We start from the raw sequence: 143,319 nt of genomic DNA, 5'->3' as shown, positions 1-143,319 counted from the left end.
TTTAAGGTGCTGGTGATCACCTATAAAGCCCTAAACGGCTTGGGTCCTGGCTACCTGAAGGATCACCTTCTCCGCTATGTGCCCTCCCATCCCTTGAGATCTGAGGCGGAGGTCCTTCTTTGGGAGCCCTCCTTGAAAGAGATCAGGAAGGTGGCTACCCGGAGGAGGGCCTTCTCTGCGCTGGCACCCCGTCTGTGGAATACGCTCCCCAGAGAGGTCCTCCTGGCATCAACACTTCTTTCCTTTCGGCATCAGGCAAAAACCTTTTTATTCTGCCCGTACTTTAACTGTTAACTTGTTTTAGTAGTGGGTTTATAATTTAACATTGGATGCTGGGCAACTGTTATTTTTATTTCTATTTTTAGAATTAACTCATTGTAAACTGTCCTGAGACTTCTAAGTATGGGACGGTATAGAAAAGTCTTAAATAAATAAATAAATAAAATATTTTGGCCAGGGATGAACATAAGGTAGATCTCCAGAAATTTAGAATTTTTGTTCCTGGAAGTCCCTGTCAGCAAGGCCAAGGGTCAGGGGTGAGGGAGCTGAACTCCAAAGCACCTGGAGATCGACAGTCTTCCCACTCTTGCATCAAACTGTAGAAAGAAAGCCCGAGAGATTGATGACGGCCGAGCTCTCAGTCAGCCCCCGTAGCTGTGCCTTTAATAGCAGTGTGATGTACAACCATTAACAAGTTTATTTCCTTGCTGTGAAAAGTTCCATCTGCTGATTTCTGTTGCTCAAGGCACAAAAGCGGGCTAAGCCAAGGTTTTTGGTTGGTTGGCCACCCCAACGGGGATGAAATACCCTATCAGTGGTGAACTGTTCCTTGATATTTACATGGATTACTTATTAACTTGTTGAAGCACAAAATACTCTTACCTGATCTAGAATGAGCATAATTTCCCTAAGGTCCCAATTAAGCAGGATGGCTTTGCAGAAGCTTTAATGAGTATTTGGGAGGCTGGTGGGTGAAACTAGGAGATGTGTTTCTGTGTCCGACTGCATTGTGTCACTTGTGTTCCAGGAGTCCAGACCTAGCAAGCTAACTATGGAAGAGAGGACATTATATGCGTTATGTTCACATGCCTCCAGTCCTCCGTCAGCTTCACTGGCTTCCCATTGAAGTCTGGGCCCAATTCAAGGTGTTGGTGATGACCTATAAAGCCCTAAACGGCTTGGGTCCTGGTTACCTGCAGGAGCGCTTACGTCCATATATGCCCGGCCACCCCTTGAGATCTGTGGGAGAGGCCCTTCTCTGGGAACCCTCCGTGAAAGAAATTAGGAGGGTAGGTACTCGGAGGAGGGCTTTCTCTGCGGTGGCGCCCAATCTATGGAATGTGCTCCCCAGAGAGGTCCGCCTGGCACCGTCGTTATTTGTTTTTCGGCGCCATGCAAAGACCTTTTTATTTAAGCATCATTTTAATTGTTAACAATATTTGCTTATTTATCTGCCAGGGCGACTTCTTTTATATTGCTATTTATTTTATATTGTTATTTTTATATTGTTATTTTTGTATTTTATTTTATGTTGTGAGCCTCCCTGAGGCTTCGGCGAATGGGGTGGCATAGAAATGTTTTAATAAATAAATAAAATAAATCAATCAATATGGCACAAGAACCATCCAACAAGATGGGTCTGTCTCTTTGCTGGATGGGTTCTTTGCTCCAGGTGTCAGTCCTGCATGGAAGTAGCTGTCAGGCATTCTGTGCCCCCACTCCACTCTGCCCCCTCCCTATGGAAGCACTTGCTGCCCTCCACTTCAGAAAAAACCCCAACCATTATTTGATGCCACAATCCAAAATCTTTACTCAGAAGTAAGTGTACACAAGCATAGCAAGTGAAGGTTTTCCAAGGATGAAGGTATTTCATTTAAGCCAATATTTATTTATTTATTCATTACAAGCATTTATATCCTGTCCTTCCACCAAGCGCTCAGGATGGCTGACAAAATATAAAAGTACAATGTAAAACCTTAATTATTAAAACAGTATAAAACAACACATCATGAACTTAAGGAAAAGGAGGAAAAAATAGAAAATGCGACTGTGAAGAGAGAAAAAGAAAAAAAATCCTAAAACATCTAAAGCCCTTGATTATTAAAATAATGGTGGAATAAAAAGGTCTTTACCTGGCTCCAGAAGGTATAATGTCAGCACCATATTATTTTAAAACATCAGCAAGAGTAAATCCATCCATTGTTGCTTTTCCTGTGTCTTCCTCCTCAAGCCAAGAAAAGCTGTAGATTAGATTTTCTGTTTACTTTCCAGCAACAAGAAAAGGCTGATGAGGATGACAATGACCAAGCCATCATTCCTGTTGCTACTATGTGCAGTCAAGTTGTCTCCAACTTGCGGTGACGCCCTGAATGAAAGTCACCAAAAAACCCCATCCAAAACAGCCTTGCTCAAATCCTATAAGTTCAACATCATGCCTTTCTTGATGGAGTCCATCCGTCTCATATTTGGTCTTCCTCGTCTTCTTCTGCCTTCAGCTTTTCCTAGCAAGATGGTCCTCTCCAGGGAGTTTTGCCTTCTCACGATGTGTCCTAAGAATGACAGCCTCAGCTTTGTCATTTTAGCTTCTAGGGAAAGCTCTGGCTTGATTGTTCTCTTGGCCTACAGGCTATTTAGATAAGATGTATGGATGCAAGCTTTTATTTCTTCATTTCTGTCCCTGTGCCTTTAATGGCAGGCATTTATTTTGACACCGAGTAGGGTTCAGTTCTTGTCATGTCCAGTTTGAGCAAAGATCCATTTCAAACACCGAAGCAGAGGAAGAGTCTTGCCTGGGCATTCCACTCTTGGACAGAGCAGTTTCTAGTATTTCTTACAGTGGGAGTCTTCAACATTTGCAGACCCAGGAGAACTCACTATCCGAGGACCCATTTTGCAATTCTTGGGGTATATTTGTTTGGCAATTTTCTGCAGTAACAACCCGCCTTAGACTGTGATGTAGAAGTGCTCCAGATGGTGTTGGGCTCCTATTCCCATAAGCCCCAACCAACATGGGATGATCTTATGTGCCATCATCTCCACATTTTGGTGACCCCATGAATGGAAGCTCTCCAAAATGTCCAGTCCAGGACAGCCCTGCTGAGTTGTTCTAAACCCAAGACTGCAGCTTCCTCTATGGAACCCACCCTTCTCCTGTTTGGCCTTCCTTTTCTTGTGATGTGCACTGTAGTCCAGGAATATCTGGAGTGCCACTAATATCATGTCCGAGTTTGGCCCTCATGGCTTCCCTGCAAGAACACACCCCTTTCCCCACTAAGTGTAGGGTAGTTTCTTGGCTTCTGCAATGCTTGAGCTTTATTTTAAAAGGCCTGGCTTAACACTTGGTCACCTGCAATAAACATGTTGACTGGCTTTTTCGGTATTTGGACCTCACCCTTTTTGCCCCACCCATTATTAAAAGGTTCCCCCCCCCCCAGAGCTTCTCTGAACCTGAATCGTGAGCTGAACAAGGCTGGGCACACCTGAAAAAGGTTTCAGATTTCAGCACAGAGGCCTAGAGAGCCACCAACAAGCCAGTAGAACTGGCTGGATCAACCCATGGTTTGACTTGGCATAAAGCAGTTTAGACCGAGATTTAGACTGCACAGTAAACTGGGAGTAGGTCTCGTTTCATTCAATGGCGTTTAATTTTGAACACAGACGTCCATGGTGTTCCAGTACTTGCTGCTCGCTGTCCTTGCTGGACTGCTGTTAACAATAACACCAACAAGTAAGGCAGCCTTCCAATGCCAACAATTCCCAGCCAAGATGTTGGGAGTTACAGTCCCAACATCTCTAGAGAACATTAGGTTGAGGAAAGATGAAGCAAGGCACAATCATGAGCTCTTTTCTAACACGTCTCTATTATTTTATCTGAGCTAGAATATTGTCTGAAATGACCAAAAAGGCTGTGGGTACAAAGAAAGATGGAAAGTTCTCTAATAGTCAGGGATACCCATGCTCTTTTGAATTCCCTGTCTCTTGGCATCTGAAGCAAGGTCAACGTAAATGAATTTTCCGTGCTCTTTTGATGGCCACCTGTCAAGGATAAACAACCATGCACAAGAACACAATGGGTGGGGCATTTAATGAACCTTTCTGTCTTTAAATGGGTGGCCTTCCAGAATAATCCACAAATGGATAGATATATATGGATATTAGGGACGCCGTTGGTGGATATTGTAGTATTCAGTACTATGTACTACAGCAGTATGCAGTACTAAGTTCTGTTACATACTAACAAATAATATAGATCTAAATACATGTGCTGTAGATCTTTTTACGCTTTATTCAAGAATTGCAATGCCTCTGTTTTGTCTCTTCTTTCTTCTTCTTCCTCGTCCCTTTTTCATTCTTCTTTTCTAGGTTGCACCTGCATGGCCAGAAGAACAGGCAATACATGTCGATGCTCAGCTTTTACAAATCAGTGAGCAGAGGTGACGCTAGGAAGCTGCTAGGAGCAGCAGATCTTCCATCTGGAGCCTCTTGTCTCTGGGAGACCTTCCACCCCACCCCACCCCACCCCCTGCAGTCCACGAGTGCTTGCTGAAGTGAAGGTACAGTGGCCTCAACAGCGTCTGATTCCATGGGATTAGCCAGTTTTTTGCTCTCTCTGCTTCCCCCCGATGCTTTCTGCCCGAGATCTTTTCCCCTTGAAATCAGATGCCTTCCTCTCCCCTGACCATAAGAACATCAGAAAGCACTGCTGAATCAGGCCAAGCGGCCCTCTGGACCAGCATCTGGATCCCAGAGTGGCCTTCAGGAGCATTTGCCAAGCATTCTTCCTCGCCAGCCAGGGTCCTTGGGGGATAATCTTCTGAAGTCTGCTTCTGTAGAGCTTCTATCAACCACCAAGTGGACTTTCTCAGTGGTCGTTCCCACACAGTGGAATGGTTGGCCAGGAGAGATGCCTCTGATATCCTAGATGGCCACCATTTAAGAGGCAATTAAAGAAGTCTCACATCCAACAGGCCCTCCCAGATCTCATGTCAATTTTATTTAATATATTGTTTTTAATCCATTTTAACTATGGATAGTTTCCATTTCTTGTAAACCACCCAGAGCCATAGGGGAATGGGGCAGTACATAAAATTAAAGCAATAAACAAACCAACCAGCTGCCCACTGTATTTCGCAAGCAGGACAGAAATACAATAGCACCTGTTTATATACATCACGTTTTACAAATAGAAGTGTCCTTAGGAAACAGCTTCCTTTAAAGACACACAAACACAGAGCCTTTAGAACATAATTCTGCCCTTATTTGTTACCCAGCAAGAGGTGACCTTGGTGGTTTGTCTGTGTTAAGGATTTTTCCTTACGTTTTTGTTGTCCCAGGCAAGCAGCATTCAGCTCGGTGGACCCAAGTTCTGAAGGCCTGCAAGAGGCTTTTTTAAAAAGATAGTTGAAAAGGATATGAGAGAAGACCCACATTGGGCTGTACTGGACTTGTCTGGCCGCACTATGAACGCTACAAGCTCCACCAAATCTTGTTCAGTTCTCCAAGCCACGGCAGAATTACCCAGACGGATTACTACCACTATTTCTTATTATTGTCATCAATTTGTATTGGAAGCCTCCCCGAGGCTTTTGCGAATGGGGCAGCATATAAGTCTTCCAAATAAAATAAATAAATAAAGTTGTTATCTCTTAGCACAGTAGGCACAGCAATCTTGCTTTTACAGCAGGGGTGCTGAACCTCCATTTCAGAGCAGCTTTGGGGGGCCAGGGGCAGGGGGAGAGTACATTCTGCTGTGGACTGGGGCCAAAGCCAAACAAGGAAGGGCCAACCCTACCCACATGTTTTTGCTGAAAATTTCACTAAAGAATTTAGCTGAGTCCTCTTGCTGGAGGCATTTCCATCTTCCATCTTCTAGAATGGGAAAGGGCAGAATGGGTGGTTTGGAGAAAAGGGCTGTCAGGACAAAACGAGCGAAAGCTCATGCAGCTGCCATAAATGGATGCTAAGAGCCTGACACTGCAAGAACAGCTTAAGATGGGACTCCTGATCTGACCAGAAATCCATGCTGCAAGCCTTGCTTCGTGGAAGGTCCCTGTCCCGAAAGGCCTGTCCTTTGGGGCACACCGTAGACACGTCTGCCTCTCCTGAAGGTTCTTCTCGTTTGTACTGTGTTCATCTCCCCTATTGTTTTATTCTCATGCGCCGCTAGCATACTGTGTACATGATTCCCCACCTGATCTCCCAACCTCCCCTAACTGTGCATGTACCTGTACATTACAGAACCATCGTGTACAGATTCCATCTTGGAGTCCCTCTGGAGACTACCTACATGCTGCATGTATTTCATGTATGCCGGAATAAACTTTATTTATTTATTTATTTATTTATTTATTTATTTATTAAAACATTTATATGCTGCCCCATTTGCCGAAGCCTCGGGGCGGCTCACAACATGAAGAAAAATACAGTAGTAACAATATAAAAATAATATAAAATAAATAACAATATAAAAGATACTTTTAACATTATCCCTATTTATTCTTTAACCCCTTCACTACGAAATGCTTCTAGGCATGTACGGGTACCTTTTACCGTACCCTGAGAACCGTATTTTAGATACTTTTACAGTATGTAAAATAACTTTAAATGTCATTGTACCTCCCCTTCCTCCAGCATACCTGGTTTCTCTCGTGTTTATTGTCAGGGCATAGGCCAGGGAACCCCAGAGGGCCAACTGGGACCAGGAGGACAGCACATACGGCCCACAGGCCTGCAATGCGGCACCTCTGCTCTCAAGCATCCTCCATGCTTTGAGTCCCTTGCCCTGCACTTCCAGAAGCGGCCTTTCTATTGCAAAAGTGGTCGGGACGCTGAGGTACAGTGTAATTCGCTAATGCATGTCTGGAACTTGCATGGCTGGAGAGCGATAAGCCGGACAGCAGTCTGGGGGCCAGGCCGCAGGGAAGGGTGTCTCGCTCGATATCACCTCCCCCGCAGGGGCCAGCAGCCACTTGATTTCAGAGTTGCATTTAACCCTCTGCAAAGGACTGAGTGGGCGGTTATCTCTTGGTATAGTAACTGGGAACCAAGGCTATTTTCACGCTAATGGAAACGGCTGCAGTCAGAGACCCAGCAAAATCTTCAGGAAGGCCACTTTCACTTCCCAAGTTTTCTCTCTCCATAAAGAACTGCTGAATCTTTTATTCATTTTTATTGTTTTAAAGCAAGGCAATATGATTATGCGTTACAGTGATCTGTTTTCTGAGTGATCTCAGTGATCTGAGCTTTGATGTAACTAATGTAATTGTTTTAGGGCACCGTAAGCCACACCCATATGAGTCAGTGAACTTAATCAATAAATGCACAACAAGATAAATGCTGTTTTCATGCCTGGTAATGTCACATCCATTCTGAAAGCCCATGGATCAAGGAGTAATTGTGACTTTCAAGTATTATTAAGAAATACATTTCTTAAGGCTATAGCTGCCACGGATAGTGATTCCTTGGATCGATCTGGGCAAACTAAATTGAAAACCTCCTGGAAAGGATTCACCATCCTAGATACCATTAAGAACATTTGTGATTTATGGAAGGAGATCAAAATATCAACATTAACAGGAGTTTGGAAGAAGCTGATTCCAACCCTCATGGATAACATTGAAGGATTCAAGACTTCAGTGGAGGAAGTAACCGCAGTGTGGTGGAATTAACAAGAGAATAGAATTAGGAGGCTGAAGATGTGACTGAAGCGCTGCAATCTAGTGATAAAACTTTAATGGACGAGGCTCCTCCGTAAGCCGCTTCTCATGGAAGAGCCAAGAAAGTGGTTTCTTGAGATGGAATCTACTCACAGTGAAGATGCTAGGAAGATTATTGAGATGACAACGAAGGGTTTAAATATTACATAAACTTAGCTGATAAAGTAGAAGCAGTGTTTGAGAGGATGGACTCCAATTTTGAAAGTTCTCCTGTGGGTAAAATGCTATCCAACAGTATCACATGCGACAGAGAAATCTTTCATGAAAGGAAGAGCCAATTGTTACAAATTTCAGTGCAGTCTTATTTCACGAAATTGTCCTAGCTACCCAAGCCTTCAGCAGACACCACCCTGATCAGTCAGCAGCCAGCAAGACGGAGCAAGACCCTCCACCAGCAAAAAGATTACGGGTGGCCTAAGACTCAAATGATGGTTAGCATTTTTTTAGCAATAAAGTATTTTCAATTAAGGTATGCACATTGGGAGAGGCGGAGTTAGACTTAATGCTAGTGCACACTTAACAGGCCACAGTATAGTGTGAACATAATTTTTATATGCCCTGGGAAACCAAAAAAATCATGTGACTCACTTTATTGCAATAATCACTATATTGCAGTGGTCTGAACCCAAACCCACAATATCTCTGAGGCACACCTGTATAGATTTTGCAGTACAACAACTGCAAGTCAGTTAAAAGAAGAACTATTTTTTAAAAAAAGATGCCTAATAGGTTGCTTTTCAGACAAGCTGTATTGCAAATAAACATTCAGCAGGTTTAGGAAATGCCAGGAAAGGCTGCATCTATTTTCTTCTTTCCTTGCAGTTGCTAAGTTCTGGTTACGTTTTCAGGACAACACACACACCATGAGTTGCAATCCTACTTACAGCTCCCTTTTGCCTCCTCAACGGCACTTTGATATTACTGAATTTCATTGTGAGCCACACAAGAAACTGGAGAAGAACAAAGAACCGATTAACCTTTTCTTGGTAGAGCAATGCAGTTAAGAAAATAAGCATGGCTGCTACACCAGAGTGCACTTAGCCTTCAAGTTTTTAGCTTCGTCATCCCACATTTAAGCATTTAACACACAGAGAGATATGCAGATTAGTGAATAAACTACTGGAAGTGAGGAGGAAATTAAGATTCAATAGGCCAAACTTTCCCAGTGTCCAAAAACCAGGATAGTGTCTTAAAGCGATGCAAAGGCCTGATAGTCCTCTGCTTGTTAGGAAAAGCACCAGAGAGAATTGCCTTAAAGTTGCCTCCCTCAATCATCCTGCAGAAAAGGGCTGCTTTTGCTGTGAGAACAAAACTGTTTGTCTTGCTGAAGCAGCTTCATCCCTTTCCTGTCTCCCAGAGAAGGTGACTTAGACTTTGTGTAAATGGACAGTTTCTGAAACAGTGGGATCAAACAGGATGCATGCATATACTTGAATATTAAAGAACTTTCCATCTTCTGTTGTAATCACAGCTTTGCTGGTCTTTTCTCAGCCTGGAGAGAATTGGTGTGATGCTCGTCCAAATAATCCTCTGACTTATTTGGTGAACCCATAAGCCACAGAGAAGGAGAATATTGGTTTTCTTTTGCTTGTGTATAGTCTGCATCCATATTTTAGATTTTATCATTGTATTCAATGCACTGTGCTCCATCTTTGAAACAAGTGGTTTTCTTTCTTTTTAATCTGAAATGAGATGCTTTGCCTGGGCACAGTCCTGAACTAGCCATTCCATCACAGAACGACTAAAATAAAGAAATGTAGGTATTTGGCCAGCGCAGACGACAATGAGGTCTGTTATTAACCTGCTGGACAGAAACCTCAAGTGTTTAAAACCAAACACAGAACCCGACATGAAAACGAATGTAGACAGAAATCCTGTGGCAGTGATGCCCTTGACCCCAATCACAGAAAAAAAATCATGTATCCTCATCCGCATTTAGTCATAAATGGAGATTTTAAATGTTTTCATTCCAGGCCTCAGCTGGAAAGGTCTAGGTCTGGAAAAAGCTCTTCGGCCAACCAGAGCCAAGCATATTCTTGGCATACTTATGCCTTCCTTCTTTTCTCTTGTTCTTTCCACTGTCCAGAGTAATACAAGGGTATTTGCCCCACAAGTTCAGATTCACAAGTGCTGTTGCTGTAAAAGGACAAGTCTCTGGCTTGCAAACATAGCCAAGCTTCCAATCTGGACATGCAACAAAAGAGGCAGCTGGGGGGGGAGGGGGGGCAGCCAGGGCGAGACTCCAAGGAGAAACACAGCTTTAAAATAAATGGTGATGCAATAGCTACACAACGAGCAGGACCGTCATTATTCTTGGCCAGACGCTGCTGCGCCTGTCCCCAGAAATAGCAGAGAGCTGCCAGACTGTCTCCGCTTTACTGTTATATTTGCATATCTATCACTCTCTGAGTACGTTAGGGGGGCTGTTTCCGCGATGCTTTTGTCCTGGGCTTTCCCTCTGTGCAAAGTGCCGTATGGAACCTGGCCCTTCAGCTGGTAGTGAAAGCGAACGGATATGGAGTATTGCTATGGTAGCTGGTTGGGGATTATGGGAGTTGTAGTCCAAGCCATCTGGAAATCTCCAGGCTGAGACCTGCTGGTATAAGGTTAGCCAATGGATTAGGAGATACTGCCCTAAACTGTCAGTTTTAAGCATTTCAAAAACAAAATTAGATGGTGTTTCCCAAATGCTGTCAAAGAGGAGAAGTTCCTTAATTTGTATTTCTTTTAATTGTAAGTACAGTTAATCGATTTTCCTCCAAGGGGCTCAAGACGGCATGCATATTCTCCCTGACACGCAGCGGTTGCTATACTGAGAAGGGGTGGCTGTCAGCCGGCCACGGCTGTGCAGGGGTTTGGACGTGTGTCTTCTTGGACTCAGTCCAACATTCTCACCCCTTCTCTGACTTGCACCCCTCCGTAATACTGTTCTCAGAATTCCTGACCATTGCCTATGCTGGCTGGGTCTGATGAGAATTTTATTTATTTATTTATTTATTTATATTGCGATTTATATCCTGCCTTTTTCCTACAAAGGGCTTAAGGCAGCTTACATCATCTCTCCTCCTGCATCTTATCCCCACAACAACAACCCTGTGAGGTAGGCTGGGCTGAGAGTCTGTGACTGGCCCAGAGTCACCCAGTTGGCTCCATGGCTGAGTGGGGACTAGAACCCAGATCGCCTGAGTCCCAGTCCCGTGCTCTTCACCACGACACCACACTGCCTCTCAATTCAAGTCCAAGGCCCAAGGTTGGAGGAGGCAGCCTTACAAAATGCTCACCTGGACCTTCCCGAGAATGTGTAGCTCATGGAGGGAAGCAACAGAGGCAAGGTAAGGCCATAATAATATATGATGGGGTCATATTTCATGGTTCAACCAACACCTGATGGAGTGCTCTTCCCAGCACAAACTTACCTGTTCATCACAGAATCATAGAATAGTAGAGTTGGAGGGGGCTATGAAGGCCATCAGGTCCAACCTCCTGCTGTCATCTAAGGTGCTTCCTCCACAGGAGGCTCAGAAGGCAGTAACGTCGAATGGGGCCTTCTTCAGGGTAGGCCCTCAATTTTGGAAACATCTCCCTGGAGAAGCTCACCTGGTTATCTTTTCAGTGCCAGGTTAAGACGGTCTTTTCTCAGACATTTGGGAGTATCTGCTGAAGGTTTAATCAGTTATATTTTTCTTGTTGCTGATTGTTCAAAAATGTTTTAATATAGTGGAGAGTGTATGTTTCTATGCATATGGTTTTTATAATGCATTTTAAACAGGTTTTAATCTTTGTAAACTGGCCAGAGAGCTTTGGCTGTTGTAGTGTAAGAAATGGGGGGGTGGACCAATATCGGTGGAGTATTTCCCTCCCCAGTCCTCTGATCTGGGTTCTAAAATGACTGGGCCATACAGTCTGGTCCCCAAGGTCCACCTTGAAATCCACTCCAGTGGTACATGAACTAGTTTTAGAATTGATTCCTATGTATTATTGCTATTGTTGTCTTTGTCTTCATAGCCAGACATGCAGAAAGCAACCAAGGATCAGTGTCACAGTGAGGAAAATATAACTTTTAAAGCTAGGAGAGCCCTTTTGAAAGCGCTTTTAACACCTCCCCAGTGAAATGAAATTGGTCTTATCCAAATCCTGACTTCAAGGAAAAATCCATCTGTGTACCACAGTCTATCACCATCTCTTACACAATATTTATGTGCCAGTTGGTTTGTGAGTCCAAACATGAGACATCGGTCCTCCTTTCATTTGTTAATGAGCCAAATATTAATTTCACACTACCTGTAAGCCACTTTATAAGTGTGACAATAAAGACTGCGCTCCGGAAGGAAGACAGGTTGGCCAACCAAATTAGTGGAGAGTGACCGATGGCCACTGCAAAAGGAAGCGAGCAACTGTTTCTACTACAGATCAATTGGGATCTGGCTTCGGAGAGGAAAGGAAAACAGCATTCTTCTCTGGAAGTCAAGGATGAGACAGACCAGCCTTGCTGATCCTGAAAACAAGGACAGCCAATGTTTTAAATCAGTTCCTTTTCCCAGAGGCAAAGTCAAGTTGTTTATCACAGAAGTCTTCCCTCTAAGGTGGAGCTGTGATTTGGGATATTTGTTTTCAGTGGCGGCAGCAGGCAAACATGCATGCAGGCGCTGAAGAAATCTTAAGCAATACAATAAGCAAGATCTCTCATTCCTAGGGGCCTGCAGGGACTGAAGGCAATAACCTTGTGTAATGCTTGCAGTAGCAGTCTAGAAAAAGAATCCTTCCCGTAGCTACTGCGATGCGTGTTTGCTGAGCAAGAATAAATTGATTTGGATTTACCAGGAGGAAGAGCATTACGATGCAATGCAGGAAGGCATGCCAAGTTTTTGTCTTCATCTCAGCCTTGCTTCTCCCTCTGACAGCAGCCTGACACCACAAAAATCAGAAGTCGACACTTCGCCAGACATGGAGAGAGTGGCCAAGCTTGGATAACCATGGGGGGGAAATGTCGTTCTTTTCCCTGCCCCTGAATTTGTCCAATTACCTTCATGGGACACAGTTTGCTGTGATGCTTGAACCCTTTGGGGGGGGGGGGAGTATGTACCTTCCAAGTGTCAGAATCCCGGAATCTCACTTTGAGAAGAGGGAATAAAACTCGGGCTCATGGGAAAGATCAAGCGTCCAGGCCATCTAGGCTTAATTGTATTTCCCAGGTTCCCCACGGGTCCGTACTCACGATAATATAAGAGCCAGTGTGGTGTAGTGGTTAAGAGCATGGGACTGGGACTGGGACTCAGAGGATCTGGGTTCTAGTCCCCGCTCAGCCATGGAGCCAACTGGGTGACTTTGGGCCAGTCACAGACTCTCAGCCCAGCCTACCTCACAGGGTTGTTGTTGTTGTGGGGATAAGATGGAGGAGATATAAGCTGCTTTGAGCCCTTTGTAGGAAAAAGGCAGAATATAAATCCAAAAATAATAAATAAATAATGCATTACCGGGCAGGCAGAGGTGAACTCTGCTGCAAAGCTTCAACACCATTACAGGGCATTTATACCCTCCCAGGTACAGGGCAATTGAAGACAGAATGCAGAGATTACAATAAGATTCTGAGGTCATCACATACAGAACAGATAAAGGAATGTCAGTCAATCACACTGTAACAATGCGATTACAATATTTCTAATTGCCTGTATTGACACTTTAGTTCAGTAGCTTGAACCCATCTCCAGGTCTGCTTAGACATGTAAATTCAATCTACTAAGAAAATATTCATGATAAGCTCAAGACCCTTATCTAAACTCTAGACATTCTGAGTGACCAGGGCACATGAAAGCCCTCTGGGCTAGGAAGATATTTCCTTGTAAACTATGAATTCCAACAATGAAGGTATACAACGTAAATTTGGACTGAATGGCCTGTGGACTGTAGCTTACAACTAAATGTGAGAGAAAGGAGCAGGGAATGCCATTTTAAACAGTGACAGCTTGGTTTTGAGAAGGAAGACAGGATTTGATCCCACAATGCAAGGCACACAGAAGTAATGCTTTTCAGACAGGATTTATCCAAATTTTCCCAACACAAGTCACCCCAAAGCCCTACAACAAGCTGTGGGTGGTGCTGGGGTACTTTTGAAGCCACCCGTGCCCAGGACCTCACCAGGGCTGGATCACATGGCAGGTCACACTCCCAGAACTTGTTTTCTTCATGATCGTCCAAACTCAGCCCAAGTGACCAGGAAACAGCAGCTCTTGTGCAGTTTGGGATGTTGTTATGTGTAGAGCTGGAAATAATTAGGACTGCCAAATTTTCAGAGGGCCTGCCTTTAAGGAGTAGTTTCATAATAATGCTTTAATGGATTGCCCATTCTTCAACTAACTGGACCTTGAATGGCATACACTGCAATCAGAAAGCCATTCAATAAAATTATGAAATAATGTTAAAAGCAACAACAGAAATATAAGAATACAGCCAATATTTTTTAAAGCAGCAGCAGCAGCAAAGCTAAAAAGCTGTTATGCATTAAGACTGGAACCGAGAAAGCTAGATCTTGCACTTCAAAAGCCTACTGAAGTAAGAGTGCCTAGAAATTTAGGCAGAGCAGGCACAAATAGAAAGCCTGAGAGAGTTCAGTCAGGACAAGAACATACTGAGACCCTCCAGGTGCCAACTTTACAATCTTTTCAGTGACAGGTAAAGACTAAAGACTATGTGCAGGACACACAGTTGCTTGCTAGTTGCTAAACAGGTCCTAAGATTTTCATTCAAGTTATTGTAATTTTTAAAATCTGTGATAAATGTTGCATTGTAAGCTTTTGTGATGTTTTAATATGGTGCATTTTATATTGTATTTCTAATGTGCTGTTGTAAGCCACCCAGAGAGCTCCCGCTAACAGGCAGTGTAGAAAATAAATGAAAGCACAACTATTAGCAGAATGGTGCAGTTAGGCAGGTTTAGACCCTGGGCTTACTTGGGGGTAAGGGGGCTTTTAAACAATCTTGCTCTATTACTTCTGAAACAAAAAAGTTTTTGAGCAAGACAAGAAATACTCTGAGCGCATGCAGTTTTGCATTTTAAACACAAATAGCATCATCATGATGCCACCAGAAGAAAATAGACCTTTGGTTTTGCTTCTCTGACACTAACCACATTTAAGGAAAATAAGTACAAATCAGTTGTAGAAAAAGATAGTGCATTTTTATAGAGTGCAAAAAGATAAAGTCAGCATCCATAATTATGAACATGCCTAGCAGGCTACCTCCCAACTATACAAAGTTTTTAAAAATAATAAAAAGAGAGAGCCACTGTGGTGTAGTGGTTAAGAGCACAGGATTGGGACTCAGTCGATCTGGGTTCTAGTCCCCACTCAGCCATGGAGCCCACTGGGTGACTTTGTGCCAGTCACAGACTACCTCAAAGGGTTGTTGTTGTGGGGATAAGATTGGGAGCAGCAGGAGGAGAATTATGTAAACCACCTTGAGTACCTTAGAGGGAATAGGAGAATCTAAATACAATTAAATAAGGATAATTTTTTTTGCAGCAAGGCCGAAAGCTGCCTGCTGCAGTCCTCCACGACCTGCTGCTCTCTGAATTGGTCTTCAGTCCCAATCTGGGAGGCCCTGACCTTTGGCACTGAAGACCAGTCCTGGCCCTACTGCTGGCCCCGAGCCTCCAGTGAGGGATTTCCTGAGATGGCATCAAGAGCAAATCTTTTAAAGTTGATCTTAATTCCTGTATCCAAATCAGGAGTCTCAAAGCAACCCAGTCCTTTAGCCCTTTAAAAGCTAGTAATGGGCATTTTGGATTGACTCTGCAAATCATCTCTACAGGAATCAGCCAGGGAGGCTTCTCAGGGGATGGGGGTCTTTGATAGCACCACCTAATCGCAGAGAAAGCCACTGTTCAAGGGGGATCCTGAAGAAAGCCCAGTTGCAGGCTGTGGAGTTGAGCCAAACAGGCCAATCCAAGAACGTCTCCCTGCTGTCTTCACCTCCAGACATAAGCCACAAATGAAAGGAGGCTGTTCTGCTAATTGCAGCCTCCTCAGTTCAAGAGCCATGAATAAGTTATAGTCTGCCATCTAAGACGTTTCTTTTTGAAAGGAGCTTTCCCTTTTGTGCTGCCTCCTTCCAGCAACCCAGGAGATGCAGGAAAAGTGCAGGAGCATCCAACGTGCAAGCCTGTCTCCCCACCCCTAGGGAGGCTCTTTCAATACCTGGGGACGTTCACACCGAAAATGTCTTATTCCAGTTGTCTTGACAGTTAATATAGGCCCGCCTGGCGCCGTCGTTATTTGTTTTTCGGCGCCAGGCGAAGATCTTTTTATTCAAATGTTATTTTAATTGTTAATATTATTTATATTGTTAATTTATATTGCTTTATTGAATTCTATTTATTTATGGTCGTGAGCCGCCCCGAGGCTTTGGCGAATGGGGCAGCATAGAAGTCCCCTAAATAAATAAATAAATAAATAAATAAATAAAGTGGGGATGCCACCTGAGAAAGTATGAGCAGTAGGAAAGAATCTTCGCAAACCATCAAATGTTTTGTAGAGCTGCAACGTTGGGCTGATTAATGGGTCAGATTAATTAAGACTCCTTTGTCTAAAGCATCTCCCCCTACAAAACAAAACATCAGAAAGCAAAAGAGTGTTTTTGAAGAAAAGCCAGAACCACCCATGAGCTCTGATTCCAATTCCGGTGTCCTGCATTGTCCAAGCGCTTGCAGCTCTGACCTTGAGGAGCTTTACATGCATCCTGTGCCCAGAATGAGGCCTGGTGCACCTCTTGCGCCAGGGATAGATCTAGATTTAGCTCCAGCAAAGAAGAAAGGAGGCTCTGGGGAGCTGATGGGAATCTGTGTTAACTCCAAATTGCTTCCCTCCCTCCCTGCCTCCCCCCCCCCCCCACGCCCCTTACTTCTCCCTCCAAGGGCCGCTTGTAAACTTCTCTCTTTGCCAGCTGCGGGAGGGCAGAGCAGGGGCCAGTCTCCAGAGCCCCAGCAGCACGACCTCAGAGCTGGGACTCCAAGTAATCCCAAGGCCTATCAGATGATGTAGGGAGAGTATAAAATAGTTCCCTTAGGGTGGTAAACAACAAAAGGTTTATTGTCCTTAATCTTCAAGGTGCCACAAGACTCTTTCCTGGTTTAGCAGCAACCAAGTACCACGGTTACCCTCCAGGAATAAATTGTGGTACCATTTCCTTCTATACACAGTAAAACATTGCCTTCTTTAAGGTTATACCTTTTGTGAAAAGTGTTTGCATAACCTAATAATAAAGAATGCCCTTTTCTTCAGCACGATTTAATTCTTGTGTAGGCTTATGCAGATTTGATTCATTATTCGCTGATCAAGACTTGAATCATCTACAGCTGTGATTCCCAGAATGGGCGGTGACTGGTTGTTTTACAGTGCAGTAAACCAATAGACCTGCTACCTGGGGGAGCCAACGTTGCCCCCCAAGACAAAAGGGGGCAGCAGCCCAAAAAGGTTTGGGCACTTCTGAGCTCAAGTTTCTTCAACTGTAGATTTTATACTCTACAGTGTGTAAAGTTGTTATTAAGCTGTATTCTGTGCATCCTGAAAAGCAGCTTTCCTGCCAAAAATTGTGCAAGCTTCTGGGATCACAAGAGCTCTTCATCAGGCAAGATGCCAGGAAGCACTTCCTGACAGTTAGGACCCCGAGGGTATGGAACGGGCTTCCACAGGAGGTGGTTGAGGCTCCATTGGTGAGGGTGTTCAAAGATAGGCCAGACATGCACATGGTGGGCATGTCGTGAGTGGAGCCAGTTGGAGCCAGGGGTCAGACTAGATGGCCCGGGAGACCCCTTCTGACTCACTCTGTTTCTATGTTTATGTTTCTATGTTTCACTCTCCATAGTTCGCTGCAATGCTCATTTGCAACAGGGAATTGAGAGCAACCCACAGTCCACAGTGACCAACTACTATCCCATATAAAATATATATTTTAAAAAATACAGAACTAGAGGAGCTGGGGCTGATGAAAGAATTCTGACCTGGGCATCCATAAAGCACCCACTTCTGTACTTTCTGCTGGAGACAAGCGAAACCATTAGTAAATTTCCTGCTACAAAACAGCTACTGGTGCAATTGCCAGCACTTTTCCTGCTACATCCCAGTTGTATAAAAGGAACTTCTACCCTGTCTCTGATCCAGAGAGGTAAGGGGCTGTTTGCCTCCATTACACATTGTAAGGTGAGAGGCAAGATCTCAGCCTATTTGCCTCTCTCTATAATCTTCACCCTTCCCCTGTCAGTTTCTGCTGCTCCAGTTGCTGCTCATTCTTAACCCAAGAGATTCTTTAAATTTTAACGAGCTTATATGTACATTCACACCCACAAAGCTCCTGTCTGCAGGGTTGCTATGGTATTTTTATTCCAAGGAAGACTCCCCTCCAAATAGAATTGTTCTAAGCTGCAATTCAAGTGCCTCTTTAAATGTCAAGCCAGTGGGGAGGGCAGGGGGAGAGCATGGAGTACCAACACTTAAGAATTGTATTATTCACATTAGGCGTAACTGGTGGTTTTGTTCAGTAAACACTCCAGATGTAGGGCACCCTGCCGCCCCTTCCATTCATGGGATATTAATGATTTGGTGAAGCTGCTATTCATGTTGGTTATCCACGCAGATTGCATGGAAGGGGTGCTGAAATATTAATAGGACATTCTGATGTCTCCCGATGTTTGTGAACATTCATGTAAGAGATTAACAGTTCGCCTAATTAAGGTCACCCAGGGGAAAGTCTGATGCAACACAAACAGACCTGTGGAAGCAATCGGGAAGCGCGCTCGGTGGGCTCATCATTTCTGCAATATGGCCGAGCTCAAGCAGAGCAGAATCCACCTGGATTGCAGCCAAATGCATGAGCAGATGGGCTCTTCGTCTACCATGTAAAGTCCCCAAGAAACCTCTTCCTCACCACCATGTCCTTGGAGCACTTGCACAAAAATCTTTTAAAAAATCATTACTCAGTTTTTTAGAAGTGACATACTAGATGTGGAAATAGTTTTTTTCTTGGAAAGGGACTCTGCACACTTGAAGAAAAGGGGAGTGGGTTAAATTGACAACTGTGCCCTGCATCAGATTGGCTGGCCTGTCATATGAGCCGCAACGCCAAGCCACATCCTATGTTGAGCTCCTTTGCTGCATCCGAAATCAACCACATTTTAAAACAAATGAAAACCAAGGCAGCCATGGGAACCTTAAAAAAAGATCCAAACTCCATATAGCGTAATAGACAAGTTGAACGATCAGAAAAATTGTGCAAGCTTCTGGGATCACAAGAGCTCTTCATCAGGCAAGATGTTACAAAGGGTCGATAGGCTGTGGGGAAAGGAATGGGAATAGGAGAGAAAAGCTGACTGGGTGCTGTGACTGGACTATCTGTACAGTTGCACCTGTAAAAGAAAAAGAGGGAAAGAGTTAGCGGAAATTGAAATTGGGTCCTGTCAGGTGATAGAAATGTATTGCCTCTCCATGCTCGCTCATCGGACTCCTGGGAAGTAGAAAGTAGTAGAAAATGATGGATCCTTCCATTTCTGAAAATGTGAGATTCTGCTGCTCATAACTGGCTCCTTTCCACATGAACTAGCCAGACTCTGTTGTTGATCGGGAAGAGGAGATATCAGTAATCTTTGAATTCTCACACCTGCAAACAGCACAGATGAAGGGCAATAAATTCTGAATACTGCATAACTTTGCCTGGTGGCTTTGCAGCACTGCACAGCATTATACGCTATGTGAAGTACTGGCCAGTCAGGATTCTGTCCCAGTAGCACTGGTGGTGATGACCTGGCCTGCTCTCCAAAGGGTGGAGCCAAGAGCTTTGGGGTCTGCCTATGGATTTACCTGTGGGATCCAGGTAAGCTGAAAGATCACCTCCTGCCCTGTGAAACTGCCTGCATCTTCAGTGTTTTTCTCCAGTGTTCCCACCTGTGGACATTAGAGAGGTAACTATCGGGAAGATGGACTTCTTGGTGGTGGCCCTCTCTTTGGAATGCCCTCCTCTGGCAAGCTGCTCGGTACGAGCTTTCATGTCATTTTGGTGCCAGACAAAGACCTCTTTCTCTTCCTAGGTTTCAGAGATGATGCCCGGCTTTGCTTTTGTTCTGTTGTTGGGTTTTCATGCTTCTGATGCCCTCCTGCTTCACTGTAGTTATTTAATTGTCTTGTTTTTCATGGTGGTATTCTTTGAGCTATACAAGGTGAAGGAATGACGGGGCTGGATGTAAAACAATACTTTTCACCAACAAATCCCCTTCCCACAAGGAAGCGAACACATATTATCCCACCATGGATATAAAGAAAACATATGATATGGACGGGTGATGTGGAGGATTGATGCCTCCTCTGCAAAAAGATGAGAGGAAGAATATAATGCAAATTGGACCTTTATGCATATCCACCTCCTGATTGTATCATCATCATCCCTTAGATTTCTACACCGCCTGTAGCCAAAGTTCTCTGTGCCGTTCACAACATTTAAGTCCCCCATCCAGACTCCAACCAGGCCCGACCCTGCTTAGCTTCCAAGATCAGGCAGGATCAGGGACCTCAGGCTATATGGAATGCCACACAATTAATTCCAGAGGGCAACCATATTGACTGTTACAGGAAAACAAGAAAGAGTTGTGGCATATCTGAAACAGCTATCACAGCTTGGATGCCACAAACAGATTTATCACTGCTTGAAAAGATTTTAAAAACACAACTGTGATAGGTCATGCACTGAAACTGAGAGAATTAATTGCCACTATAATTTTGTCTGCATAGCAGTTCCTCAGATGCCTAGTGGGAAGTGATTTAAATACAAAAGCACCAGCTAACAATAGAAAAAGAAATCAGAATCCCATCCCAGTGCTGCGAGCTGTTTCCTTCCTTTGCACATTCAAAGCTACAGACCTTTCTTGTAAAAGTTCTTTATTATCCAAAGCGTTTTCCAAAAGCACAAACACTCAGAATGAATCTCTGAGCATGCATAGAGGAATTTGTTGAACCCAATCTAGTATTTATTTCTAGAAGCTCTCCTTATGAGTATGTTTGGGCCCCATCCTTTTGGAAATGAGCACGCCTCCTCTCTGAACACCAGTTTTCTAACCGGGCAGCCCTCCTCTGCCGACATCACATCTTGGAGTCAAGGGCTGTACCTGCCTCGTCTGTCTCCAAGAAACTCCCCTGTTCCAAGCCCCCTTCCACCAGCTGTACATCTTGGTTATTCCCAGAGGCTGGCTGCACACCTGGGCAGCCTGGCCATCAGATGAGTGCCTCCATTTCTCTCATCTTTGTGTAGAACTGGGTCACTTTCCAAGGCCTCTTCCTGCTCCAAGTCCCAGTCGGAAGGGCTTGGGAACATGTCTTTTTCTCACTCCCAATACCCCGACTACAGAGGGAAGAAATCTGCAGTTCAACAAGTTGATCTGGGTCACGATCCTATACATGTTTAGGCAAAAAAAGTCCTACAACTGTCATGTCCTAGTCAGGATGAGTTGGACTGTACCCTTAAAATCCTGATTGAGGAAATGGTGGAAATGTGTTGACAAATAGACAGAATCCCTCAGATTAAAGCCCATCCAAAGCTCAAGAGCAAAGAACTGCTAATTTAAGCTGTCAAAAGTAAAACATTTTGCCATATCTGGAAATGCAAAAGAGCAAGTGGAAAATTTACTGGCATAGGGTGGGAATGCAGTTGTATTAAGAGTTACTGGAAAGACATTTTGCAACGAATAGGAGTATCAACTGTAGGATGTGAAATTCAATTAGATCTGTTCAAGGTATTTATAGGAAACCTAATGGAGGTGAGAGGGAAAAAAAAAAACCCTACATAGTCTTGTAGCATCCAGGAATAACAAAAGCATAACAGCACAACTACCATCTTGCCTGGAAAATATGGGATATTATACTTGATTATCTCTTACACTTACTTCTGAGAAGGGGTAACCAAATCAGCCAAGAAAATAACGGGTTTTGGTTTACAAATTCCTACAACCATCATGGACCAACAGAAGCACTTCATGAGGCACTGGAAATGATTTAGCAAAAAGCGGAACCCAAACGCTGGGGATATCAAGCTAGATTGTGTTGTTATCCATGTAATGAGGCGTTTCCCCTGCTTAATTTCTTTTATTCTCAAATTATTTATTCAAAGCACTTGTACGCTGTTGCCAGAGTGCAGACAAGGTCAGCGGTAAAAAAGTTGTCGGATCGGATCTGGACTGTTAAACACACAACACAAAAGGAAAGAAAGTCAGCAGGAAGGGTGAGAAAAGCAAACTCAGTCACTGGTTCTTCGTTATGAAGGTGTCCTTACAGGGTTCTTTCAGGCAGGCAAGGAAAAAGCAAGCGTTCTGCTGTCTTCCTTCTCTGGCCAACATATTGGCCATCTCCAGGTTGTGCCGTTCTTCCTGGAAGGCAGGGGGTACAATGACCCAGAGCTCATAAACAGAAATGGTCATCATTCTGCTTTTTAAGGCATTCCTGGACTGCCCATATCAAAAGATGAATGATTCTCTTTCCCTCGCTCACACACCAGTAAAGATGAGATGAATGACTTGAGATCGTGGGGAAAGAAGACTGCACTCCGTGAGTAACTGGAAGGCTGTCACACACAGAAGGGCCGAGATGTCTCCTTGATCAACTTTGCTCAGGACATGGAAATAAGAAGCTTCTCACCAGTGTGGTGTCGTGGTGAAGAGCCTGGGACTGCGACTCAGGCGATCTGGGTTCTAGTCCCCGCTCGGCCATGGAGCCAACTGGGTGACTTTGGGCCAGTCACACACTCTCAGCCCAACCTACCTCACAGGGTGGTTGTTGTGGGGAGAAGATGGAGGAGGGGAATGATGTAAGCTGCCTTGAGCCCTTTGTAGGAAAAAGGCAGGATATAAATTGAAAAATAAACGAACAAATATGGAATTTGCTGCCATGGGAAGTGGTGATGGCTGTCGATCTGGATGGCTTTAAAGGGGGTCGGGACACATTCATGAGGGAGGAGGCTATCGGGGGCTACTAGCCTTGCTGGCTGTGGGCCACCTCCTTTACCTGAGGCGGCCTGCCGACGCACCCCAGTGGCTGAGGAGCGTGAGGTCTTACAGCCCTCCTGCTGAGGGATCCTGTAGGCGGTGTGTTTGCCACTTTGTATATGAAGTCCTGGACTAGATGGACCATCAGTCCAGCAAGGCTTTAATGTTCTTAGGAGCTCAAGTTACAGGAAGCCAGGATGAACCTCAGGAAGATTCCTGGCTGTTGGAGCAAAATGACGATGGAACCCATGTCCTGGGGATGTGGTGGACCCTCCCACCCTGGAGGCAGCCAAGATACAGCTGGGCAGCCATCTTGAGAGGGTTGGTTCAACCTGTTCTGAGCAGAGGCAGGACGCAATGACCTTATGGGTCCCTTCCAACACTACTGTTCTGGGATGCCATGAACTTGTCCCATCGCACAGGGGAACTATTATGTAGGGCCAATTATAACTGTAAGACTTCACAGCCAAAACACATTGGTGACTTTCCCAGAAAGGTTAATCCGATTTGTTGGGTCTAAGCTAAGTTACAAAGATTAACGATCGGTGCCATGGCTTCTGTTATGGAAATCAGCGCACGGGGAGCAACTGTAATATTGACCAATCTTCTAGCCTCACATCGACTCGGCCTTGAGCAGGATGCAGACTGAGGTGGGAAATTTAATTTATCCAGATTTCTTGGTTGCACAAATATCGGATCTACCATATTAAGCCTGTAATTGCCAAACAGCTGTTGCGGAATTATGTGGGAGAGGCGGCCGTGTTGGTGATCTGTCAAACTGTAAGCAGACAGGATGAGAAAGATGCCAGCCTCCCTCGTGGCTCGTTAAGGTAATTACAAAAATGTTAAGAACAAAAGGAGCTGGCTCGATATAAGCAGCTCTTTGGTTCATCAGTGTTTTCCACCACCCTTAGCAGGATTGCAAGCAGTATTATTTTCCCAGTCCTACCTGGAGTTGCCAGAGGCAGAAACACAAACCTTTGCATTTGAGTTACGTATCCTTCCAGTGAACTGCAGCCATTCTCTGATCTCCATACTGTAGACAGCTTTTGGGATTAGTGGAAACGTTTGGAATTCCAAGACTGTGTCGTGGGCACTCTCACAAAATGGCTGCCACAGGGGGCCTGGCCAGTTACAAAATACCTATTTCCCAGAGGGCACATGGGTAAGATTTTAAGTAAGATAACTTGATCCGAATCTAAACAAAAAAATCCTACTCTTTTCAACCAAAATGGATAGACCTGGAGGATACCACTTGGATTTGAAACATTTCAGCCTCTCGATTAAAAATGTAAACACTTTAAATAAAACAAAATAAAACTAACAGGTACTATATTGGTTATACTAAATCGGGGGCCTCCAAAGTTTAGAACGTAATTATTTTCTAAACTCTGATGGTGGAGATACTCACATTCTTAATTGAGGTCAAAGTTCATCCTTACACCTGAAGACATATCATGAATGCATTATCATAAAGGCAATTGTGCCCTACATGGACAATCCTATGGAAATTCCCATTAAAAAAACAAAAGACAGTGAAACATACTTAAAACAAGGAATAGTGTTCAGCCAAGATGTAATTTGATTTATATAATTTAAATCTTGCTGGTAAATATATATCTAATGGAAACCCTACTGAATGTGTCATCGGCATTTCCTAAGCTTTTAAGAAGGGATTACAGAGAAAAATGAAAGTTACCGAACTGGCCAAATCCTGATCAACCAAGTTTATTTAGTCCAAAACAAAAAGCTAGGAAAGTAATACAGTTAATCCATTTGACATGCCAATGGGTCACAGAAAAAAACCTTGGGCAGAAATGGACGGATAAGATGGAATCTAAATAGCTAAAAGGTAGCAAGTTATATTCTCAAAAATCTGTATTTTAATTACTTTTATTCAGGCTCTAACAAGAGAATGCAGACCATGTTTTATCTCCATGGAAGACGACAGTTCTTAAATCCAGATTTAAGCCCATCCATTTTAATGAGATGTAGGCTGCAATTCTGTACAAACTTTCCAGGCAGAAAATTCCATTGAACTGGTATGATCAACGTGTATGAAAAAAACAGACATGAAGAAAAGGATGCTTTTCCAGTCGCTGCTCTCCAGAAGTGCTCCCATTAGACTGGCTGGAAATGATGGGGATTGTAGTCCAACAAATCTGGAGGGTTCCAAGTTAGAGTTGGCTGCTTTAAAGGGACTTCAGACAATTCTGCGTTCCAAGTCACAGCACTACATTAGCGAAAGAGGTGGCTGAACCAATCAATGGTCAAGATATGAAGAAACCAAGGTTGGAGGCAACTTTTGCCTTTTGTGCATTGGTTTATTTACACAATGATGTTGGTAGTCGCAAAATCGTGCCCAACCCATTGTGACCCCATGGACAACATTCCTCCAGGCTCTCCTGTCCTCCACCATCCCCCGGAGTCCACCCAAGCCCACACCTACTGCCACAGTGACCCCATCCAGCCACCTCATCCTCTGCCGCCCCTTCTCCTTTTGCCATCAATCGTTCCCAGCATCAGGGTCTTCTCCAGCGAGTCCTTCCTTCCCATTAGATGGCCAAAGTATTTGAGTCCAAATCTGGCCAACTATGGCCACCTGGAGTTGCTCAATATGGATTTTTGAGTGGCTTTCTGGCTTTTATATGCCCCCCACAATTTTATGAAATTAAAATGCTCATCCAAATACTGTTACTGGAACGCATCCCCCAGGAGCTTCTCCAAGACAGAATTTGGCCCTCAGAGTGACAAGGGTTCCCGCTTGACAAAGAATAAGTGTGCAAGTCTCCTGAGGCAGGGGATCCATCCACAAAGTAACACGAGGGAGAGAGGGCAGTCGGAGACTGGAAACAGAAATGTAGTAAACAGGGAAATTTATTTGTATTTATTGTTGTTGATTATTTATTTATATATTTATTTTTGGATGCGTATGCCTACTCAGGCTTTGCTATCAAAGGGCAAGGATCGGCACATGGCTAATAATTTTGATATAGCTTCTCTCCCTCAAGCACTGCATGTTAGCACTGTAAAAGCAGGCAAGAGAGAATTCACAGCAGGGATGGAAAGATCAGGTTGGAACCCAGCTCTCATACATGTACTGGGCCTCTTTCCCATGCTTGGCCCCGGCCAGGAAGTGAGCTGAGCCGAGCCAACTGAGCCAAGCACGAGCCTGGGAACACTCAGGAGCACTGCTGTGTGCAAGGTGTGTGATTCTTTGCACAAAGTGCACGAAGCCTGCAAGTCACGGGGGGGGGGGTGGAGAATGCTGCTTGAAATGTGACGGGGGAGATTCAGGAGCGAGGAAAGGAAGAACTCACACTGGCGTAGAGTTAAACTGTGGAATTCACTCCTGCGAGTCGTAGTGATGGCTTTAGAAAGCAGAGGGGCAGATTCTTGGAGAGAACGCTATCAAGGGCTACAGGCTATGCCCAAACAGAGGGAAGTAGGTTTATGTACAGCAGTCGCTGAGGAACATGGTCGAAGGGGTGCCACACACCCCTCTTGTGACTGGGGCCTTCCCACAGCCATCTGCTTGGCCACTGTGTGAACAAAATCCTGGACTAGGACTTCGGTGTGACCCAGCAGGGCTTCCCTTATGCCACCCATGTTTCCAGCAACAAGCAGACCAAGGCCCGGTTCGGACAATCACAGACTCCGATGGCTCCTTCCCCCGCGCGTGCACTGGCGCAGAGGAGCTTTGCAGAATTACCCTTGGCAGCATGGCTTGCCGGGACAGGTGAACCCAGGGGCAGGCAGGGAAGGTGCTCGGAGACCATTGCTTCAAGGTACCTCGACACTGCAGCTCCTGGGAGAACGTGCTTCCCTCGCCCTTCCATCAGACAAGAGGGGAAGTTTCAGGGACACCGGATGGCTTCTCTGTAGTTCTACCACCCTCTAGTACAGGGGTCGGCAACCTTTAACACTCAAAGAGCCATTTGGACCCATTTCCCACACAAAAGAAAACACCAGGAGCCGCAAAACCCTTCTGACATCTAAAGTGAGGATAACACTGCATATATCATTTTTTTTTAGTGCTAAAGGGCTGCATGCATTAAACAGAAAACCCCAGAAGTTCGTCAGCAGTAAAAGCAAATGAATCTATCCACGTTATCATTAAACGTTTGGTTTTCTTCAGAAACTTTTCTTCGATTTATCCATGGTTGGCCTACTGGGGGAAGTTGCAGATATAGGTGTGTTTAGTGACTGATTAGCAGATAAACAGTCAAGTCAGCTTTTATCATTCAGAGGAAGGAGATTACATTGGGACAAAGAGAATCTTTTCAGCAGCGTTTTGTGTAACATGAGAGCCTGCAGGAAGCTTGCTCCACTCTTTCCCTGCACAATAGCAGAGGAATGTCGCAATTTACTTAACCAGCTGGCAGGGCATTCCTGAGTGGACGCCTCATAACCTATTGGTATTTTGTAACTCGGTGCCTCAGTCGCAGATCGGCGGCTGTGCCGGCGCGTTTTGAGCGATGGAGCTGCGGCAGAGGGATTCAAGAGCCACATGCGGCTCCGGAGCCAGGGGTTGCCAACCCCTGCTCTAGTAGGATATAGGAACCAGAGAGATGGCTGACTGTTTCCTAGAGAAGGGAGCCAGCAGCGGAAAGGTGCAAAGTATTACTTATACCCCACCCTTTTTCCTTCTTGCAAGGAACCCAAGCTGGCTTAAATAATCTTCCTTTCCATTTTTGCCCTCGGAACAGCCCAGTGTGGTAGATTAGACCTCCAGGCATGAAGTAAGAAACCTGGTGGTTCTGAGAAATGGGTTCAAGTGATGGTTCAAGGACCGGCTCAGCTGTGCAGCACTGAGCTCGCACTAGCCTTCCACAGCCTTGGCTGAGCTCCAGGCACTGCCAGGTCACTGCTGGGGCCAGAGAAACAGGACTGACAACTCCCAGCGCAGAGCTGCAAGACCAGGGTGCTGAACTGCCTGGCAGCAACATCCTTGACTGGGTCCCTGCACTACAAGTGTGTTCATGTAGCCACTGATCCAAGGAGCTACAACTTTTTCCAGGATGCAAAATTTGTTACAGCTTTTGGAGGAATACCAGGATCGCATCTCCCAGATTCAGCTAGCATAAGTGGAACAGTTTTCCCTTGCGAGAGACAACGGATGGATCTTAATCGGATGCCTCTATAAACACACATTTGCATTTCACATACTCTCACGCTCACATACGCAAGCTCCTGTGCTCAATGATATGTGCATCACACAGACAGTTCATTTGCAAATTCCTTGGACTGCAACAATTTTGATGCTCCCAATAGAAGCTTCCCAAAGACAATGGAAGGTTGCAAGAATTCTGACTTATCTAGTGCTTAAACCATTTTGTTGGCACTTCCAAAGTGCTTCCAAAGTTCATGCTTCAAAAGCTGGGGAGAAATAATGTCTCAACTCATTACACTTCTGTGTTTGCAACAGAGTTATTAAGCTCACAGTCCAAAACAGAAGGGGAAAACACATACTTATTGGACAAATGGATTTACTGCAGAAACACAAGAACATATGAGAAATGCTACATTTTACAAATGCAGATAAAAAAAACCTACCTTTTCTCACCATAATTAGTAAGAATAAGAAGGAAGAGCTGCAAAGGAACGGCTTTGCAACATATATTCAGAATCAACAAGGCAGTCCTGTAGAACTCGCTTCTCTGCATGGCTGTTCAGGACGCCAGTCCCAGGTCTTGCACGATCCCACAGCGTCTCAGCAAATGGCATAGCGAACAAGTCGGGAGCCACGGATCTCGCGCACTCGCTGGCAATGCCGCAAGATGGTCAGGATGCTATGGAAACGCTTGTCTGCCTTCAGTTGTGTGAACTCTTCGATGTCGGCCTCCACGATAAAAAATTCACCTGGGACAAACAGACAATGTTTGATGGGGAAGGAGAGTATCTCAAAAGCAGCTCAAAGGTTCTGCAGGGTTTGTCTAGACAAACAGTCTATGGCCGGTTGATTGCTGATCATGGCTGGTCCCAGAGAATCCTGGGAAGCGTAGTCGGCCCAGGTACTGAGGACTGTGTTCAAGATCCCAAGCCCCTCCCACAGAAAAGACTCCAATTGGTTTAACAAAGCTGAAGAAGTGTAGATACGCCCCTTAATGCAGGGTGGAAGGACAGTTCTCCACTACGTTTTCCTCTTACAGAGGGGTGGCTGTATTTTTCTGGCCTACAGAATGATCTGGCAGAGGTCCAGGGGTGCGTGATGGCGGTTACCTCTCCCAAGCCTTTGAATCTAAGCCACAGACTGGTAGAGCCTTGGTCTCTTTTCAGGAAGGACAGCTGCCATCCGAGAAGTACCCACTACCAGCACTATGCACTATGTACCACTACCAGCACTATGGTCGGCAGAGAGCCATTCACCAATGCTGCAGCCACCTCCAGGTTTCTTCAAGCTGGAAATACCATTCACAACTGGAGCACGCTTATTCCACCTTCCTCCCAAAGAGCACCTTGCCGTGTCTGTTTCTGTGAATCCCTCGAAGTGGAGAACCTTCCCTATTATCTATTGCTCCCTATACAGAGAACTGAGAGACACATTTCTGACTGGCATTTTATCTGCTAGAAATGCATGGCCTGATCTTGAGGAAATAGTATTTCTGTTATCAGACTTGGATGCACATGTGTCATACAGAGTCTCTCTCTTTGCCTTTGCAGCTAAGAAGATAAGATCTAGGGAGGTTTCATAGGGGTTAGTTTCTTGATGCATGACTGGTCTGTCTTTTTTCTTTTTATCCCCTTTTAACTATCCCAGTTTTAATTGACTTGTCCTATCAGTTTTAAGGTTCTCTTTGGTTAAATTAAAATTGCTCTGTCAATTTGTGATGGCCTATAGCTTAATATAATAAGCTACCTACCTACCTACCTAAGAGCTCCTCATCACATTCCCATGGTCTCCTGCCCAGAAGATGCTCACAAACACCCCTGTGAGGTAGGCCAGGCTGGGAGTCCCCCCATGGAGATGCAAGGCCAAGTGAGGAAGTGAGCCGGGATCTCCCAAGCAGGGCCTGTCCCACGCTTCTACAGCACACATCAAGTGCTCTTTTCGGACGGAATGCTCAATTCCCAGACCAAGTCATTGCTGGAGATGTGGGATTGGGAGGCAATTACGTGCAGCCACAGTTGGCTCTTCCAAGCAGCTCAAGCCAGGCAAGGCAGCTCCGGTGGCGTCTTTCCAGTTGCAAAGGCCAAGGCTGCGCAAGGAAAGGAGGGAATTTGGAGGCAGAGCAGACAGGTGGCCTGCCAGGGCAGCCGTGCGCTCTGCCACTTCCAGTATTCTGCTCTGAGACAATTATTTGGAGCGCAAACCTTGAACAAAGAATTTTGCTGTGCAGAGCGGAGAGAGAACCACGGAGCTTTTGAGAGTGGAAGCGAGCGGGCCAACACGGGAAGCTCTCTTGTGTGGGGCCAGAACATCTGTGCAGCTGAGAGCACCTGAGCGGTATAGTGCTCGGGGTGATGGACTGGGATCCAGGACATCTGTGTTCCAGTCCCCACTCGGCTGCACAGCTCACTGGGCAACTGTGGGCCAGTCACTAATTTTCAGTCTGACCTACCTCACAGGGTTGTTGTGAGGATAAAATTGAGAGGAAGAGAAGAATTAGGCAAGCCACCTTGAGTTCCTTGAAGGAAAAAAAGCAGGAAAAAAACAAATAATTCCATGCTGTCAGGTAGAGCCCTTTCCTGTTACTCATGAATGCCAAGCTCAGCATTTTTCTAACTTACTGGTTTTTCGGCGCCAGGTAAAGACCTTTTTATTTAAACATCGTTTTAATTGTTAAAACATATGATCTGGCCAGGGCAACTTCTTCTTCCTTCTCTTTTCTCCTCCTATACTATTTATTTACTTATTTTATACTGATAATTTTAATTTTTATATTATTGTGTTTGTAACTCAGTGTATTTTTTTGTATTTTTGTATTTAATGGTAATTTATTATGTTCTATTTTATTTCAATGTATTTTATTGTGTTGTAAGCCGCCCCGAGGCTTCGGCAAGGGGCGGCATAGAAATGTTATAATAATAATAATAATAATAATAATAATAATAATAATAACAACAACAACAACAACAACAACAACAACAGAGCTTCTATCTTTGTCTGTCTTTTCACCCTCCCGGTCTTCTTTTGTATACCTGAGATTTCCTAACACATTTTCTAAGGACAGGCATCAAACCCGGAGGATCTTCCGGCTGAAGTTCCAGAACAGGAGGGACTATCATCAACAGATGACTGGATGTAAAGTTACCTTTCGTATCCTTGGTTTCTTCTTCCTGGAATCTGAAGTAGAGGTTCCTGACAGCAGCAGTCATGGATTTAGTAGGCTGACGCATAATCTTGTACTTGCTCGTAACTGCCTTGTTAATTTCTTGAATGACAGCATTGACTTGGCTATACGTTAGTCGGCCGCGCATGTACCTTTGGGAGGGGAAAAAGCAATTTACTGTTACCTGGCAGGTCACAGGTACCGCAGAATGGTGCCAAAGCTTTTCCCACAGCAGACATACCGAATGAGGTTCATTATATGTTTGTGTCTGATGTCTGCATGTAAAGTGTTTCCCCCAGAAAACTCAAAGATATACTGGCAGCAAAAGGCCACATTTAGGACTTGGATCCACCCCTCCTGGAAAAAAGCCTTCCTTCCAAGGCTGTGGAATCAGATTCTGAGACGGAATCGGCAGCCTAAATGCCAAAAGATCCTGAGATGAGCCAGGCGGCCAGGGGAAAGTTTGTGAGCCGGCTACTGTGGAGGGTGATACGCCAGCACCATTAACTGGAGGATGCAAGTGGAAGGCTAAGACGGCAGAGTTGTTCAGAAGCATCCGATGCGTCCAGTGATTGGTCCTTATGGAAGAGGATCCACTGGAAGGTATGGTTTCCTCTTTTCAGTCTGGAAGGGAATGGAAGTATTGTTTGGAATCAGCTTCCTAACTTTAAGCTGCATTTTCCCTAAGGGCTTGTATTCAAACGGTGCTAGTTTCTGCCATAATTTGTACTACTAATAATTTAATAATTATTAAATTAATAAATGTACATAATTTGTACATAATTTGTAAGCCAGCCTAGTGGGCCTGCTTTAGCATAATAAACCTCTTTGTTAGAAAGGCTTTCTCCAGGTCTGCTTGCAAGGAAGGGGGGAAGATCAAGTTGCTCAAGATGACCATGAAACATGAAAAGATCATCCAAAAGTCCCCTGCAGGGCTAGTTTGTGCGTCAGAAGCAAATCTAGTGCAAAGTCTATTATACTGCAGCAGATCTTCAGATTATTTTCCTCTTCCCTGCATGCTGTTTCCTCCCCAATCTGGTATCAAATCAAGATGGAACTGGCTGTTAGGCACCTCCGGCAATATTACCTAGCCAACCCGGAAAAACCTTGCATTTCAAGCACTGTTAAGGTATGTGGACATCAGTTACGGATCGCAAGATCAAAAAGCATTTGCTGTTAATAGATGCAGACGCCTCCATCTGCCCACACAGAGAGGCCAAGAGACCAGACTGGATACTGCAAGCAGGAGACACAGAGACGAGTCAGTGGCAAGAAGCAGACGGGGGAATAATCTGCAGCGACGAAAGCTGAGAACTGGGGGAGAAGGAAGGAAGATTTCAAATGCAGAGACAAACTGGGGGGGCGGGGGCGGGGGAAGAAGTGTAGTTTATTAGGGTACTACGGCTGCTTGTTTCTCTGAACAGAAATGTGGTTGAGTTCAGACAACTGATAAGCCATGTTTCAACAACCACGCATGGTGTAATGTCGACCCACACTCAACCCTAGAAGGTGGGCTTTCTATTGTCTTAGTCCAACCACTGGTTGCTGCTGAGCCTTACCTGTAAATGCATTCAAGTCACCCACCAGCTGTGGCTGCAGCGACAGATTCTCTTGAAGGCCCTCTGGTCCAAGACCATTTCTGTGCCACGCACCTGCGCTGAATCTCTTCTCTCCTAGTCCTGATGATTGTGGGGATCTCTGCCCCATCACTCCTTCCTGCCTGCCCTCCCCGAATTAAGAGGGGGGCTAGCCACCCCATGGACCCAGCACGTCCAAGGAACGTGTGAGGGGCATGTGGCGAGGCTGAGTCCCCCTCAGAGGAGACATTCTTGGAGGGAAAGAGGGTTGCAAAGCGGAGGCATTTTATGTACGCCATCCCTTGACTCGTTTACATAACCAGCACCGAAGAGCAGCTCGGTGGCACGAAGCGTGGTGGAGAAAAGCAGAAAAAGAGGAAGAGCAACATGGAGAAAGCAAAGCCCTGTCTGAAACGGGAGCCATGGGTAATTCTGTCTCATTCATTGCTCCAGCGTCAGAAGCCGTTCGGCAGCTTGTGCGCTGCAGCAAACCCTGGCGCTGGACTGCACTAACTTTTCATTTGGCTCCGCATTAAGCCCGCGAGGGGCAGAACAAACCTGGTGCCTCAGCTGTGTACAGCCCCCTTGTGCGTTGCAAATGAAGAGCATCCACCACCGTCTTAGGTGAAAAAGTGAGCAGACAGAAAGCCAAAAGGAGGGGGGAACGGGCCGTTCAGAAATGGAAACTGCCAGTGCAGCTGAGGTGGGGCTGCCAGCACAACAAGAAAGAGGTAAGAGAGGGATGGCAAAACCGGTCCTTTTTGAAGCGCTTGTGCACACACGCACGCACACAAGCAATCGCAAGACAGGGAATACGCAGTGGAAAGTCAGCACGGCAGTGTGGTTAGAATGCTGGGCTGGGTTCTAGTCCTCATGGCCATGAAGCTCACGGAGTGACTTTCGGCCAGTCACACACTCAGCCAGCCTACCTCACAGGGTGTTGTGGTGATAAAATGGAGCTGTGGAAGCCATCTTGATTTCCTTGCAAAAGGAAGGCAGTATGCCATGGGTCCTCAAACTATGGCCCACGGGCCAGATCCAGCCCGCCATGCTCATTTATCTGAGCTGCCTCAGAGGTTTTGGACTCGCTCGGAGAAAATGATCTCCGAGCAAGTCCAAAAGCCCTGAGTCAGTGCAGACGTTCTTTGAAACTGAGCAGAGAGCCGGCACACGAGCCTAACTGTAAAAGCTCAACTGCGCGTGTGCCAGCTCCCCCCGCCCCCCTCGGCATGCATATACAGAGTGGGAATACGGAGCAGGAAACAGAAGAGAGTTGGGTGGGAGAGAGAGAAGACGCTAAAAAAGGATTGAAGGTAAGAAAAATATAACTTTTAAAATCTATTTTTAATTATGTGAGCCACGTCCATGGGCTGCGGGCCAAGCCGCAGCCACCTTGCCAAGCCTGGGGGCTGCCGCTCGGCAGCGGCAACAGCTTGCCCATAGAGGGCTGCCCCCGGGCTCGGCAAGGTGATCACTGCTTGCGGCAGGGGAGCCGTGGCCTTCAGTGGGGGAGCTGCCGCCACCATCAAGCGGCTGCCCCTGGGCTTGGTGGGCGCGGAGCAAACATTTTAAAATTAATTTTAATTGATTTTAATTTTTAATTATTTTTTAATGTGCAGTGTACATAGGAATTCATTCATATTTTTTTCAAACTATAGTCCAATCCCTCCAACAGTCTGAGGGACAGTGAACTGGCCCTCTGATTAAAAAGTTTGAGAACCCCTGCAGTATGCAAATACAAAATAATAATTAACAATAATAATAATAGCAACAAGTAGAGGAAAACCTGAAAGTCAGAACAAAAAAGGCTGGGCATCAGCCAAGTATAGGTGCATTTGAGAACCAGCTGCTTCAGCCACCCCCTCAATCATTCCTAGGTACCAAGGGATCCAAAATATGCAATTTACAAGAAAAAGTGTTACCGAGTTGAAGTAACACTTCTCAACACCAGGGGGCGATATTAGAGCACCTAAGTGGCCACTCTGGAGGAAAAGGGAAAATTTGGTTTTATTGGTATGGCAGTTCACTTGTTGGACATGGGAGCTTCACGTTCTAGTCCTCACTTAGGCATGAAACTCACTGGCTGACTTTGGACTGGTCAGCCACTCTCAGCCTAGCACACCTCATAGGGCTGTTGTCGTGAGGATAACAGAGCGTGAAGGACCATGTTCTGGGCCACTCACAAAAGGAAAAAAGGTGGGATAGAAATGTAGTCATATTAATAGTGACTCTTGGGACATGGATGGCTTTCAAAAAGAAAAAATCCAGGCTGTGGATTGCCCTTTGGGTTTTCATACAGGAGACTCCTTGGAGCTGTCCAAAACATGAGCTGGGCCATGGTTCAATATTTATTAGATTTATAACCAGCTTCTTTCCTTACAAAGAATTCTAAGCAGCTTCCACCATTCTCCTGCTCCTGTTCTCAATCTTATCCCCACAACAACAACCCTGTGAGGTAGGCTGGGCTGAGTGTCTGTGACTGGCCCGAATTCATAGCTGCCAGGGATGTCCAGTCTCCCTTTTCAATTGCAGTATTCACTGGGACACTGGAGGAAAAACTCTGAAAGACCAACTTAATTCAAACGAAAACATACTGACATCAAAGGTGCAGTCCAATGCATATTAAAACAGAAATAAGTCATACAGGCCCCAACACTGCTCAGCCAGACCTTTTCCTGCCTACACATCCATAGCATTGCGCCCTATGGCAGGGATAGGTGGAAGAAAAGATGTTTTGGATTTCAGCTCACAGAATTCCTTGCCAGCATCAACAAGGGGCAGGAATTTTGGTAGCTGGACGTCCAAAACACCGGCAGTTCTAATTCTGCCCACCCTGATCCAGATTCATGCCTCTCCAAATGCTGGTGTGTTGCAATCCCTAACTTTTTATGCTGGCTAGGAATGATGGGTGATGTAGTCCAGCAGCAGCCAGAGGGTCACGTATTCCCCATCCTGGTCTAAAGGGCAGCAGTCACGCTTTCTGATCACGGACTTCCGTCTGCTTGGGCAGCTGGAGTCAAAGGGAAGACTTTTAAAATATACCAATAAAGAAGTACGGAAGCTCCAGTTCTAGAACTTTTTAGCAGCGCTATCAGAGCCGTTTGCTGGGACAACAGGGCTGTCATCCCGGACTGAGACTGGGAGGTGGGGAAGGACACAAAAGACTGAGAAATGAGAAAGAGTGTGACCATACTGGGCTAGAGGGACCCGTGGGCTGATGCGACATAAAGCAGCTTCCTACATTCCTAGACCCATGATGTGAAGAGTCCTTGGGGGTCAGCTGGTCCAACTTCCTGTCCTACCTTATGACCCTGCTTGGATTCTTATTTTGTGAGTGCAGGCCGTTGCATTTATCTACGCTGCAAGGCGCTCCATCCATTTCAGAGCCCAGCGTTTGGGATCTTGATTCCGTCTTCTGATAGAGCGGTGGGCAGAGGGAAGACCAGCACCCAGCTGGGGCTCCAGTGCCCAGAAGATCTGGCCAATGTGACCGAATGTGACCCTGTCCCTCTGAGCTTTGTGCCATCAGCTAGTTTGATAAGCACCCTGCTCCACAGTCATTTCTACAAATGTATACAGAACAGTGATACTCCACGCAAGACCGAGCCGTCCGGGGGCCCTCGGTGTTGCTATTCAAGCAGCTGTAGGAATCCAGCTCATGGCAGAATCACCCAACCCATTGCGAGGTCTGGGCACCTTTATGAGAAGCAAACAAACCGCTCGCCTCCATCTGTGTGTGCTTAACATTTCCGGATGGACCTGAGCACACACTTTTCATTCAGACTGAGCAGGAGAAACAAGGAAAAAGTTGGGTTTTTTGTTCCACCATGTAATGGTGATACTACAACACACAAAACCCCTTGTAAATGATATTTTTAAAAAGAGGAAGAAGAAATCTGGAAGAGAGAACTGAGCGGCAGAGGAAGTTCACTTGCTGATCGGAAATAACCAAACTGCCTGTGGTACTAAAACGCAGTCAACCTGGCCAGGGCGACTTATTTTATATTGTTAATTTGTTTTATATTTTGAATGTATTATATTTTAATTTTATGTTGTGAGCCGCCTCGAGGCTTTGGCGAACGGGGCGGCATAGAAATGTTTTAAATAAATAAACAAATAAATAAACCTTTGTGCTCCGATTCGCTAATTGAGGCAAAATCCCTACTTACGCAGGAACACTCTCAAACTCCTCGGCCGTTAGGAAGGGCGCCTCTTTAATGCACTTGGCCTCTTTTGCAGGCTTCCTTGCACGAGGAGCCTCTGCCTCTTTGCCCTGCTCTTCTTTCTTCAAAGTTAAGTCCACAGAGCTGCAAGGAAAGGAGAGAGAGCTCAGCAGGCGGGCAGGCGGGCGGGCGTAAGTGTGCTGGCCACGTTTCCGGCCTGTGCTGCTGATTTACTCCCATACCAGCTGCGTTTACTGAAATTGTTCTTTCCTCCTGACTTTCCAGGGGGTTTCGCTAGGGAGGAAAAATTCAGGAGATGGTAGCAAGACCGACTTCTCACTTGGCAAGTGGAGAGGTGGGGAAACTTCTCCAACCATGGATAGTTCAGTGCAGACATGGTGCTTAATCATGGTTTGCAGGCAGTCCCTAGCCACAGCTTGGAATGTTTGGACAGAGTGCCTAAAACTAATCAGTGATCAACTTTATTTAAACCCCACCTTTCTTCCAAAAGAAGAGCACTCAAGGGGGTTTAGAGTGACACTTAAAATGTGTTCTAACAAATGCAATATATACATTTATTGCAACTATTAATGCATTAACAGCATAAAAACTGCAGAATAAAAATTAAAAGCTAAATTAAAAAAATATTGCAGCAAATTTTATGGGCTGGGGGCTATGCCATCCGATCAATTGTTCCAGCTTTTAAAAATACGTAACACAATCAGGTAACTTTTTCTCTACCTTAAGACTTGTACCTTAAGTCTTACAAGTCACATATCAGCATTATTCCTATTGCATTGCATTTCTATCCCACCTTTTTCCTCTTGCAAGGAAACTGATGCAGCATCCAAAGCTCCGTTTTACCCTCACAACCACCCTGGGAGGCAGGTCATGCTGAAAGAGTGACCGGCCTGAGCTTCATGGGCATCGGGACTACAGTCCAGATCTCCTGGATCCCCAGTCCGCATTCTCACAACACTTAGCCCAGTGTTGTCAACATTAACTGGCAGCAATGGGTCTGCAGGTTTCAGGCAAGAGTTTTTGCAGCCCTACCTAGAGATTAAAGCAGGAATCCTCCACATGCACGCTACAACCAACACCAGAGAAGCACCGCTCAGTCTCTTACTGGCCTCTGCTGTCCTGTTTTGTTTTTCAAACTCCACCTTTCTAGCCTTCAAGGTGGTTTCACTTCCCCCTCCCTTACTCAGAACAGGACAACTACCTCACTCATGAAATTTGAGTTCATTCGTTCATTCCCAAAATGTCTAATTTCCGATCAAGAAACTCCAGAACCATATTAATGGGGGAATCATCATGTATAAATGAGCATGTTCCAATGCCTGGCTCGGCTATATAAATGTTGATTTGCATCCCTGGCTTACTATGATGCCTGCCTCAATAACAGAAAATATACCTGTTTGGGATTGCTTTGGGCAGGTGAATGGGTATGTTTTCTTCAAGATGCTGAATTTCATTATAGTCCCTCTCGATCGATTCCTGGAGCTCCTGTAATTAATAAAAGGCATCGGCAGGTTGCACAGGCTGAAAACACGCTGAATATGACTAATGTGAGTGGAACAGTATGTTACTTTTATGAAAAAGGAACCACCCCCCCCCCCCCCCGCCTTAGTTCCACTTGCCCTGAACTTCTGGGTAGAATCGCCAATATTATTTATTTATTACATGAATTTATACCCCATCCTATTGCTTCAAGCGCTCAGGATGGCTTACAAAATATATAAAAATACAATATAAAACTATAAAAACATTATTAAAACAATATAAAACATCACTATAAAATGCAACTGTGTAAAAGGGGAAAAATAAAATCCTAAAACCTCTAAAAACATTGTTAAAATAACGATCAAATAAAAAGGTCTTTACCTGGTGCCGGAAAGAATATAGTGTCGGCACCAGGCAGATCTTTCTGGGGAGCAGATTCCATAGTCTTCCAATATCAGGGAAGTGCATGCAATTCAAAAAAACAGAACAAAAAGCTTATGGCTCAACCCCATCACGACCAAATTGGATTATGTTCCAAGCTGTCATCTGTAAATTTCCGTTTAAGTCATGCATAAAGCTTGTTTTTGTCAGTAAGCAGGTCCCACAAGCACGTAAGGTCTCAATCCATACTTCATTTTGCTGTGGTCAGAGGGCATCCCATAAACATTTCAATAATTGATTTTATTTTCTGTAAAATTTAACTGAAATTAATTTTATAGTGTTTTAGAATTTTAACTTACCCTGTTCCAACTTCTCACTTCAGTCCCTAACTCCCAGCTGTATATTGTTGTATATCGTCACATATTATGTATATTGATGTTTAATTGTTAATTTATTGCTAAATTTAGATATACTGTTATTTTTTCTCATTGTCTTTATCAGTATAGTTGTTCTGTTTTTCTGTAATCCCCTGAAAGAGTCATTTTGGACTATTTGTCAAAGAATATAACTTTAATACTAAATAAATATATAGATATACATAGAAAAATTCAGTCTGCGTGAGGGTTGGCTCAGGAAATTGAAGCAAAATAGAGCAGGTTAGATTGTAGATATAAAACCTCAGTGCAAATCTTGATCTAAGGGTCCATGGTTCAAGATATTGCTTCAAACGGGCACAGCAGATGATTTAAAATGCTTTTCTCTATTTGTCTCACCTGTTACTGCATTCAAAATTATATTTGATCAGGATCAAGCCACAAATAATCTTAAGGGGGTGTGTTACCACAGAAAAAAGTTAAGCAGTTTTGTAGGGAACCTCTAGATTCTTATACAGCAGGCAAGGAAGAAGTGTCCCAAGGGGGTACCAAAGGGGTACCAAAAGTACAGTTCCTCCTGCAGAGCTTTGCCCACATACTCATTACTTCCAATTTGCAGGAGGTGGCTACCTTCTAAGTATGCCAATGATTTCCAGTAAAGCAGTTTTGTTCAAGTCCACGCTACATTCTGCAAAATATCCCTGAAACTTGGTTTAATTTAATTAAACAATGCCCGTGAAAGACAGGCATTTGGGATGATGCTCAGATCCCTAAGTGTCTCTAAAACAGAAAGTACCCAAGCTTCATTTCTAGCAGACCCAGTGCCAAGATCTCTCTAAAACACCCCCTCCTATTGCAAAGGGAAATCCTCCCATTAAGTCCTCCAATAGTGCTGAACGTTCGCCCAACAATGACTTAGAGAGGTCAATATCTGGAGATATCCAGGGTTTGATGGCTCCGTTATGCATGCTTTTCCCAAAGTGGTTCCACATTCCTGAATGAACGGATATACCTACCCACCCCTTAGGATCAGCCCAGGTTGCCCTTCTATGAGAGCCACCCCTCAGGGAAATGAGAGGGGTGGCAAATAGGTGAAGGGCCTTTGCTGCTGCTCCGGCCCCCCATCTCTGGAGCTCCCTCCCCTAGAGAAATTTGCCTGGTGCCATCTTTTCAGTGCCAGGCGAAGACGTACCTTTTACAAAAAATAAGAGCCTAATCCCTCTGTACTGATGAAACTTTTTATATTAGTTTTTGTAGTTTTTAATGTTGTATGTTTTTATTCTTTTAACTGTTTTTATGTGAGCCACCTAGGGTCGCCATTTTGGCCATTATAGGTGTCAAATAAATATGCGGATGAAAAGGGGGACCACCATTCCTGTTATTGGCTACCTTGAGTTGATTTTGCTGTCCTTCCTGACGGTGGCATTCGAGCTCCAGTTGATTCAGGAGATCATTCAGGAGATACATCTCGTGGGCTATCTTACCGAGCACCGTCTTCAGAGATGGGTCCTTGTCTGACAAATGAGATGAATTGTAGACAAAGAAAAAAGAGAGGGAGTTCTCACCAGAAATTGGTGTACATTAAACACACGTCACAGCTTCCATCTGTTTTCAATTGTATTCCTGCTTTCTAAGGGCCTCCTTGCCACCTGAAATCCCACAAGGCAATTGTTACCATCCAACTACAATTCTCACATAACCAAGATGCACCCCAAACCTCACTTAAGCCTTTAGTGGTATCCCCTTTAGTCACTTTTTGACACCAATAAAAATACAGGTAAAGACATTTTATTTTTATTTATTTATTTATTTAAACATTTTTATGCCGCCCCATTCGCCGAAACCTCGGGGCGGCTTACAACAATAAATAAAACCACATAAATTAAAATATACATATAGAATAGTAATAATAATTTAAAATACAATATACACACAATATAAAATAAGCTGCCCTGGCCAGATAAAATTCAGTAGTATTAACATTTAAAATCTTGCTTAAATAAAAAGGTCTTTGCCTGGCGCCGAAAAACAAATAACGACGGCGCCAGGTGGACCTCTCTGGGGAACGCATTCCATAACTTAGGCGCCACCGCTGAGAAAGCCCTCCTCCGAGTAGCCACCCTCCTAATTTCTTTCACGGAGGGCTCCCAGAGAAGGGCCTCTCCCGACGATCTCAGGGGGCGACTGGGCATATATGGATGTAAGCGCTCCTTCAGGTAACCATTACCTGAATAATAAGCAGACATTGCTGCTTATTATTATTATTATTATTATTATTATTATTATTATTATTAGAACATTTCTATGTTGCTTATGTTGGTACCCAGTTCCAAGAGCTCTTACAAAATAGTATTAGTGATAGATAAGCTGCAGTTAATACATATGGCCTGAAAATATTGCAAACATTGCACCATCTTACCCATCTTTCTCAACTGAAGTGACTTTTTGATAATTGAAATCTTGGTGTTGATGTGACAGCTTAAGCCATTTAAATCCATAGAAGCCATCTCATATTTTTCTCCTTTAAAAAGACAAAAATATTAATTCTAAATATTACAGCAATTAAGACTATTCATGAAAATCAGGACTATTTCTAACAGCTTTTTTTGTAACAACCCTGGAAAAGAAGCTTGGAAGGGGGGCATGATTCAGCAACAGCATTTTGCCACCAAGTGCCTTGGGTGAAGAGGGGGTAGGTAATCCCAAACAGCAACTCATTTAAACTTTTGCCTTCTATACATTGAGGGTTAAGTTATGTTTGAGCTCATGCGCGACTCAAAAAATTATTTTCAGAGCCGGCACTGATCCAAGGCCTTCCACACACAAACCCACCTTACCTTCACCGAACCTCTCTTTGTTTCAGCAACCTAATCAACGGGGCTTGCTTCTGAGTAAACTTGCACTCTCACCTTGCATGGCTACTTTGGCTTTGCTTTGCTTGCTTTCTTGGCAGCTGCCCTCTGGGAAAGCCCTGGGAGCCAGAAACTCCTACGGATCTATTGCAAATCACCCGTGCGTTTGCTCTTTGAGCTTGATCGACCTTCCTCCAGGAGGCATATTAACCCTGGAATACTGACTCTAATAAGGAAAATGCAACAATTCACTTTTCAGCAAGGAAAAAGCACCACTGCCTCACCAATGGCAGCGCGGTGCTGCGCATCGTCCTCCTTTTCCCCTTCCATAGCCAGGCTGGTTATCCCCGGACCGGCAACGGGGCTACCCGCGCCCTTTCGCTGCAGCTCCAGCTGCGAAGATTCAAATCACCCGCCCGAGCCTTTGGCCGCTGGATCTCACGAGAACACAGAAGTCTCGCGCTGGAGGTCCTTGCGTACAGAAGCGTCGTTCCTGCCGCTTTCACCATAGAGATCAGGATAGAGACATCTAGAGTGGCACAGAGACGCCTAGAGAAAGAGAAGGGGTAGAGTCGCACATTCACCCAACCCACTTTGACTCGCTTTTAGGCGTGGCATGTTGATTGTGTGCACGCTACCTGTAAAAGCTTCTGCGAGACAGTCCATGGAGCTTGCGTTCTACTTGGGAGTAGGTCCCATAGAATGCGACGGGCTTCCCTCTGGTTAATTTATTTATTAGATTTATATCCCGCCTGTTTTCCTACAAAGAACTCAGAGCAGCTTGAATCATTCTCTTCTTCTGTTCTCAGTCGCCTCCTCACAACCACAGCCTTGCGATGTAGGTTGGGCTGGAAGTCTGTGACTGTCCCAAGTCAGTCCATGGTGACTCCATGGCTGAATAGGGACTGGAACTGAGATCTTCGAAGTCCCAATTCTGTGCTCTTGACTACTACACTACAGTGGCTCAGTCATAGTGTTGCAATGATTGCTATTTAATATTTTGACTCTCCCACCCTTGAAAACTAAGAGCAGCTGCTGAGAAAAAAAAATAACGAGAGAGTTGTGTAAACTTCACTACTGTATGTTAAAGCTTCCTGTAATATCTCTGTTGATTAAAAGGTTGGCCATTGTTAGTGTCCAGTGACACCTACTGCAAACTCCTGAATTTCTCAGTATCACAAGCAGCTGTTATTAAATCTAACAAGCACAATAACTTCGTTTTTTCAAGGAAAGAAAAAACGCTCAACAGCAACTGGGAAGTCCCATTTCAGACAATGGCACTGTTTTTCTACACTAATTAGTCTATAAATTTTCCAGCATTCAGAGTGGTGTCACTACCTCCATTGACACTCCTATATTCAAAGTTCTATAGCCTATTCAACATATTATACGTAAACTTTACCGTAGAGACTTGAATTATAGAGCGGCTTCCTGTTTCTTCTCCTGCCCTGCGATAGAGTCGCACATGCTATTAACCCCTCGAGGCCAAGTAGTTATCAAAGAAATCAGCGCCTGGAGTGACTTTATTATTATTTCCAAATTTGCATCTACGCACACAACCAACCACACGCACAGCCCCTAATTGGAATCTCCCCCTCATTTTACTTATTATATCCCACTTTCTACCATTGTGGGGCTCAAGGGGGCTCCATGGGAGATGGTGGTCTTGGGATGCATGATCCCGCTTGTGACAATTCACAAGTGGCCACCCTCCTGGGACCCAACTCTGGAGCAAACTCTTCTAGGGGAAGGGAGCAGAAAATGGGAACAGCAGTGACTCAACACCCCCCCCCCCCCAGCTAAAGGAAGGGCTGGCGAGTGTCTGAGTGCTTGCCAGCCTTTTGCACTGAAGTGCTGACCTCCACGACTGTTTCGAGAAGCAACAGCAGTGGCCAGCCCTCTCCCCTGCCCCAGCATCACACCTCCAAGCCAGAGCGAGGCCCCATGCCAGCTTCAGCCACTCCCACTAGTATTTGTCCTCCTTCCGCTCAAGTGTGGTTCAAGGCAAACTGCACTCTCTGGGGCAAATAGTTTGGGAGGGGTGCATGCCAGCGGGAAGGGCTTGCACAGAAAACTGAGGGAAGTTTTGTGTTTGGCTTGAGAATGCAGCACCAGGTTGAGCCCAAGTGCAGAATCAGGCACTTTTTTAAAAAACAGCTTGCTTGGCTCTGAGGGAGAAAGCACATTTAGACATGAGGCAAAGAGATGGCAAACCCCCTGAAGATGCTGCTTCACTTAAAGGGCCAAAACTGATGTGAGTTTCCTGTCAAGCAACCATAGGTGCAATCCATGAAGCATGGTAGAAGTTACGGTGGCGGCAGTGTCCTAGTCTGGCTACACATGCATAGGATGTCTTTTTATTTACTTATTCTCCCATTTTTTCATTTTAGGGTAGGCACAGAGCCCCCAGTCCACACCAGGATCCTTGTGTGGTGTTTTATGATCTGGATGAGGGCCACTTCATCTGTTGTAGGGTAAAAATGAAAGAAGGCAGAGCTGTTAATCTGAGTTTCAAGTGATGTCTGTTTTGGTCCAGGGACCTGAAGGACTTTTGAGATAGTGCATCTGCTCCTTTGCTGAAGTTCCAGACTTTATTTGTAAATAAAAGGAAGTGTTAAAAGTGCACCTTATGTTTCCATTGTTTCCTTTTTAAAAAGAAAATCAAAATAGTAGTAGCACTTCTCCAGGACATAACCTTCTTCAGGAATGCAAGACACATGGAATAATTTATTTGGCTCTCTTAGCATGAGGTCTCTTTTATGAAGGAATTTTATGTCCCCAGCCATTTCATACCAGTTTTGTATTAAATGCATTACTACATAATTATTTTAAAGGTTTTATTTCAACTTAAGTACCTTCAACACTTTAATCCAAGTAGTTTTTACAGCTCTCAAGTATTAAACCAAAATGGTTTGGAAAACAAGTGATCATATATCTCACTGGCACATGTCTAACTGATTAGTTCTCCTTACAAAAGCATGAAGTTTATTATATATTTAAATACACAACAGCTCAGAAACATGCAAAACAAGCCACAACATAAAGCTTGCACTGCATTGCATTTTCACTAGGATACCCTTATGCTGAAGCGGCCATTCAAATCTTACTCATTTGGAACAGCCTCTATTTTCTCTGTGCAGTCTAAGAATCTAGGATGCAAGCAAGTTTCCACCGATAGTGAAGTTAAAGTTGTGTCACATGCTCAATTAGTTCCAGACAGACAGATTCCAGCACACACATAATCATTCCACTGTGAGCAACTACTGTAGGTTCTGGATTAGGCCCAATAAACCCAATCTAGCCAGGAGTTTTCATTTATACCCTAAAAGTTTAAGATATGGCAAGAGCTTGCTTGAATGAGCTGCATTCAAGAATCTGGGATCACAAGATTTAACTTTACAAATACTCTATGATATTAAGTTTACACTGCTGGTCACATGAAAAAGGAATGTGGTAGATGAAATCTGACAAATAGCCCATCAAAGCTGACAGTACCAGCCATTTCTTCCATTGTACAGGTACTACAGAAGACGATCTGCATGATTGCCAACCTCTAAATCCAAAGAAGCCACACCGTATCATGACAACCAGACATTTGATGAAGGTTGGCATTCACACTCGATAATCCTCCATGAATTTTGGGAATGCTCCAAAAGGCCAAGAGACACCAGCAAAAATCAATGGTCACCTAAAAGCTATTGTCAGCATTTGACAGTGTCCAGATAGTGAGAATATCTTCACAGGTGAATGCTAAAAACCATCTATTAAATTTTAAGCATTTGGTGCAAACATGCTGGCCATCCAGATCAGCAGAAAGCAGAAATTATTTTGCAGCTTTGCAAAATTACTCCTTGAATTACCTTTTAAGAAAACACACATACAACTATCTTGAAGAAGCATTACAGTCTGTATACACAAGGTTGCCTTTTTTGAGCCATGGATTCATGTGCTATTTTTATAAGGTAGTCTTTTCCCAACTTGGTGATCCCCAGCTGTGGATTACAATCCCCACAATCCCCAGGCAGAAAAGCCACTGCCATCCTGGCAGAGCATGGTGGGAGTTGTAGTCCAACACATCTGGGGCATAAGGTTGGGGAAAGATCTTCAAGGAAAGGGATTCATGGTAATTCCAGTGCATCAAGAGTCTCTGGACGAATAAATATACTAAAGCCAAGTTATTTCACATTGAATGTAATTTGTGGGAGCTACTGCCATCCCTTGGAATTTTACAAAAGCAGACTTTTTTTTTGTTCAAGACATCTTCTCCAAGTCCATTTTATTTGGGGAATAAGAAAAGGGGCATCCTTCTTTGTCTTCCTATCAAGCAAATGTCCCCGAATTCAGGGGCTGGTAGCCATTGTCTTCTTTCCTACAAGTCAGCACACAGGCACTGAGCATGCCAAAGAACTGAAAGAGAAAACAATTATTTTAAATATTTTCAGCAATCAAGGCATCTAGGTTCATATGCAGAAGAATTTACCATTCAAATATTTATTTTTGTCTGACATTAAGGCCATTTTTCCAGCCATTAAACTTCCTTTGTGCAAGTAAAAATGACAACCAGTCAGTCAGTCTTTATTTACCTTCTTTAAGAGAGTTCCAGAGTCAGTTCAGAGGCACCTAAACATCACTTCATTATGCACTGACCTAATTTGCATGACTCAACAACTTCATGCTGCTTTATTATGCAGCCCTGGCCACTTTCCATGGAGCATCTTTTTTTTCTCAAACAAGCCCCCGGGACAACCTGTGCTTATGCCAGAGTTTGTTCATGCCACAATAAGTTGGGTCATCTGAACCCAAGAGAGCAATTTCACTGTGGATTGCCACGCTCCGAGCCACACAGCAAGAGAGGTGTTTGTCAGCATTCTAACTTTTTTTCGGTCCACAGAAATTGCACAGATGTGTTTGTAAATAGATTTATCTACTTTTGCTGGTCTTTCGCAAGTGCGCAGGAGTGCACCTGTGGTATGTAGTCTGGCCGGGGCAAATTCCACACGTGTTTCCGCTGTCAAAGGGAGCACCTCTGTCAATGAAACACGGAAGTGTTTACAGGACCTCTGAAAGCAGGCGTAAGAAATATGGAACACTTGTGGAATTGTACCTCTGGCTCTTGCACAGCTCCTTTTTCTGCTGTATGCAACCTCTTGAATGCCACAACTCCATTTGGATTTACCAACAAGTTTTAAGCTTACTTCCAGTCCCAGGTGACTTCCAACCAAGACCCCTGCTTAAATATTTATTTCAGCTTTGGGATGAAATACCTTCATAATGGCAAACGACAGAATGACAATCATCGCATAGCTGAGGACGCCCTGCAGGCCAGACTGCACCTTCTCCTCGCAGCCCTGCAGGGATGCAAAAGGAAGAGATGGTCATAGAAACTAGGTGCCCATGAGCAAAACATTAAAAAGAACCCAAAGCAGATTTGAGAGTCACTTTGTGGGCCAGCAGGAATCCTTCATTACAGCTGAAGAGCAGGATGGCCAAAATCCTCGTCTTTGGCCACGTGGGTTTCCAAGATAGGGTCATTCAAGCTTAATTAATGCTCATAATCATTCGAAGTGGTTTCAGGCCGGGGGCTTCCCTCAGAACAGTTTGGGGAGGGGAACCCCATTGCAGGGAGCTGGTGTGGGTGGAAGGAGAGGAGAGGCAGAGCACCTGGAAAGGATGTGGCACAGGTGAGAAGCAGGAAAAGGAGAAAAGTAGGAGAACAATGATAAGAGCTGCAAAGATGCACAGCTGAAAAGCGCCCCCAAAGCTTCATTCAGCCCGTAATTGAAAGGCTGATTCTGCCTAAAAGAGGTGCAGCCTCCCTGCTGAATAAAGAGGTCTGCGGAAAGACAGAGGCACCCTGCACCAGGCACAGAAGTGCTGCCATGCAGATTGCGACTAAGTGAACGCCACTCCAGCACCCTGTTTCTACAGTGGCCGAGCAAGTGCCTTCGGGGGCCAGGAAGAGGGACACACTGCCAAAGGCCTCTCCAGCTTGTCTTCCTCAGGAGACCGCACTCAGCAGCCTCCTTCCACCAAGCCCGAGCAGTCCATGCAGGGGCTCCCAGGTGTTGGCCCTCCACAAACATGCCTAAGCCCTTTTTGAAGCAACTAGCAGCAGATGCTGTGCCTTGTGGCAGTGGGCTCCACAGGTCAATGATGTCTTGTGTGTGAAGCAAGACGTGCTTCCTGGTGACATTTGTTTTCTTGGGCAAAAGGAAAATGTGCGAGGTGCTGCTTAGTCAGCTTTCGGGGTCCCTTGGAAAGATGTCCACAAGGGTGCTCTTCCCTCAGAAGACTGACTTTCCCGTTGGCATGGTCACCAGCCCCTCCTCACCCTCTTCCACTTGGATGCTGGCCAGGCAGAGAGCAAGGAGGCTGGGTTACCAAAATCTGGTGACCCTGCCAGATGTGCTGGGTCTACAATACCCAAGCAGCCAGTCCCAACACACCTGCAGCATAGCATGTTGGGACAGCTGGAGTCAGCCATGGCATCTCCTGCCTCTCCTTCTCGCCCCCTCCATTGTCTGGACCAGAACAAGGGAAAGTGAGTGCGTCTGTTGCAAAGCTGAAAAGCAGCAGCATCTCCAAGGGTCTCACTCCAAGGTGGGCCCTCGGCCAGCTGCCTCCCCTCGAGGCAAACTTGTGGCCCATTTTAAAAAATTTCCCATATTTTTTATGCAAACGGAGTCATAGTTTTAAAAAAAAACACCTGACTGTAGGCAAAAAACAAAATATGTCTGTTGGGAGGATTTGCAGATTTGGGAGGGTGCATATTTTCAGAGCAAAACTTACAAAAACATTTGCACCAAATCCAATTCTATCAATGAGAAGGCAATGGAACGAAAGACACCATGTCTACAAGCCCCTAGTGGGGAGACCGAGAACCTATCAGTAGCTGGTCTACATCGCTCTGCGGCTTCAATTCCTTTACTCTCATTAACTTCGAATGCAAAATGTCCTTACGTGCAGGTTGAGAAATTCCAGTTTGCTCAGCTGGCCGGTGCAGTTCTTGCCAACATTTTGTTTGCAGCAGCTCAGGGGAACACTGTTGTTGCCGGTGGTGTTGAACCATTTGCTACCGATCCAGTCGGTGTAGTTGTAGACTCCACAGCACTGAAGCTGCAAGAGCAACCCAGTGGAATAAAAGTAAAGCAGGTTTGGGGGTCTCTCATGCTGAAACGTTGCCTTGTTTAAGTCATCTAAAAATACCAGTTCTCTTGGAAGAAAACATGACTACAGTCTCTTTGAAATATTTAATCAGATACTGTAGATGTCTCAACACAAATAAAACTCAGGTGACCTATCAACATTCTGAGAAAACTGATTTTTTTTTTACTTCCAAGGAGACAAGTTACTAGTCCTTATACATACAAAGATCACTTTCCAATACACACACAGAACAGACAATGCAAAAGTCAAACGTATTATACAATTGACATGGGCTTAAAAGAAGCCTGGCAGTAGCAAATAATTGTGACATATTTTACAGTACTGGAGCTATTGTAGCTAAGAACCACTTGGTTTGCTAATCGGTTCATACCAGTGGAAAATGCTGTCTGAAACAAATAGTTACTGAATCCTTTCCCTGAAATATGATGGTGTAACCAGAGAAACTGACCAGTAATTGTTCTTAAAACCCTGGGCTTATTAAAAACATGGGAAGATGCACTCTGACATTTCTTCATCTTTGAACAACATTCCTACCCCGACCCCTCCTTCCTCCAATGTTCAATACACAGTACTGTTTCTCAACACAAAAAGGACAGGTGGGCGAAGCCTGCAAGAGAAACCAGCATTGTTCTGTTTCCAAAACAGACATAACCGGTTGTTCTTCCAGAGGGAGAGTCCCTGAGAATAATTCCGCATCATACATCCCATTTCCCTACCTCCTGCTGTAGGTAATCGACCACGTGAGACTCTTCTGTTTTCCCATCATAGGCCTTGAATGCTTGCAGCATCGGTCCGTGCAAGTCGGTTTTTACCTGTAGGCAGAAAGTGCAGTGCAGCATTCGAACAGCAGCAGGCCCTCTGCTGCTAAAAGGCATCGCTGTATTCCCGCAGCAAGTTAAATGCAAGTGATATTTAAAGCAAGTGTCTTAAACTGCGGTTATTAAATATAAGCAGCAACATCAAACAGTTTCCACCTCTGCAGACACTGACTGGGGTGCTGGGAATGGGCCATGGGGTACCAAGTGACCACCCGGCAAGCAGCAGGTGAGGAGGGCTTCAGAAACAAATCCAATTTTCTGCTTATCATCAGGAGGATGCTGTGATTTAACTTGCATTTAAAATGCAAACATGCGTATGGGTAGGCCTGACATGTCAACAATATGGAAATAGTTTGAACAAATGCAATGGCAGGGGAGAAGAGCAATGTGAGCTTCAAAACTGAAGCAATGCCCATGGCCATCTAAAGCGTAGACCCGGAGGCCATTAAGTCCAGCAAAATCCCCCAGGCAGGCCAGCTGGGAGCTCCGTAAGCCGCTGCCGGCATGGTGTGAAACGGGAACATGCTTGCCATTAAGTAACTGTGCGACACAGAAGGTTCCAGTATGCTCCCCATCACTTTGGGAGAGTAATTAACAATGTCAAGGTCTTTGACCAATCTTTAATGTTTGAAGAACAGGCAACAAATGTAAATTGTGGAAGAATCACACATTGCGGGTCATGGAACTAAAAATGTGGAATCTTTTAGTTCTTCCATCAGTTTACAACAGAAGCAGAGCAGGAAACAGTGTATTGGTTCTGCTGAAACACCTCGCTCCTGCTTTCTCTCAACCATTCTCATTCTGGGTTGTTGTTGTAGGAATTTTTAAATTTAGGAGAGTGCAAAAAACCCTTCCCCTACCTTCAGCAGACCTTCCTAGCCCTTGCCTAACCCTTCCACCAAAACAAAAGCAGGGAAAGACACATGGAGGTTATGGTTGAATGTACTTCAACATTTGTATGTTGGGATCCTCCTCCTCACAAAGAGGTTCATTTTCTTATTTTATCCTTACTTTTAAAACAAGGCCATGGCTTAAAGGCAGGAAACCCAGCAATGGCACACTCCTAGAAAATGAGGCCTCGACAACCATGAGAACAGCACAAAATTGTCAAGATGCTCTATGGAGAAAGAGCCTGCCTCCCGCATGAATTTTAGCTGTGTGTGACATATTACATCGAAAGCACAGCTGGCAGATACATCTGCTTTTTTACTCTGAAGTACCCTCCCCCCACACACATCTAGGTCCTCGTGTTGGAGGAAGGGACTCTGAGCACGTGTTCTCCTCCATGGTCCCCATCCAGATTGTCAACATAAGTTATAGGCGGGGACCAAAGAGTAAGCCATTTATTTTAATCCATGCGTGAAGCGGGCACGGCTCGCCCGTTCTGCACTGGGTCCACAAAGGAGAGGGCAAGGTTTAAGCCCGCTGCACTTCCTTTAGAGCATGCAAGAAGGGCATCGCCGTTATGGTAACGTGTGGTTGGGATCTTCAGCAACTGGGCAGTATATATATTTACTAAAGTGATAAAAGTCTTAGATTCTAAGCCTGTAGGCAACGATCGCTTTGTTGTTAACTGGTCTGGTGAAAGTCACCCTGTCGGCTGATAAGCAGGGTAGGTATGCTTTCAATAAGCAGACAAACGCCATGTTCCAACCCTATCAGCCTTCTCAGGATTGTGCTCCAACGTCCACAAAGGGAATGCAGATCAGGAACAACAGCCTGACTCCTTGACTGGGGAGCAAGGTCAGGCTGCAGGGGCCAATCAGGTTCAGCTACAAAGAGACTCTGCACCTGTCTGGTCAGCACGCGCAGGCAGCAGCTCAGGCAAATCCTAGGTCTGGCCTGGCCATCCACAGCCCCGACAAGCCGAAGCAGGTTGGGAGGCGCTCAGAGCTGGATCGCACCCCCAGCCCGCAGTGCACATGGATATGGTCACCCACCTTTCCTCGGTAAATCACTCCAAGGACGAAGACTGCCACTTCAGCGGTAAAGATCAACAGGATAATGACCAGGAACTGAAGGGAGAAGAGCAGAGAGAGAGAGCTCATGTAGAGGCTTGCATCTTCTTCGGAAAGGTGCTGTGCACAGATGTAAAGTGTGCAATGAAAGCACGTGTGTCAGGCTGGGTGGTGCTTCTGCCCAGCAGGACAGCAGGAGACCAGCTCCCTCCAGGTACTGCTCTGGACTCTTAAAGAGTTGACCAAGCTTGGTCTTCTTCAAGCTGCAATCTCAGGAGCAGCTTCTTTTGGCCCACAGTCTAAGCCAGCCTTCCCCAGCCTGGGGCCAATCAGTCCTTCTCGTCCACCACTCTGCCCACTGGGCATGCTGGCAGGGGAGATGAGAGGTGAAGTCCAAAAGTCTGGCGGACACCACACCGAGGCTGGGCAAGACTGGCCCAGTCAAGACCAATCATCCTCTTTCCTTCCGGAGAGAACCGTTTGCCACACTTCCATCTGCCTGGGAATAAGAGTGCATGTTCCACACCAAGCAATCACCTCTGTATGATGGAATAAGGACCAAAAAGGGCCATTATTTTCAGTGACAAATGGAATACTTACAACGCCCAATCCAACCTTGGACTCACGGATGGTGGCGCAGCAGCCAATCAACCCAATTACAAACATCACCACAGAGATGCAAATAATGATGACTGCTGGCAGGAGAGCGTATTTGTCCTGGAGGAAGGGGTCATACGCCTTGTAGCTGCTGAGAACATATCCACCGACGTAGGAGAGCCCCGCTGCTGCCGCCTTCATAGAGAAACAGAGAGAAAAAGCTGGATCCAAAATGGGTCTACATATAAACGTTAACATGATTATTTAAATCACAGAACAGTAGAGTTGGAAGGGGCCATGAAGGCCATCGAGTCGAACCCCCTGCTGTTGCAGGACAATGGCTGCCCAGTTTCACCTTGAATGCCTCTGGTGTGGGAAAGCCCACCACCTCTCCAGGCGGCTGGTTCCACTGTTGCATTGCTCGGACAGTGAGGAAGCTTTTCCTGATGTCCAGCCTGAATCTGGGTTGTCGCAACTTGAGCAGATTATTCCGTGTCTACACTCTGGCATCAGCAAGAAGAGAGCCTGAGCTTCATTTAACCCTAGCCCTGACCCACCCCAAGTGAACCCAACTGCCTCTTTCCAATACAGTCCCAGACTGACTCCAATCACAGGGCCCAGCCTAGTTTCCATATTGCTGCTAGCTATGCCTGGTAAAATGCAAAGCAACACTAGGTTTCATCTTCTTCACTGGAACTTTGCACAATGCAACCCCCAGCTTCTTATTTCACCAGCCTGGCCTGGGGGGAGCCCTCACTCCCAACAACAGTGACTTCATTTGTTCAGACCTCTTTAAGCTTGCTTGCTCATCGGGCTATTCCTCATTCCATCGCCCAGATCACCCACCAGCCACCAAGCTCTGAAAACTGGTTTTTCTACCCTGTCCTGGTGCATTAAATGCAAGCGCAACAGAGATGAAGAGTTGTTCCGCTCTTATAGGAAGAAGCAAGCATCTGCCGGCAGATGGGTCAGCGGTCTAAACATGAAGCACATCCGGGATGCCTTATCTGCAGGCTATGGCCTCTCTGGGACAGGGAGAACGTGGCCTCAGTGGTGCAGGCGACAGCCTGAAGCCTGGAGTACTGCAATGCACTCTTCTTGGGCTGCCCTTAGGGCTGGTCCAGAAGCTGCAGCCAGAGCAGAATGCAGCACCTCGCTTGATGTTGGGAGGCGACCCTTCCTCCCCATCATGGCTTTGCTGAGGGAACTGCACTCACTGCCTATTCACTACAAAGCCAGGATTAAGGTTTGGCCATTGGTGTAACTGATCCAGCCCCATGAAGGTCCAGCTTTGGACCAGGATACTGGAGAGAGCATCTTCTCCTGCCCAGTCACCAAAGTCATCAGATGAGGCATTCCTGGGGTTTCTGCAGAGTGGTATGTCTGGAAACCCTTTGGAGCAGAGCCTGCAATGTGCTGGCACCCCTTTCTGTGGAACTCCCTGCCTGCTGATGCCAGGCAAGCCTCAGTATTTACTTTTGGGAGCTTGCTGAAGCTATTTAAAGAAGCGTTCCCTGCTTAGCCATCTAGATTTTATTCTTTTTTCATCCTTTTTATTGTTCACTATTCAGAAATGTTCTTGGAAGTTGAACGAAATACCTACCTTGTACATAATGAATAAGAAACAAGCAAAAACTTGAATACTTCTGCATGCAAAGCCCCATTTTCAAATATCGAAAAAACTGAACTTGGAAAGAAAAAGCTGATTGCTCCTAGCCATGAGGGACAGGCGGCCGACTCACAAGACGTACTTGATGATATTAATTTGCCAAAAGTTCAAGACTTCCTCTTCTGCATAACTGCCTTAAAACCCCCAATCCTTTTAAACAGCTTGAGCTACAATCTGATACACACTTGTTGTAAGTAATTCCCACAAAATTCACTGAAGCTTGTTTCCACATCGACATGCCTGATTGCCCTCTTCAAGGTTCATTCTTTTTAAACAGAGGCTGCGGTACAGTTGGTTCCTTCTTCTCATGCAACTAAATTTCCCCAATGGTTTTTAATGTTCAGAAACCCCATAACATTTCCAGTACTTTCCCCAACACCTTTAATAGAGGAAGGCAAAGGGAAGAGACCAAAGACCCAAGGAAAAACAGCCAGATGCCTGCCTGGTTCACACCATCACAACACTATGGATTAAACAGTTTGTGGGCCCAGTTCACACATAACAAGAACCCAGCGCGTGGCTTGAGTATGGTTGCTGAATTGCATGTTGTTATATGGGAATCCTTCACAATGGTTTAACTATGGGTTGCTAGCCATAAACAACCCAGGAAGCCTACGGTTTGTTGTTGCGTTGTAAACCCTGAGTGATTCAGGGTGAACAACCCATAGTTAAACCATGGTACAGAGTTCGTATATAACCTACTATTCAACAATCCATGATTCAACAACAACCCATATTCTGGGCTGTTGTTACGTATGTGCCAAGCATGAACAAAAGCCCAGAATTATAATACAACCATGAACCATAGGTTACAATTTTGGATTGTTTCCTCTTCAACAACCCAGAGTTTCAAATGAGGTTGTTTTGGAAACTTGTTGCAAATTGAAAGTGGCAGGTAAGTTGAATGCAGCATGAACACCTGCTTCCAAAACAACCTATCAACTCAACAACCCATAGGTGGTTGGTACGTGTGAACCAGGTCTTCATCTGGGAATGTTTAAATTTACAAGAAGGAACTACAATCTTTAGACTTTTCACAAAATGGTGGGGGCTCTCTTGGAGAAAGGAATAATCTTGCCAGTATTTGAAACTGAAAAAAAAACTAAGTAGCAATGCTACTTGGGCTTTTCTGTTCTTGACTGACACAAACTCAACAGAATTATAACAATGTGAAATTACTGACTGGAGCAGGGGCAGGGGGACCCTGAGGGAAGGGGCTATTCCAGATTTCTTTTTGAGATTTTCCTTGAATTTGGACTAATAAATGTGAAACAGTTATAATTAAGTATAGATTGATTCTTGATGTCTCTAAAGCTGTTAGTCCTAGAGTTGCAAAAGAGTGTGTAAAGAATAAATATGAAGAGAGGGATCTTTTGCTAACTAGATGTCACGCCTTTAAAATACAGTTCTATTGTTTTACTATTCTGTTAAATCTGATTGGCTCTATGAAATCACTTATATGAGTTATCTGTCAGTCTGGTGTAGAAAGCATTTGCCACTCTGAGATTGTAAAGCACGGTCTCCGGCATAATAAGCAAGGAGATATATCAAATCCCCGTAAACTTCCATATATGTTTTTGAGACCAGAAACAAGTGGAAGACTACATTCATTATGCGTGGCATTGTTCATTATATTATTATCTGCGTTTTCCCCCAGGATAACTTTCTGAAAGTGATTCTAGACAAAGTTCCTGTTTTGAAGTTAACAGCTCTATTGAGCAGGCAAATACAAACGGTCAGGGCATTTTAAGCATATCAGGAACTGAGGAAATCCCCCCACCCACCAGCTCCCAAGAACGCAAATCCTGTCCCTTGAAGTGCCATTTTAAGCCTGCCAGTTTCTATTTAGGGAAAGCAAGATGCAGATGTTGGTGCAGAGCATGCTCTTTAGCCTGTGTGGTTTAGGATTTGCCATTCTATTCTAAGGAAAACCTCTGCCTGGATAACCTATATGGCTTAATTCGATCTTACTTATATAGTTGTATTATATCACTATTATATTACTTATATCATTCAATGTAATAATAGATGTTACTTTAAGGAGTTTCATGGCTTTCAAGCTTTCACATGCAGACCTGGGCAGTGAGGATACTTAAAATGTGTGAGTGTTTGCAATTACAATTGTTTCTAGAATATATTTGACCTGTGAGCTAAACTCCATTTCCTGCTGGAATTCTTTTCCTTCCCTGGCAGCCCTGCCTTTTACACTAGGACAGATTAAAAAATATATAAGTCCAAGGTCCTGGATAGAAAAAGGTTTTCCAAGAAGTCTATTCTTTTGGGCTCTTACATAAAGTTGTAGAAGCCTGCACTTGAGGACGTCTGAAACTTCGATTCTAGATAGGATTATGAAGGTCAGATCCTGGTGACTGAACCCCAACAGGGTAAGGATGCCTGACACTGGGCTTAACAGACGATAGAAGGGCAGATTAATAATTTATTTTTTATTTATTTAAAACATTTCTATGCTGCCCCCATCGCAACAAAGCCTCAGGGCGGCTCACAATGTAATTAAAAACATATAAATAACACTAAATACAATAAAGATTAAAAAGCCCGGTAACATCTCGGCTAAAAATTTAAAATCCTATAAATACATAATAAATTAAAAATTAAAATAAGTTTTAAATAAAAAAAGTCAGCTTGGCGCCGAAAAACAAATAACGACAGCGCCAGGCGGACCTCTCTGGGGAGTGCATTCCATAGATGGGGCGCCACCGCAGAGAAGGCCCTCCTCCGGGTACTCACCCTCCTAATCTCATTCAAGGAGGGTTCCCGGAGAGGGCATCTGTTGCCGATCTCAAGGGGCGGGAGGGCATATATGGGCGCAAGCGCTGCTTTAGATAAGGGGAAGGGATGAGGTGCTCAAAGGATGGTGCCACACTCATTGCATGTGGTGAGAGAGCTGATGGAAAAGATGGTTAAAAGAAATTGTGAAACACCTCGGCTCAAAAGTTCATGAGGCAGAAAAGGTCAGCAGACAAGGGAGCTGCACTGAAAATCCATGGCTGAAAATAGTGAAGGCACAAAATGCAGAAAGTAGCAAATTCCTGATCCTTTTACTTATGATGTAGACCATGATTGCCTTGGTGAAAAGTGGCTGCATATTCATGGCCAACTGGTTGTTAACCAGTCTCGCTGGCACCCACTTATTATTATTACAGTTATGCCCTGCCTTTTTCCTCTTGCAAGGAACCCGAGCTGGCTTGCATACTATCCTCACAACAACCCTATGAGGTAGGCTGGGCTGAGAGTCAGTGACTGACCCAAAGTCACCCAGTAAGCTTCATGAGGACTAGAACCTGGAGCTCCCAGCTCTGCAATCCAGCATTCTAATCACCACACCACACCGGCTTTCAGAGAGTGTTTATGCATGAAGATTCTCAACCACCAACATTTAGTTCTGTACTTTCTGACCTACACTAAGCGATGGTGTTTCTTAGAGAGAAATGTTAGAGTGCATCAAAGCCGTAGAACTAGAAGGTATTGGAAATGGTTTGATGTGTGGCATTCAGTATCCAGACTGATGACACTGTCAGCAAAGAAACTGATCACCAGTCAATGGTGATCAGTTCGATAGACCAGCGCTAATACTGTTCCAGAACCGAAGATCAGGAAGACTAACCTAGCAGTCAGCACCTGCACATCACAGAGTAACACAAGTGGCTATATTCTTTCCTGAAGCAAAACCATTTCTATGATGTAAGGTTAACTCACTATCAGGCCCCGCTCATGGATATTCTTGGTTGCCAGAAACTATGGAAAAATCTTAAGGAGGCCAGAAATAGCAAAGAAAAAAGCAGAACTTCCTTGCTTTCTGGAAACAGGGGATGGCAAGCAAATTTGGCTAACAGAACTTATGAGAAATGTCTTAAATGCATTCCAGGTTCTACACAAAAGAAAAATGGCCGTGATTCAGCCATCAAGAAGCTGTAATGAATGGATGAAGGGCCTTTTCCATGGAACAAAATCCAAAAGGGAAAGATACTTGCCACTGACAAATCCAACCAATGGCTGAAAGCCATGTTGCAATGTGTGTGTGAAGGATGCGCCCAGCAGCATTTCTAAGCAGAATGTTTTCCTCCTGAGCTATTCTGTCTCTTATCAAAGATCTCCTATCAACACAGTAACTCACACAGTTTGTTCAGACAGGATTGAGATGTGCGCCAAACTCATCCCAGGAGAAGATGGTGTACTTGCTGATAAAGGATGTAAACAGCGGCCAGTAATTTCTGAAGCTTCCCACCTCTGGTCTTGGAAGTTTCACACCACCTTTTCATTTCTGTGTCAGAAAAGGATTCTGCAACTCAGACAGGCTGTGCTAGTGAACTCTAAAGTGCTCCCAGAAGATTTACCAAGTGTTCATCCTTGGCTGCTCCCCATCCTGGCTGGGGTGGATGGGCATTGGTTTTTGAAACTTCTAGAGCAGGGGCATCCAACCTGCGGCCCGTGGGCTACATGCGGCCCAGGATGGCTATGGATGCGGCCCAGATGCAGCCCAACACCATATTGTAAACTTACTTAAAACATTATGCAATTTTTTTGGGAACTCGATTGTGTGGTTCTTCAGCATGAACTTTGTAGATGACAACATAGTGTCATAATGTCATGTAAAATAAACATATGTATACTCTCTTAGGATTATTATCTGAGGACTTTTTTGCTTATCTGTGGTGGCGGATATCACTAAAATTATGCACAGGCTTCTTTTTGCTCATCATTTTTGTTAGTGTTTGTGCATTTAATGTGCGGCCCAAGACAATTCTTCTTCTTCTTCCAACGTGGCCCAGAGAAGTCAAAAGTTTGGACACCCCTGATCTAGAGGGATTCTTGGCTCAGGTGTTCTAGTAATGCTCTTATTTCTCTGTCCCCAATGGCACTCAACATTTCCAGCAGTCAGAAGTACTTAGAAAGGACAACTTGAGAAGCAAAGCATACAGAACTGATGGCTACTCATGGGTGTACCGACCATGGGCTTATTTAGCTGGGCTTGGAACAAAACTGGGAACGAATATCTTTCCATTAGGCAATCCCATTGAAGAATTGTTGGCTCAGTCACCCTGACTAAACCCCAGAAGCTCTTTACCCAGCATTAAAATGGCATCAATGGGGTCCGTTCAGAGAAACTCGCTTAAATGCAGCGTATGTTGATATAAGGTGGCAATGACTTGCCAAACTAATTTCAGCCCCCTTGTTTGCCTTTGCATCACTAATTTTGTTGTAGTGAGTAGCTGGTGTGTATGTGTGCCTGTTTGAGACCACAGGTGGGGAGGAAAAGGGGCTTTAATCATTACTGCTTCCAGAGTCCCAACTGGAATGGGAGTTCCTGCATTTGCTATTTGTAATCAGACGCAAGCAGCCGGTGGCACCATTTCAAATAGTCGGCAAAGCATGAAAGTCCCCTACTCCCCAAGACAGGTATTCATTTTATACTGTGAGATTTCAATTGCTCCATTTCCCATCATTTTATCTTCATGCAGGCCACAAAAAACCATTTTCCTATATATCTTTGTAATTACGGAAAATGTGTGCAAAATGGTTTAGGATAACTGTTTTTGTTACATCCAACAAGTAATCTCTGGCTTATGGCGATCCTATAAATTGAAGCCCTCCAATGCATCCTGTCCTATGTAGACTGCCTACTTGGCTCTTGTAAGCTCAAGGCTTTCCTTTCTGGAATCAACCCATCTCAAATCTGGACTTCCTCCTCCTCCTCTTCTGCCTTCAATGTTCCATAGAATGATTGTCTTCTTCAGTAAGTCTTGCTTTCTCACAATGTGTCTGAAGCATGCCAAGCTCAGTTTCATCATGTTTGCCTCCAAGGAAAATTCTGGCTTTCTTTGACCCACGTTTGGCCTTTTTGCCAGTCCGGGGTATTTGCAAATGTTCTTCCTCTCAGCTTTCTTCACTGTCCAGTTTTCACACCCTTAGATACTGATCAAGAATACAACCTAGTGGACAATCCTGACCTTGGTCTCCTCCAAAACATCTTACACTTGATGATCTCTTTTAGTTCCAAGTCTCAGTCTTCCTCCAATTTCTTGGAGGCATTCTCCACTGGAATATGGTAATTGGTTGTCTGTTAAAAACTAGTCCAATCAATTCATTCCTCTTCTTGATCTTCAAAGGGAAAAACAACAACGTTGTGGATTTTTTGATCACCAAAGCCTGGTCATTGTTGGTACTTTTCAGTTTTCACTGAAGTCGAATGGCAACAAAGTCACTGACTTTAAGTGAGCTCTGCCATTCAGTTTTATCAGCCAGTTTAAATAATTAGCAGAATTAATCAGTAAAACAGGGTGGTGAACCTCGTTCCAACCTGTGGGCCAAATTCAATCTAGGAGAAGCTGTCAGGGAGTGCATTCTAGTAGTGGGTGAGAGCCCAAAGGACACAGAAAATTAGTATATTATAGCTGGACAAAACCACCCTATGGCTGCTAGACTTTGTCCATAGGATAGTTTGGGCATGCCGCTCAACTCAAAGCGGCGAATTGGACCCCTGATCCCAAATGCATTTAAAGAACTGCACTGGCTGCTCTCCAAGGTCAGAAAACAACCTTGAAGAGGGTGTGAAGGGGGAGGGAAGGATCCTGGGGCAGTTAGAATTAGATATCCTATAGGCACTACAACTTCTTTCCCTCCCGCTTCTACAGTGGCATTGCTAGGCAACTGAAAATGGCCACCCGGCAAAAATGCAGAGCAGGAAGTGAGGCAGAGTGGAAAACACCTCTGTTGTTTCCTCCTCCTCTGCACTAAAGGAGAATAAGAATTCCAAGTTGCGAGGTTCCTGCTCACCTTGATTGGATTGGGCCCCAAAGTTCCCACTGCCAGTCAGTAAGCCTTACGAAGGAGATTTCAACCATTCACAGTGGGGAAAGTACCAGTCATTAAGGTAAGGGGCATGCCTCCACGGAAACCCCTGTAGAGTCCAACTGGGATTCTCGGAAGGGCCAAGTTTGGTCCTCTGGATATGAGGCTCTTCACTGCTGTCTTAGAGGACCAAGATGCAGGTGAAGATTAAGCTTCTTTCCTCCATCATTTTAAAACAAGCATTTAGCCTTGCAAAGCCAGCAGAACCAGACTCCCTTCCCCTAAAGTGGTACATTCATAATGCTCCCACTTGCAGCCTGAACTGATACAGTGCAAGAAAGCTTTACCACTTAATTATTTGCATTGTCTCAACCCTGGTGACCCCCAGATGTTTTCTGCTGCAACTCTTATTCCCAACCAGGTGAAAAAGAGGCATATTAACATCTCCATTAGTAAAGTTGCCCTAACTTCTCAAAAGGTCTACATTTAACTACTTAAGAGTAAGCAGGTGTAAGCCTGCTCCTCTGTAACGGATAATTCACAGGGCCAGCCCAAGAAAGCTTACTGCCCAAAATAGTAGGCAAGATGCCCTCATGTCCCATTTCAACTAGAGCAACAGCTGAATCGTGCATCAACACTGGTGACGCAGCAGCAACGCCCATCACATCTGAGGGGAGCAAGCTAGCGCTGAGGTGCAGAACAGGCTGCGTGGAGCTCTGCTTTCCTCCCGTACCTTCCCCTGTGCCTCACCTGCCCCCTAGAATCTGCCACCTGAAGCAGCCACCTCACTCGGCCTCATGATAGGGACCTGGAAAATCAGAGTTCCAGAGAACACAAGCTTTTTCTGCACAAGGCTGTATATACTTTCGGTTTTATTGCAGAGCTCTGCCCAAAAATTCTTTCTTGGGTTGCCACTACACAGCCTCTAGCTCGGGGGTCCTCAAACTTTTAAACAGGGGCCAGTTCACTGTCTCTCAGACTGTTGGGGGGCCAGACTATAGTTTGAAAAAAATAAGAATGAATTCCTATGCACACTGCACGTATCTTATTTGCAGTGCAAAAAACCAGGAAAAAACAATACAATATTTAAAACGAAGAGCAATGTTAATCCACATAAACTTATTTGTAGTTCAGTGGGATGTATGGGCCTGCTTTTGGCTAATGAGATTGTCAGTGCCCGGTTCCATATTCGCTCCTCTCTTCTGCATTCAGAGCCAACGCATGTGTGCAATAGGGGGGAGAGCAAGACCAGCACAGCAGCAGGAGCTAGCCAGAGCTAGCAGAGAGAGCCGGAGCACAGGCAGTTGAAGGGAGCTGTCACAGTTTGGTGCGTGCGTCAGCTCTCTGCTAGTCTCCGAAACTGAAAGAGTTTCAGAGTACATCTGTGCCAGCTCACAGCTTTTGGACTCATTCGGAGATTGTTTTCTCCGAATGAATCCAAAAGCTCTGAGGCGGGCTGAGTAAATGACCTTGGCGAGCCGTATCTGGCCCACGGGCCATAGTTTGAGGACCCCTGCTCTAGCTGATGTGCTGCTAACTGCAGAATAGCGCACTAGGAAAAAGAGTGCCACTTTTCTCATTGTAATTGAATGCCTCTGTTGGAAGTGCCAACAGACTCTGTCACAAGTGAGCTGGAACGGGAAAACCAGGTTAACCAGTTCAGCAACTAGCTGCATGAACTCCAACACATCTGTGCGAGTGTTTGCTTTAGAGGCATAATAAAGTGCTCAATGAGACTATGTGCTTATTGGAATGCGCGTGCAAACCCTGTGATCTGTGCATCTGTAAACTTGCTACTGTTGGTTTCTTTTTCCTTTCTGAAAGCCTGGACGGGCCCCTTCTTTACTCCGTTTGCGTAGTCTTTGGAGCCAGGCAGTCTAGCTCCTCATGGAGACAACAGTCAAGGAAAGCCTTGTGAAAACTTCCAGGTCCAAAGTGCATTACAGGAGAGCAGGTCCTAGGGATTGCACATCAAGTTTACTTTATGTATTTGTTTTATTTACATGTATTTATAACCCGCCTATAATTGCCGAGGCCTTCCTAGGTGGCTTACAATGCATAAAACATATTAACAGAATAAAACACATTAAAACATAACAAATTAAACATCTATAAAATTAATTTAAAAGGGCAACAGCTTGCAGGTTAAATGTTAAAAGTTTAGTTGAGGTTGAGGTTAGTTCACTTCATGCCCAAGAGCCATTGCACGATGTTAGAAGTGGAGTACACAAAACTCCCCGAAGAAGGATTTTCCATGCCCCTTTATTGACAGAAAAGGGGGAAGCATTTTAAGCCTTCTGAACTGAGCTTTACAGGAAACTTGGAGGAAAATGGGAACAGTGACTGATTACAAGTATGTCTGACAGTTACAAAAACAGAAGAAGGTTCAGAGGACCACAAGAACCCGCAATGCAGCACTGATAGGGGAAAAGGAATTAAAAATGGCTAACCACAGCCCTGATATCGAACAGATCTTGAGAGAAAGGCACAAGCCGAAGCCCTTCCTGTTGCGCAATTTGCTTCCAGGAACCGAGGATCCTAGACTCAAAAGCCCACTGAAGAGTCTAAAGATAAGGCATGGTTTCTAGTTAGCTTCATTCAGGTGCGCAATGAACAAAGCAGAGTACAGAGTAACTCAAAAACTCAACTCAAGGTCCCTGAACAAACAATTTGCAGATCTTTTATATCTTCCTTCAGCCACAGTTCCCATCAAAAGGCCCCTAGTTGTATTCCTTTCACCCTGCCATAATTCTTACCTTAACATTATCAGTGTTTTTCCTCCCTGATTTTCCTCCCGTGCATTCTAGGCAGTCATGTCCTGATGACCACCTCCATGCTTAGATCAGCTAAAACTAATCTATGCCACAATTAGTTTGGCTATAATTCATCTAGCTAGGGTTAATCTCTAGTTTGCCAAGAACACCCACCCTCCATAAGGGCCCTTCAGCCTCTGCTCCCAAGTCAGGCCAACCTTCCCAAGTGCAAAAAATTATTGTGTGCTTAGGAGAAATCCTGCTATGGAATGTCTCCAGTTCTGCAGCTTCTGTGCAATGGGGGAGTAGGCACAGACGGCTTCGTCACAGCCCTTGGAGAAAAATCCCAGTGCTGTGATGTCAGGGCCTCTGCCAAGTCAATGCTCAGGGACAAACCTGTCTCCAGCCATCCAGACTGCAAGCTCAAAGATATGATCTTGGACACCCCCTTATTGCACTTGAGGATAAGCAATCAAGCAGCTCAAAGGCCTTCAGCCAGGCTTAGGTAACAGCAGGGATTACAGAAACCAACATTTTGGGCATTCAGCACAGAGAGGAAACCCCACAATCTGCCAGGAAACAGAAACAAACAGCTGCAGGCTTCTTAAAGAGAAATGTCCAACTGTTGCTGGTAAGTCTTCAGCCTTCTTCCCAAGAAATGGAAGTTAAGGTGTCATCTCCATTTTCCAAGCGAATGTTGCCAAATGGGAAAAGAGAATAATTCATGCTGTAATTAGGATGCATCAGCATGTAGGCTTAGTGCACCTGAAGGATGTGCCCCCGGGATTCTTCTAGTCCTGGATAGGAATGTAGACAATATTTGTCTGCGACCTCCCCAAATTATGTTGAGCATTTTTGCTACACTATGTGGAATAAGGCAAGGGAATCCTTTTGCAAGTATATGGGCTCTGTTTACACATCACAACAAGCCAGGATTCTTCCGAATCCTTGCTCATGATTAATGAGACAACAGACTGAGACAACTGGGAGTGGCTAAACAAACCATGGGCCTTGTTTCTATGGCTTGTCACTGTGTGTGAACCAGGAACCCTAATTTATTTTCCCCCCCAACAAGCCAGAACCTTAAGCCAATACCAAACCATGGTTTATGTGATTCCCTCTCGCCAGGGGAGAGACAAACCAGAGTTCCAGGTTTGCACACAATGATAAACCATGGAAAGAATGTGCATGAGCAGAGTAAACAATGAGCCAAGGTTTACACTACTGCATTCATGCTCTAATTGTGGGCTTCCTGATGGGCAGCTAGTTGACCATCCATGAGTGGCCTGAGTAACAGGGTCCTTCACTAACACTGTTTTTATCATGTTGTGTAGGGTTGCCACCCCTTTTTTGATCTGGTTGAAGGATGCATAAGTCATTTCCCAACTATAATTGCATTTGCAGGACAAAACTCGCCCTGGACAGACGAGTAAATTCAGTTCACTCCTACACATTTGCCTAACCCTAACCCTAACCCTTTCTGTAGCTCAGCCTAGTTCAGTCTTCCTGTGCTTCAAACTACATGAACACACAAAGAAGCATAAAGCTAAATGTCAGAATGCTGCAGAATAGTCAGTAACCCAGAAACAGAAACAATCCAATTTTCTTCCCTTAAGCTTTCAGAGCACTTCCCTGTAATATGCCTAAAGCCGAGATGCTTTCTCATCTTTTGGGAACTATACACAAATGGGATTATTGCAACATCTCGGGTTTTGCAAGGCAGTGACTCCCAGATGCCGCCAATAACAACAACAAATCATCATCACTATTTATTAAAAGATCCGTATTGAGAGGTAATATGAATAAAATGTATGCCTTGTATCAGTGAGTGGTTAATTTAGTTAAGTGGTGTGGGGGGCAGCGGAGGAAAGGTAGCATTTAATTTTGCATTAAGGCAGCATGCTTTAAGCTACAAGCTTTTCCTTCCAATACCACCATGCACAGGTATGCAGGATGAACTCTGCACATTCTCTGAGATACCTTCCTCTTTATTATTAAGCGTCTTTCAGGGTGAATTTCTGCTTGCCACACAATCCTTAAAGCAAAGGTATTGAATTTGGCCTGTGGGTGAATTCCTTTTTGTTCCCAGGGGTTGCATTCAGGAATGGGTTGGACCAATCAGAACAGGTCCAAAAATTTCAAATGATAAGCTTCAAGTTTTCACTGCTAAACAAAACCCCCTGAGAACTACCAAGTGCAAAAACCTGGGAACTACCCAGCCATGAAGGTCAGAGAAGAGTGGGTGTAGGCCCTGGAAATTTTGCAGAATAATCTGCTATTATCATAAAGTCAGAGAGTTGAAAGAGATTTGGCAGTTTAGCTAATCCTAAAAACCACCCTTGAACACAATTTTCGGGTGTTCAAAGCACACGTTTTTGTAGCTTAGTTTCACAAATATTCAGTGTACCGACTGTGTGGTTTTTCTGGCTAGAATCATGTGCCTTTAACAGCTAGATGACAAGTCGATGAAGTATCTCCATGTGTAGTGAGGGGGGAAAAAAGAACTTTCCAGATTGTGGGTTGATGGTACATAAGGCACCCAGGAGGCTAAGGCTAAAGCTAAGCGGGCTTGGCCCTGGCCTGAATTTGGAAGGGAGACCACATGAGAACCACATGTAGCCATCTTGAGTTCCACAATGGGAGAGAGATGGGATTGAAATATAATAAATGAACTTCAAGTTCGGAATTTCTGGTTATTTCTGGCTCTTAAAGGCGCAGCAGGGCAGCCGGAAAACAGAACTGGAAACCTTTTTGAGACATGAAAGTCATGAAAACGAATGGGAGAGTGCCACCACATAAGAAAAAAACCCACCTCATTCTGTTTATGTGCCTTAAACTACATAAATTTAGCAAGCTGCCCTTGTCATGTTGCAAAGAAACTGCCTCACAGTGCAATCCTATCCTAATCCATGTGTACCAAGAAGTAGATCCCACAGAATTAAGTAAGGCTTAAGTAAGTGAGTGCAGGATGATCTGTTATTCCTGAAGGACAAGCTAGCAAGGGCGAGCAGTTTGTAGGCCAGAAGACATGAAGGGCCACAACTCCCATCAGCCCTAGCCAGCCTGGAGCCAATGGTGAGGTTTCATGGGAGCTGAAGGCCAAAACACATGGAGGGCCAAATGTTGCCCACCCTTGCCTTTGAGTGACTCTCCCTGCACTCAATAGGGCTTACTTTTGAGTAGTCCTGTATCAGATATTACTAGTTGTTGGTTTTCTTAACACGTACAGATTGCCCAATAGCTAGAGCTCTCCAGGTGGTGTACAACTAAATTCAAAAGGCAAGACAATTGCAAATACACTGGAGAAGAGGAAAGGTGATAATTGGAGAGAGGAGGTAGGAGTCTGTAAGCTGCCTCGACCTCGCTGCATGAAAAAGGCAGGCTGTAAATATAATTAATTGATAACACAAACAGCATGAAGATAAAGTCAACTGCAATGGGGGAAAAAACAGGGCAGCTGAAAACCAAAAGTTTGCACCATGCACCGGGACCTCAAATGCAAAGCTTGCAGTTCACTGTAGAACTCATGAAAGTTTCCATCACAACAAAAATCAACAAAAGCTCTTATATAACCTGTCCATCCGCCAAAAGGTATTTAGTAGCCCACATAAAACCCTGCCATATAAATTAGGATGGCAAGATCCCACGGTTTCACGCACAAGCAAAGATTGAGACCTGGGTCTGTTCAGTCTCTCGTGCTCACGTATTTGGCCGGGGATACATTCTGTGGAACATGCAAGGACTTCCTTCAAAGCAACTTTGCACAGGCTGTACCTCCAGCCTTCTCCAGTTACGCTGCCTCTTGTTGTGAACGGTAACAATAACAGCAGAAAGTACAGAAGCCCTGAGGAAGACATCTTTCCATCCACTTACCCAAAAGACGAGGCTGATCAAGAGCAATACAGTCTTGGAGGCAATTACTCCAAAGTCCATGCTGTCCTCTCGGGGTGTGTATTATTAAGGAAAAGGAAAAAATAAATAAATAAAAGAGCAAGTTTGTTGGTGCCTACCAAACAGAATTAAGAGACTACGCTAGGACAGCTTTGTGTGCGCCCATCCGCTCTCTAACACCTCTGAGACTTCACTGAGCTTTACTAGTTGGAGTCACATGATGCACTCCTTGCCCTCCCCAGTCACATGCTTTTTATATACAGTACCAAACACCACCTTTCTGTAGCCTCATATTCCTCTCCAGGACTCATCATTATTATGACTAATAGGGCTACCGTAAACCTTCTGAACAAGCAGCATGAGCAAAGGCAATGTACCAAATAGTTCCTAATAGCACATCCAGCCCAACATGACTTTTCCTCTAGAAAGGCTCTAGTCTCACCTATGTTGAAGGTAATGGCATGTTTCAAAATGGGGTCATCCCATCCCACCCGCCACCCCACAGTTGCTCCCTATAGATGTGCCTTGAATAAGACACAGTCTTTAGCAGAGGTTAGCAAGTGATCATGCTTTACCATACAGTGAAAAGGGTTCTTGCAGATTTCTGCAGATTGCGTTGTTGATTTAGCAAGGCTGAGCAGTGTTTGGTCCTTCAGATGTTTTGGCTTACAAGTCCCAACATTCATCATAGTGGGAGTTATGGGGACGTAATCTGGAGACCAACTTGTGCACTGCTCAGGAGCTTTGTTTTCTAAGTAGAAGCTTGTGGCTTTTTTCAGTACTGGAATTAAATCGGGATGCAGCTTTATCCTTGCAAAGCTTTTTTTTTGTAAGGGCCTTTACTTCTTGCAGCAAAGCCCTGGTTGAACCTTGGATCTCAGCGATGCTAGAAAATATTTACAATAATATCTACTAGGAAAGATTTGTGTGTGCACATGGAGGGGAGGGGCCAACCAGAAGAAGTTATATTTAATTTAAAAATATAATAATGTATTGTCAGCAACAATATTAAATTAGCTATCTTTTTAAAAGGAGAATTGATGCTTCATATCACCAGGCATAACTACAATTCTCCAAAGGGAATCCAAATACTTTACAATATAATCTGCCATATTAAGCAAAAGTCCCAGAAATAACTCTGTTTGACAAAATTGGACTTACTTCTAAGTAAACATGCAAAGGATTGCTCTGTTATGCATAGAACTTGGAAGAGCTGCATCCCTCCCATCCTTTCTTTTCTTCTTTTTTTGGGCTAATTTAACCCAACAGTGATTTTGTCCATACTAAAATGAATTTAGGCCATTCTAATATCTGAGTGTTTACAAGAGCTGAAAAAGGCAGTCAAACACAGGACAACACTCATTTATAGGGTTGCGCTAACTCAGAGATGACCCAACAGCATGAAACAACAAGCAAAACGACTATCTGAAAATGCAAAGTAACAGTGATTCTCTGAGATCAGGATGTTGTGGACAAAGTTCACCACCATCAAATTACCACAGTATGGTTACCACAGCCTCAGCAGTGCCTTACAGAAATGTTTGGAAACGATGCAGACATGGGCTCCCCCTTTGGATAGCGACTGTGGCTTTAAAATGCACTGTAAATAACCAAAAGCTAGTGAGATTTGATACAATTCTAAAAAGACAGTTGTATGTTCAGCCTTGAGAAGGGAAGACTGAGGGGGGACATGATAACCCTCTGTAAGTACCTCAAAGGCTGTCACAAAGAGGAAGGTCAAGATCTCTGCTTGCAGATGCCAGAGTGCAGGACACAGAATAATCCATTCAACCCAGATTCAGGCTGGACATCAGGAATAGCTTCCTCACTGTCGCAGCAAGGTGACAGCGGAACCGGCTGCCTGGAGAGGTGGTGGGCTCTCCCACACTGGAGACATTCAGAAAGAAACTGGACAGCCATCTCAGTGGGATGGTGTAACCTGATGTCCTGCAACAGCAGGGGCTTGGATCCAATGGTCTTCATGGCCCCTTCCAACTCTACTATTCTGTGATTCTATGATTCTATAACCAGCATACAAAGATTCAATAGTAAAACAACAGATAATATTATAGAGTGTTCATTAAAGCTACTAACACCATTTTCATAGCTGGAATGCATCTTCTTTGCTCCCACAGCAAATGGGGCATCTACTGTATATAGCTAGCATATAGTTGATTATCAGCCAGTAATTGCATTACAAACATGGGGACTTGTATCATGGTATTGCTGAATATTTGCTTAATTTTTCTTGGGTGTCCAGCCACAAGGTCAGAACAACAAATATGGCAAAACTTCCATCTGATAGTATTCAAAAATACCTTTCTGCATCACTATTTTGTCTTGCTTGTTACACTTTATAGCCAAATCTTGCACAACTATTTATCCATGCAGTAACTACAGAAGATCTGCTTGCTTGCTGTTACTTTTCCTTACAGTCCAGACACTTCTTTTGCCCCTGTTCGTCTTGTGTGTAGCCCCACCATTTCCTCTACTAAGAGAAATCGGGTGAGATACAGCTGCAATCTTGCAAAGCTTATCTTTGCAGATTAGGCAGAGCAGGACCTGTGCGTGCAGTCCTGAGCTCTATATTTTAAGATGGATGCACAAGAACTGAAGTGCTGCAGAGGAAGAGAATGGCCAGCAGTAAAGAAAACAAGTCCATTTGGGACAGGTTGAAGAAACTGGGTATGTTTCACTTGCAGAAAATAAGAAGGGCAAAGACACATGGTAGAGATGCAAATATCTGAAGTGCGGGCTGTCCCATAGAAAGGAGTAAACTTATTATCTGCAGTTCAAAGAGCAGAAGTGGCCCTAAAAAGCTTCAGCTACAGGAGGGAAGATTTTGGATGAGTAACAGAATTACTTTGATATTCAGAGCAGTTGAACAGTGGCATCAATTACCTGGAGAAGTCGTGGTTTCTTAGTAAATAAGGCACTATATCAATATTGATGCATAGCTGGCTTTCAATGCCCCTTCCAAATTTATGCTGCTATGATAAATATTCCTTCCCTCTTCCACAGCTCTACCTCCAAGTCTCCTGCTGTCTTAAATACCTCTCCATTCATCCTTGTTGCCATGTACCACTTTACAGTCCTGTGAATTTCTACTCTGAAATAACTCTCATTAAATTGGATAGGTAGCTCCTGGGTAAATGTGTCTCGGATTGCAGCAGAAGAACCGAGTTGTTCAAAAGCTTGCATGCTACAGTGGAACAACTAATTTAAGAGCTACACAGAAATATTCCTTAGGGTCTGGGTGAGTATATAAAGGAAAAAAGAGAATTTAATATATATTTCTGAGTGATGGTGTAGACACTGCAGTTGGTGTTGTTACCTGCCATCAGATTGTTGCTAGTCACAAAGTCGTGTCCGACCCATCGCGACCCCGTGGACAACATCCGTCCAGGCCTTCCTGTCCTCCACCGTCCCCCAGAGTCCACCTAAGCTCACACCAACTGCTTCAGTGACTCCATCCAGCCACCTCATCCTCTGCCCTCCCCTTCTTCTTTTGCCATCTATTGTTCCCAGCATTAGGCTCTTCTCCAGGGAGTCCTTCCTTCTCATTTGGTGGCCAAAGTATTTGAGCTTCATCTTCAGGATCTGGCCTTCTAAAGAGCAGACAGGGTTGATCTCCTCTAGGACTGACTGGTTTGATCACCTTGTGGTCCAAGGGACTCGCAGGAGTCTCCTCCAGCACCACAATTCAAAGGCCTCAATCCTTCGGCGCTCAGCCTTCCTTATGGTCCAGCTTTCACAGCCATACATTGCAACTGGGAAAACCATAGCCTTGACTATACGCACTTTTGTTGGCAGGGTGATGTCTCTGCTTTTTAGTATGCTGCCTAGATTTGCCATAGCTTTCCTCCCCAGGAACAAGAGTCTTTTAATTTCTTGGCTGCAGCCCCTGTCTAAGGTGATCTTGGAGCCCAGGAAAATAAAATCTGTCACTACCTCCATTTCTTCCTCCATTCAGATAGTCCAGTTTAAAACACCCCTAGGAATGAATGACTTCCAAAATGTCTTGTCATTCACAGTGGATGTATATTTTGCTTTTTTATAGGGGTATGTCAAACCTTCAATATCAGCTACCTTGCCCTGTGGCAAAAATAAAAGAGTCTTCTTTACATATTTGTGTACTACACTGAAATCCTTTTGAAGGGCAGCTCAGAAATATTTAGAGGAATGGGTATCACTAGCTCAAAGGTGATAAAAATTTAGCCCAACCCAACAGCCATTAGGTGGCAGCAACACTCCAGTCAGTGGAATTAGTACTAGGTGCAGTATTTACTTTGTAGAGCAGAAAATGTTAATAGAGGGGCGGGAAAAAGCAGTTTGTCTAACAGTGTAGAATATCCTAGAGCAGCCTTTCCTCACCTCAGAGTGGGAAACTTGTAGCGCTCCAGATATACTGGATTACATCTCCCTGCATTCCACAGCCAACATGGGAGTTGTAGTCCAAGATATCTGGAGGACATCAGGTGAAGGGAGACTGCCCTACAGAAAAACAAGCTGAGGGACAGTGTGGTGTAGTGGTTAGAACGCTGGCCTGGAGAGCTGGATTCTCGTCTGCACTCAGCCCTAAAGTTCATTGCGGGACCTTGGGTGAGTCCTTCACTCACTCAGCCTAACCTACTCAGAGGTTATTGTGAGAATCAAACGGTGCAGCGAGGTGAGGAACACCGCGCGCCGCGTTGATCCCCCTGGAAAGGAAGGCGGGATTTCAATATATAATGCATAAAAATAAGGGTTGCATCGTAAAGAACGAGCAGCCCACCCTTCCTCGCTCACTTCAGAGTAATTCATTCTCTGTATGTGTATTATTAACTATAGTTTCCGAACTGGAAAAAGCCATTCCTATTGGTTGTTCTCAGGATGACTGGCAGAAATATCTTCCCATGCGCTCCACACGCCTTTCCCTAACCCCCAGGGAGGTACCATCCTTTCATTCATTCATCCATTCATGAATTCATCTTCTCGTCCATTCATTCGTTGCCCCGACCACACGCTGTGCTAAGGCGCATGCACTGCAGTTCCTCACCCAGGAGAAGGGGCGGGATGGTTTAACCTCCTGAAGGGGGGCGGAGCCTCTCGCGTGGTGACATCACTCCGCTTCCCGGCCGCTTGGTTACTACGGCAACGCGGAACGCGTCCAGCGGCAGCTTTTTTTGGGGCGCCTTCAACGTGGGGAAGGCAGCGGGATGATGAGTGAATGGAGTCGGGTGTTGCCGGAGGTGAAGGGGCCCAAGCCGCACTCGTTGGCCTTTGTGAGTCCTTGTGTCTGGGGAAGTAGGTGGGGTGGTACAGTCATTCTCAAGTCGCTAGTCCTCAGTAGGGCCTAGCAGCAATAGTCTTTACGCAGCGCCTCTGTGCTGAATTAGAGGTAAATGTGCATAAACATTGCAGCTGACGGGTCAGATCCAGAGTGAAGCATTCTAGAGTAGACCCATTGACATCTGTGGGACTTGAGGGGATGCTGTGTCAGTGCAGCTTCTCATCCCTTGCAGCTTTTGGTATGAGCATTATAGAAGTTATCCATGGTGCCAAACGCCACCTCCAAAATAGGTCCATCTTCATGGAGCACCATGGACACCTCCTGTAAACCTCAAGCCAAAAGCTGCCATGGATAAGCAGCTCCACTGACATAGTCCTACTGTAAATACCATAGTAATCAGATAGCAAGCCATAGTTTTTATAGGCCTATCTCTTGACATCGGAGACACCTGTTGGATCAGGCAGTTTCTTATATTCAGAGATTTGGGCTGCAGTCCTGCACATATGTTTCCAGGAGTAAGTCCCAAGAGCACCATCTGGAGCAGAATGTTATTCCACACTGTGGCCAACCAGATGCTTCCAGATGCTTCCCAAGCAGAGCACCAAGGTGAAGATGGGCATTCATTGTGATAGTTCTCAGCATGTGGTATTCAGATGAAAACTGCCTCAGGACCTGGAGGTTCCACTGGGTTATCCCAGCTAACAGTAACAAATAAATCTGTCCTGTATGAACACAAGATCTATCTTAGCCAGCTACCATTTGTTCATTCTGTGGAAGTGAACCCTGGAATAATTTTTGGTTTTGCAGAGTGTCTTAAGCCTTTATATTTAGTCAAGGTTCAATTGGATGCCAGGAAACACTTCCTGACAGTTAGGACCCCGAGGGTGTGGAATGGGCTTCCACGAGAGGTCCTAACATCGGTGTGGGTGTTCAAAGATAGGCTGGACATGCACATGGTGGGCATGTCGTGAGCAGAGCCGGCTGGTGCTGGAGGTCAGACTAGATGGCCCGGGAGACCCCTTCTGACTCACTCTGTTTCTATGTTCTATGTTAGTCAAGGTTACAAATCTAAATATCATGTTCATAACAGCCATCTGTTTCCATACAAAAGGACCCATATGCAGGGTGAGCACTGCATAAGTGCAAACCCTATTTTTATGCACACACGTGTAATAAATGGTGTATATGAAGTTAGACCTTTTAATTTTTTTTCTGACATAAGATTTCCTGGATGCTGCCCATTTCATTGGAAGTGTTAACTTCAAATTAGCAGAACTATTTTAACATGCATTTTAAACAACCTTGTCAGATGGAATTGAAATAAAGAAAGTTCAGGCAATGATGAGTATCTTAACTGCCATTCACAACATGTTTCTGGGCCATCACACATTTGTATATTGACTGTGACTAAAGGCATGCTTCCTTTTACAGAGGGCCAAGTTTCCCAAACCAAATGTTGGTAAAAAGAAATTACTTAAGTGGAGGGACCAAGAAATCAAGCGCCATGAAGCTGAGATGCAGGTGAAGGCCCATCTCATTGGCCTCCAGATCAATGAAAGGGAGAATCTGAACCAACAGAAATTGTTCCACCGGTGTGTACAGAAGAGGGTCGATACTGAAATGCAGGCCTACCTGGCTGGGCAAGAGGAGAGAAGAGAGAGGTAACTGAAGCCAGTTGAGTGTTTCCTGCTGGGAGGACCTGGGAGTCAGGTTTTAAATACACTTTAATGTCACTAAGCTAGTCCTTGAGGGATAAGCCTCCAATCGAATATGAACACATTTATTATTGTTGTTTTCCATCAGAGTAGATACACTTTATAGAGTGACATAGGGATATAAATTCTTCTCTTCAAGAGACTACTGTGTTAACAATAGGCAGGGACCCCCAGCTTAGTGATAAGAGCAGATGCTTTGCATCCAGAAGGCCTCAGGATCACGTACAAAACTACCAGTTAACTAGCGATTGCTGGCAGTTGCAGTTAGTCACATAGGTTAGCCTTCCCCCATCCCTGTCCCGTGCTGGCTGGGAATCATGGAACCATAGAATCATACATACAGTTGGAAGGACCCTAGAAGGCTATTGGGCCCAACGGCCTGCTAAGTGCAGGATGCAGATCTCCCATCCAGATTCTAACTGGGGGTGACCCTGCTTAGCTTCTAATATTAGGCAGGATCAGGCAATTCAGGCTATACAATGCTGTTGCTGCCTAATTCATCTGGAGGAGCAGGTATTCTGGATCCAGAAGGATCTGAACAGGCTATGGAAGTGTGCCAGGGAAAACAGGATGGCGTTCAGTGCAGATAAATGCAAGGTCTTGCACTTGGGGCATAGGAATGGGAGTCATAAGTACAGGTTAGGGGACAAGAGGCTGAAGAGCAGCACTTGTAAAAGAGACCTCGAGGTGCTGGTCAAGTGCAGGTTAAACATGAGTCAGCAGTGTGACTTAGTGGTCAAGAGGGCGAACACCACCCTTGGATGAATACCCACAAGCTTGACTTCTAGATTGAGAGAGGTATTACTGCCCCTCTGTATGATTCTGGTGTGCCTGCAACTGGAGTACTGTGTTCAGTTCTGAGCTCCACATTAAAGGAAGAATAGAACCAGGTTGGAATCGGTGCAGCGCAGGGCCACAAGGATGATGTCTGGATTGCAGGGGAAGCCATATGAGGTGAGACTGAGGGAGCTGGGTCTTTTTAGCCTGGAGTAGAGGAGACTCCAAGGGGATGTGTTGGCAACATATAGGTACGTGAGGGGGTCGAGACCTGTTTTCCCCTGCAGAGGAGGGCAGGACGCGTTCCAGTGGAGCAAAACTCAGGGACATAAGGTTCAATTTGGATGCCAGGAAGTACTTCCTGATAGTTAGGCCCCCAAAGGTATGGAGCGAGCTTCCACAGGAGGTGGTTGAAACCCCATCAGTGAGGGTGTTTAAGAATAGGCTGGGCATGCATATGGTAGGCATGTCATGAGTGGAGCCAGGGATCAGACAAGATGGCCTGGGAGACCCCTTCTGACTTTACTCTCTTTCTGTGTTTCTAAACTGAGAACTGGCACCTGCCCAACATCACTCAGTAAAGCATTCATGGCTAAGTGGAGACTGGAACTCAGATTGTTCAAGTCCCAGTCCAGCACACTAATTGGAACAGCTCACTAGCTACAAGTTCATACAGACACACCTTTCTTCCAGCTCTTGAAGCCTTCATCTGTACCTGCAAGCTCTGAATTCAGGCAAATTATGTCAAATTTTCACATTTCTGTTTGAAAACTGTCAGATGTGAATGGAGTTTTTAATTAACTTTTAACAGGCTTCGTGATCTCCTGGAAGCTGAGGAAAAAGCCTACTTTGCTGAAATGGAATCGCAGGAAGAAACGATGGAGGACCGGCGGATAACAATGAGGGCAAGAGTCAAACAGCTGAGAGAACAGAGGGAAGAAGCCAGGCGGAAGCTGGTGGCTGAAAAAAGGGAGCAACAGTTCAGGTAAGTTGTTCAAAAACTGAAGTGGCCTGCCAGAAAGCAAGGTGAAGGAGGTTTCCTGAGTTTCTGCTTTAAATATGGAAGTAAGCCAAAACAGACATGACTGGAAATCCTTATCTAGCCATTATGTCTTTTTGCTTATGTTCTGTTACTTTAAAATAGGTACGGGGCAGGGGGGAGGTCCTCACCCCCTCCCAGAACTTTAAAGTCCTTCCCTATGCTTGGGTCCCAATCAAGTTTTGGAGTCTTCTGTCTACTCTGGAATACAATGTGGGTGGGGATGCAGTGGGTAGATACTATAGGGAGGAAAGTCTGTTTTGGCCCAGGGTGGGAGGTGGAAAGGGTCCTCGCTCAAGGATGTAAGTCTGCTGGTGAGGGCTCCGGCAGCCATGTGCTTGGCAAGGGAAGACCAAACATACTTAGAGCTTTTCTACAGAACTGGGAGTCCTGGGTTTTGACCACAAGGGGGGAAAACACATGCGTACAGTTGTATGCCTGCAGGACCCTTTGTCATTTACTTCAAGCTTATGGCTGTAAGGACCTTCGGTGTGAAAAGCAGATGCTCTGCCACTGAGCCAGGGTGCTTCCTGTGTCCATCGTGCATTGTGAGTGAAGCCAGACAGCACGTTTTTGTTTCTCCTTCATTGAAGTGGAAGGAGGCAGCACACAACAGGGAATCAGTGAGTGGGGTCTTCTGGGCTCCAGTGACCTTGTAATTCAAGGCACTATGTGCTGTCTGGTTCCCAGCTTGCTGTTTCGTCCTAAAGGGATTTATTGCTCCTCTGGTTGAGACTTATTGGAAGGATGAGTGGGGAAATTGGTTTATAGTCCTCTTTTATATGTTGCTTGGCTTTTTGTTGCAAACTTGTTTATAAGAAGCCTTTGAGACCTGTCCTTATTTCAATGTGTGTTTTAAAGAAAATTAGAATGCCTCTAAAATGGGCATAAAGGCATAATCCCCCCCCCGTGTAGATGTTTGCAGAGGAGGCAGCAGTCAAATCACTTCTGCCTTGGTTCCATGGAAATGGATAACTGTCAGTGAGGGGCACACATTTCACTTCTAACTTTTGGAAGTAACATTAAAATTACCTCTCCTTCTATAGTAAAAGACCTTAGGACAGCAAACTGACATTTATGGAACACATATTTTGATAACATCAAGCAATTACCATGTTGCTTTTATTAGATTTTCCTACCTCAGCTGACTTTTTGATTTAATTCTCAGCAGGTGGGAAATGCTATTTATTTGTAGCGGTGAATAACTTGTGGCTTTCCGCATGTCTTGGCATATAACTCTCATGGTCCTTGACCACTGACCATGGTAAAGGAACATGAGGCTGATGGGAGTTGTAGGCCCCAAAACATTGGGAAGGCCACAGTTTGCTCACCTGTTCTATTGAAACCACCCAAAATGTCACAAAATAGCATGTACATTCTTGAGTGTTCCAAAACTATGAACTAGTTTGGGTACCACCTGTGTGTAGCATCCCTCTAAGGACTAAGGAACAACTATAGGATACTCACAAGTGTGCTCCCTTTTTGTGATGCATTGGCCCTACAAAATACCCCCATCTATGGGTTTAGGGGCTATTATACTGTATGATTTCTGCCCGATTTTTATGTTATAATCATTACACACTGGATAATGAAAGCCAGTTTAAATTACAGACTTGCACAGGGAGCAAGTCTCTTTAAACAGAATGGAGCTTATGTTTGAGTAAACATGCATATAGTGGTCTGTTGATCTCCTTTCTCTTAATGGCATTTTGAACTCTTTGTATTGTGGGAATATCATTATTTCTATTGTTTTCAGATAGGAGAAGTGCTGACTATGCTGGGAAAAAGCAGCTGGGTTGGGGATGCAAAGACAACACTAGTTAAGATTTTCATGCTCATCAGGTTGTACTAAACAAACTCCAGATTAAATGCAACGAAAGAGTAGCTCTCTCTGCACTAGAATAGCAGCTGAATTCAAGGAGCTCTCTCATGCTCCACCTTTGCTCCGTGATTCACCTGCACCTTTCCCATTCCTTTGAAAGAGACTTCCAGAGGTGAACTTCAAGTGGGTTCCATTTTGTACAGGAGGACAATTCTTTATATAAAAGCATGTCATATATTGCTTTATGTCCCCCTTTTGGTGATTCTGCTAATCAGCAACAAATCATTAGATTTTATTTGTTGAGTCAGTGAAAAACTGCTGCATTTACCAACTGAATCTGGACTGACAGCAGTTAATATTTATTTATTTATTTATTTAGGAGACTTCTATGCTGCTCCATTCGCCGAAGCCTCGGGGCGGCTCACATCCATAAATAAACTTCCTTAAATTAATATAAATTAACAGTATAAATTAAGTCGCCCTGGCCAAAGAATAAAATGAATAAATACTATTAACCATTAAAATGACATTTGAATAACAAGGTCTTCGCCTGGCGCTGAAAAACAAATGACGGCGCCAGGCGGACCTCTCTGGGAGTGCATTCCATAGATTGGGTGCCACCGCAGAGAAAGCCCTCCTCCAAGTACTCACCCTCCTAATTTCCTTCATGGAGGGATCCCGAAGAAGAGCCTCTCCCGCAGATCTCAAGGGGCGGGCGGGCACATATGGACGTAATACATAATTCCTTAGCTCTTGCTGTAGAAAGCAGCAATGTAAGGATCTGTAAAAGTTTCTCCATATTTGATCAGTTGCTTTATGTTGCTTCAGTTGGCTGGTTTGCAAGAATATACAGTAAAGCTAAAAGTAGCAGGTGCAGAAAGGTCAGTGAGGTCTACTGTGCTGCTCACTATACGTTTTGAATTTTAGAGACCCCCTCAGGCAAGATGTGCTTGGTGCACCTGCCTCCTCCTCCTCCTCCCTGCTGTTGCTGCTGGTAGTGAGACCCTTAGTGAGGCATTGACAAGTGCCCAGTAATGCCACGTCCTGACACCAGCCCAGCTTCTGCTAGGTGAAGCTGGGCAGGGGTCCATTCACCCCTCACGTAGTGAAGGCCTTGGGAGGCAGGGAAGGGTTGACTATAATGTAAGTGGTTTAGGAGAAGCTCCAACTGTCAGAGATGCAGGGGAGATCTCCCAGGCTTATCACAGAAGATGGCCCTAAGGCCATCTGGTTAGAGCTGTTAACCTTGGACTGCAATGGGGATAATTGCGAGCAGCTGGGAAGGGGGGGCACTGGAGCTGGCTGGCATCTCTCCAGTGCCAGTGGAGCAGGGCTAAAATGCCCCGACTTTGAGCGAATTTTTCTCCTGCTGAATCCTGATCTGGTGTGAGCAGTTATTCCTTGACCAAAAGGCAAAGCCTTCACAGCAGGAGGGATCTGCTCGTTAGCTCTAAGCTTAAGGTGAGCTTTATTGCTTTCTTCCTGTGGTGCAACAAGGAGTCCAGGTGCTTGGGACTGGGATGCTGTCTATTTCTGATGCATTGTAGCATTGCTGCCATCCACGTGCCCTTTCCCCTTTCATTTTGGCACCCCCTCTTCTTCCCCTACTGTCTTCAACAGAACTTGTGTTTAATGCAAACTGGTGTTTGGGTGCATTACAGTGCTAAATCTGGTGTCTTTCCTGAGGGGGGTGAGCTCGGTTGCCTGGTGGGTTTGGTACAGCAGTGGTGGATTAGAACGGTACCTCTCTGCCTTGCTATCACACCTCAGATTTTACACACACACATGCACACGCGTGTGCATTGAGCAGCCCACCAAGTGCCAGTGTTGATAAGCCAGCAGAGCCTTTCTGGTTCGTAAGAGTCATTAGTGCTTCACTTAAAAACATGGCTGCAGATTTCTCTACTTTCACTAAAAAAAATGCTTAGCTAGAAAGAAGGAGATGAGACGCGTGGGACTAAACAGCCCCTGCCTGGATGGCTGAAGAACTGCCCAGCTCTGATGCCTGCTCTGAAATAGGCCCTTTCATGTCCAAAGTAGAAAATGTTTAGCATATCAAGCCACATTATGCTGACAAGAAATGCAGTTCATGCCACGGTGACACCAGGCATCTGCTGGGCCCCACGCTCCAGCAGGGGGGGGCATCCCTTACCACCTAGGCCCCCTCTGCCTGTTTCTCTTCCTTACTGTTGCTTCCTATTCAGCTGCCCTCCCCAAGCAAGCATTTTGCCCACCCCCTACCCCTCAGACTTTGAGTCTGCGCTGTGCAGGGGCGAGTGATATACTGTGTGCAGCATGCTTGAACTGTTCTTAATAATTTACCCATTCATTCATAAATGCATGCAGCCCTTTCCCAGTAATAATACCCAAGACAAAGTACAGTGCAAGCAACTATAGCATCAATAAAACAAAACAAGATCTGACAAGCAGCAAGAGAAGAATGGATACCATATTGCTTCAAAGAAAACTAAGGGCACAGTCCGAGGCATGTTTAGGCAGAACTTCACTACATGAACAAATTAACCTGCCACTTTGCTGTGGCTTCCTCACTTTTCATTCTGAGAGGAAAAGTATGTGCTTTACATGAGTTCGTTTCCCCCAGGACTTGTATTTCTGTTGCTTCTTGTATATTAACTACCCACAAGGCGGCACTGTGGTTCAGCATTGCAGTGCTTTACTAGGCTTTTACTTCTGTTTGAAATTTAATAGCCTGCTTTCTGCTTTATTAAAAAGGAAGAGAGAAAGTGGCTGGAAACCTGGAAGAGGCCCTGCGGGACAACAACGTAATGAAAAGGGCCCCAAACTTCTGTGAGCTAGGGATAACGAGCACACTAGAAATGTCTCAAGCAGAGAAGCCCCCCTCCCAAATCCTACAGCGTCAGCCAGGATGGCTGGGGAATACTGGGACTTGCAGGGCCTTTTCCGTTCTAAACAGCCATCAGCTTTTGCCTGAAAATGCAAGCATTAGCTGGCTCATAAAGCAGACCAAATACCCAAGGACTGGGGCGAGGCGCAAGCAGCAGGAGCAGCAGTAATGGGCATTCCTCAGCTTGGTCAGTCCAAAAGTCTAGGGACAAGAGGTTGCCCTGTTAGCCAATCAGGGCAGGAGAGGGTGCCAACAGGTTTCTTCCCTCCCTTGCCCTTTCTCCAAGCTAGTCTTGGCAGTGACAGCCATGATGCCTCTGAAGTGGCAAGGGACGGCATGTGAGAGATTCCTGTTCCCCCCATCCATGTGTCTAGGCCACTTCTGAAGGAGAATTCATGCCAACCTGTCTTCACCCCAAGTGTCGGACACATTGGCCAGTCACTCTTCCTGCCCTGCTTGTGCCAGAGAACATCCCAAGTGGCCCTGAAACGCCATCTGTTTGACGGTCCCCTGGACACCTCAGAGGCGCAGCCCGCAAACAGACTGGCAATCAGAGCAGGGCCGCGTGTGAGCTGCCAGCAGTGGCATCGGCATCAGCCTCTGGGGCAAGCAGCGGTCAGGGGTGTGGGGAACACTTTCACCCAATTAAGTGGTTTGCTGCTTAACACGGATGGCAAGTTGCTAAGGAGCCATAAAGTGTTCGAATCCCACTTGTTTTTGATCCTGTGGTCCCTGGGAGAATCTCCCAAGAGACACAGAATTGTTCATCATTCCCCCTCCAGGGCTCTGGGCACCGCAGTGGGAGAGCAGAGACCAGGATACAAGAAATCCTGGGGCCCTCCCTAGCCCTGGTCCTGCTTTTGCTTCCATCGTCAAGTTTGGTGGCATGGCAGCAGGGCAAACAAGGGCTGTACGTTGCCTGCCCCAATCCAGACATCTGAACTGTGTTTCCTCCTGTACTGTACAACTGTATTGCTTGTTTTTCCTGGCTTTGTGTTACACCTAGAAAGGCATTTTTCTAGACCTAAAACTGGGTATTCTTTTGCAAGTATCACCCTTCCCCAGATGTTTGTGGACTTCAGCTCCCATCAGCCCCGTCTAGCATGCCCAATGGCCAGATGTGCTGGGAATTGTAGTCCACACCATCTGAAAGGCACCAGACTGGAGAATGCTAAGGTAGCCAGCAGATGTCAAGTTTGCTGTCTCTATATTCTATAATCTGACGAGATTCCTCCTCTTCTCTGCTTACCTGCGATGCAGAGAATCTTGCGAGGAAGCACGGACACAGTGGAGCAAGAAGCACTTGCTGGAGGTGTGTGAAGACCGACTGGCCCAGCTGGCCCTGAAGGAGGACCTGAAGAAGCAAAAAGCAGAGGAGGAGGCAACCTTTGCAGCTCTCTGGGAAGAGGACAGGCTGGCTAAGGAGAAGCGAACAGCGGAGGAAGCCCGGAGAAGATCAAGCCGGGACGAAAACATGATCAACATGCTGAATGCACAGAGAGCTGTGGCTGAGGCTCAGAAGGAGGAAGCGAGACGCCTGAAGGAGGAAGAGGCTAAACTGATGGTATGGCAGCCAGTGTCTCCCTGATGTTTTGTGAAGGGCTTCCTTTAATCCAGGGGTCCTCAAATTTTTTCAACAGGGGGCCAGTTGAATGGCGCCTGTGATGGGCGTGGGCCACCAAGGCGGTGTGGGTGGGGCGTATGGGACGGGCGCGCACACACAGCAAGGGGGCGCGCATGTGGAGATCGTTTCCTCCCAGCGAGGAAGCTGCCCCGGGCGCATGAACTGCGAGGCGGCGGCTTGCTCATGAGGAGATCCTTTTCTCCGAGCAGGTCCACAATGACCTCTGCATGAGCAAGTCACTGCCTCGCCACGCAGTTCCATGCTCTTAACCACTACACCACACTGGCTCTCCAGAGGTGCCAGGAAAGGAGCTGTGACTGCCTACACACAAAGTAGTTCTTCCATCACAGAGTTGAAGTCCCGTCCTTATGAAGTGCTTTGCTGGATCAGACCAAAGGTTGGCCTATCTTTTCCCACGGGGACCGGCTAGTGCTCTCAAGGATGCCCAGAGGGGCTGGAGCCCCTTCCATCATTCCTCCCTGGCGACCTGGACTTGGAAACGTGCTGCATCCGACCCTGCTCATAGCAGTCCTTAGGACTAACCGCTACTTCGGATGGGATTATTCTCTCCTCTTGCTCCCCCTGCCCCGAGAATAAGTCTGGACCCTTTAATGCTGTCCCTGCCTAGCCTCCGTTGGTACATACCTGTAAGTTTTGAGCTTTAGCCGGGTGACTTTAGAATGAATGGACTGTGGATCACAATTCAAGAGACAGTTTACAGGCAGGCCTTCGCTAGCCTGATTGCAATGAATGGAAGCCACACACAGGTCTGGTGGGCCGGTACTTTTGGATAATTTCTCATGTAGGCATTAACACAAGCCGGAGGGCAGGGATCTCAGACATGGGCCAAGTCTAGGCTTCCTGGAGCCCCATCCTGGCCACCCAGGGTTCCCCAGAGCACCACACCCCCTTTCCTCAACTACCAATCATCTCCCAGCTTTTGTGTAATATATTTCCCATACCCAAAGGTTGAAATGCCTTTCCCAAGACTTGGACTCTGGCAGTAAGAACAGTATGCTACATTATGCTGAAGAGTTCTGTATTTTGGCTCCCCACCCCCACCCCGCCCCTGGAGTACGGCTCCAAGAGCTGCCCCAAAATTGAATTCAGCCCATCACCTTAAGGAGGCTTCCCTTCCCTGATTGAGAAGCTGTCTCACTGTCAAATTTCCAGTGCTTAAATAGGTGTTCCAGACTGTTAGGTTGCAATGTTCTGAGCTGTGCATTTCAGAAGTAAATTGTGACAAGAGCTTAATGTCTAAGGAAGATGCTTTCTTCAGATGGCCCAGCACGTGGCCACGTGAAGACATGAGCTGGTCTTATGCCAGCGGTCCTGTGGCAGACACTGGCGTGACTGACATCTCTGTAGCGCCCCCAGGGCCTTTACCTGTGGGGTGGCTCATTGTGTCTGAGGTGAGGATAAGCAGAAGCTTAACCTTTTTCTTGGCTTCATTCCGTGCCACGTAGTGATGAATTATGGAGGCTGACTCACACATACAACCCGATTTAACCAAATCCTACCTGGCTTGAGGTCTTCCTGCAAACAGAGGTGATACAGTTGCTGATGGATAGTGGCACCTTCTGTGATGGATATTAATACAATTGTCTGCTGTGACTAGGAAACAAAACTATCCCGAAAAATATATTTAGGGAGCTGGGAATGGTGTTAAGTCTCCTGTACTTCAGCCCTGAGTAGTTAGAGCAGCTTCCTATCTGCTTCTTATGCTAGCAAGCAGTGGTTTCAATTGCCCACAAGCACCTTCCCTCAGTTGAGGAATTGCTGGCTTCTTTGGCTTTGGGCTTGAAGGAACTAGATTCCCCCTCACCTCAAGCTACTTGGGGGTTGCAATGTCTCCGATTCCTGGTTGGGGAACTTAGCGGGAAATGAAGGTCAGTCACGGCGCAGCTGCTTGGTTGCCAAGAAGCTCCAGTCACCCCAAGACCACCACAGCTGCCTCAAGGATGAGCTCTCGCTTCCCGAGGAAGAAGTACCTGCTAAATACCAGCTCGTGCACCAGGATTTGCACCTGTGGCCACCCTGCCGTGCCTTGTGGTACACCATGATCTGGCTGGGAGGGGTCGTGGGTGGTGAGGTGCATCCTGCTGCCCTCGGACAAGTAGCTGAGCTGGTCAGCCTCCTTTTGCCTGTGACTTTGTGCCATACTAGACGATGCCAGATAAAACGCAGGCATTTCGGTAGTGCTTTCTAAAGGTGCGTTGGAGGCTTCAAGCCTAATAGCAAAGGGGAAAAGAAATGGATTATGAACTAGGCCTACACACTGAGAGATCACATTGGCTAGTCCTTGTCCGTACAGCCACTCTGCGCAGTTTTTGACCCACTTTAGTCATTTTTTAAAAATAAGCCAAAGGCCATTAAATCTTTGGTCGATTTTAACCATAGTCCCCAGCAAGGCTTGAGATTTTGTGGCTTGCTGTGATTTGCTGTGTTCTTGCAGTCCCAGCCAGGTGGCAGAACCAGGAGGCTCAGGTGGGCTGTCTCATTCATGAGAGCTGGGCTTTGGTGGGTCACAGGCTATGCAGACCAAGCCTTAAGGCCCTGGGAAGATGCTTAAACTGCCTTGGAGTGAGACCAGCCAGCACATTCACAGCCATAGCACAAACGGTGCTCAGAGCCTACTTCCAGTCTTCATGGTGGCAGTATGCGAAAGCCAGCCTGTTTCCTTGACAGTTACAAGGCAGGAGGTGAGTGAACGACTCCTTTCTGTGGCCTTTTTTGTAGGAAGAAGAACGGCAGCTGTTTAAGCTGGAAGAGGAACGTGCCGAGATTGAGAGACGGCGGAAGCTGAGGGAGTGCAGGGAATCATTGCTGGATTCTATCAAGGAGAAAAACAGGCGTCTCCAGGAAGCAAAGCAAGACGAGCTGGCATTAGATATGAAAATCTTGGACCGTGCCTTGCAAGAAGCCATGGAGGACACCGAGGGCCAAAAGCAAAGGAAAGTAAGGCCAGCAGTGAATTCGGGTTGTAGACTGAACGCAGCAACTCCCAAATGGTGTGCCGTGGCCAAACCGTCGTGCACTGGGAGTCTCACAAAGTTGACAGCAAGGCACCCATTCCACTCCCGCATGTCCATGTTGCTGCGACTCACAGGCTGCCTGTGCAGCAGCTTAGCCTGAGTAACTGAAGGAATGTCTGCTCTGAAATGTCCTTTGTTGGCTCCATCATGGGCCGGCTCACCAGCACCTCAGGCCTGGGACGATGTGGCAACATGGCTGTGTGGCGGGCTGCGTATGATTAGGGTAAACATAGGCCTGCAGGCAAAATGGGTAACAGCAGGCAGCCCGGCTTCTGTGCCATTAATGATCCTTTCACTAAGGAGACCTCAGTAAGCTTCCACGCTTGGGTTTATGAGCAAAAATGGTTTGGTAGCTTCTGTTTACTCACTTGAGGGTGCATAATCTTACCTTCTTTAACTTGCATGAGTTCTCAAAAGAAAGAACAAATTTAAAACAAATAAAACTTAAACATCTAAGCCAGTAGCAAATGAGCAGTGTTATCTCAGGAGGGAGAACAAAACAAGGCCAGTGACACTGCATTGTCTTGCTGGGAGAGTCACAGCTTCCCCACGAGCAAAGGCCATCTAAATGGGCCAAGCTCTTGGCAGGACATTTTCCAGAATGAGCAATGCCTGGCCTGCTGTTGTGCATTCTCTTTTCCAAGAGTATTTGAAAAGATAGTCTTGGTTCATACATTCACCACTCCGTGTTGCAAGAAATTTCTGAATGCCTGTAACAGCTGCCTTCTCTTTTCATCCACGGCTAGCGATCTGTGTTGCTCACTGGGACCCCTAACACTCTGGAGAGTGGGGAGGACCCAATGAAAGCCCTGTTTTCTCTTCCCCCCCTTTCTCCAGGTTCAGTAGTTCACACACTCTGCACCTTCAGTTCAGAGTAAAACCAACAGCCGGTGCTGTTCCTTCAGACCATAACATCTGAGCACTGTTGTGTGAAAGGATAGATGGAGAGCAGAAGCGAAGACTCTTTCCTTCCTCAGAGTGTGGGGTTGGGACTCGGGGGCGGAGGGGAGGAGGACATGGCTGGATCTAGGAGCTTTTCGATGCAGCCGCTGAGAAGCTTCCTTCTCTAGCAGGGCTATCAAACCTCTTTCCACCTGAGGCCTGCTTTTCATTTTGCAGAAACTCTCAGGTGCCGTTTTCCAATGGTGGGCTTGGGCCATAGGGGCAAATACTGAGACTGCAAATCCACTAACTTAAAGCTCTTACCACCAGTAAATTAAGAGTAGCGTTGCAAACTGTTAGAATGGACAGGTGGGAGGAAAAATACACAAACATACCCGATTATTGTAAGACGTCCCGAGATGTTTGTAGGGGACGAGAAAGAAAAGCTTTTAATTAATTAATTAATCAATCATCAGTGTTCTAGGGAGAGGAAATAGAACCAAGGGAATGAGGCATGGTTTTCTGGAGAGCCCCAGATTTGGTCCCCAGGTGAGCTCGATTTGGCCTGTGGACCTGAGGTTCAGCACTAATTCCTTCTAGAGGGCAGGCAGTTAATTCATCACCTGGCCTGCAGATACACATCAATCAGCTCGCTCGGTGTTGACGAGCCTTCAAATAAGAATGAGTGGGCCGGCAGACTAGATGAAAGAGCATCAAGGGGACTTACTGGCTGTCTCACAGTACAGTTGGATCTGCCCCAGGGAGAGTGAGGCTGTGCAGTGGTAAGGAGGTGTTCGTCAGTGTTCTGATATTCGTTCTTCCTCTCTTTTGCAACTTGCCCCTTGTCTTCTGCATTTTGCAGAAGGAGCTCTTGAAAGAGCAGCAGATTTATCAGGCGTACCTGGCTCAGCAGATGGAGGAAGACAAGCGCCTGGAGAAAGAAATGGACAAGCTGCGGGCAGAGGAGGCAGCAAAGATGTGGGCCAAGCGGGCCGCGAAGGAGAAGGCCCTGAAAGAAGCCAGAGACCGCTTGCTGACAGAGGTCCTGGATACAAGGCGGCTTCAAATCGAGGAGAAACGTAAGGGGCTGCTGGGGATGTTTGTTATTTGTAGATCCAACATCGGTCCATCTTAAGGAGCACCAAGACTGTGATGCTAAGCAGGGCCCTTTGCAGAATGGACTGGGGAAACAAAGCCAAAATCCTGTACCAAGAAAAGCTAAATGCTGCAGCCTGGGTTGGTCATGAAGAGTAGCCCATGTCTGGATCAGGGAAGGGATGGAAAAGCCGGCATTGCCCAATGATTTGGACTACAGCTCTCATCATTCCTGACCGCTGCTGGCGCCTGTTTATGGGAGTTGCAGTCCAAAATTGCTGTGAAAAGTTACCGAAAAGGCCGAAAAGCTTTTTCTGCACCTTCTCCCCTACCCATGTTCCAGACACTGCTTGAGTGCTATTTCATGAGGCCTAGAAATTATGCAAAAGGATCCTCAAGTTTTAAAGTGTGTTGTTTCTACACTTGTATGGTGCCATTGTGGCATTCAGCCAGGTTTGCCCTCCCTTCAGTTTGATCAAGAATCACCTTCAAACCCTGAATCAGGCCAGCTCTTACCATATACCCATTTTGATAATACGTACAAAGGATGCTCCAGAAGGCATTTTGTGACTGAAAGCCAGTGTTATACAATGGGCTAGAGCATCAAATGGGGACCAAAGAAATAGGGTTCAAATCCTCATTTCAGCCACAAAGTGCACTGGATAGCTTCCTCCCCTAGCCTACCTTACAGGATTGTTGTGAGGATAAAATAGAGGGGAATGGTATATATGTTGCCCTGTCTTCCTTGGGAGAAAGTAGGGTACCACATTTATATTGCAATCTGAGAGGGAGAGCGAGCGTGCATACCTACATGCGCATGCGCACACAATCATTGTAATAAAACAAAAATAGCAGTGGAAACAGGGTGGAACTGCTCAGAAGAGGTTGTTCCGATGTGCATTTAACTACCTTTCACCCTTACACTCCCAGTGCAGAGAAATGCCCATGAGCAAGAAGCACTTCTTCGGGACAAGGAATTGTTAAAAGAAGCCACCCTGGAATACAACCGTCTAGAAGAGGAAAAATACACAAGGTAATATCACTGTGTCAGGTCAGCAGAGTTAACCCTTCCGAATGGTGCTGCTTCGTAGCATGGCTGCCTGCTGCCCTTGCTGATCCCCGTGGGGTCCTGTGTCCACACGTTCCCAGTTGCAGGAGTGGGGTTCCGCTTCGTGCCGGGCATTCGGGCCTGGAGCCCCAAGGAGCCATGCCTGTAAGAGTCCCAGGAAAAGAACTCTGCATTCTGCCGACGTCCCACGTGGGCCCTGCAGACGAGCTTCTTGTGCTAAATGCCGCCACGCCCCTTCTCCCTGTCTTCCCTAACCAGACTCCTCCTGTCCCCCCAGCGTGTGCCGTGAGTGCGCACTATGTGAGGCCAGAGAGAAGGAGCGCCGATTTGCATCCGTGTCACCAGGGCAACATTCTGCTGGGGAGGGTTTCTGTCCTGGGTGTGGGCCAGTCACTTTTGCTATGATCTGCCATGGCCGTGTGCATAGGGATGGGGTGCGGGCAACAGCAGGAGAGTTTCTGGTGCCAGACCTGGAGCTGAGGCAACGCTACGCCGCTGAGAGCACGGCCGTGATCTGGAGGGGAGCTGGATATGGCATGGGTGCTTTTCTGCCCTCTTCCTGCCCAGGGCGCAGCCACATTTTACCCCTTTTGCTGGCACTTCTGTGCCTGGGCAGCGGCTGTCCTGGCAGAGCGCCCTGCCAGCGGACCCAAGGAGCTGCTCTGGTAGTCTGCTGGGGTGACATTGTACCGTGCATCGCACCAGCCTAGCAGGGCTTCCACCCTCTGATGGGAATGCTGCACCAAGACATTTATTTATTTCAGCCACCAAAGCACAGTACAGGGATCAAAGCAGTCAACACCATAACATTTTAAAAAGAGAACATAGAAATAGTAAAAACAGAAACACCCCTCCCCTAGTAAAGCATCAAAACTACATATCTTTAAAGGTGAAGTTAAGAAGATCTGTCTTCCTTCATACCTTTTCTAAAAAAAGAGAGAGATCGGGGCCAATCATCATTTTGGAAGGAGCATATTCCAGAGTTTGTGGGCAATGCAGGAGAAAGCCCTCTCTTGTGTCCCCATCAAGCAAGCATCTGCGGCTAAAGGTGCCCTCAGAAGGGCATGCCCTACAGATATTGATAGCCAGATGGGTTCATAGCAAGGCAATTGCTCCCTTAGATATCCAGGTCTAATGCTGGATATTGTCAGCTGCATTCAAAGAACACAAAAAGCAACCCTGCATTTTTTTTATCACGGCTCATGTTTTATACCATGATCTACCCAACATGGTTCATTTTCCTTGTTTCCCCTCCAAATTCCCACAAAACAAACAAACTCTCTGAAATTGTTTAAACTCAAAAGCAAAACTGGAGGGCCACATCCTGCTTGCCTCAAGAACTTAAAAACAATTGTGAGTAGTGAAGGATGAGGAAGTGTTAAATGCCTTGCGTAGAAAAAAACCCCTCTTGGAAATCACCTGCATCCCCATTGTGCCCCTTGAGTTCCAAAGACTGAAGACAGTGGGAAAGAAAGAACAAACAAACCTCTGTGCAGCCCTCTGCTCTCGTTCGTGCCTCAAAGAGCCCTTTCAGGGGAATATATCTGATATACTATAAGTCATTTTTGAAGTTGCCTGCAGGACCGGAAGATTGCCAGGTGCTATTCTGAACTCTGTCATGGCAGTTCGACATGACAACAGAGGGCAGACCTTCAAGGGCAGTTGCTTGAAGGTTTGGCTGATTTAAGCAGACACATGGCACATTTCCACAGCTTTTCTTGTCTTCTTCTGAAAGGCTTCTTAATAAAGGAAGGTGTCTGCAGTTTGGGACCTAACTGGCCATCAACTGCTGCCTTATTATAAGAAAGGTAGAGAGTTAAATTGATTGGTATTGTTGGATGGACTTCTTCAATACCAGTTTTGTTTTGTGTTTAAAGAGACGCAGCCCTCTTCATCTCAGCAGTCTGATGCAACTCAGGCCTTTTACAGCAGCTTATTTCATGGCTCTCTCTCGGGTACTCTAGTGCTGTTTACACTTCTCTTTAATGGAGTCCTTTATTTGGGCTCTGTTGAGAGGGAATCTTCTCCAGAAGGGTGAGCAGCTTCATCAAGATACTCACACGCTTTGTCATGCTCCTTGTTTCAATGGCAGTCATCATCAAGGAATGTTTGAAATAGCAGGGAACTATGCTACTTCATGAGTAAACGTTTCCATCCATCCATCCATCCCACTTTTATGTTGTATTTTGGCAAGAAACTCCCACAGTTTGCTGAACCCTCTCATGGGCTCCTTCTGCCCACCTCTGACTTCCTGCCACCCACCTTGGTCTCATCTTTAGAGTGTCAGGGGTGAGCTGCAGCAATCTGAGCAGGGTGTCCACCACTTTGATTACCCACAGTGCTCCCAACACTGTCACACCAGGGCATTATGGTAAATCAAAATGGGGTCTAGATTTGGCCTGCAGTGCTACATTGGGGCATTGTGGGTAATGAAAAGTTGCAAACCCAAATTCAGGAAGCCAGGGCTGGCAGCCGACTCTTCGTGGAGCCATGGTGGCCTGGTCCCTGCCGAAGAATGCCACATTTATTTTATTACTATGATATCGCACCATTGCAACCGAGAGCACAAAGTGGCAAACTTGGGTTGACCAGACCTGGACCTGCTTAACTTTAGCTCAAGTCTCACTCCTTGGAAAACTTGTCAGTGCTGTTTCTGGTGGTATTGAGATGCATCCCGTCTTATGGTGTTTCCTGCAGGCGTTTAGTGGAACTGAAGGAATATCGGGAGGTGCTCAGCGCTCAGATAGATCACCTCAAGCAAGCTCGTGAAGCTGCGAAGGAGGAGGAGCGCCGTGACTATGAGCTGGCTCTGGAAGCAGAAAGACTTTACCAGCAGAAGATGGCAGATATCCTTTCCAGACCTTATATGAGGCTAAAAGATCTCCACCCTTTACGAAGGCAACTAGCCTGTAGTTCTCAATCTTAGTGCTGATTTTCTTAAAATATATATGCATTTGTAATTCATTGCATTAAAACTCTAGATTGACAGTTACAACATACTTTGCTCTTGTGTGTTGACTGATAGGAAAGCAGACATGTTTTTCCACTTTTATCTTTGCTCAAGCAGAAACTTCTTTTCTCCTTTTCCTTTTTTGTTTGAATGCTGTTAAACTGTAACTTTAAATAAAGAATATTTCAAAATGTTAAGGAACAAAATTGGAAGTAAAACTTAAAGCAGTACCTATAGGCATTGCTACTCCAAGTTATTTATATTTAAAAAAAAACCTAGCTCATGCTCAAAAGCTCCACATTCAGCATTTTTAATTGCTTGTGCTCTCTCTCTCTCTCTCTCTCTCTCCCCCCCACACACACACATACGCACACGCACACATGCACACACACACATGTTAGGGCCAACTTACAGTCTGCCAGTGTGTTCATGCTCAGGACAAGGACTGCTACATTAGTGAATGGATCCTCAGAAATTAGGCAGGGGAAGCTTTGGGACAAGTTTTGGATTAAGCTTTTCTTAATCTCTGTGGCCCCATTGCAGGAATGCTCTCAGTTTGGGACAAGTGATTGAATTATGCACCAAAGCCAGTTCAGCTACTCAAAATTCTTTCTTACAAATCAGCTTGTTTTCACAGCAACTCAGAGAAAGCAGGAATGTATTGTGGTGGAATGTTCAAACTACCACACCATTGCACTAATTTCACATGCTAGCAAAGTTATGCTCGAAATCCTACAAGCTAGGCTCCAGCAGTATGTGGATCAAGAACTACAGGCAGGATTTCGAAGAGGGAGAAGAACTAGAGATCAAATTGCCAACATACACTGGATCATGGAGAAAGCTAGGGAGTTCCAGAAAAACATCCTCTTCATTGACTATGCTAAAGCCTTTGATTGTGTGGATCACAACAAATTTTGGCAAGTTCTTAAAGAGATGGGAGTACCAGACCGTCTGTTTGTCTCTTGAGAAACCTATATGCAGGTCAAGAAGCAACAGTGAGAACTGGACACGGAACCACTGATTGGTTCAAAATTGAGAAAGGAGTTCAGCAAGGCTATATACTGTCGCCCTGCCTATTTAACTTATATGCAGAGCACATCATGAGAAAGGTGGGGCTAGATGAATCACCAGTTGGAATTAAGATTGCTGGGAGAAATATCAACAACCTCAGATATGCAGATGATAACACTCTCATGGCAGAAAGTGAAGAACTAAAGAGCCTCTTGATGTGGGTGAAGGAGGAGAGCACAAAAGTTGGCTTGAAACTCAACATTAAGAAAACTAAGATCATGGCATCCAGTCCTCTCACTTCCTGGCAAATAGATGGGGAAGAAATGGAGGTAGTGACAGATTTTATTTTCCTGGGCTCCAAGATCACTGCAGACAGGCACTGCAGCCAAGAAATTAAAAGACACTTGCTCCTGGGGAGGAAAGCTATGGCAAATCTAGACAGCATACTAAAAAGCAGAGACATCACCATGCCAACAAAAGTGTGTATAGTCAAGGCTATGGTTTTCCCAGTTGCAATGTATTGCTGTGAAAGTTGGACCATAAGGAAGGCTGAGCCACGAAGAATTGAGGCCTTTGAATTATGGTGCTGGAGGAGACTCCTGCGAGTCCCTTGGACCGCAAGGTGGTCAAACCGGTCAGTCCTAGAGGAGATCAACCCTGACTGCTCTTTAGAAGGCCAGATCCTGAAGATGAAGCTCAAATACTTTGACCACCAAATGAGAAGGAAGGACTCCCTGGAGAAGAGCCTAATGCTGGGAACAATAGATGGCAAAAGAAGAAAGGGACGGCAGAGGATGAGGTGGCTAGATGGAGTCACTGAAGCAGTCGGTGTGAACTCAAGTGGACTCCGGGGGATGGTGGAGGACAGGAAGGCCTGGAAGAATGTTGTCCATGGGGTCGCGATGGGTCGGACACAACTTCGTGACTAACAACAACAACAAATTGCGGTGGAGCCTTATTTTAAAACATTCCTGGAACACCTCTAAATTTGTACCCAGCGTCTCAGGCCATTTTGTGCATGATTTTCATGGTAACACTAATGATTTTTTCCTCTCTAATCCAATGATTCCCCTCCACCTTCATCTCATTCATTCTTGCAGCAAGTTGGATGAGTTACATCCATTATAAGATAGTTCTGAGTCAGGGCTTGCCCATGCTTCAAAATCCTAAGTAGCAGTGATTAATCTGCTTTCCATAGAACAATATATCAGCAGGTCTTTCATATTTAATAGCTAGGTGTATGTACTTCATGTTACAAGATCTCTTGGCCGCTTTACAATATGTGTGGTGTCTAACAGCCAAAATCTAGGCCTGATCATCAGAAGCAAAGAGCTGTTTTCACATTTTTCTTTCCTATTTCAGTGCCAGTTTCAGTGACGCACCTGAACCAAAACAGCTTCAAAAAACAAGTGTGCCCTGAACTCACAGCCTCAGTATTAAGTATCATGGGTCCTTGCTAATTAATCTATGAAAGATGCAAATCAGGAGTGGCAGATCTGCATTTACTGGTAGATGGGAACATAGAAGCCTGCCTTGCAGTGGGTCACTGAACTGGTCAATCCGACCGGCAGGGGTTCTCCCAGGTTCCAGGTGGATTTTTCCTGCCCTGCCTGGAGATGCTGGGGCTCAAACCTCCTTCACGCAAAGCAGGAGCTCCACCATTGTTCTACAGACCCTCTCTTATCTCTGGGAATTTGCAGGAGAGAGTAAGGGTTTCTGATTCCCAACTGTTAAGCAACAACTGCCTTAATTCATACTGCCAAAATGAAGAGAGCTAGGAGTAAACATGAGTGGGCGTTTGTGTGGATGAGCTGTAAGCTCTGTTCACTTCTGAGACTCAAATTCCTGGGCTCAGAATTCTTTAAATCTGAAGTGTGCATTTTTTGGTGGATCCTAGTTTATAGTGTACTAAAGATTAATTGGTCCTGCAATCTCCACTCCTGTTGTAAATTTAACAGCTGCTGGATCGGAGGTCAGGGACCAGAAGTTATTTTAGCAAGCCCTTGAGCTAATACAGTGAAATATAGGCATAATAATAAATATATAAATATTTAGACACAAAAAGAGAGTCCTGTAACTTCCATGCTAGGAGTTGTGGCATTTTTTCCCCTGTCTGGACACACACAGGATTGCAGCCTTGGTAAATCTAGGCCACTGTTAGATTTAGATCTCTGCACCAGTACAGCTTCTTCACTGTCCTAGTCAGTGGTCTTTCTCAGCTGCCCTACTGAAGAGCTTTTTGGCTGGAGCTGTTGGGAGCTGAGCTTGGGTCTGTGAGCATGCAAGGTGCATACTGTGTCACAGAGCCCTGGTCCCTCTCTGCCGCCCTCTGTTGTCATGTGCCATCAAGTCACCTTTGACTTATGGCAGCCCTAAAATGACCTATCCATGACAGCCCTTCTCAACTCTTGTAGATTTAAGGCTGTGGCTTCCTTTACAGAGTTAATCCATCTCATAGCTAGTCATCTTCCTCTTCTGCTCCGACTTCACCTGGCATGATTGTCTTCTCCAGCGAGTCTTGCCTTTTCATGACATCCCCACAGTATGGCAGCCTCATACTAGGGAAAGCTCTAGGTTTATTTGATCTAGGGCCCACTTCCTCATCCTTCTATCAGTACAAGGTATTCAAAAAGCATTCCCGCAGCACCCTTTTTCAACTGTATCTAGTTTCTTCCTCCATTCCTCTAGCCTACTTTTAATTAAACATTGTCTCTTCAATAACGGTTTTTAAGTGCTGTTATTTTAATAACTTGCTTTTTAGAGTGCTTATTTTCTAACAATGAAACTGCTTTGATTACAGTCTCTGCAGAAAGGTTGGATATCAACGTTGCTGCTGCTGTATAAATAAGGCGGGCTCCCACTGTCCCCTTGGCAACAGAAGAGACCTGGCCTGGGATTCCCCGAGTGCGCCAGGCCGGGCTTCGCTTGGCAGCCAAGCCAGAGCTTTGGCAGAGCAACTTGATTCTCCTTCAGACATAGCTGCGCCCCCAGCATTTCAATACCTACACCGCTTTCCTTCCCTGGCTTGCTCCTCTCCCGCTGCCCTTGGCTTACTGATCCTGATGTCGCTGGGCCAGAAGAGAAGCTGGAGGAAGCTCAGCTGGTGCTTGAGGGGTGGGGAACATGTTGCCCTCCAAATATTGCCGGACAGCAGCCCAAGCCAGCATAACTGGTCTTGAGGGAGGATGGGAGTGGCACCCCAACTGCGCCTCGAGGGCAACACGCTCCCCTTCTATCTAGCAGCTCAGAAACTAAGTCAGGACAGAACATTGCAGCAGGTCAGAGAGAAAGCCAAGAAAAACCTAGTGGGTTGTGGAGAAAGCTGTTGTAGCCTGGTTGGACCTCAGATATTTGCGAATATTCCTGCTCCACAAAGCACAGTACTAGTCACTTTACCAAAATGTGGTTTAATTGGTTTTTTACCTCCTCTAATTTTGGTGGTTTCCTGGCCAAAAAAGAGGCAACCAGCAGGTCTCCCCCTCTTCTTCCCTGCCACTGCATGTTGTCTTCTCCCCTAACACCCAAAGGTCCTTGGTGGGGGCCCGACAACGTGACTCCAGGGGCCAACTTTGCTGGTGAGAAGAATATACTGGCTGGCTGACCCCAAGAGTAGTCACTAGTCTAGCTGTGCTTCCTGCACAATTTGCACGGGTCTTGCAAGCTCAGTCCTGCACTTGTTTACTTGGAAGTAGGTCAGTCAATCTGAAGCTGACACTTAGTTTAGACTGGGTGGCAAACCCTTGTTTGGGCTTCAACACTTAAGTTTGACATAAAATCAGTGTGGCTCGCTTTCTGGTGTGGATTCTTTTGCTAAGGAGAGCCATCCTAGTCTCTTTCTGAGTGGAAAGCACAGGAAATGCTCCTGGAATAGGATTAGGATACAATCCCATGCAAACCTGCCTGCTTTACAACTTCCAGCATGTTCCTATGCTGGCTGTTGGCTGGGAGTTGTAGGCCTTTTTACTGTTTGAAACATACATACGATTGCGCCTTTAGAAAATGACCTTACTTTGAGCAGGGCAATAGATTTTCCAAGTCCTGAAATCAATGCAATCTCCAAGTAGTAATGTTTGCATGTAGAAATCAATTGATAAAGTGCTTCATTTCAATTTAGTGTTTAAGGGAGGAGTGCTAATTTGTTAGCATAAGAAAGGGGCATCAATGCACATCTAAGCACTAGTGTATACATTAGTGAATGTTCTTAATACCTTGAAGTTCTAACTTTATTTATTTAAAGACATTTTGATCCCACTGCTCAGGCAAAAAGGCTCTCGGAGTAACTCAGATACAAGCAATAAAAACAAGACAGTTCTTATTTGCAGGCTCACAATTAAAAAAAACACACAACACACAAGGGAAACAGGATGCTGAGGGAAGACGGATAAAGTAAGTTGTCTTTCAGCAGGGTTGACTTTTCTGAAAGATGCCTCTGATATCTTTTCAGTGGAATTTTAGGACCAGCCTGACAGTACATGAAACTAAAACAGCAGTTCATGTTTTTAGGGTTCCCAGTGAAGAGGTCTGCATTATAAGCTTGAACTTTCTCAGAATACCATGCAATGAAGAAGAGGATGCTGAGGAACAATGCTTCCACACTAGGACCATTTAACAAAATCAACATCACTTAACATAATATTATATTATAGTGCAGCACCCAAGAGCTTTTCATAGTGTTTAATCCCACTTGACAAAAGCCTCCTGCAACTTTAATTAGAAGCTTCTTGTGGCTTCTGTCTCTAATTGCTTTCTGTTTGGTTTTGTATTGTATTAGCTTGGCCCAAGTGCCTCTTAATCATTGTCCATTCCTGTTTGCCACAGTTACTAGTTTCCTTACTTTGAAAAAATAATGGTAAAACATAGGAACTGCTAGTCCAGCAAAAAATCCATAATTGCTGCCCTAAGAAATCTTTCCATTCCTCCGCAATGCTATGAACTTGTTGAGAGGAAGCAATTAAAGGCGTAAGCTGAAAATGAGTTTTTGACTGAAGACAGAGTAACCCTGGTGAGTTTTGCCTGCCCAGCTGGGACAGGCTGACCTGACCATGTTTCAACTGAAAAGAGTAGCCACACATCAGGGCTAGAAACAAGTGAGTAGGACAGCACTGAAGAAACCGTGGGTTGTCTTTTTATAGATTCTCCATAAAAAGCGAACGAAAGGTGGCAATCATGGGCTGAATGGCTAGTGAGTAAGCAACCCTGTTGCCCATGCGTGAGGAGCTGACTGGCGATGATAAGAGCTGTAGCACAAACATCTGGAAGAAGCAGGTTCAGGAAAGGTGTCCTCACATCACTTCACCTCATGCACATAACTGCATTTCCCTGTAATTGTGTTAGCCCAGTACTGTCTGCTGTGACTGTCAGCAGTGCATGTTGTTGGATCTGAGCTCCCATCAGGCCCACCTGGCACCACCGCTGCTCCGCAATGATGGGGCTTGCTGTCCAACAATATCTGCTGGACCATGGCTTTCCCCATTCTTGCTTGTAGCTATATCCTATCGTTTATGCTTCTAGTAAGAGCTCTTCCTTGTGGTCTCTGCATTTCACACATACGGGCTGTGGGCTTGCATGGAGCCTCATCTGGGAAGCCTCTATAGGGGAGGGATGTTTGGTGACAGTGTTTCTCCACTGTCCCAGCATGCATATCACCAGTGGGTTCCCACCTGTCCCAGTTCCCTTTCAGTTGCCGCTATGGCAGACTCCCTGCGAACGTCTCTCAGTGCTTGTTCTTCCTCTACACTCACCTTACGAATGGCTGAGTTGCTTTCATGCCACCTTCTGATCACTCATTCGCCTCACACTACCATGTTTTCGAATTCTGGGGGCCACGTTTGTTAGCTATCTGCTCTCACCCAAGTTGCATGGCCTGCAGGGCCCCTTTGGGAAATGGTGTCCTCCGTGACACCAAATTCCCATCACATGGAGGACACAAGAGGTGGTGTTTGTTTATGTATTTCTTTATGTATTATTTCTTGTTCCATTTTTATCACACCTTGTTCTCCAAGCTTACATGATCCTCCTCCTCCCGATTTCAGCCTTGCAACCAACCTGCAAGGTAGCTTAAGCTGAGAGTCAGTGATGGGCACACAGCGGGGACGAGGATCCAGATCTCCCGGGTCTGCAGCCAGAAAGCCAGTGCTCCTTGTCTGGCCAGGTGTTTTCCACAGAAAGGCAGGTGGAAGCAGAACTGGATGTTACCTTGTTGTCCATCTCAGGCAGCATGGGGGCCCAGCACTTATTCTGCCCCTCCTTCAGGGGTGCCAGGGCAGCCTGTTCTTCCATCTCACAGTAGCCCTATGAGGTGGGTTGCCTTGCTCCCGAATCACCTCTTGAGCCTAATCATGGAACTTCTTTTGGCTAAGCAGGAGCCTGCACGGGGCCTTTGTGCTTCAAGCCTTAGCACTCTCCCCCAGTCTGCTCTAGCAAATGTGCAAAGACCAGTGGATGTATCTGATCTTGAAATAAAAGGTACACATTCTCTCTAGACTGAGTTAAAAGACTGTGGGGAAATGACCATAAGTTTCTGACTGTGGATAACAGAGAAGACAAATTATCTCAGGTTATCCCTTCTGATAAATTTTGAATATTTTAAAATTTCTAATTAGAAGTTTTAGAGAGGCATAAGAAATTCTCTTTCAAATGGTGCATAGCTTCACTATGCTTTGGAGTGCCAGTACTGTCCAGGATTGCGGATTAAATATAGGCTTAATTTCCTTTCCTAATTCCAAATGTAGTTAAGCTTTTTATGGTGGGGGAGGGGCTATATTGATTTAATAAAGGAAGAAGTGGAATTGTCATTTACATTCGAGAAACACCTGCCATGTGTGCAAATTCAACCATCTATTTAAAACTGCAGCAAAGCTTTAAATAGCTATAGGAGGATGGTAGGCTGACTTTTTACAGAACTATTAAAAAGGATGTTGGAATATGCAGTTTATCTTGTTGTTTTTTTAAACAAAAAGCATTTGGGCAATATTTCCAAAAGAAGCAGCAGAGAGAAAATACATATATTTATTTTACTCTCATTTGATGAGATTCCCACCTAGTGAAACCTACTGACAGCAGCTTAAGCATACAGAGAAGGTTTCTTTCATTTTATAGTGCATATTTTAAGAATGTATTATTTTTATTTTAAACTGTGTGTTTGCCAACAAAATGTTGCCACGTTGCCATACTGCAAAGACACTGTATATAGATTCTACTGCATACTACGGAGAGAATCATCCATCCATATATGCAGGTTCTTCAAAAAGTTTCCACATTTTTTAAACTATTAAGAATTTCAAAAACAAATTACATCACTTTTCCGCATTTTTCCCAGTGTCAGACCAACTTTTTAATGTCATCAGCAAAAAAAAATATATATATATATATTTAAAATATAAACGTGCGGAAACTTTTTGAAGACCCTTCATATTTATTCCATTTGTATTTATCATATTTGTATCCATATGTAATAAAATTCCCTTTACAAGAACTGTAAAGAGAAAAGAAAGAGGATCAAATAAAATAAAATATTTTAAATCTGTTTAATGCCAATATATCCATGACTGCTTACTCAGGAAATCCTTGTTTAAATAAAAAAGGCTTTAGAAAGTGCCAAAAATAAATGTTGGTGCGTGGCTCACATGAACAGGCTGGCTGATCCAGAGAGGAGCCGTTCTGCTCTGGATGGACTTCCATTGGTTTACAGGTCTTTGCAGAGACACCAGGGGTGCCTCATCGGATGACCTCCGTGACCAGGGAGCCTGGAAAAAGCACACTCTCACATTATACTGGTCTGGCAAAGGTTCTGGTTAGGGATTTATTTATTGATTTGAACATTTCTATGCCGCCCCTTGCCGAAGCCTCGGGGCGGCTTACAACACAATAAAATACAAAAATAACAATATAAAATTAAAATTAACAATAAAAAATATAAAAGAAGTTATAAAAGAAAAGAAGTCGTTATAAAAGAAAAGAAGTCATGCCACTAACAAATCCCTAACCCTGGATGGGCAGTGAATGGGCCACCAGTGTTGCTCCCTTAGCAAAGGAGTTAGTTAATATGTTGAAAAAGGAGAGCTCGCGATAACAGCCGAGCTGCTGCCCTCCACAATGACTGCAGCTTTTGGACCACCACCGTAAGGACAGCTCCACGCAGAGGGCATTGCAGTAATTCAGTGAACTGCAGTCACTCATTAATTGCCAAGCCACGTCTGTCAAGGAGGAGAGGCTGCAGCTGGTGTAGATGCGGAAGGCATTCCGAGCTTCTGTGGCCATTTAGGCCTCCCATAGCAGAGGCGGGCTCAGGATTATCCTTGGATGACCAGCCTCACCTTTCAAAGATGTTTCCATCCCATCCCATGTCCCCATCCCTGTTTTTCTATTTCTTTTGCCATTTTGGTGACATAAGCAACAGTATGAACCTTGGACGTTGCATAGAATGCATTGGCTGGACTAATGGCAGAGAGGTCCACCAACGGCTGTTAGATAGGATAACCTAAGTGAAACCTCCATACAGAAAGGCAGTGTACCTCTGCTGGGGCCAAACAAGGCAACAACATGGTTCCTTAGTTCAAACTTTAGTCTGGTCCAGCAGGTCTTATGCTCTTGTTGTGGGAATCTGGAGGAACATACATGAACGAGTCCCTCTGCTAAGCCAGCTATGGAGCAAACATGTCCAGTTCTTGCCCGACTGGGGCCAGCGTGGCTTTCCGCAGCAGCTGCCCGCTCTGCGATGTGAGTACATGCTCCACATGCCGCTGCAAGAGAGCAGTCGGAGTTTGCATATGGCGGGTCTTTTACTTTTCGGATATCTTATTTTATGTTGTTAACTTATTTTATATTGTTAACTTATTTTATATCGTTAATTTACAGTATTTTAATTGATTTTTGTTGTGAGCCACCCCGAGGCTTTGGCGAATGGGGCGGCATAGACATTTTCTAAATAAATAAATAAACAAATAAATATCTCCCTCCCTGTCTGATGTGGTCCTGAGGATGAGACACTGGGATTCAAACAGCTCGTGACTCTGGGTTAACGATAAACAAAATTAAACTGTACTTGTAAAACAAGCATATTGGCTTCAAGATGTTCAAGTAACTTATTTCCTTAGAAAATAAAACTGTGTGTATTCATGACGTGGTTCATGAGGTCCATGAGGGGGTGCTACACCAAGATGGGTTGAGGTCCGCTTTCCCCTGTGGAGGAGGGCAGAACGCGCTCCAATGGAGCAAAACTCAGGGAGCCAAGGTTCAATTTGGATGCCAGGGAGCATTTCCTGACAGTCAGGACCCCGAGGGCATGGAATGGGCTTCCATGGGAGGTGGTTGAGGCCCCATCGGTGCGGGTGTTCAAGGTTAGGCTGGACGTCCACATGGTGGGCATGTCGTGAGTGGAGCCAGCTGGAGCCAGCTTTCTCTTCTGCACTCAGGTTTCTGTCAGCTCCTTTGTCTCACACCCTTATAATGCTCAACAATATTAGGCTGTGACTCTCTCTGGTCGCTAACACATCCTCCACAGATGCCACATCCTTCTTCAGGATCTTACCTGCTTTCCACAGCACTGTCTGGGATTCTCATGAGAGGGCTGCCTCTTCAGACTACACCGGTCTCTGGCTTATCATAATTCTGCCTGGTAACTACTGACAAACAGAAAAGTATCCATCTCAGCCACTAACCATTCAGCTCACTAGCTCGGTCACACATTCCTTGCAGAACACATCAATGTACTCCCTGCAAACAAAATTAGCATGCCAGGCAAAAGGCTCTAGCCCAGCTTAGGCCTTGTGTGCACTCTTCTCCTTGCAGAGACGCATGTTTTCTAAAACCTACAGAAGGATGGAAACAGTTTCATTCTGACCTCACTGTTTATGTTTTCCTCTGCCCCCTTACCTGTGTGTGTGCGTGTGTGCGCGCACGCGCACCAACTGAGAATAAAACTTCATGTATCTGATGAAATCATGTCCCGCCTGTTCCAGGTTTTGCCCTTACAAAGTATCCACCTTTTAAACATTGCCTTGCTCACTTTTGAGCTACATTGAACACTAGTTCTTTAGCAGATGAGGTGGTATATTAATGTTAAATAACAAGACTAATTTTCATAAAATTAAAAAGCAACACATTAATGCATCCATAAGAAAAACATGTTTGTCTTCAAGGTGCCCTAAGACTTTTTCTTGCTTTCCAAAGTCCATATTTGTGCCACAGCAATACAGGCCAAGCCAAAGGTCACCACAAATATGCAGACTTACAAGATCTTCAGATCTCTTCCTCAGACAAGATGTAATGCAGGGCAGTCTTAACAGCATTATGGGCCCCAGGCAAAGCAGGGTACTGGGGCCCCTACACAACTACAACTAATATTAATTTTGGAAGTTTTCCAGTTTTCCAAGGGTTAACATACACAGCTTAGTACGGGGCCCTCGGGCAAGTGCCCATCAGGCCCATGCGTTAAGACGGCCCTGGTGGAATGGTTCCTAGAGCTCCCAGAAGGTTGCATTTTTGGTGACCTTTCGGCTGGCCTGCTACCTTCTGAGCAGTCTTGGGTTTGAGCAGCCCGCACTGCCGCCTTTGCTTTCCGCATTCCTCAGCTTTGCGTGGAGAGCAGCAATTCGGGAGGCGGGGATGCCTCGCCCCCTCCCCGGTAGGGGGTGACCCGCTGGCGAAGGGCCCTCCTGCGTGCAAAGGACACGGAAAAGTTGGCAATCCCGGCCGTGCGCCTCCGCCTCGGAGAACTTCTTTCCCAGCATCGCCTTCACAGGACGGCGGGCTCTGCCCGGCAGCCAGCAGAGGGCGACCCTGCCTACACGCGCGCCGGCTCCTGCCCGCGAAGGGCTCTCCCAGGAGCCGAACTGCTGGGGGGAAAGCCGGCCAGCCTCCGCCACCTGCGTCAGGCAGCCGAGGGGAAGCGGAGCCGGCCGGCTGGTTGCCATCGCCGCCTGCGCGCTCGGCAGCACCTCCCACACCTGGAGAGGGAGCGGCGGCCCGACCCCGCCCCGCTGGCTGCGCCGGGCAGCGGCGCCGCACTCCCGCACCTTCCGCCTTCTCGCTTTCCCGCGGGCGCTCGGGAAATAAGTTCAGCCGCCGCCGCCGCGGCCGGGCAAAGGTCGTGCGCCTTCGCGTTCGCCCCCGCGGCCATGCGCCCCGCGCCCCTGCTGTGAGCCCGGCCGGACTTCCCTCCCTCCCTGCCTCCCTCCCTGCCTCCGCCGCCCCGGACTGCTCGGGAGCGTGCGGGCTTCGGATGCGCGGGGGACGCCCGCCGGCTTAGCGCTGCGCCTGTCGCCGCCCGCCGCCGCCACCGCCGCTGCGCCTTGCCGAGCGCTGCGCTCGGATCGCGCGTTGCCCGCGAGGAGGACATGTCGGTGGCCGAGCTCTACGCCAAGGTAAGGCAGTGGCCGGGGCGGCGTGGCGGGCCACCGTCCGGCGGGGTCTCCCCGCGAGCGGCGCCCGGGGCAGGCTGCCTCGCTCCCCTTCCGCCGCCGCTACTTTTCGCTCCCCCCCTGGCGCCTCGCTTTCGCGTGCGCTTTGCGGGGGGTTTCGTGAGCAGTCCTCTTTTTGAGTCTCTGCTGGGGGATTCCGGCCCTGTTGGGGGCTGTTCAGGCGTTGGGTGTCCCGACACGTTCGTTTTTCCAGCGCTGGGAGGTGAATCGCTATTATTCCCCGTTCCAGAACGGAAACTGAGGCAGGGAAGGGGAAGTGTGCGTGTGATGCCGCGGCACTTGCTCGCTCCGTGGGGAGCTGGTGTGCTGCAGCCATGCCGGCGGTGGGACTTGGATCAGAGCCATTTGGGGCCGGACCCTTGTCTAAGCCAAGCCATCACCCTCCCTGGGTGACCTTGAGCTGGTTGCCGTCCCCTGGTCTAACCTACCTCACAGGGTTGTTGTGAGGACACAGTTGGATACTCTGAACGCCTCAAATGTAGTAGAGGAGCTGGGACCGTGCACACCCAAACCCAGCATTCTGACTGTGCAGCTGGCCTGTTTGCCTTCATTCCAAGTAAGAGGCGCCCCAGCCTCCCATTTTCTGTTACTTGATGTTTTCTCTCATTTTTTAAGGCACTTTAAAGTTTTGTTGCTAGGAGGCAGCAACTGCTGCAGTTGTTAGGTGACTTGGCTGGGAGCCCTGTGCCGCCTCCCCTCCCTCCCTCCCTCCCTCCTCCACCTGTTCTCCTCTGCTGCTACCTGGACAGTTCTGCTTCCTTGCCTTCCTGTGTGAGTGCCAGGGCCCTTGCTGCAGCAGGCTGCAGGGCCCTACTCTGGAGCAGCGGTGCAGCTGGAGCGATGATCCGGGGGCCAAAGTCCAGGACCCTGCAGCACACCCCTGCCCGAGCACCAGGCAGGGAGTGCCAGGCAATCAGATCAGCAGAAGCCAAAGCTCAGTTTTATTCCTGTAGTCACAACCTTGCTAAATTCAAGTGAGTTTAAAATGCAAAAGTGCACTTAAAAAAAGCCACGGTTGGCGAAGTTTTGTTGTTGGCATTGTTAGATACGTACGTACTTTGCAGCATGGCGCCTGGAGTTCCTACCACATCTCTGCATAAAACCATTAATCCAAGGTTGAAAATTACCTGGCTGAGGCACTGCTCAAGAGCACCATAAAAATATCCTGTCCTGATTGCAGGTACCTTTTGCTCTTGTACTTTCCTCAGAAGTTCTGTGCAGGGACATTGCCTCCCACTTCCTCTTACCTGTGGTGGGATTGTCAGCGGTGCATTTTTGGCAAGCCAACACATTGGCTGTGTGTGCTTTTTGCTTGTTAGTTTGCTGCCAGCGCTTGGTACTTGAATGTGTAAAGTTATACTCAGGAAATTGCTTCTGGGCATGTGCAGAGTGCATGTTCCTAGGCAGCAAGGGAGTTCAAGTCAGAGAATACGATTTAGTAAATAGGTTTGGTTCACTGGCTTCAAAGAAATTTCATATGGTCCATTCTCCTCTAGAGAATGGCTTTGGTTTCCCCCTTCTCCTTGAAATAGTGATCTGTGAACCATTATTATTATTATATTTAGCAGTGGACAGGAGTTGTTTGCTGCTCCACTGTGGTGCAGTGGTGGTCAGCTGGAGTGCCATTCTTGGCTCAGTCAAGATGGAAAGCTTGTCCCAGTTGCCACTCTTTGCTTTGGGAGCAGTGGAAGCTCCAGCTGCCCACCTACCTGTCAGTTTCAGAGTCAGCAACCAGGGTGAAATTAATGGAAATGTCTAAACTAGGGCTCCTGCCTCTTTAAAACCTGCAGACCAGGAAGACCTCCTGGGCTCTCATCCTGACTGTCCAGTCCGTCCTCCTAATCTTCCAAATTTGATGCTTAGGATAAAATAGCATCGCCCTCAGCACTGAATTCCTTGGAGGACAGGTAGGATAGGGAGGGAATAAATGCAGTGGGAATTTAGTGAGTGCAGTGTTGTCCCCCTGTGTGTGAAGCTGTTTATGTCCCAAATCTCTTCGCTTTCTATCATTAAAGACAGAGGAATGTTACCATCTGTGGACACTCACCTCTCTTGAGATGGATCCAAGTTTTTGTTCCCTCTGCTGAAGGGTGGCCCAGCTTCTTTGGTTCTGTGGCAACCAGAGCCAGTGTGGTGCATGAGGGGGAGTGTTGGCCCGAGAACCTGGGAGCTCCAGGTTCCAGTCCCCACTCTGCCACTGGGTGACTTTGGGCCAGTCATGGATTCTCAGCCTGGCCTACCTCACAGGGTTGTTATGAGGATAAATGGAGCTATGGAAGCTTCCTTGGGTTCTTCACAAGAGGAAAAAGGGCAAGCTATAAATGCAATACAACAACTACAACTACCACCACTGCCTCTGACCATCAGACCAACTCTAAAATAGCACCATTTGTCTGTATTTTTAAAAAACTGTGCATTCCTGTTTTTTTTCAATGTTGTGCTTTTGTCTGGTAGTGTGACGGTCCCTAGAAACCCTTGTGGTGCCTGCAAAATGAACCAAAACAGTGGGAGAAATGACGGGCCAGAGGAAAGGTTCTCTGGGTGTTCCAGACCATGTCATTAATCTTGAGTAGTGCACAGGAGCAAAATCCCACCTGCCGGTCTCGTGCCCTTGTTAGCCGCATGCCCCGGCTGTCTACAGGTGGTGGTTGGGGGAAAGGTTTGGAAGGGCATCCCACTCTATGCACGGATGTCTCATGGGACTGGGGACTTTGGGGTTCTTAATTGCAGAACGAGCTCTATAAAGAACTTCGCCTTTGTTCAAGGCAGGCATCAGGGCTAGGCAGACTCAGGCCCAAGAGGTCTCTGAACTTCCTCTCCTCCTGCTTGTTCACCGGCCTCTCACCATGGCCCATGCAATGGTGGCAGGGGAGAAGTCACAGCCTACGTGCTTACTGACTTTCCGCCACCCCTCATCAGGCCTTCCCTCTTCGTGTCTGGACGGCAGGCCACTGGGAAGGCGTAGCAAGTATTGGCCCCACTCTATGCAGCCTTAACTGGATGGCCTGGAACGGCTGTCCTAGCATGGGTGCAGCTCCTGACATAGCTTTCTTCAGAAAGTTGCTCTCTCCCTTTCTCTTCTGGACTCCTCCAAGCTGGTGGAGAGGGAAAGCTTTGGCCCTTACTCTGAGCCATGCCTCCCCCGTAGAAATTCCTCCCCCTCCTTGCAGAAAATAAATTATGTTCAGACTTACAGTTGTGGAATTCTCAACAGAGATGTAGGTGGGTCCTAAAGGCTTATTGTGGACTAGATGCGTAACATTTCATTTTCATGTGGCAGATACATAAAGCCCAATTGCATTTGATTTAAAATCCAGACCAGGGTTCCATACGTTCTGCTGCATAGCACAACAAGAAGGATGGCTTTTGCCTTGTACTGGGTTCAAGCGCTGTGTTTGTCTTGCATGTATTTGAGCTTTGCATAGAAATGTCAGGGAATCTACCTCTTGTTTTCCATGGACTTGGTTCAGACTACATGATAACTCCCACACTAGGGTTTAGTATATGTTGAGTATGGAGTGTTGTTGAAACCTGGGTGACTGTGTTGTCTGAACCCAGCCATACTACGAAACCATGGTTTGTTAACCATGAACCCAGGAAGAGGAAGGTTTGTTTTTCAGCTGTGAACTTTGAATTCTTCAGGGTTGACAGACTGGGGGTCTTTAGTGTGACTGGATTCAGACAACATAACCACCCATGTTTCAGCAACACACTTCTGACCCAAACTCAACCCTTGAGTAGATTTCCTTTGGCCCTGCTGCTCACAGTTTCCATCCTTGGTCTCCGTCTGTATGGATATTTGTGTATGTACGCCTGAGAACATTTTGTGTATGCATCTGATCAAGTGGATTCTCGTCCTTTGTTACTCATCTACACAATGCTACTGGATTCTTGCAGTGCTATCTTATTCACGCTTTACCATGAAACAGGCCCTCCTGTACTCATTGTTCCTTAATAAGTGTTTCGGAGATTCTAGTCCTCATTGATTTAACTGTGTCGGGCAGCCTTCTGGAATCTGCTGAGTAAGGAGTAGCTCACTGCTTCAGATATCTCTTGTGATGACTGAGTGGAAAATTAGGTTCCCAAGTCCAAAGCTCCATAGCAGGGCTATCTTACTCCATTTTTAAGAAAGTGAATGAATGTGTGTTAAAGTCTGAAGCTGGGGAGTATCTAAGACCATGACATGTAGAGTCCAAACCTGCCAAATAGCACGCCTATAAGGAAATGAAAACATTGCATGTTCTCAAACACTGTTTATGGCAGAGCATGTGCATTCCTCGCCAGTGATACTTCCGTCCAAAAACCATCCATATAGCATCGATGCTCACATGTACAGTGGCCAACTTTTAGAGCTCCTGGGCTGTAATTTTGTTAGCATCAGAGCAGGCAGAAATTCAACAGATGAACTCTTTCTGCTGTGGAGATCAGTGGTAACGACTGGAAACAAAACTTTTTTTCCCTGTGGGTCAGGCTGTTGCAAAGGCAGGGGTCCTCGCCATGAAAGAGAGGCAGCAAGCTTAGAGCCAGCTATTGGCAGGACTTTTGCAGAGAAAACGTAGCCTTTGGTTGTGGTTCTTTTGTTGGTTTGGCTTGCCACAGTTGGACTCAGCTATTGGGCAGAGAGTTGGGTTGGCAGTGGTAGCAAACAGACAGTTGGCTGGGTTTGGTGGTCTGTTAGTGTAATTAAGTCTCCTGTTTGCTCACTTCTTAATGAAGCAAGAACAGCTGGGGTTTGTTCCACTTGCCAGCCAGTTTGATTGCGTAGGGAAATTGGTCGACAGTCCCTTGCTTCCTGAATTAGGCCGAAACTTTCGGGCTGGGTGGGGCAGGTGAGTTCATGAACTTCCTGGGAGACCTGTAGTTAGTGACTTCATCTGCTATTTATAAGGGACGGGTCGAACGTGGATGAAACAACCCACTGTAGAGTTGTGATTTGTGTGCCATAAGCAAGAAAGGGAAATTAAGTCACCTGAAGCTGGTTGTCTTGCAAAGAACAATTAGGATTGCTTTCCCCATCACTCCCTCGGCTTTTTAAAACAGGGACATGGCTCTTCATGTGAACAAACGCACATTTCATACATAAAATAATAAAATACACCTGCTCAACAGAGGAGTTAAGTTGTCTGTTTTTCTCCTGATCAGACATGGCTTTAACTTGAGGAGGAGTTTTTAGAAAAGTGTAGATGTCTGCCTCCAGTGTAGACATGAATTACCATCCTGCCTTGCTCCTAGGTCTGACGTTTGTCCGTCAGGGAAGAATTAGACAGAATGCAGAGTCAGTGTAAAAAAAATTGGCAACTTTGTTCGGTACAATCTGTATTCCATTGTGTATATTGACCATTTCACTGTCTTCCTAAACATTAGAGTAGCTCCCCCTCCCCCCATTACAGACCGTTTTTACCAATGCTGTTTCTTCTCATGAACCTTCTCATGAACCTATCTCATGAAATAATGCAAGCTAATAAAATGTTTTGCTTTCTGGATTACAGCTAACCCAGGAATTTGTAATGAGAGACCATAATGTATAATGGTTCACAAACATAGAACCTTCATGACTCACTAGCATCATGTCTAAACAAGAGTGTTGTATAACTTGCAAGTTTGCATCATATTTCACCAATAGAAATTTCTTACATGTTTTCCTGGTATAGCAGGGAATAGTTCCTTCCAATCTGCTGCACAAACATAACTATGTATATTTATATGTCTGTAGAAATGCAATGTTATGATAGCTGAGCAGGGCTGTAAAGGACAGGCCATCTGGAAGGCATTCATTCGTGGGGTTACTGTAAGTAGGAGACACCAACAAGATATGCAGTTTACAAAAGATGTTTCTTCTGTTTTTATACTTTTGTTGGGATTTTAGGAAAGTATACTGATCTTCAAAGACTTTTCAGTGGACTTTTGTTAGTTGGACTACTTCAGAATAAGCTTGAGTTTTATGACATTTAATCTATCACTCCCAGTAATGGCTGAATCAGTGGTGAGGGCCAACAGAATTGGAGCCGAAGCTGGCATTGGAGAAACGAGATGGAGGAATTGGCATGCTTGGGAGAACCTCTTGAAGCTTGGAAAAGTTTAAACCACAAAGCGAAACATGAGCAGGCTGGTGTGACCCAAGTATGTGCAGTAACCGAGTGTCCGTAGGAAAGGGAAAACCAGTGAGGTTCTTGAGGATTGTCCTGTGTGATAGTGTGCACAAAAGATCACACACTGGAACTTGATCCGGTCCTCTGTGATTGCAGGAATATTATTCAGAGAGGAACTGCGTGGCCAAATGCTTGTTTTATGATGAGAGGGATCTAAGATCTGTTCGCCACCTTGCGTGAAAGCAGGGCTTTCTTCAGTGCTACGAACATCGGAGGCGGCTTCTGTGATAAACTTGATTTCTGGCTGTCTGTCAGTTCCTGTTGCATGATATCCACAGGCTTGCCTCTGGGCATCTTCTCTGGAAGGAACACAAGGGACACCTGCCTAGTGGCTTGCACCATCCTATCAAGGCGGAACTATTTTGCTTCCAAAAAGGACAAAAAGGGGTCTTGTGTTGTGCTGCGTTTTCGTAATTATCCGGAAAGCTCTCTGCCTGTCTTTAAAAGGTGATATGTGGGTTCCTCAATTGTGTGTGTCTAGTTAGGCATTTTCACCAAGTCTAGTCCGCTGGGGAAGGTCCCTGTTCCACACTTTCCCCAAAACGGGGCCAGTGTTGGATAGGAACAGGGCCTTTTGCATAGTGGCTTTAGCAAACTCCCGTGAGGATCATCTGTGAGTCCCTGTCCTGAGCTAGGATTCCCCCTTTGCACTTCCAAAACAACAGACCGTTCTTTGGCAAAAAGCTCTTTATTCTCCAGTGTACTTCCAGTAAGCCTAAACAACGAAGAATGAGCCTCTGAGCATACACAGAGTAGTTCACTGAATCCAATCCAGCAACTACTTCCGAGAACCCTTCCTTGAGTAAGTCTGGACCCCATCCCTCTGGGACGGCCCCTTGAAGGAGGACTAGCCTCTTCTCTGAAGGTCAGCCCTCCAGCTGGGTAGCCCTTTTCTCCTAATGTCAGGTTATGGGGTCAGCAACTGTATTAGCCTTGTCTGGCTCCTGGAGCTGCTGACCCACACCCCTGTCCGACAGCTGTCAATCCTGGCTCTTCCCGAGTCTGCCTGAACACCTTGAGTGGGTGGTCTTGAGATGCGCTCCTCCACTTCTCCCATCTCGGTGTCCCCTTGGACCCTCATTTATTTATTTATTATTAAAACATTTTTATGCCGCCCCATTCGCCGAAGCCTCGGGGCGGCTTACAACAATAAATTAAATAATTATAATCATAAATTAAAAATGTAAACATTTTTCCAGTCCTCCCCCTCCAACAAGTCTCGATTGGTGTGACGTGGGAACAGAGCTGATCCCTGAGTACATAGCTGCCTTGGAGTAAGAAAGGCAGCCATGCAGAATGGATTTTTTTACCATGCACCACAAATGAGTCCATCAGTGTCCCTGTGATGCTCCGGATTCGGCTGGTAGTGCGTTAAGATCCTTCCTGAATGCATTATTCTGCCATACCAGCTGTCTGCAAAAGAAATGCCTGATTCAAGTGTTCAGTCTTGAGTTTAGCTGAGGGCAGTTGGGTTTCTGCATGGCGGCTCTTCACCCTTTTTGCATGCATGCAAAAACAGCACAAACTTCTTTCTTTTATAACTTTGTCAAGGTTAATCCACTTGGTGGAGAACCAGTTATTCTAGGTTACTTTTAGTTAGGATAGAGAACTGACCTTTGGAATCAACCCTGAATTGAACGATTGTTTGACATTTTGGAAACTGGAGAATTTCCCCTCAATTGCATGATTGAAATACCCCCTTTTGTTAGCCCAGTGAAGAGTATATGTCCAAGGTAGGCTTGCCCAGGCTCCAGCCAAGGGCCCAACTGGTACCAGGACCCTGGATTGGTTCACCTCACAGCTGTAGCTTGCTTGTTCACCTGCCACTGCCCAGATGTTGCTGGTGTTGTGCCAGAGAAGGCTGTAGTCACAGGTAGCCTCCTTCCTCATGAATCTGTCCAGGTCCCTTTTAAAGCCATCCAGATTGGCAGCCATCACCACTTCCCATGGCAGCAGATTCCATAGTTTAACTGCACACTAAGAAGTACTTTCTGTGATCTGCCCTAAACCTCCCACTAGTCAGCTTCGCCCTTGGAAAAATGTCTCCCTCTCCCCACTGCGTATTAGTTCAAACCCCTGCATCATGTCTCCCCTTTCTCACTCTTTTTCTAAGCTAAACACTCCCAGCTATTGTGACGATGCCTCATGGTGGAGCTTCTCCAGTGTCCCCCCCCCCCACCCTGCCCATCATTTTCATTGCCTTTATCTCTACCTTTTCAACAACGCCCTTTTTCAGGTGAGACAGCCAGAACGGAAGAAAGTATTCTAAGCGTGAGCATACCAAGGATTTGTACAGGTGAAGCAAGATCTCAGTAGTTCTATTCTCTGTTCCGTTGCCTAGCGTGGAGTTTGCCTTTTTCGCAGCCGCTGTGCACTGGGCCGACGTTTTCATCAAGCTGCCTTCCGCTGCTCCAAGATCCCTTTCTCACTCTGCTAACTCAGGTCCCATCACCCTGTACTTGAATTTGGGGTGGTGGTGCCCCAAATGCATTACCTTACACTTGCTTACATTGAGCAGCATTTGCCATTCCGATGCCCGTCCTTCCAGCTTGGAGATGTTCCTTTGGAATGTCTCACATCAGTGGCAGCTGATGACAATGGCAGTGAGAAGGAAGCTTCATGGGGGGCGGGGTCTCATGGCTGGTGTCTTGAGCCCTTGGGAGGGTCTCATGGCTGGTGTCTTGAGCCCTTGGGGGGGTCTCATGGCTGGTGTCTTGAGCCATTGGGGGGGGGTCTCATGGATGGTGTCTTGAGCCATTGGGAGGGGGTCTCATGGATGGTGTCTTGAGCCATTGGGAGGGGGTCTAATGGATGGTGTCTTGAGCCAATGCCCTCCAAGACTTGGAGCTGGCATTGACCTAGTATGCACATACTATTGACCATGGTAACACAAATGTTTTAATAGAATAAAAATAAAATAAAATAAATTATGTAGAATGCAGGGAAATAATGACTATGGCAGCCTTCTGCTGCATGCTTTCTCGTGTCATCAGAGTCCTGCACTTACAACCTATGCATTAATAGGTTGCAATCCTATGTGGGTGTGGGTAAGGAAAAAGCCCTACAATTCCCAGCATGCCCTGGCCAGTCCTGCTGCCTAGGGCATGCTGGGAGTTGTAGGACTTTTTTCCCGGTCTGCACATGCATAAGATTGAGCCCTGAGCATCCAGTATTCTAACAAACTGTAATGGGGATTCGGTGCAACAATGCCTCATTCTTTTATCCAAGGATTTCATGATGATTTCTGCAGTTGAACCACCTTGCTTGTGTGGATGAAAATGTGGTAAATGAAAGGAAAAGGACAATTTCTCTGTGTTTGTTATATTTTGGATTTATTCTGCCAAACTTAGCCTGGATTGAAGGCATGTAGGATGCAACCCCATGCATGGGTAGGCAGAAAACAGTCCTATAACTTGCAGCATGGAGTTACAGGTCTTTCTGGTTAAAGCTGCATCTGATTGCAACCTTAATTATTTTGCTTGCTTGTTCTCCCCCTGCCCCCCTTTCTCATTTTAAGTGAGTGTTGGGAAGCTCTTCCTAAAAGCAAGGCCTGTTAAACATTGCATTAGCCTCCAGGGTGGGCTCATTAAGAGATTAAGATGGCAATTGCTGCAGGTTTCTATAGACATTTTTATCAGTCTCTTCCAAGCTGTTAGCTCTGTCCCAGTCAAATAGAATGCTAGGCATTTGTGCTGCTTAGAAGAAGTACCTGCTAGAGTGAATCTTGGGAACTTGTGAACGTAACCGACTTTAGGAGAATGTTTAGCAGAAACTGATGGAGTGTTTCTTTTTATTATTTCACTGGATTTTTTTTGGTGCAGATGTGGGCAGGTATTGACTTGGATGCAGGACAAGTCTCCTATGTGAAGGCATTTCACCCATCATCCCTCCCCCCCACTTGCTAAATTTGGAAGTACTGGGATAGTTTTGGGGTTATGTGGTGCCAGGTGTACGCAGGTGTACTCCATAGACTTTATTTTAAAGGAAATGCTTATTACTACTTCTGGCAGCATGCGAATGGATCTTATTAGTATTTTAAGCAAGTTGCAGGGAGAGTGATTGCTTTTGAGGTGATCTCCTGCCTCTAATGGCAGTGGGATACTCCAGAATACAAACTCTAGGATTAAGGTTAAGATTAAGTGTGAGAAAACTGCTCTTGGGAAGGGAAGCCATCAGATTCCTAGGCTTGGCTCCTCAGAGCTTTGACTGTCCCTAGTTAAGCTAAACCTCTTCAGAACAGCCCGGCTAATGGCTTGGTATTGGCTCTCCTTGTGTGGCTGATGGACTTTGCCTTTGATTGTTCCAGAAAAACCTCAGATCCTTGAGGGTTTTTTGAGAGGATGAGCTTAAGTGGTGACTCCAGGTACCAGAACGCTTCAGTCTTGGCTGTACTTTTGTTCAGCTGCTGACAAAGTTACCTGTGGGGCTACACATCCGCTTGGCAAATAACCCCACCCTTGCACCCCACTTTTTCTGCCGGAGGACATCTCGCTGAGATCCAGCTCCAGGAAATGTTCACAGGACAGCACAACCCACCCTTGCCCGCTGGAGGGCCCATGGTGTGGCCCACCTGCTTCTGCCTCCAGTGGGAATCCCAGGGGACCGGGCTGGAGCACTGAGGTTCCTCCTACCGCATTCAGAGCGATGGGAGCAGTGGAGCTGTCGAGCTGGCTGGAGCGGTGTGCCGCGGTGTGGAGTGGGAATCCGGGGCTGGACCGGCTGTCTCGCTGCTCTGCCCTGTGCTGCTGCCTGCGTCAGACTGGTGGCTCAGAGTGGGGACGACCTCTCCAGGCAGCAGCCCTGGCAATGGCTCTGCGTAGCATCACTGCCTCGGGGAAGCCTCTGACCGTCCCCCCAAAGTGCCGCTGCAGCCGCGAAGCAGAGCGCTCTCCTGTGTTGCCAGCTCAGAAGGGGAGCTCTCAAGCCGGTGGCGGCTCCTCTCTGTGCTGCTGCCCCCAGCACAGGGCAGTGGCGTGGAACGGATAGCACTTTCGTGCTGCCCGCCCAAGAGGGCTCCTCTTGAACCCGTGGCAAGCACGGCTGCTCTGCTCCACCCTGCTGCCGTTGCATGCAGCAGCGACCGGGGAAGCTGCCACTTTGGGGGCAGCTGGCAGTGGTGCGCACTGGGCCAGCAGTGGCTTCTCTGCCACTCACAAGCAGGTAGGGAGCGGGGGAAGCCCCTCACAGCCAGCAGGGCGCCCTGGGGCGGCTGTCAGTCGTGCTTGCTCAGGCGGCGCTCGCCAAGCATGGCAAGAGAGTTTTTCTGCTCTTGACAAGCGGCCTGCTTGTTCTGGAGTTGACTCACAGTCTCTGATCATGAGTCAGACTCCACAACAAACAAATTTGGTTGCTAGCCAATTAAGAACCACGAGTGAGTTGGTTCACTTGCCTGAGTTGGTTCACTTGCCGTGAGAGCCTTTCCTCTTGCTTTGCTGGGAAAGGAAAAGGAAAAAGGGTTGGGAGGGGCAGAGGCCAGCTCTTTGCTCCTCTGAGAGTCTCTGCTTTCTGAGACCAGTAGCCAGAAGGCCTTTTCTGTGTTGGCTCCCACATGGCAGAATTTCCTCCCTAAAAAAATCTGAGTGGCTGCCATAATCTTTTTGGCACTAAGCAAATACCTTCTTACTCTCCCAGGCTTTAAAGCTTGTTTCAATCACTGATTGTTTTGTTTTATTTAATACTATGTTTTAAAATAGTATTTTTTTTACTTACTTGGCTATTTATCTCTTTCAACATTTCTTTAAATTCTTGCTGCTTTTAAACATCTGGGACATGATTTAAAGCAGCAAGAATTGTGTCTTATTGTGTCTTCTCATCGCTTTTCTTGTATTTTCACATGCATTGCCTTCAGAGTTCTGGGAATAGGACAACTCCTATGCTGAATGAATGATCTGGTTAAGGATGGTTCTTCTGTTCTTATACAAGGTAGTGTTTTGGGCAGGGAAAAATACAAGATTGGCACATGGCTCTTCTGCCAAGCTTGCACGGATCCCAACTGTGTGGTCTCCTGTGTTATAAAAGAAAAGTTCCTACTTTTCTCTAGTTCTGAAATGGTACTATGGTCCACACTGGGGCTTTTCTACCATGGTCCCAAACACCTTCTTTGTGATTGCTAATTTTGTTCACAACTTCCTGATACCTTTCAGTCGGTCCTAATGAAAATATCCTATTAATGTTGGAATTTTTGAACCCTTTGCTGGGGATGAAGATATCAACCAGTGTGAGCCAGTGTGGTGTGGTGGTTAAGAGCATGGGGCTGGGGCTCAGAGGATCCGGGTTCTACTCCCCGCTCAGCCATGGAGCCAGCTGGGTGACTTTGGGCCAGTCACAGACTCTCAGCCCAGCATTCCTCACAGGGTTGTTGTTGTGGGGATAAGATGGAGGAGGGGAATGATGTAAGCTGCCTTGAGCCCTTTGTAGGAAAAAGGCAGGATATAAATCGAAATAATCAAAATTAAATAATAAACCACTAGCTTGGGCGTGTTTGCCCAGGCCCTGGTAAAGGAAATCCTTCTCCTCTCTTCTCACCCATGACTTGGGCTGTGGTCAGTTCATAGGTCAATATCATTTATTAGTCATCTGCTTTTCCAAAGAGGAAGCCCAAAGTGACTGACTGCATCCTCATACAGAGTGCATTAGTACTAAATAAAATATCAAATAGTAAGCATTATGAAAACTTAGCTTCACGAATAAGAAAAAGTTTTCACATAGATAATATGAAAGTACAGAAACACACAATAAGCCTACAGACTTTCAGTTCAGAACTTAAGCACCAAGTCAGTCGACAAATGCTAATTGAATACATGCAAACAGTGCATTAAACAAACACACACAGCCCAGATTTTAAGCAAAAATACACACACCTGCTGCAGCAGACATAATAAACTGTTTGGATGTAACATTGAGAGAGACAAATCCCTCCCTCAGCTTGGAACAGCAGTGAAAAACGTGGCACAGGCAGTCAGTGCAGCATTTGCAAAAAATACAAAGACGGGTCATCCCTTGAATCCCCTTCATGCGGTGGGAGGCCAGGTGTGGCAGGTTAATCAAGAGTGAGAAAAAGGAGAGGCAGTCACTCCTACACAACAAACTACTGGGACTCTACCAGGTGATAGTAGTTTTTATAGACCAGCCTGGTGCTGGTGATGCCACACTCCAGGTTGTGGGGCTGGCACAGTAGTCTCAGTTGCTTGCCGGTGGTGATATTGCAAGCGGAGGACTTGAGACAGTGGGTCTTCTCAAGAGTAACGCCAAGGGTGCTAGATGGCACAGTCCCTCCCCCTGCCTATCTGCTGCCATTGTTGCTTCTATCCAGACCATTACTCAACTTGGAGGTCTGCAGGTGTGTTAGAGCGCAGTCCCTTTCATTGCCAGCCAGCACCCAAATGCATTTAGAAACATGGAAGCAGAGGGAGTCAGAAGGGGCCTCCTGGGCCATCTAGCCTGACGCCTGGCTTTGCTCACGACATGCCCACCACGTGCCTGTCCAGCCTATCCTTGAACACCCTCACCAGTGGGGCTCCTACCACCTCCTGTGGAAGCCCACTCCATACCCTTGGGGTCCTAACTTCCAGGAAGTACTTCCTGGCATCCAAATGGAACCTTGGCTCCCTGAGCTTGGCTCCTTTGGCACACGTTCTGCCCTCCGTTGCAGGGGAGAATAGGTCTCTACCCACCTCTGTGTGATACCCCCCCCCCCACATACCTGTATGTTGCCAACAGATCCCCTTGGAGTCTCCTCTTCAGGCTGAAAAGACCCAGCTCCCTCAGTCTCGCCTCATATGGCTTTCTCTGCAATCTGGCCACCATCCTTGTGGCCCTACGCTGCGCTGACTCTAACCTGGCTATGTTCTTCCTGTAATGAGGGGCCCAGAACTGAGCACAATACTCCAGTTGCGGGCACACCAGAGTGGTGTAGAGTGATAGTAATACCTCTCTTGATCTAGAAGCCACACTTCTGGCTATGCAATCAAGGGTGGCGTTCGCCCTCTTGACCACCGCATCACACTGCTGACTCATGTTTAGCCTGCAGTCAACCAGCACCCCGAGGTCCCTTTCACAAGTGCCGCTCTCCAGCCACTTGTCCCCTAACCTGTACTCATTGCACCTACACCTATGCCCCAAGTGCAAGACCTTGCACTTATCCACATTGAACGCCATCCTGTTGTCTCCTGCCCACTTCCATAGTCTGTCCAGATCCTTTTGGATCTGGAGTACCTGCTCCTCAGTTGTGGTCACTGCCCCTGATTTAGTATCACTTGCAGGAGAGCCGATTTGGAGTGCACCCGTTGGAGAAGGCTGCTGTGCTCTGACTGGTAGCTGCTTCCTAGGACTCAGTCACATATCTTCCCTGGGGCTGAGATCTTTTTGGAGGTGCTCTGGACTGACCCGGGAACCTTTTACACGCGAAGAACATGCTTTACTCTTCTTGAGCAAATACAGCAGCAGCATCTCTCCAGAGAACTTTTAGCCTTTTCTGCAAATGCAGAGATATTCTTCCTTATTTTTTTTCCTTGCTGTCATAGAAATCCCCTTGTGGAAATTCTGTGACACCTTCCGTGGCTGTGTTGGGTTCCTTCCAGCTCTGATTTCCTCTCTCCTTTCCTGCTGAGTGTGCTTTCTTCCAACACTCTCTGAAAGGTGATCATTACTTCATCGGGCTGCGGTGGGTAGTTCCCAGGAGGAGACAAGCTTCCCTTGTCCGTGCTCTGAAAAATAAAGCAGTGCAAACATTCTGTGGAAGGGAAAGGGGATGCATTGCGGGTACTGACAATGCAGAGGGAATATTTATGGCAGCCTTCCATGTTCCTTTGCCCTCCAGAAGGGTTGAACTACACCTCTCATCAGCCCCAGCCAGCATGGCCAATAATTAAGAATGCTGGCAGTTGTAGTCCAAAACTCTTGAAGGGCACCGGTGTGACGAAGGAAGTGTTTTTGGCCTGCTTTTAGGCACGTTGTCTCGGTGCTGTCTCGCTTGCTCTCTTCACAGAAATAAATAATATTTCTCTCAGTATGAAACCTGGGAGGATTTTTATTACAAAACATATATAATGCAGACACAGGGTGATAAAACCAGCTTGTAGCTGTTGAGGGATCATGTTGGGTGGCAAAGGAAAGTGCCCCCATTGCCAAAAAGTGGAGGTGGTTGGAAATCTGAGCTTCTTTTCTCCCATAAGTAGAAACCTAGAAACATAGAAACTGAGTGAGTCAGAAGGGGCTCCCGGACCATCTAGTCTGACCCCTGGTTCCACTCACGACATGCCCACCATGTGCCTGTCCAGCCTATCCTTGAACACCCTCACCGATGGGGCCTCAACCACCTCCCCTGGAGGCCCCTTCCATACTCCAGGGGTTCTTGGTAATGCCAAGGTGTACGCCTGCTGCTGATCTGGTCCTTGCAGTCCATCTGGCTTCCAAAACAAGCTTGTGGGAAAGACTCAGGAAGTGCATGAACAGATGCCCTTGTTTTAAAGTCGGCTGGAGCTGAGGGTCATACTAGATGGTCCAGGAGACCCCTTCTGACTCGCTCTTTTTCTATGTTTCTGTGTTCTGAATTATTATTATTAACTTGGTTTGGACAACACAACCACCCACAATGGCTTGTTATAACATAGCTGGGTTGTTGGGTCATGTGAACAGGAAGCAGTTCACCACGGTTGGCTTGTTTTCTCCAACAAGGATCCCCGTACCGGGGTTATTGCCACACAGTGTCTTGCCATGTCATCCAAACAGGGGCAGCATGACCCGCTGTGGGTGAGATCCTGCAGCCAGTGGGCCACTTGCGGAGAGCAGCAAAATTCTCTTGCTGCTCTTTCCGAGTGGCTCCGGAGGGTGTGTCATTGCCAGCTGCACCAAAGCTCTGCAGTCGCCGTTGGAGGTGGCTGGCGGAGACTTTCCCGATCGGTCCCAGTGCGCTTCTCAAGCCACAGGTGGGGTGGACATTTCTGCTCTGCGCCACTGCCAGTGCTCAGGGCAGCACTGAGGAACAGGGCAGGCACTCCTGTCTCCTGCTCAAGACTCTGCTCCGCGCTGCTGCCTTGAGCACTAGGTGGCAGGATGAAGCAGAGGTCAGGAAAGCTCGCATGTCCTTCAGGCTGTGTGTCAAAGCATGAGTCTTGTTTGCGCAAGGTGTCATGTGCCAGGTGTTCCCTCCCAAGCAGGACAGTTTCTCCAGCACTTCTTGTAAGCATCTTTATTCTGCACAGGAAATCTAAGCATTCACAAGCCTCTGAGCATGCACAAGAGATGTGTTGACCCCTCTCTGCCCCCTTTACCCAGAGCTTTGCTTATGAACCCTTTGGGGCCTGTCTCGGGAAGAAGGGGTGCTGTGGAGTTGGGCACACCTGCGTCCTGCGCTCTGGTCCCCTAATGGGCCAGCCTGCGGGCCCCCGAGGCTGGTGTTCCCCATCCAAGAGACTCCCTAGTGCCAAATCTCCCCCCTCCCGTCCTGTCAGTCCTACCAAAACAATCCGCTTCTCATGTGTGCCTGGGAATCCCACCAGAGTGCGCACACATGACACAGGGGGGCAGAGAAGGTTTTAAAGATTTTTCTTTGTGACAGACGGGATTGGCGTGCAGTGGGGGCAACTTCCAGCCTCGGCTGGGGTGAATTGCAAGGGGCTGCCTGCTGCAAGGCCGTGTTGCCCCAGTCAGGAGCAGAAGTTGCCCTTAGTGGGCTTCAGGGCACAAATGCCGTTTGTGCACCGGGGACTCTTTGATAGCTTCATGGTTGTAGCTGTCAGAGAGTGGAGACTTGCGCCTTCCTGGGGTCTCCCCTGGTGATACCACCTGGAGGAAGGAAGGGGGAGAGAATGAAGTACGAAGAAGAGCCTGATCGTTTGTCAAACTCAGGGTGGGTAATTTGCAACCAGGTTCTCCCACTGTGACTTTTTGCCAGGATGGGTTGTTGTATGATGCAGGCTTCTATGTTATCTCCTTTTCTTTCTACACTTCTTGGATATGATGGAGGAAACCCTCAACTTTTGTCCAACTGGAATCTTTCCAATAGTCCTCTTTCAGTCTCACTTTCCAGTGCCAGACTTCAAAGGGTGTTCTAGCCAGCCCCCTTGATGCTGCTGTTTTGGCAGTAGCCTGCCCTTTGGATGCAGTGGGACACTGACCAGGCGCGTGTCAGGATCTGCAGAGTGAGCAGCTCCTCTGGGTGCCCTCATACAGAAAAGAGTACTTGCAGGATTAGCACTGGACCTGTAAGTGCTTACAGAATTAGGGCCAGTGCAATCATGCAAAGAAGCAGGGAATCACAGCAGGCCTTCGAGAGGCTCCCCAGTCCTTTTCAGCAGGAGCTCTGCAATGTGTGTCTTCATGGTTTCTGCTTTATGTTTCTCACTCAGCATCTGATTACGGTCCTGCAGCATCTTCACTCTGCCCTGACTCTTTTTCTCTTCGTTCTGTCCTGACTCTGTTTTGACTGCCTTTGTTTTTGGTCCTTCTGCGTCTCACCAAATGTCCAGCCTAAGCTTTAGCTCTTCTTCCATCTCTGTCAAACCTGGCCCTGGTATTCCAGCGGAAGACACCTGCTCCCCGTGGCTTGGTGCTGACAGCTCACTGCTGGGCCTCCCTTGTCTTCCTGTCCTGGCACTTCAGGCAGTGCCAGGCTGCTTGCTCTACCCATTCTTTTGATTTCCCAGAATTCCCCATGCCTATTGTCAGTCCTAGGCATTGTGGGAAATTAAACGGGAAGCTAGCTGCAGCTGCCCAGCACTGCTTGATCCGTTGCTGCTGCAGTCAAATAAGCCCACTAGGACTTGTTGCTGGAGGATGGGATCCATCTGTGGACCCTTTGCCAGGATCTCTCCCATGCCTGCAGCCGGCCCTGATACTGGAACTGATTCTGAGGAGCATTCTGGGCGCCATGAGGCAACAGACCTTGGCAAACATGGGAATTACTTATTCATGACTTACTGTTCGTTTCAGCCAAGGTTCTTGGCTGTAGACCTGGGCTTGGATCCAGTGTTGTACAAATGGCTGCCCTCTTGCCTGATAGAACTTCTTGGTCCTCTCAGCAGCCTTCCTTGCTGCCCCCAGATCTTCTCTAGAGGGTCTCAGAATGCTCCAGGGAAGCATGGAGGTGTATTGTGGGGAGTGGGCTTCAGGAGGCAGAGGAAATTCTTTCCACTGGGGAAATCGTCAGGTTTCTGATGACACCTTTCATGTGGTCATGGCAGTGTTGAGTGTGGAGCCAGAGGGAATCCAACGTTAATCACCATGACAGTTCCCCTCTCCTGTTGACTTGGCCCAGTTATTAAGCTTCTGGGGACAGATCCAAGCAGGTGGAACAAGGTCTGCCCGCAGGTCCTTTTGTGCTGCCTCCGAGCGATGAATCTGCAGGCAAGAGCTTCGTGTAACTTCCCTTCGTGAAGCTACTTTGCAAATGCTCTGGCTAGCAGAGAACTCTGTGGGTTCACCCCCCAAATATGCTCAGATTCACGAACACAGGTTGGTATTATTCCAAAATCCATAGTTGTTGTTGTTAGTCGCAAAGTCGTGTCTGACCCATCGCGACCCCATGGACAACATTCCTCAGTAATGTCGTACAAAGGCAAGCCAGCCTTTTTGGTCCTGTGCACTCATTTGGCAATCTGAGAAACGGTTGTGGGCACTGCCACAAAATGGCTGCCTTGGGAGGTATGGCTAATCTAAAAGGCTGCGTAAACTGACCAAAGATTTGCATACAAGACAGGGAGTGGTCTGAATCCCAATATACTGAACAATTTCTTTGAACAGACAGTTTTCAGTATCAATAGAAACCTAGAGGAAACTTTCTTTTCTGCCCTTCTGCCCCCCTTCATCTCTTTTGCTTCTTCTCTCAGAGGAGTACATTTATTGGATCAATCAAAAAACTGCAAAACATATGCAAGGTATTGAGCTCTCCAGATGTCTTCATCAGTTTAGATATTATTAAAATCAGGTTTTGGGAGGCAGAAAATTGGATGATGGAACCACCCCAAGCCACTTGCATGGCACGAGGGTGATTCATAAGCGAAAGTGGCTTGCTGGGATGAGGTTATTGGCTGAGGTTCCGAATTATCCTGGCCCTGTGCAAAACCCAGGCAGGGAGGGTGGCTGCTGGGGGTTTAAGAGACTGGATGCAGATGTTGTGACAACCCACATTCAGTGAGGTAATTTTGGAAGTCTGCCTGCACACAGCCTCTTTGGTGCTCCTTCTGCACGCTCAGAATCGAATTCCAATAATTTTGGAAGTCTGCCGGGTGGCTTCTGCATGCTCAGAATCCACAGCAGCCTGCAGGAAGAGGGGGGTGCCGCACTCCAAACTGACTCTTTGGGTTCTGTGGTGGTCCCAGGGTGGATCTGCTGTGCCTAGGGTTGCTGAACCAGAAAGGGGAAGATGGGAGAGGCAGTGTGGTGAAATGTTGGACTTGGACTCGGGAAATCCAGGTTCAAGTTCTAGTCCCTGGCTTGGTCAGACTTTGGACCAGATATTCTTGCACTATATTTATACATTACCTCTTTTCCTTTTGCAAGGAACCCAAGGTGGTCTGCATCTTTCTCCATCTCTTCTCCGTTTTGTTCTCACGACTGCACCGTAGGTTGTGCTGAGAGTCAGTGACTGGCCCCCAAGTCACTCATGACTTCCATGGCCTTCAGACTTCCACCATTCTGACCACTACTCCACAATGGCTGTCTAAGCCTAGCCTGCCTCGTAGGGTTATAAGCTGAAGAGGAGGACAAGCTGAAGAGAAACTGCTTTGGGTTGCTTGCAAAATGAGCAAAGGCTACACATGTGATCATAATAAAATAGATGTTTGTTCCTTCATTTTGGAGAAATTCTGCCATTGCTTAGACATGATTCCATTTTTATTAGTCACTTTGCAGTGGTTGGTGATCATGTGAACACCTGGAGCTGATGGTGGTATTGTGAAAAAAGGTGAAGTGCTTACTCAGCGCTAATGTTCTAGAAGATGTATACAATGCCCTGCTGTGCTGTAGTAGGAATGCTCCCCAAACACTTCTTGCTTGAATCGTGGGAAGGAGGATGGAAAGCGTGGACCCCTTAATAGGGACCAATTCAGTGGCAGAGTCCAGGGGTTCTAAGTTTGTAGTGCTGTAGGAAGAACTGGCTCCTGTGTACCTCCCTGGAGCTGCCTCTGACCAAATGAGGAAAGGCAGGTAGTACTAAGGAGAGGTCCTTTTGGTGGTGGCACCTGGGCTGTGGGATGCAATCTTTGGACAGGCTTGCCTGGTCACCTACATCATCGTCTTTTCAGCACCAGATGAAGACAATTTTTCCTAGACATTTTCAACCTTCAGTTTTAAACATTACATTTATGTGTGTTTAGATCTTTGCAGCAGTTCTGGCCTTGATTGTGGTTCCTACTTCAGTTTTATTTTGTTTTAAATTTAACAATTGTCATATGTTACTGTTCTATTGTAGTTCAGAGAGCTTCTGGTGGTGCGTATTATGGAAATATGATAAATAAAAAAGTTCCCTTTATAAAAAACAGGCAGAGAACAAACAGAAAATGATGGGGTATTTTATGTACAGTAGTATTGTAAGCCTTTTGGTACTGTCCATGGGGTTTTAGACAGCATACTAAAAAGCAGAGACATCACCCTGCCAACAAAAGTGCGTATAGTCAAGGCTATGGTTTTCCCAGTTGCAATGTATGGCTGTGAAAGCTGGACCATAAGGAAGGCTGAGCGCAGAAGGATTGAGGCCTTTGAATTGTGCTGGAGGAGACTCCTGCGAGTCCCTTGGACCACAAGGCGATCAAACCGGTCAGTCCTGGAGGAGATCAACCCTGACTGCTCTTTGGAAGGCCAGATCCTGAAGATGAAACTCAAATACTTTGGCCAGCTAATGAGAAGGAAGGACTCCCTGGAGAAGAGCCTAATGCTGGGAACAATAGATGGCAAAAGAAGAAAGGGACGGCAGAGAATGAGGTGGCTGGATGGGGTCACTGAAGCAGTAGGCGTGAGCTTAGGTGGACTCTGGGGGATGGTGGAGGACAGAAAGGCCTGGAGGAATGTCGTCCATGGGGTAGTGATGGGTCAGACACGACTTCATGACTAACAACAACAGTATTGTAAGCAGATGGTAAAGCCTTCTGTGTGTGGAGAACTTGAAGGCAGTGGATGAGACCTGATGTGGATATTCGCTGGGCTTTGGAGGGAATTTAGTCTTTGATGCTGTATGCGGCAGCTCTCCATACAATTCTGGAAAATCTTTATCGGAAGATGATGTAGAGAGTTCAAGAGATGTAGCCTACTTATTTTAAGCCCTTTGTATCCCACTTTTCCTCCTGTTTGAGGAAACTAGTGCAACAAATGACTAGTAATAAAAATAAACATGTAAACATTGCACAAACAAGATGAGTTGCAGACAGGGTAAACAGAATGGTAGAAGCAAAACACAGGGATTGAACCTCTGTGCAGATAAAAGTCTTCTTGTGTAATGGGACATCCACTTGTGCCATGGGCTTCCCTGTCCTTTGCCCACCCATGTGCAAATCTGCTCTAGAGATACAAAGCTTCGGAGCAGATTTGTGAGGCGTGGGGGAGTGGAAATCTCTCCTACTCCTGTTCCCATCCTGCTGGTGTAACAGCATGATTGGGTCCAGAGTGGAATTTTTGAAAATCCTGTTGAAGATTAACATTTAAACTAATTCTCCACTATGATAGTAAGAAGAGTTATATAAATGGAATAGCATTCTTGAAAATATTGGTAGAGAGAGATTAATTCTGTACTGATGCTTTGATGTTATAATAAGGTAACTTAAGGTGAATAGAATGACTTAAGTATATGATAACTGTGGTTAGAGTTAAAATTGTTTTAAAATGGAAAGCAGAAGAAATTTAAGACTGGAAAAATAAGTCAGTTGACTATGTAGTAATGGTGAGTGACTAATTATGTACAAAGATATCCAGCCAAAAAAAGATAAGTAGAAATCATGTTACACACAACTTCTTTTTAATGGGAATAATAACAGTGGGAAAATACAGGTTAAAAAGGGAGATAATTTTTCAGAAAAAATGTTTGAGATTAGAAAAATCTGCAATTAATGTTAATTAACTGCAGAAAAATGTGATTGAGTAGAAAGGATAGTAATTGTTGATTTACAGCATTTTTTTAAAATGACATTCTGTGTAATATTTGTTTAAGAAGCCTTGGTGGTTCTTCATAATTCTTATTTGTATTCTTTGCTTTTATTGTTTCTGAATTTCACTGTTATTAAAATTAATAAAAAAAACTTGATTGGATCCAGCTCAGAATGACAGGCCCAGCGTTGGCAAAGGCAATCAACTTCGATAAAAGGCTTCCAAAAATGCAAGGAAGCTGTTTCTCTTGGGACAAAAAGTGTGCCATGATAGATGTGGCCAGAAGTCTCTGAATGAGGTGTTTATCTCAGAATGAGAAACCAGAAAGGGAGAAACAGTGTGGTGTAATGGTTATAGTATTAGAGATCTGAGTTCTAGTCTCCACTTGGTCTGGAAGCTTTCTCAGCCTAACCTGAAGATGTAGACAAGTTGAAAAGGCTTCAGAGGAGGGTAACAAGGATGATCCAGGGACTGGAAAGAAAGCCCAGCAAGGAGAGATGGAAAGAACTGGGCATGTTAAGCCTCAAGAAGATAAGACTGAGGGGAGATGTGATAGCACTCTTCAAGTACTTGAAAAGCTGTCACAGAGAGGAAGGCCAGGATCTCTCTTCGCTCATCCCAGAGTGAAGGACATGGAATAATGGGCTCAACTTGCAGGAAGCCAGGTTCTGGTTGTACATCAGGGAGAACTCTCTGACTGCAAGAGCAGTATATCAGTAGTAGCAATGACCTGCTCTCCCACACTGGAGCATTCAGGATGTAACTGGACAGCCCTCTGAGAGGGACGGTTTAACTGGGAGTCTTGCAATGAGCAGGGAGTTAGACCTGATGGCCCTCTGGCCCCTCCCAACTCCATTATTCTATGATTCAATGATACCTCACAAGGTTCATTAAAAATAAAATGAAGACGAAAATGATGTGATTTACTTTGGATTTCTTACATGACTAAACCAGGAATGATGTAAATATAGTAATAATAAAGCAGAAAATGTTTATGGTGCTTTAATCAAAGAGAGAAACATCTTTTGGTGGAAAACAGTGTTCAGACCCCCACAGCTAATGCTCAGTCATCCAAGGTCACTCACAAGCATTGTGTCAACCTCTCCTTTATATAACACTGAAACGAATTCTCTAGGAATCTTCTCTTGCATATTGGATAGCATGATATTATAAAATAATGCACTGCCTGTAAGCAAAGACTTTGTTGGCTTTCTTGCATCTTTGGTTTGTTTACACAATCAAAACTGTTTCACATACTGGCAGCTCTAATTGCTTACTTGGTGAAGCCCTAAGGCAAGGAAATGTTCACTGGGAGACAGCGTCTGAAAACATATAAAAGGAACTTCTGTTAAGATAAGCACGGCGCAGGAAAGCAGCTCTTCTAATGGTTAGCTTTCCTGGCAATTGGACATCTTGGCTGAGGTTGGCAGGAATGGAAGCCAAAAACACCTGGAAGGCACCTACTTGCATCACCGCGGTTGGTATGTTGGTATCCGAGAAGCAGTGGAGACTAAATAGAATGAAGGGCCATGAGGAAAGCCAGAGGGCTTGCTTTCTTGGTTGTCAAGGGGAGACCTTTGTAACATAACTGTCCACCACATCCTAAGGTATGCAGATGTGGTAGCCCTTTGTAAAGGTACTGCCCTTTTCTTTTAAGGTGAAAGAATGTCGGAAGGTAGTATTTATCCTGGTGAATACTGTTTATATTTCAACTGTCTGCCACACGTTTGCCTTGCTTGGCCTGCACTGGAATTTTGGCTGCTTACAATGAAGCAAGTGTCATATCCTGAGTTTGATGAAAAGGAAGGCAGAAGCAACTCATTTGTAGTCTTTCCCCCTTCCCTTTTAGCCTTCAGGATGTCACAAACGGTGTCCCAAATTCTGGTTTTCTCTCTGTTTTGGAAGGATGTCAACAATTTTGTTATTCCCATGTGCAAAATATTCAGTCTCAGTTACCTGGAGATCTAACCGTTGCTGTTCCAACTCCTACATTGCCCACATTTTGGCTGTTCTGGGCTCTAGTTGGTGTGTCATTGCAGCAGTAAATATTGTGGCTTGGAGCCTGAACCCTTATGGTAGCCTCTCTCAGCTGGGCACCCTCTAGACTCTTGGACTCCGCAGTGGGGGAAAGGTAGATCTATATAGTTGGCTTCCCAAGGGTGCTCACCCCTTTGCCTGCCATTCGTTCATAGAAAACAGAGCGAGTCAGAAGGGGCCTCCCAGGCCATCTAGTCTGAATGATCATGAGCAGGAGCTGCTTTTGCACTTCCAAGTCCTACCTGGGATTTCTCATCGGTGTCTGGTAGGCCACTCTCTGAATAGGATGCAGGACTAGATCCGATCCAGCAAGGCTCTTACGTTCTCCAGATACGTCTTGTTCTGTCTTCTGTATTGCAGCACCAAGCCAGTTGTGGCAAAGAAGCACCATTTCTGATTTTTTAAAATTAATCTAAAGAGGGTGAAGCGTGTATTGATAGAGCTGCTACCTTTTCAAAATGCATCTGCAGAAACAGAACTCAAATGGCGAAACATTAATCTTTTGGAAACCCCAGCCGACTGAAAACAATGATCGTTCTGATGTTGTGATGCAGAAAACGTTTGAAATGGGAGTTGGAAATAAGATGCAAAAAGTGTTCCCAGCACATGCCTAGAATGCATTTCCCAGCTTGGGGGGCATTAATTGAATGTGCTGCGACATGCAAGGAGGTCTTGTGAGGTTTATGGAACTCCTGGGATTAGCTGCATTGCTTCTGCTTGAAATTATGGCTAAGGATTTCCTGCTGTCAGAAAAGTGACAAGCGTAAATAAACTGATAGTGCCTATGGCCAGCCTTGCGTATCAAAGAGTGAAGTGGAGGGAAACTCTTTGGCTGCATCGATTTTGACTGTGTCCTCACAAGCAATTTGCCTCAGACGTCCAGTTAGGATTACACTTAAAAGCACCTCTGCCCTGTGGCATTTGTATTTTCCTTTGTGGTTGCATTGTGCTGAATCAATTCATGCAAATGCTTAAAAAAAAGATTACATTTAACCCGAACAAAAGAGAATGAAAAATCGGCATCTGAAATGGTCATGGCAAATGCCTGTTTATGCATCCTCATAAATTCAGCTGCGAGTTTCTCAGTATGTGTCTTCCTGTTGCATAGTAAAGAGCCCCCCGGGTGGATTTGATAAATTATTTTCCACTGAGGCATGTGTATTTTCTTAATATGAAGCAGCATGTCTGGGACTAAAGATTCCAGAACAGGTGCCATTTTTCAGCCTCTCACCTCCGGTATCATTATAGCCAGAACTCCTATTGAGCTGGGAAACATGGCAATTTATTTTAGATATGAAGAATGACTAAAGTCCACAGGAGAGGCAGGTAAGATTGATAGGGACCCTTCCCTCCCAAAGAACGGGCGAAGGAGATGTTGTTTAACATCTGCATTGAAACTACTGAAGGCGATTGCCCATTGACCTGGCATTCATCATCGTGAATATGCTGATGGTACTCCACTCCTGTCTCCATTTTGTTGCAGAGATGGCTTAGGAACACAGGAAGCTTCATCATGCCAGGCTGAATCCTTGTCAACCCTGACGGGCAGCAGTGGCTCTGCAGGATTCAGGCGGGAATGGCTTTCTAGTCCTGCTTGGAGATACTGGGTCTTGAAGCTGAGCCACAGCTTCTCAGTCATTGGTAGGTCTTGAATGGCAACACAGAAATGTTGCTGGTCTAACGGACAGCGGGATGGAGACGCAGCCGGTTGCTTGTACCTTGAAAAGTATGGTTTTCAGTTCTGGCATGATCCTGGATCTAGCTTGACTGCTGTGGCCAGGAGTACTTTTAGCCAGGAGCCCCGACTTGTACCCATTCATAGAGAAGACAGATTTGGGATGGTCACACATGCCTTGGTTCCAGCTAGGTTAAATGGTTGAAACCTGCTTGACCAAATGCTCTCTTTTGGAAAGGATCAAGAAACATCAGCTGTTCCGAAATGCACTGGGCACAAGTGTGGATGGGCTATAATTTTGGGAGAGAAGAAGAAGCAGGATGCAAGGCTAGATGGTTCTTTCATCTGATCCAGCATGGCTCTTATGTTCTCCAGATACAGATGTTCTCCTTCGCTTCCACTTTGATTCTGGATGTGATTCCCAGTGTTGGTGATTGCTGTTTCAAACCGTCTCCAAACCTGGTCCCCTGCAGATGTCCTGAACTGCAACTCCAGCATGCCTGGAGGATACCAGGTTGAGGAACTGCCCTACACAGTCTGGGGCTAAGAAACTTGACTTGCTGTCCCCCTTGATGTGTTTCTGACCTCCCTACTTGGGTTTGCCTGGAAGGTTCTCTCTGTCCTGCCTCCATCAGAGTGAGGATGTGTGAAAGGACTTTCTTTGGTGCCTTCCCCAGAACTCTCCTTCTCCATTTATTTATTTATTTAGGAGACTTCTATGCTGCCCCATTCGCCGAAGCCTCGGGGCGGCTCACAACCATAAATAAACTTCAATAGAATTTGGCTCCCCACCAGACAACGTGTTCCTGCTGACTAAACATGTTATTCTTCTTGCAGGCCTTTGGTGTGATGGTATTTGAACTTCTAAAATGCTCGGGTCCCATGCTGTTTATCCGCTTCTCGTAGGACCTGGCTTTCTATTAGGCAGTTTGAAGGGACTGCCTCATGCATTCGATTTGGAATGTCATGAAAAGGCTGTAGACAGCTAAGTTATTTAGGGCATGGTTCCTCATGTAGGGATGGGATCTGCCTCTCCCGCAATACAGCATCCCAAGTTAGGGAGCTAAGACTCTGAATGTGAGAAGAAGAGCAGCACTGGAATGAGTTCCTGAAATGTCAGTGTTAACGACCCACGAGATTAGCCAAGCAGCTGGTAAGAACCAGACTACCTCTGGTTTGGGAGGAGATACTGTGAAATAAGGAGGGAGGCGAATGAGTTCATCAGCCCAGTGGTTCATCATCAAGTCAAACAAGTGGACCAGTTCAGTAACATCCAGAGTTCCTGCTGTCGGGTCCTTAAGCAGTGCAAATGTTCCTGAGGGTGGAACTGGCCCTTTTGGGGAAGAAAGAAGGAAAGGGATTTGGTTTGGAGTTGACTTCTGACACATGCAAGAGCTAACCCCACCAATCAGAGGAATCATTGCCTTGATAGAAATTACTTGTTAACAGAGTGTTGATTACTGACTCTCTATTGCAAAACCAGCCACGATTGGCCAGCCAAATTTGGTCAAGGACTGCATTTAGAAGCCCTTTGCCTTGATTTCCTGGAAAATGAAAAGGGGAGAGTTGCACTTCTGACAGATGAAAGTCCTGCCAGTTCCAGAATGGCTGGTTGAGGCATATTGGAAAGCGCAGGACTACTTTTCTATCTAGAGATGAATGAGATTGCACCCTTAATCCACTTGCTCACTCGCTCCTCTTCCTTCGCTTCCTTCCGTCCTTCCTTCCTTCCTGGGAGACATATTACTATAATTTTATTTTACTCTAGGTGGCAGACAACTTGGCTAGCCCTGGATATTAACTGCCCTGATTTGGGAAAACAATGCAGTATTTTCCTTGTTCTTCCTGCTCGCTCGTGCGCGTGCTCTCTCTCTCTGCATGTGTGTGTCTGCTTTCTTGCTTGAAATTCTTTTCTGTGTTGTTTAAATTTGCTGTCTAGCTTCCTTGGACACTCTAAAATGAAATGCAATTTTTAATAAATTATTTTAAAGTTTGCTTCTTTGGGATTTTGTATGCCTTCTTGGGGCTACAGATAGTAGTGCATGCATGAGTTTAGTTTGCACGCAGGACAGGGTACAGAATTCAGAGGCACTGTCCCTTTGCCAGGAGATACATCTCCCAAAAGAGGAAAGGCTGGATCTGAATCAGGTGTAGGGCTCTGACAGTCCTGGCGTCATCTCTGACCAAGAGTGCCAGCACACCGGGAGAGAGGGTGAGCAGGGCAAAGTCCTTGTGGGGAAGGCTCTGACACATTCCCTTTATTCAGCTTGGCCTCTTCCTGGATAGGACTATTTTTGAGTATATATTGGACCCTTGTACATAATCATTGATGGGAAGTGTCCAAAGGGTTCTGTCAGATTTTCTCAAAGGCTAAAGCCAGAGTGAACTTTAATCTTGGAAAATTAATCTTTCTCTCCCCCGCCCCCTCTGAATCTCTTTCTCAATCCCACTTGGAAGTGGGGGTTGCACAAGTGTAATCTAAGGACTTTCACCGGCTTGAAGCTTTTTAATGAATTGCTTTCTGTGCATCTCCAAGCACCAAGAGCTCTGCTGGCAGCCATCCGTGAGCTGGGAAAGGGGCCCTAATTTGTCTGTGTCGCATGCCATTAATGTAATTTGCTTTAACAAAGCCCGTGCAAGGCTGTTGGGCTTGGCCACATCCCCGTCTCGCGGTTGGACATTTCCTGCTGACTAAGAATTCAAAAGCATGATCAACTCCTGAGACCTTGTAATAGATTCAAATGTGGGAAAAGTTTGCTCATTTGCCTAGAGGTACAGGTGTCTTCTAAAAAATTCCAGGGTACTTCCCAAGATAGCTTACTGCAAATACCATGAGGGGGAGAAGCTCTGATTGTTTGCTTAGTGAAAGGGAGATTCGGTGGTGTGAAATTCAGCAAAGTCCTGTTTGATCTGTAGCACCACTGTGTGCATAGAGCTGCCAGGTACAAACAGGAAAACAAACCGGCCCTGTCCTGAGACATTAAGGAGGTAAATATGACAAGGGAGGCAAGAGAGATGGGAATGGGGGAGAGAAGAGACGGGAAAGAGGAACTGTGCCAAACGCAGTTGCAAGTCCTTAGCTTAATTTTAGTCGGAAATGAAGACCTAAGGAGGGGTGGGCTTTACAAGATCTTTGGCGAGAGGGAGCCTCTCTGGCCCCTCCCTCAGTGAGTCTACCTTCTCACACCTGTGGTCGCCACCTGCTGTCACTCCTCATCCTGTTTTGCACAATCGCTGCCTCTTGCTGGCTGGACAGGCTGGGAGCCAGGGACCAAGGGGGCCGGGAAGTCTCCTGCTCTTCATTTTCACCCCTTCTGTTCTCTGGGCCAGAGGGAGAGGCAGGTGAGCATACACTGTACCTGTGAGGAGGTGCCAGTCCCTCATTCAACTGCATTGACTGCCAGTTGACATCCAGGCCTGATTCCGAGTGCTAGTTTTAACATTCAAAGCCCTAAACAGCCTGGGGGCAGGTTATCTGAAGGAACACCTTGCCCATATGTACCTACCTGGACCCTGAGGTCATCTTCATGGGTCCTTCTCCAGGAGTCCCCTCCAAAGGAAGTAATGAGGGTGGCTACCAGAAGGGCCTTTTTGGTTGTGTCACCCCAGCTAGGGAATGAGTTCCCCAAAGAGGTGTGCTTGGTGCTTACTCTCTGGTTTTTTCAGCCTTTTTATTTGGCCAATATTTTAGTAGTAAATTTTTTAACCTTCATTTTTAATAACTTTCATTTTTGACTTTCAGTCCTCCTACTCCAGAGGGGGGGTCAGGATGCACTCCACTGGAGCCAAGCTCAAGGAACCAAGGTTCAATTTGGATGCCAGGAAGCACTTCCTGACAGTTAGGACCCCGAGGGTGTGGAATGGGCTTCCACGGGAGGTGGTTGAGGCCCCATTGGTGAGGGTGTTCAAGGATAGGCTGGACGTCCACATGGCGGGCATGTCGTGAGTGGAGCCGGCTAGAGCTGGGGGTCAGACTACATGGCCTAGGAGGCCCCTTCTGACTTGCTCTGTTTCTATGTTAATATTGCCTTTTATCCTGTACCACTGCTATACCTCTGCCCTAATTTGGTTGCAATCGCTGTGGTCTTATTGTCTTATGACTTTCTTGTTTTCGTTGTTTTTAACTTTTGTTACTCGTCTAGACAATTTCAACGATTGGGCGGTATAAACATGAAATAAATATGTGGGATGCTCTTATCAGTGGGTCCATGCAGGCTGCCTTGACTTGGGGCCCGGATAGCATCAAGAAAAACATGTGGCAGTTAGTTGAAAGTGTCAGTTAGTTGAAAGTGGTACAGTGGTACCTTGGTTCATGAGCTTAACCCATTCCATGATTCTGGTTGCAATCCAAACTGGTCGTGACCCAAGTCAAATTTTCCCATAAGGTTCAATGTAAATAAGGTCAATCCATTCTGTAACCATTTTTTTAATCACAAATTTGAAGCAAAGTGACAAAGAACAAAAAGATGGCGGCCATCCCCCCCCACCCCCCAGCATGATCGTGATCGTGCTCATTCAAGGAAGATGGGCAGGATCGCGATCGTCACCCAATGCGGAGTTCACGACCTGAAGCAAATTTTTTCTGAAATTTCTGGTCACAACCTGATTTGGATGTGAACTGAGGCGTTTGTGAGCCAAGATACCACTGTATAGAGATGGAGGAATTTGATACAGATTTATGTGCTTCATGCCTCCAAGCCTAATATATGGCTCAGAATGTAACTTTCAGATTTTGGCCTTGTGCAGTAAAGATTCACTAAAAGAAAAAAAGTACCAGAACATATTTGTAAAGATACAAGTCTAGAAATGCATGTTTCATGAGTAAATTGTTTTCAAAGTACTTAAGTAGATATTTATAAACAATTATTCATGAGGGTATTTTTTGAATAAATTGTCCGTTCATGTGGAAAGGAAATGTAGCTAACTTAGGAATAAACATGTGCAAAGGTGGACAAAGAATAGAAACTTACTTAGTTACAGGGACAGAAGGTAGCCCTTGGCCTATACAAAGCTCAGGTGCTCACGACAGCTGTGATTTGCCTTCTGTTTCCTTTTTCCATCACTCTGGTTGCACCAGGAGGGTGTTTTTGGATTTACACGGAGGCTGCAGGCTGCTACAGTTGTGGGGTTGGGAATCACCTTTTTGTTCCAGTGAGGGTCAAGAAGCCACCCCAAAGGGCCCATGCCTTGTTGTGGAGTTTAGTAGTCACCTCTAGTTTTGCCGTGTTGCCTGTACATGGCAAGCCCTGCGGTTACCTAAACCTCTTCAGAGCTACTTGACAAGAATGACAAGAAATCCTTGCTGGTCTAGCCAAGTGCCTCTAACAACCACCCACAAAGTGCCCAAGTGGTTCTTGGCAGTGGCTCTTGGAAGCCTTCTTCTCTCCCTGCTGCCGCTTCAGGCAGCAGTGATGGAGCAGGGAAGAGAGATGAACAACCATGGCTGTTCCCAACTGGGGTTGTGGCTGCTGGTCCTTTTGGCTGCCTGCTAAAATGCAGAACAAAGATCAGCTTATCTGAGCCACAACGCAAGCTGACCGTGGCTGTCCAGTACTGCTGAGATCTACTTCCGAGTCAGTGTGAGGGCTCCCTCATCCCTCTTTCCAGCACCTGTCCAGGTACTCCATCCTACAGCCTTCCAGCCCCAAGTAGGTGCAGCTGAAGCTCGATGTTTGGGACAGAGTAGAGATTCTCTTGATGTGTTATTCACCCCACTATTCAACAGTCTTCCATCTTGAGTTGGAGTTTTTCAGGTATAGGTATGTGAGGGGGTGCCACACGGAAGTGGGTAGAGACCTGTTCTTCCCTGCAGAGGAAGGCAGGATGTGCTCCAGCGGAACCAAGTTCAGGTAACCAAGGTTTAATTTGGAGGCCAGGAAGAACTTCCTGACAGTTAGGACCCCACGAGTATCAAATGGGCTTCCATGGGAGGTGGTTGAGGCCCCATCGGTGAGGGTGGTCAAGGATAGGCTGGACATGCACATGGTAGGCATGTCATGAGCAGAGCCGGCTAGAGCTGGGGGTCAGACTACATGGCCTAGGAGACCCTTTCTGACTCACTCTGTTTCTGTGCTTCATGTTTCTGTGTTTTAGGCTCACTGTGGTGGGGAATTTCAGCATACCTGCTGAAGCTACCTTGTCAGGAGCTGCTCAGGAATTCATGGTCTGTATGGGCCTCTCCCCATTAGTGTCTTGCCCCACTCATTTAGCAGAACACACTCTGGGGTTGTTTTTCTGGGTAGGTGATCTGGGGTGCCAGTGGAGAAGCCAATTTGCAAACTTTCTTGTAAGGAGTGAGCTTGAACAGATTTGGGGGCTTATGAAAATTCCTGGGAGAGGCCATACCTACCTAGCTGAGTTGGCTGGGTATCTGATTATACAGTGCCATCATTGTGATTGGCTCAGTGTTTGGTCAGATCTATAATTAGTTACTTAGACTTTCACATCCTCAAAGACAAATATTTGATTCCATGCAATGAGGGTAGAACACATTCAGAAATACAACAGAGGCCATTAACAATATATTTTCCAGTGCTAAAAGTGTAAACAAATTCAAAATAGAATTTAAGCAACTGTATAAATGTTAAAAATTTGCCAAAGATGCTTAAGGCTCCATATGATTTGGCATGCAAACTTGGCAAATGATACAAGTAAGAAGACTGTATATCTAAGACCCTTTTGCGAGGGGAAAAATCAAACAAGAAATGTCTGGTTCTTTTGTCTGTCTGAAAATTACACGCTTCTAGCTATGCACAGCATAGTCTCTACCTCTTTGACTTTGCGTTGCCTTGCATGATTTTATGTATTTTTTAATTTCTGCACTGTCCGATAGTTGAACAGCTCTGGACAGTTTACAGTGTGTGCAAAGGGGGTGCCATTAAGTCTTCTTTAAGTTGGTGGAGTTGGCTAGCTGCTTATACTTCCAAATGTGAGGGTTGTACCATGATGCTTTAGAGCAGTAGTTCTAAATTTGAGCCATATGACCCCCCTGGGGGCCATGCCATATTTCGAGGGGGGTACATTACGTTTCTCTGGGGGCCACCCAAACGTAACTGCCACGTGTATGAGCAATTTGCCATAATCGTCACAGCTCATTCTGTGTGCTCATTTGTGCAGCGTAAATACTGCCACTTACTACAGTTTACAGTAAATATGTTAATGAAAAAGGCAGTCTGTAATAAGCGAAATTTTATATTTGTTGGAAACCAACCATATGATACAGTTTAGATTAATAAACAGTGCAGCTTTTTTCCAGCTAACAGCAACTTATGAGGAGGTTCATGGAACTAAACGAGGCTCAGGAGGGGGCCATGAGCAAAAGAAAAAGTTGAGAACCTCGCTTTAGAGTATCCTGAATGGAACAGACAGAATGCTGCCCCAAGGAGCTTACAGTCTAAGTGTACAAGGAGGCAGGACAATGTTATCCACTTTATGTACAACAGTCCCTATATATTCTTCCCTCTCTTTCTTTAGCCTAACGTTGGTGGGGTGAGTCCCTCCAGATCTTTAGGACTCCTGGCTTTCATACACCCTGATCATTGGCCATGGTAGCTCTTGCTCATGGGAGTTGAAGTCTGAAACATTCTGGAGGGCACCAGGCTGGGGAAAATTGGAAATGTCTTAGTTACAGAAGGTTGTATCAGAGTTTTGGTTCAACAGACATTTCAGCTTTAAAGTAACAGCGTATACATGCGTGATGGGACTTAACGTGCAATGTGAAGAGGGAAATTGTACTGTTTTCCCCATTGGCACATTTACCCGCAACCTTTCCTCTGCCCCACCCCAATTTGTTTTCCTCTAGGTTAAGTTAGTTTATGGAGTTCCAAAGAAATAGAAAAATAGCACACCAGCACAACAATAGCACACCAAGAGGTACACAAAGCAGCTTACCAGACAATCCAAGCTGATACTGGTAAAGGTGCCTATGAAATTCTATGGCCACCCTAAAACAGAATGTCAATCATCTGATCCAAAAACACAGGCCGGCAAAACACTTGTGTAAAAAAAAAGAAAGACGTTTACTTGCATTTAAATAAGTGATGACAGTGGAGGCTAATCCTGTCTCTGCTCACAGAGGCTTCCACCAGTGTGGGTCCACCAGGCCTTCATGCCTTGTATGCTTTTGTGAGGTTCTTTCAAAAGAATGGGTGGGGAGGAGGCAGGATAACCTGTTTGCCAAGTGACTTGCAAGATATCTGCAGAGATCCTGAAAAAAAGGTGTTTTAATTCACCGTGGTGCAGGGAGAAGCTGTCACTCCAAGGAAAACAGGCCTACTTCAAGGAATCGCCTGCAAGCACAGGTGCTCTCCGTCCATCTGCTTCTTCCAAGCAAAGCAGTTCATGCAAAACCAGTCTAGCAGGCCGCGAGTCGCTGTGCAGCTTTGCCGAGCGCCACCCGCCACTTCGCTTAGTCATATCTTTTGAACACGCACAATTAGGTCAACTGGTGTTGGCAGCCGATGTGGCTTGGAATCAGGTTTCCAGTGTGATGTGGAATCCAAGCAGAACTCTGCCTCTTTTTCCTTCTCTTCCTCTTCACATGATTTGGAATGGCATGGCTTGACTGTGCCATCCTGTAAGGGTGAAGATGTTCATCGCCACAAATCACACGCCCATTTCTTCCAGTGACTCCACACATCTTTGTATATTCTCCGGCTGAAGGCTTTCTTTTTTGCTGGCCCATATTGCTTTCCCCTAATGCTTGAACACCTTGATCTCTGCATGGACCTGGTCTTTTCAGGCTCATCTTTTGGAGCTCGGGGAAGCTGCCTCTCCAAGCCAAAAGAGCGACTCCTCTACCTCAGGGTTGGTAAACAATCTGACACGCACCAGATGCTTTGGAATCCAGCTCTCAATTTGTCTGACAATTGGCTATGCCGGCTGGGGCTGATGGGAGTTGTAGTTCGAAATATCTGTCACTGCGCTACAGCTCTTTTTTTTTAACCCAGCGTACTGTACCACCTAAAACCACTCTGAAAGATCAGCAAAACCTCCAGAATGGTGCAAGAAGACTTTTTTGGAATGAAAATTGTCTTGCTTGCATGGAAATTGTCTGTTTGCTTACAGACTGCTTGTTTATATATGTATGGATTTATCAGTTTCATTTACTTTTTCTCCATTATTTATTTCATTTTTGTACCGCCCAATAGTCAAAAGGCTCTCTGAGTGCTTATAAACAGTACAATCTCATGTCAGATTGTATGAATGTTTCCATTGGATAGCCATTCATATTATTCCAATTTACTGATAATTACTTGTATATCCAAATAACTTGACATAGTCCCCTCTTCTTTTCCCGTTAAATATTTATATTTCAGGTTGTCTTTTTAGTATTCCAATATGTAATAGAAACATGCATTTTTAATAGATTTGTTTCCCTGTCTGGTGTCTCTAATTCAAATAATGTTAGTGAGTTTCAATATAAATAGCACTCCAGTCCCCTCATCATTTTTTACCTTATTTAGGGAACTTCTTTTGTTTGTTTTCTTTTATAACTGATTGCAGTTCTAGCACCTGCTTTCAAATTAGGACACAATCCTATGTATCCTCAGGCAGAAAAAAGCCCCAAATACAAACCTAAATTTTCATAAGATTGTGCCCTTAATTATCATGTCCTGAACTTCTCGAGGTGCCCCATTTTTCTCTATCCCAAAAGAACAATTAATATTTTTGTCAATGCTTTTTCAAAAGTTTTTTTTCTTTATTAATTTCCAATATTTGTGCACTACTCCATATATATATGAAGATTCTGGAGCCTTGAATGGAAAAAAGCTAGAAGTTATGAAAGAACAGTTTCATTTTATTGATAAACTTCATGTCCTTTAAAAATACGTTTTCAAAAAGAAAAATGCATCTTACAATCTCCAAAATGAGCTCTGGACCAGCCTTAAATTGTCTTTGGAACTAAATGACAAAAAAGCTAGCTTTTGTGTATTTTTTTTAAACTACAGGCAGAATTCACTGTTATCTTTGCTCAGTTTTCCAGTAAAGAATATTGTTGATCTTGAAGACAGAGATTGAAAATACACTGCTACAATGTTGTAGATGGAAATAGAAGGCTGCAGAATGAAAATTATGCTTTCACAGTGATGTTTTTATTAAAATCTGGAATGCTTTTTTTAAGATCTGATAAGCCTTATCTGAGGAAAAGCATTCACGGAAGCAAATGGAATGTTCCAGAAATGGAAAGTAGCCAGTATTTATGGGAAGAAAAACAGCCATATAAGAATAGATTAAAAACTCTGCATCCTGGGTTTATGAAGGGACACTGTCAGAAGCAACATTAACTTTTGTAAAGCTCTGAAAGGACCCAGAAGCACTATTTGAATGTTCTTCTCCATTCCCTGCCTGTAATAAAATAACCCCAAATGCTTTTTGGAAGATGAGGGCAAAGAAAAAACAACATTTTTAAAATAATAGTGCTTTAAAAACAAGCTGGAAGAGCCCATTTTACAAGGTACTTGGTGAGCAGTGCTGTGGTTCCTCAGAGAGAACGCAGAGACTTATTCTCTCTCTTGAGGCTGCAGGCACTCCTAAAACCTCGGGAGTGGAAATCGGAGCTTGGACCATTCCTCTGCCCTGTAACAGACAATGTACAAACCCCTGCAGGGACTGGTTTATACATTGGATTGTTCAACAGTCTTGGCTTGTTTTGAGTGCATCGGGACTGAGTACAGGGCTTGTCGCTCCCACTAAGCAACCAGGCAGAGCTAAACAACCCAGGATGTGCCATCCTGGTGGTACTGATCACACCTTGCAGAGCAGAGATCCTGGCTTGTTGGAGGAGAGATCCCACAAATGTAACTTCCTGGTAGAAACCTTGGAGAGTGTCCCTAAGTCACTGCAGAAGATGGAACTGTGTCCCCTCTTGGCATCAGACAATCTCCTGCCCTGCACTGGCTTATTCAAAGAGTTCTTATTCAATAAGCAGCTTATTCAAAGAGTTCTGTTTGCCTCTTTCTCTGCCCTTTTTGGCCAGGGTTTGGACTTGCAGAATACTGTGAAGGTTGAGTTTTCCCATCTTGCTAGTCTTCAGGAAGCCGAAACAGAGATCTGACGTGGGCCTATTCTGCTATACATGAGTTGCTGTTGATCAAGAACTTTGTATAATGGAAGACCCCGAGTGCTTCAGCCAGCCAGAACCCTCCCTATTACTGTGGCTTTCTGAAAAGTTTTTGGGGAATTGTTCCATCTTCTGGGTGCAGAGCTGAGAACACTCCAGTGAAGATGGCCATGCAGCTGTAAAAGAAAAATAGAAATGGCAATTCATAAGGTATGCCCAACAGAAGATACCCTTGAGCATATCCTCTTTGGAGCGCACTTGAGGCCTCAAAGGGGCGTCCGCGGTTTCCAGCCGGAGTTCGTCCGAAGGCCGAGTCCCCGAAAGAGGGGCTTTTTCTCTGGCGGGGCAACACAGCCCTCGTGCCCCACGTTGGGCGCCAGAAAATGTTGATGTCCCTGCTAGCCAGGTGACTTACAGGCCCACCAAGCCAAGTGCCAATGAGGTTCAGTCAGGCGGAGATTCATCCAGTTTTCTTCATTCAGCTGAGCAAAGCAACCGGGTGTCCGCTCCCTACACGCAGGCAGGCAGCGACACACAGGCATTCCTCCTTTTCCTCTCTTTTTCCACTGAATCTCGCCCCCGTTGTTCCCTCCCACTCAGGATCTGCCTGACCCTTTCCCCAATCCCCTTGTGGGGTCTGCATGTCCACTGCATGTCTGGCCTTGTGCAGGCGCTTATCTACGGCCAATCCCCTCACAGGGGGAGCCAGACCTTCTTCACACTACCTGTTTGTCTTTATCACCATCCTTTGGCCTTCCCTTTTTCCTCTCTAAAGCAAGCAGTTTTAGAAAAAGCAAATGGTGTTTGTTAAGCTAATCAAGCTCCTTCAATACCCTTGAGCATATCCTCTTGGGGAGTGATTAGAATATCTGTGGAATTTAAAAATGACAGTTGCAGAATTTCCAGGGTGATCCTTCCAAGAGCCCAAATTATCTCTGCCCTTGCTGGGTAGCCACTGTGAAAAATTACACACTCGATACCTCCGCTACCTCATGACCTATATTTCTGGCTCACAGGCAGAGACACAATTTGCCGAGGAGAGCTTGTGTGGCATAATGGTTAGAGTCAGAAGAGCCAACTTCTAATCTCTGCTCCTTCATGACACTCTTTGTGTGATGTTGGTTCACTGATTCTTAGTTTAGCCTACCTCCCAGGGTTGTTAGGATAAAATAAAGAGGAGATATGAGCTGCATTCGGTTCCTTGCAAGAAGAAAAAAGGTGATACATATAAGAGTGGATAAATAATGCTCTTCTCCTACAGTAGCAGGACTGTCAGATGCACTTTAAGGTGTGCAGCTACAAAAGTGCCTCTTTGCCTAGTTGGCTTCCTTCCCCAAGCCTTGGTACAAGCTAATAATATTTTAATAATGGCTAGCACAATATATAATATAGTATCCAGTTTGCATGGCTCAAGCAGCTGTGTAGCCTTACTCAAGTTGCAATGCTGGTAAAACTTGCTGCTGCTGGGACAGTGATGAGGGCCACTTATGGCTTAAGGCTGGGTTGCTTCATGGGACTCAAGATGGACTGGATAAAGTTGGGGCTGTGGGAAGTGCAAAGTCTGTATCTTTTAAAATATGAGTGAAGGATTGTTCTTTCTTAAGTGTAGAATCTGTATCTTTTAGAATGAATAAAGGCTTGTTCTCATTGTCTCATCCTCCCCACAAGATTTATTTATTTTATTTATTCATTAAAACATTTATATGCCGCCCCATTCGCCGAAGCCTCGGGGCGGCTCACAACATTAAGTTAAAATACAAAAAATAACAATATAAAATAAGTCGACCTGGCCAGATAAAATCAAATAATATTAACAATTAAAATGACGCTTAAATAAAAAGGTCGTCGCCTGGCGCCGAAAAACAAATAACGACGGCGCCAGGCAGACCTCTCTGGGGAGCGCATTCCATAGATTGGGCGCCACCGCAGAGAAAGCCCTCCTCCGAGTACCTACCCTCCTAATTTCTTTCACGGAGGAAAAATGTTTAAGAAAAACATTTTCTTAACATTTAACATTCTTAAAATGTTTAAGAAAAACATTTAAGAAACATTTTGGCGCCAAGTAAGAATTTTCAAGGCCACTTTGGCCTGTTGACCTCTTAGAAGGTACTGCGCATGCGTAATAAGTTTATGACTAGTAAATGACTCACCTCTCATAGATAATAGGCTCATTAGCATGAACATGGGATGTATGAGCGGGAGGGGGGAACATATTAAGGAGTAGTATGATA

The 143,319-nt window shown here is 45.8% G+C and overlaps 3 protein-coding genes across 3 annotated transcripts; 1 reads left to right on the top strand and 2 right to left on the bottom strand.

Annotated features, from left to right (window-relative positions):
* Positions 1-28,288: 28,288 nt before the first annotated feature.
* On the bottom strand, positions 28,289-42,270 carry SKA1 (spindle and kinetochore associated complex subunit 1). The gene is made up of 7 exons (XM_044431489.1): positions 42,136-42,270; positions 41,419-41,520; positions 40,389-40,513; positions 38,156-38,247; positions 36,748-36,885; positions 30,984-31,153; positions 28,289-28,590 (listed from the first exon to the last, which is right to left on the bottom strand). The coding sequence occupies exons 1-7, from the start codon at positions 42,179-42,181 to the stop codon at positions 28,442-28,444; spliced, it is 822 nt and encodes a 273-aa protein (XP_044287424.1). The 5' UTR covers positions 42,182-42,270; the 3' UTR covers positions 28,289-28,441.
* Positions 42,271-44,674: 2,404 nt separating this feature from the next.
* On the bottom strand, positions 44,675-67,760 carry LOC123024079 (tetraspanin-36-like). Its single transcript, XM_044431372.1, has 7 exons — positions 67,497-67,760; positions 52,395-52,586; positions 51,777-51,851; positions 49,735-49,830; positions 48,812-48,967; positions 47,116-47,199; positions 44,675-46,258 (listed from the first exon to the last, which is right to left on the bottom strand). The coding sequence occupies exons 1-7, from the start codon at positions 67,554-67,556 to the stop codon at positions 46,172-46,174; spliced, it is 750 nt and encodes a 249-aa protein (XP_044287307.1). The 5' UTR covers positions 67,557-67,760; the 3' UTR covers positions 44,675-46,171.
* Positions 67,761-72,718: 4,958 nt separating this feature from the next.
* On the top strand, positions 72,719-91,636 carry CFAP53 (cilia and flagella associated protein 53). Its single transcript, XM_044431543.1, has 8 exons — positions 72,719-72,778; positions 74,218-74,447; positions 76,090-76,263; positions 82,266-82,569; positions 85,369-85,587; positions 87,409-87,625; positions 88,572-88,674; positions 91,408-91,636. Exons 2-8 carry the CDS (start codon positions 74,302-74,304, stop codon positions 91,634-91,636), a joined length of 1,392 nt encoding a protein of 463 aa, XP_044287478.1. The 5' UTR covers positions 72,719-72,778; positions 74,218-74,301.
* Positions 91,637-143,319: the final 51,683 nt, after the last annotated feature.

The sequence above is a fragment of the Varanus komodoensis genome, unplaced genomic scaffold (assembly GCF_004798865.1).
Source record: "Varanus komodoensis strain SLA01 unplaced genomic scaffold, ASM479886v1 scaffold22, whole genome shotgun sequence".
NCBI classification, from domain to species: Eukaryota; Metazoa; Chordata; class Lepidosauria; order Squamata; family Varanidae; genus Varanus; species Varanus komodoensis.
This window is presented reverse-complemented; position numbering and strand designations above follow the sequence as displayed.

Coding starts and splice junctions, on each gene's coding strand:
- CFAP53 (XM_044431543.1), top strand. CDS start 74,302: ATGCAGGTGAAGGCCCATCTCATTGGCCTCCAGATCAATGAAAGGGAG. Junction 76,264..82,265: donor AAAAGGGAGCAACAGTTCAG/GTAAGTTGTTCA, acceptor CCTGCGATGCAG/AGAATCTTGCGAGGAAGCAC. Junction 88,675..91,407: donor GAAGAGGAAAAATACACAAG/GTAATATCACTG, acceptor TGTTTCCTGCAG/GCGTTTAGTGGAACTGAAGG.
- SKA1 (XM_044431489.1), bottom strand. CDS start 42,181: ATGGAAGGGGAAAAGGAGGACGATGCGCAGCACCGCGCTGCCATTG. Junction 41,521..42,135: donor GCAGCACCGCGCTGCCATTG/GTGAGGCAGTGG, acceptor GTCTTTTTAAAG/GAGAAAAATATGAGATGGCT. Junction 28,591..30,983: donor AGAAACCAAGGATACGAAAG/GTAACTTTACAT, acceptor TGTTTGTCCCAG/GTGAATTTTTTATCGTGGAG.
- LOC123024079 (XM_044431372.1), bottom strand. CDS start 67,556: ATGGACTTTGGAGTAATTGCCTCCAAGACTGTATTGCTCTTGATCAGC. Junction 52,587..67,496: donor TGATCAGCCTCGTCTTTTGG/GTAAGTGGATGG, acceptor TTCTCTATGAAG/GCGGCAGCAGCGGGGCTCTC. Junction 47,200..48,811: donor TGGAATTTCTCAACCTGCAC/GTAAGGACATTT, acceptor GCATCCCTGCAG/GGCTGCGAGGAGAAGGTGCA.